The 141,445-nt window shown below is 45.2% G+C and overlaps 11 protein-coding genes across 16 annotated transcripts in view; 4 read left to right on the top strand and 7 right to left on the bottom strand.

The window, feature by feature from the left end:
- The window catches only part of eml1 (EMAP like 1), a 29,928-nt gene extending 13,821 nt beyond the window's left edge, over positions 1-16,107 (bottom strand). For 3 of the 5 annotated variants that reach the window (XM_067242760.1, XM_067242761.1, XM_067242762.1), the window contains exons 1-4: positions 15,521-16,107; positions 4,367-4,549; positions 2,377-2,509; positions 826-873 (exon numbers count right to left, since the gene is read on the bottom strand). In XM_067242760.1, coding sequence (XP_067098861.1) covers positions 826-873; positions 2,377-2,509; positions 4,367-4,549; positions 15,521-15,587 — 431 coding nt within the window. In that variant the 5' untranslated portion in view covers positions 15,588-16,107. The remainder of the gene's footprint in view (positions 1-825; positions 874-2,376; positions 2,510-4,366; positions 4,550-15,520) is intronic. The other 2 variants (XM_067242763.1, XM_067242765.1) reach the window with 1 other exon arrangement.
- An 11,880-nt stretch (positions 16,108-27,987) lies between these two features.
- Positions 27,988-33,511, bottom strand: pkdccb (protein kinase domain containing, cytoplasmic b). Its single transcript, XM_067243607.1, has 7 exons — positions 32,921-33,511; positions 32,330-32,458; positions 30,969-31,240; positions 30,678-30,757; positions 30,479-30,586; positions 29,074-29,250; positions 27,988-28,766 (listed from the first exon to the last, which is right to left on the bottom strand). Exons 1-7 carry the CDS (start codon positions 33,509-33,511, stop codon positions 28,663-28,665), a joined length of 1,461 nt encoding a protein of 486 aa, XP_067099708.1. The 3' UTR covers positions 27,988-28,662.
- A 1,766-nt stretch (positions 33,512-35,277) lies between these two features.
- Positions 35,278-45,076, top strand: disp2 (dispatched RND transporter family member 2). The gene is made up of 8 exons (XM_067243270.1): positions 35,278-35,369; positions 38,461-38,892; positions 39,122-39,151; positions 39,407-39,530; positions 40,191-40,318; positions 40,890-40,999; positions 41,171-41,268; positions 41,546-45,076. The coding sequence occupies exons 1-8, from the start codon at positions 35,278-35,280 to the stop codon at positions 45,074-45,076; spliced, it is 4,545 nt and encodes a 1,514-aa protein (XP_067099371.1).
- Positions 45,077-47,815: 2,739 nt separating this feature from the next.
- On the bottom strand, positions 47,816-50,457 carry rpusd2 (RNA pseudouridine synthase domain containing 2). The gene is made up of 3 exons (XM_067243482.1): positions 49,639-50,457; positions 49,232-49,528; positions 47,816-49,005 (listed from the first exon to the last, which is right to left on the bottom strand). Exons 1-3 carry the CDS (start codon positions 50,455-50,457, stop codon positions 48,163-48,165), a joined length of 1,959 nt encoding a protein of 652 aa, XP_067099583.1. The 3' UTR covers positions 47,816-48,162.
- Positions 50,458-50,588: 131 nt separating this feature from the next.
- pcmtl (l-isoaspartyl protein carboxyl methyltransferase, like) lies at positions 50,589-54,588 on the bottom strand. The gene is made up of 9 exons (XM_067243040.1): positions 54,530-54,588; positions 53,963-54,103; positions 53,622-53,726; positions 53,436-53,467; positions 53,074-53,178; positions 52,448-52,568; positions 51,844-51,929; positions 51,432-51,601; positions 50,589-51,237 (listed from the first exon to the last, which is right to left on the bottom strand). The coding sequence occupies exons 2-9, from the start codon at positions 54,081-54,083 to the stop codon at positions 51,225-51,227; spliced, it is 753 nt and encodes a 250-aa protein (XP_067099141.1). The 5' UTR covers positions 54,084-54,103; positions 54,530-54,588; the 3' UTR covers positions 50,589-51,224.
- Positions 54,589-54,715: 127 nt separating this feature from the next.
- On the top strand, positions 54,716-57,102 carry ccdc32 (coiled-coil domain containing 32). Of its 2 annotated transcripts, XR_010877412.1 has the most exons (5): positions 54,716-54,826; positions 55,125-55,370; positions 55,466-55,619; positions 55,959-56,414; positions 56,461-57,102. XR_010877412.1 is itself a non-coding variant. In XM_067243435.1 (4 exons), the coding sequence occupies exons 2-4, from the start codon at positions 55,145-55,147 to the stop codon at positions 56,191-56,193; spliced, it is 615 nt and encodes a 204-aa protein (XP_067099536.1). In that variant the 5' UTR covers positions 54,716-54,826; positions 55,125-55,144; the 3' UTR covers positions 56,194-57,102. The 2 variants fall into 2 exon arrangements, 1 of the variants encoding a protein (XP_067099536.1); XM_067243435.1 differs by having other exon boundaries at positions 55,959-57,102.
- Positions 57,103-58,712: 1,610 nt separating this feature from the next.
- prlh2r (prolactin releasing hormone 2 receptor) lies at positions 58,713-59,888 on the top strand. Its single transcript, XM_067243269.1, has one exon. It carries the CDS (start codon positions 58,713-58,715, stop codon positions 59,886-59,888), a length of 1,176 nt encoding a protein of 391 aa, XP_067099370.1.
- A 5,340-nt stretch (positions 59,889-65,228) lies between these two features.
- Positions 65,229-77,137, bottom strand: bahd1 (bromo adjacent homology domain containing 1). The gene is made up of 8 exons (XM_067243386.1): positions 77,059-77,137; positions 76,681-76,946; positions 69,529-71,076; positions 68,343-68,758; positions 67,895-68,054; positions 67,701-67,780; positions 67,178-67,269; positions 65,229-66,975 (listed from the first exon to the last, which is right to left on the bottom strand). Exons 3-8 carry the CDS (start codon positions 70,958-70,960, stop codon positions 66,786-66,788), a joined length of 2,370 nt encoding a protein of 789 aa, XP_067099487.1. The 5' UTR covers positions 70,961-71,076; positions 76,681-76,946; positions 77,059-77,137; the 3' UTR covers positions 65,229-66,785.
- A 1,194-nt stretch (positions 77,138-78,331) lies between these two features.
- ivd (isovaleryl-CoA dehydrogenase) lies at positions 78,332-83,282 on the bottom strand. The gene is made up of 12 exons (XM_067243494.1): positions 83,037-83,282; positions 82,156-82,245; positions 81,912-81,963; positions 81,588-81,757; positions 81,238-81,331; positions 80,802-80,932; positions 80,610-80,706; positions 80,437-80,530; positions 80,197-80,278; positions 79,879-79,983; positions 79,617-79,689; positions 78,332-79,404 (listed from the first exon to the last, which is right to left on the bottom strand). Exons 1-12 carry the CDS (start codon positions 83,166-83,168, stop codon positions 79,271-79,273), a joined length of 1,254 nt encoding a protein of 417 aa, XP_067099595.1. The 5' UTR covers positions 83,169-83,282; the 3' UTR covers positions 78,332-79,270.
- A 711-nt stretch (positions 83,283-83,993) lies between these two features.
- itpka (inositol-trisphosphate 3-kinase A) lies at positions 83,994-93,582 on the top strand. Its single transcript, XM_067243493.1, has 7 exons — positions 83,994-84,605; positions 89,269-89,368; positions 89,473-89,686; positions 90,891-91,095; positions 91,183-91,284; positions 91,639-91,710; positions 91,839-93,582. Exons 1-7 carry the CDS (start codon positions 84,186-84,188, stop codon positions 92,094-92,096), a joined length of 1,371 nt encoding a protein of 456 aa, XP_067099594.1. The 5' UTR covers positions 83,994-84,185; the 3' UTR covers positions 92,097-93,582.
- An 82-nt stretch (positions 93,583-93,664) lies between these two features.
- On the bottom strand, positions 93,665-118,691 carry ltk (leukocyte receptor tyrosine kinase). Its single transcript, XM_067243268.1, is given in 30 exon segments — positions 93,665-96,332; positions 96,607-96,697; positions 97,108-97,242; positions 97,453-97,554; positions 98,004-98,096; positions 98,369-98,466; positions 98,848-98,977; positions 99,905-99,969; positions 100,073-100,163; positions 100,355-100,541; positions 103,221-103,331; positions 103,630-103,782; positions 104,603-104,701; positions 105,858-106,040; positions 106,971-107,127; positions 107,720-107,845; positions 108,062-108,212; positions 109,057-109,231; positions 109,628-109,726; positions 111,216-111,310; positions 111,443-111,603; positions 111,715-111,815; positions 112,433-112,582; positions 113,479-113,616; positions 113,933-114,072; positions 116,171-116,399; positions 116,674-116,829; positions 117,814-117,912; positions 118,366-118,393; positions 118,683-118,691. Coding segments are annotated over 30 exon segments (4,617 nt in total). The 3' UTR covers positions 93,665-95,267.
- Positions 118,692-141,445: the final 22,754 nt, after the last annotated feature.

Below are 141,445 nucleotides of genomic sequence, written 5' to 3'. Positions count from 1 at the left end.
GATGGAGTGAGAGAGACACTTGAATAGAGCAACATTTCTGGTCTCGTGCCCCTGCTGCGAGGGGTGTGCTCATCTCTGTGGCAGCGATAGGGGGGCCGGGGGGCCGGGGGGACGGGCTGCCCAGTCAGATGCCTGCCACAAAGGAAAGGCCCCCTGTCAGCACTTCATTGGCTCGCAGGCTCAGGTCTAATCCTTTCCACGTGAGCAGAGCCCATTCAGACCTGACTCTGTCTATCCCCCTGAAACAAGCGCTGTTTGTGTGTGTGGGAGTGGGTTTATATGTGTGTTTTATGTGTGTGTGAGTGTGTGTGTGGGGGGGGGCTGTTTATCGGGGTATGCCAGGCTAAGCTGCCCCTCTGTGGACAATGACTATAGGTTGTTGGCCCTGGACCACAGGGGGGACGTGTGTTCTTTCAGCCTGTTGTGGTAAATAAGAACTGGTTCTCAGGTGACTACCCAGCGTAAATAAACATGAACAAACAGCTAATGCGGATGGGAGTCTAATCCTCACAGCAAAACTTTCTCTGTGTTTTGCCAGAGAAATTGATTTATACTTCCTCTGCCACTCATGTTACTGCTGGATAAACCAAGTGACAGGGTGTGTAGACCTGCAGGGTGTGTAGACCTGCATGGTGTGCACACCATGCAGGACAGACCTGCATGGTGTGTTCACTCACAGAGCCTGAGGAGGAGCTGACTGACGACTGGGGATGACTTAGTTTTCACTCAGGGGAGGATGAGAAGATGAGGAGAAGGAGAGGAGGAGGAGACAGAGGAGGACAGAGGAGGATGTCACACTTTGACCTTTACCACAGCTGGTCTCACCTGAGGGGGACGTAGAGAAGTCTGGTGGAGCCAGACACGGAGGACAGACTGGACAGACTGGACAAGAACAGACGTCAGGACAGACACGGGACAGAAGACAGGATGGCAGGAACAAGAGGAAGCAAGGCAGTGGCGTGAGTCAGGACAGAAGGAAGGATAGACATACAAATACAGGACAAGTGACACACAAGTGAATTCCCTCTGCCTGTGTACACAGGAGGAGCCCTCTGGAAATGTTCACAGCTCCATAGGGATCCTGTTTGAGGTCGGAAAGAACCATTTATGGTTCCAAACAGAACCTTGCAGAGCGGAAAACGTTTCTCTGTGTCTTTCACCGTGTCTCCCAGTGCAGGAGACACGGTGGGAGACAAAGGAAAAGAGAGAGAGGGAGAGAGAGAGGAAAAGAAAGACCAACAAGAGGAGGTCAACACGAGAGCCAAAGAGACAAACAACCGCCGCCAAGGTCAACAGAGACGCAGCGGTTGCTTCCTTAAACCCTTGGAGACGTCCTCTTCCGGAAGGATTACACTGACGTTAACACAGGCAGGAGGGGGAGGTCAAGTGTCTGTTCAATAGCGGCCACGAGTCAGTCCAGCAGCCAGTGCAAGAAGGCTTGGAGTGGCAGATGGGGAAGGCAGTAGCTGCTATTTGCATTTTGAGAGTTGGATACAGACTCCATAGTGATCTCCTGTCAGGAGCACTCCTATTGACACAGCCCTTAAGATAGCCTGGCCCTTGGGTCTGCTAGGGATCAGCTTACAGATATTGATTCAGCCTAGAGAGAGGTATTCGCTAACCTCCCTACACACACACACACACACGCACACGCTCTCTCAGAAAGTCTATAAGCTCATCTCTCTGTCTGATTATGATAATGTCATTCCGGCCGTGACCAGATATGGGCTACTATTGTCCTTCTGACAGAGAAGATGGATCACCTGCGCTTCCCTCATTACAACACACACACACACACACACACACACAACCCTCCCTGCCTCCCCAGTCTAAATGCCAGAGCAGAAGAGCAGAGACAGTGTGACCGCGCTGTCCTTTCGTTGCTCTACCATGTTCTGAACAGCAGAGGCTCTGTCTGTGGAGGGGCAGTCATGAAGGAGGTCGAGGAGGAAGGAGCAGCCACAACCACACTGCTGCTGTAACCCGGGAGGCCATTCAACTGAGTTGATACACATATTTATTGACAATGAGACTTGACACAAGCAAAGGTCAGGTGAGCTCTGGTTCATTGACGACAGAAGAGAATAAAATTGCGGAGAGGAGGGGATTTAACCCTTGTGTTATCTTCGGGTCATTCTGACCCATCAGTCATTGTGACCCACCGTCGTATTGCGACACATTTACCGCATGCAAAAACAAAGTGAAGCATTTTCTTTTAACCGTTGGGCTGTCTCAGACCCCCCACATTGCAAAGGTTAAAAGAAAATTATTTTTATTTGTTTTTGTATTGGGTAAAATTGGGTAAACACAACGATGGTTCGTTATGAACCTTTGGGTCATGTGACCCGAAGGCAGCACAAGGGTTAAGTTATGCACCTTTTGTTAGACGGTGGGCCAGAGTCCTTCCGTCCACCAGAGGGCGATGGCAGAGTCCCGCCTCCTTTCTTTGGTAGGACTGTGCCATTGTTGACTGTTGGTCGCAAGGGCAGTGCGGGTATCATTGGTCTGGCTGTAGGACACAAACACACACAAACATGAGAGTCTAGCACATGCACGGAAATGCAGCTGGAGTCGTCTGGCTGCGACGTGGTTCGAGACGCCTGCAGCAGACGCCAGCAGAGCAGCCCTGGGGAACGCACAGGAGGCCTGTGTGTGTGCGAGAAACAGCAGCCATGAAATATTTATCACTGCAGATGAAGCTTCAAGGTTCTGTTATGGTTTGAGTAGTTGGCTTGGCTACCTGGCTGCCTGGCTGCCTGGCTGCCTTGCTGCCTGGCTGCCTTGCTGCCTGGCTGCCTGGCTGCCTGGCTGCCTGGCTGCTTTGCTGCCTTGCTGCCTTGCTGCCTTGCTGCCTGGCTGCCTTGCTGCCTTGCTGCCTGGCTGCCTGGCTGCCTGGCTGCCTTGCTGCCTTGCTGCCTTGCTGCCTGGCTGCCTTGCTGCCTTGCTGCCTGGCTGCCTTGCTGCCTGGCTGCCTGGCTGCCTGGCTGCCTTGCTGCCTTGCTGCCTGGCTGCCTTGCTGCCTGGCTGCCTGGCTGCCTGGCTGCCTTGCTGCCTTGCTGCCTTGCTGCCTGGCTGCCTTGCTGCCTGGCTGCCTGGCTGCCTTGCTGCCTGGCTGCCTGGCTGCCTTGCTGCCTGGCTGCCTGGCTGCCTTGCTGCCTGGCTGCCTGGCTGCCTTGCTGCCTGGCTGCCTGGCTGCCTTGCTGCCTTGCTGCCTTGCTGCCTGGCTGCCTTGCTGCCTTGCTGCCTGGCTGCCTTGCTGCCTTGCTGCCTGGCTGCCTGGCTGCCTGGCTGCCTTGCTGCCTGGCTGCCTTGCTGCCTTGCTGCCTTGCTGCCTGGCTGCCTTGCTGCCCTGGCTGCCTGGGAGGCAGGCGTATGTGTGTGTGTATGTGTGTGTTTGTGGCTAAACACTACAGCATCTTGGCAGGACCGACCGGGAGACAACCCAGCAGTATTAGATCAAACAGTGTGGTGCAGAGAGAGTTTTGAGTCTGTGTGTGTATGTGTGTCAAGGCAGAGTATGAGTCAGCCTCTGTCTCCCAGGGGCTGAGAGAGACTAAACATGTGACAGCACTGACAGAAGAACCAAAGGAGGAGCAGAGGGGAAGAGAGGTAAAGAACAGAGGAGAAAAACCCAGAAGGTGAGGAAGAGTGGAGGAGAGGAAAAGGAAACAGCAGTGATAACAGTGCACTAAAAAGTGAGTGTGACAACATGTGAGGGATCAGGCCAATGACAGAGGGACCAGACACACAGAACTGCCATGCGAGGCGCTAGCCTGCCCATCGGGAGCAACTTGGGGTTCAGAGTCTTGCTCGGGGACCCTTCGACACATGGCCTGGAGGAGTCGAGGATCGAACCTCCAACCTTGCGATTGGTGGACGACCCTCTCTACCCCCCGAGCCACAGCCGCCCCATGGTGCAGTGATCAGGCCAGTCTCAGTGTTGAGTGTTTGCAGGAAGCCTGTGTTAAGTGGCCTACCTGTCTTCCCAGCATTGCCGTCTGCTGAGGGGGACTTTCTCATCCCTGCCACCTCTAGCGCACACACGTACACAACACATGAGAGGAGGACAGGAAGACGGAGAAGAGGAGAACATGAGGTCAGGAGGAAGAGGACGAGGAGAAGATGAGGAGGAGGAGGAGGGCAGTAGGAGGAAAAGGATGAGGTGAAAGAGGAGAGGAGAACCATGTTATGGGGCTGAACGAGGAGAGACTAGACCAGGTGGAGACATCTCCAGGAAGCTGAGAGTTCAGTAGGAGACTCAGTCAGAAACAGAGGGAGATAAAGAGAGGAGAAAGGCAAAAAAGAACCGTAAAGAGACGTGTGTGTGTCTGTGTGTGTTCCTGGTTTCTGTGTGTGTGTGTGTTACCTTTGGTGGGCCCTCTGCGTGTCTGCAGGGTCTGCTGCTCCTCTGAGGTGTTGAGCCTCCGGACCACGTCGGCCAGGGCTGACTTGAGCAGCTGGATCTCATCCTCCTGCATCTGGACCCTCTGCTCCAGAGAAGCCAGGCGGTCCGTCACCTCCATGCTGCTGGTAGCAGACGCGCTGTCATCTGCACACACACACACACACACACACACCACATGAATTGATTTACAATCGATAACATACACATGCACACATACACACACGGATATAGGGCTAATTCTGACCCTCTGCTACACTGGTGCAAAGCAGTCTGTCAGCTACGTAGGCTTAAACTACACCGTCATCTAGATACACACACGTGCACACATGCACACTCACACACATACACACATCACACCACACACACCTAAATAATGAGCCCAATATGTTAAATCTGTTCACTATTACGTCCGTGTGTCTGTCTATATGCAGCTGTATATTTATGAGCTTGTCTCATCATGGTAATATTCTGCCCGTCAGTCCTGGAGTCTGGAAGCTCCCGCTACGGGGTGTGTCAGCTCCAGGGTCGAACCCACACACAACGTCATGTCAGAGGCACGCGCCTGGTGATGACCATGATAAGGATGATGAAATATGCATGCAAATTACTTTTGTGTTTCTCTGGAGACCTGTAATAACTGCCTGATGAATTATGCAGGGTGTGTGTGTGTGTGTGTTCAAAGGGGTAAGGAGAGGGGGTGGGGGTGGGGGTGGGGGGGTTGCAGCTGTTAATGAAGGAAAAGTGTTTGTATCATGTAGGTTCCGGCCTCAATCAAGACTGCCTGGTAAAAGTTAGGCTGGGATAAGCGCTGGAGTCTGGAGAGGAAACTAAACAGCATAATGTGTGATCTCCATTAATTTCACAGACAAAATGAACACCGGAATGAAACTGCTAAAAGTAAGTTATTACTGTAAATAGAGTAAATAAAGGCCGGAAGATTGGAGGATAATGAGGAGAATATTAGGAGAAGCTGGAGAGGAGATGTGTGAATGTGAGAAACAGCACACTAGTAGGCTACAGGGGAGGCTGGGACAGCACTCTCTCTCTCTCTCTCTCTCTCTCACACACACACACACACACACACACAAACCTAGAGAGTTCCCGTGGCCTCCATCCACCCTGATTTATATTCATCTGGCATCCTCCGTTAATGATTACAGCCATTACTGTACCCTAGAGACCAACGCTCCACTGGAGACCGGAGGGGGGCTTACTGCCCAGTGCTCAACTGGGGCGGGGGGTTGGGGGGCGGGGAGAGGGGCGTTCATCCTCCCCACCTTTCAGCCACACACAAGGCTCAGCAGAGAACTTCGTTAGAGGCCATGGGTCGGAGTTAGGACACCGCTATACGAGTTAGGACTCCTGTCTGACTCTAGGTGAAGAGGAGCTTCTGGATCTTTAGAAGCTGCTTGGCCCGGGTTCGTGGAGGTCAGTGAGAAAGGAAGCTGCTGTCTGGAGACAAAGGCCCAGTCTGAGACAGAAGCTGCTGGACAGAGCCTGGAACCCTGCTCTCCAACCACACTACAGAGAGACAGCACTAACACTAGAATTGAAAAGATACAACTGCTGACACAATCACCTGTTATCACTAGCCCGACATCTCCACTGGATACAGCAAAATAGTTGGACACCCGTATTCTAGTAGAGGTGGAGTGTAGTCTTTGCAAAGCTGACTTCTACTGTGGTTCCTCCTGGAATCCCTGTCTGTCAAACAGCCCCCCCAGGAAGTCAACAGGAAGTGTTAGTGCTTCTTTGTGCCTCTAAGCGGGGTGTAGGGCAGTGCGTCACAACCGGACATAGCAGGCAAAAGTGCGTTCAAACAAAGAAACCGGTTTATTCACCAACAAAAAAAAGTATTTCAGGAAACAAACATAAGTTATTTTAAAGCAAAACATAGGCTTCATAAAGTTGCTCCTCATTTAGATCTTACCAACGATATACGCAAGATAAAAGTTCCTCTGGCATCGAACTCAGTTTGTGCCAGGTACGCTCCCCCCTGCTTGGTGTGTGTCCCCACTCTTTTGTACTCTCTCTCTCTCCCACACCTGAGCTCCCGCTTCAATCAGAGGACTGAGGCATTTGCACCTGTCTGCGTGGGGCATTGTGGGAGACGTAGTTCTCCCGTCAGCCATCCTATGGCCCGGTAGCCACTCCTGAAGAGAAACGCCCCTCTACCACACGTCCTCTCCTGATGCCACACTGTCCATCTTCACTGATGGAGGTCTCTCCCAGAAGGCCTGTTGAATCTCCAGATTGACTAATGATCCAGCGGACAGCCAGCCAATCACAAAAGGCTGTCTTGTCGGATTCCTTTCTAGACACAAGAAGATGAGGCTTTCTCCTCTTAACCCCTCCACACACCCTTTCCCCCTTTTACAAGCTCATTACCACACACACGTACAATGAACACTCACGCACACACAAACACACACACACATGCATATACACAAACACACTCGAATACAGTACACTCACAGACATGCACACATACACACCATTCCCCCCTCTGTTCTCCGGGTGCAGGACAGTGGGCAGGGATGGGATGAAAGCATGCAGCATGTGGCAGCTTCATGATCAAAGCACAGGAGACTCTCTTTATGTCTTTGTGCCTCACTGCCACCTCATGAATAAAACATGAAACGCTCTCTAACTCCACAGAGCCTCTGTCTAGCTGACTCACTCTGCCTCGGCGTACCCCTACAGCTGAGGTGTGTGTGGTGGGTAAAGAGAGAGAAGAGAAGACAGGAGAAGAGAAGAGGAGAAAAAAACTGACATTGTCAGTCTCATCCTTCCTGAGGTCAGTGAGGGGTCAACCAGTTATAGCCACACAGCAACACCCACTTTCTCTCCATCTCTCTCATACTCTCTTTCTCTCTTTTTCACACTCTCTTTTTCACACTCTCTCATACTCTCTCATACTCTCTCATACTCTCTCATACTCTCTCATACCCTGAATCCCCTCCCTCCATCCCCTCCATCCCCTCTCTCCCTCCCCTCCCTCCATCCCATCCCTCCATCCCCTCCCTCCACTCCCTCTCTCCATCCTCCTCCCTCCATCCCCTCCCAGGGAGCTGATTCCCTCCCTCTCCACGAGCCTCGCCCTAACAGCTGAGCAGGGGCTGAGGTTTTCCGCTGACTCACCACTCATCTGCGTGGGAGGGGATCGGGTCGTGCAGACCATCACACCAACACCACCCTGGTGATGCAGACCATCACACCAACACCACCCTGGTGATGCAGACCATCACACCAACACCACCCTGGTGATGCAGACCATCACACCAACACCACCCTGGTGATGCAGACCATCACACCAACACCCCAACCGGTGGTGCAGGGCGGCAAGGGACACAAACTGCCGTGCCTCCACAGAAGAAAAGAACACAGCAAAGTAAATCACAGATGTTGGCTCCAGTCCCTTTTCTTAGACACAAAGCAACACAGACCTTTCCCCTCACAATACCAGGCTTTGTCCACCACCAATGGCAACCTTTCTCCTCACAATACCAGCCTTTGTCCACCAATAGTAACCTTTTCTCCTAACAGAACCAGGCTTTGTCTACCAATAACGGGCCTGAAGGAAAAAGGGGCGGGACGCTTGTCCCAGCCAGTCCCGGTGTTGTTGTCAGTGTGATTTCCATAGCATGAGACCCGGCTCAGTGTGAAACACAGAACAATAGCAGAAGTTCTGTTCTGAACCCAGAGTGGATGAGGCCAGCTGTACACAGGGGCCAGATCAGATGTCATACATCTGGAGAACAGGAAGAAGAAAAAACTGATGATTGCAGCTTTGTTCACAGAGACTGGTCTGTGTTAGCCTCCATGATACACAGCTTTGTAGACCTGGATATGAATACCAGACTGTCCCAATGTTGCAGACAGATACTCGGGACTGGCTGAGGCCATGTGACCCTGGACACAGCTGTGTATCCAGCTGTGCAGAACTGGATCACCACTGCCAGGTTCAACAGACATTCTCATCATTTCATGTCCGTTTCTTGCTGAACATGGGCGTACATCGAAGTCAACCTGAGTAAACATGATCCCACGTGAAGCTGCTTATATAACCACCTTTCCAGTGCAAAATCTGTCTCTTCATTCACATTTTACATGACATTCCAAACCTCTTCACCTATCTAAACACACCCACTATGTTTGTTTGTGTGGATGTAGCAATGCTAATGTTTTGCTGATGCAGCGCTGGGAACGGCACCTGGGATAATATGTTCTCATGACCCCATCAGCATCAAACTAACCCTGTTCATAGAACAATGCCAGAACAATGCTTCTAGACATTGCTTTTGCTGCCAATAAATACATAGATAACAAAAATCCTACATAAATATATTTGTCAATATTACATACACACACATGAATAAATAAATATATGAGCCACATAATGAGATGAAGCACCTTCTTTAGCTTAGTTCTATCTTAAACACCTGGAGGGAATTCCCTCTCATTCTCCCTCCATCTGATTAGCTAGGCTGTCATCCTATTCGCTCCTCCTCCTCCTCTCCCCCCTACCTCTCCTCCTCCTCCTCCTCTCCCCCCTACCTCTCCTTCTCCTCCTCCTCTCCCCCCTACCTCTCCTCCTCCTCCTCCTCTCCCCCTACCACTCCTCCTCCTCCTCCTCCTCCTCTCCCCCCTACCTCTCCTCCTCCTCTCCCCCTACCTCTCCTCCTCCTCTCCCCCCTACCTCTCCTCCTCCTCCTCCTCTTCCCCCTGTTCTTCCAGCTGTAGCCCAGGAGGTGAAGTTGAAACCACCCAATTAGGCTCCTGCCTGCCTGCTCTCCAGGACTTCAGAGGATTCATGAAATCCCACCAGGGCACTCTACTTCCCTGCTCGGAAACCCCTGCTTGCCCTCCTTTGATCGACGATCTAACAAAACCATCTATTTCTGTCAGATCTATACAATCATTTCTCCAAGAAAGAGAGCATGTTAAAACATTAATGAGTTAGAGTAACATTATGAAAACAGATCACTGCACACACTGATCACCTTGTCATGCGGTTAAATTAATTGTAAACATTTTGGCTTAAAACGTGGATATTCACTAACTTAGTCACCCTTAAGGCATTCGCATGTTTGAATTTCAAACACTGCATTTGATTCATCCTGTCAGCTCTGTGTCTCCTGTTCTCATTAAAAGGGATCTGGTTCTCTACTTAGGAGAATTAATGCTCTGATATTCAGAGGCCAGCATTCTTCCTCAAGGTTAACTCCATAACAACAACAGACTCTTCAGAACCCAGTTGAGTTTCATGATTTATGACCCTTTCCTCTTACTCTAGTGAACCTCAGAGCTCCAGCACACACACACGCACACACGTGCACACACACACACACACACACATAGACACAAACACTCTCTTCCTCCCAGTTTTACACCACCTATATACGAACACTATTTTCAGTTCTTTGATGGTATTCATGGAGCATGAAAGCCTGTTTAAGGATCCATGCAGCTGAATTCCTCCCTGCCTGTTTCGCTTGACCTTCCTATCTCTACCTCACACACTGTCACACACATCCTAAAGGCTAACACACACACATTCATACAATCGTACTCATACTTTCACACACAAATACACGCATGCAAACACACACAAACACACATTTGTCTCCGAACAAGTATTTGCTATGTATTTCAGACATATATTCAGATATATTTAGCTCAGGACTTCCGGGGCTCTGCATGGCTGACTGTGTTTGTGGGTCATGTGATGAGGCTGAATCTGTGCCAGTCAAGAGAGAGAGAGAGAGAGAGAGAGAGAGAGAGAGAGAGAGAGAGAGAGAGAGAGAGAGAGAGAGAGAGAGAGAGAGAGAGAGAGAGAGAGAGAGAGAGAGAAAGAGGAACACACTTCCTTCCAGTTGGTAGCTGCCGCTAAATAATGTAATATGGAACGACAGACCTCAACCCATCAGTCCACTTGAATGACTGTCCAGCTACACAGTGACTGAAACACATCACATTTGCGGTAGAAAACATTGCGATTTGTATTCGGAATCATTGTGTAGCGAAAGGGTCAATATTTACTAAATCATTGCTAATCACAGCAAAGCGTCTCTGTCACCAGTGGAATAAAAAACTTCAGCCTTGTCGCCAAGCTGTGATACCAGCATAGTTACAAACCTCTGGTGCATCTGTGTCAAAGTTGTTGCACACAGTGATGGAATAACCCCGTTAGATTATGTAACTAGCAACAGCTGATACATGCTCACTTATCTCGTAGTGTGCAAGGCTGGAAACTCATCTGACTGAATCAAAGTCATTACATAAGAGCATTAACAAGGACGGTTTCTGATGGTGAGGCCTTGTAGCTGTGGACATCACAGAACACATACCGAAAACACACACACACATATACACAAACACACACACACACATATACAAAAACACACACACACGATACACAAACACACACACACACATATACAAAAACACACACACACATACACAAACACACACACACACATTATACAAAAACACACCACACACATATACACAAACACACACACATATACAAAAACACACACACACATACACACAAACACACACACACACATATACAAACACACACACACACATACACAAACACACACACCTACACGCACACACAGAAAAGTCTTGAAGCCCCCGGGAGGGTTGAAGGCTGTCAGACTCTGTGTTCACCACAATGGAACGAGAGAACAGGAATGATGAGGAGGACTTATCAGCGAAGCAGCACAAGAGGAGAGAGGATAAGGAAGAGTGAAGGAAGGACACCATGACAGGGAAGCATAACAGCCACCGTGGCTACGCACCGTACGTCTGCCTGTTCGTCCGAGGCCGAGTCCGTCTGTCCGTCCGTCCGTCCTTCTGTCTGTCTGTCTGTCTGTCTGTCTGTCTGTCTGTCTGTCTGTCTGTCTGTCCGTCCGTCCTTCTGTCTGTCTGTCTGTCTGTCTGTCTGTCTGTCTGCCTATCTGCCTATCTGCCTGCCTATCTGCCTGTGTCTGTCTGTGTCTGACTGTCTGTGTCCGAATGAATGATACAACGAGAGAATGAGAGAGAGAGAAAGAGAGAGGAAGATACAGGGAGGGGTCATGCTCACAGTCAAACACAACCAAAAGGAAATCAATGAGATCTTCTAAATGAATCAGCAGTGTCAGATGAGTTATCACACCAAATCGATGGGTGACACACACACACACACACACATAAAGTAAGCACGCACAAACACACAACGATTACTGTTACTGGAACAGCTGGGGGCAGGGAGGGGGGTGGGTTAGAGGAGAGGAGGAGCGCAAAAGGAGAAGAGGGGGAGAAGCTGTGGAGGAGAGGAGGAAGAGTGGGGCAGAAGACGGAGAGCGGAAAGGGAGGATGATGAGGGGGGGGGGGGGGGGGGGAATGATCTTCTACTGCTGTCAAGCAGGTCAGCATCAATGTGGCTTTTATTAGCTACGGCTAGCCGGAGTAATGAGGGAAGCTCGCTGGGAACGCAGTGGTGTGGGGCATCATTTCCTGGTCCCCCCAGCTCGCCCGGCCCAGAGAGCGGTGCAGGCAACGTGACGGCTCAGACGCCAGAGAGAACGCCGGGTCACACGGCACCCACAGCGGGCCCAGACACGGGCCTGCCCCGGTGCCCACACACAGGAAGGCACACAAACCCCTCCTTCCCCACCCCCCTCCCTCCCTGTGTTAGTTTGTTTTGAGTAGGTAACGTGAGCAGGGCTTTAATCCTAATCCCTCTGCATGTGCCTTCATTAATAAGGCTTTAGAAACCGCCGTAGGGGGGAGGGAGGGGCACTCCCCTGCCCGGGCATCCTAACACGGACAAAACCCACAACTCTCCCCCCTTTTCCTGGCACGGGACACCGGGGGGGTTGGGGGGGTGCAGTGAGAGTTGAAGTTAACAAAGCAACAAGGGTTGGTCAGGTGGGATGGAGGAGGGAGGAGGGGGGAGGAGGGAGAGGAGGGGAGGAGGGAGGAGGGGGGGACGGAGGAGGGGAGGAGGGAGGAGGGTAGGAGGGAGCGAGGGAGGAGGGGGGACGGAGGTGGGAGGAGGGAGGGAGGCGAGAGGGAGGAGGGAGAGGGAGGAGAGAGGGAGGAGGGAGGAGGGGGAGAGGGAGGCGGAGGGTGTTAGAGGTGTGGGTTAGGGGTTTCGGAGGCGGGCGGCGGCAGGGGGGTGAGGGGAGAGCCTGGTGCCTACCAGCCCCATCAGAGGGCAGGGTTGTGGGGGGGCGGATAAGCAGACAGTCTGGTTCAATCCAGGGGCACCTCTGTAACGTGTCAGTTAACTGGCGGGCGTCTGCCAGGGGCTGTCAGGCTGAGAGGGGCTGTTCCTCTTTCAGTCAGAGTACTACTGTGATCCCTAACACTGAGTCAGCTGTCTTGGTACGCTGCAATGTTCTGCAGGCCTGTAATACTGCTCTGTAAACCTAATCTGTCTATCAATGGATAACAACATCTACAGTCTAAATCTGCTGGTAAATGGTCAGTGGGCTGTGTTAAAATTATACAGATTCCTATATTGGCTATTTTCCTCTTAGTAAAAACTTAGTAATAACTGACACCATCAGGGTGACATCATCTTTGACGTAGCCAAGTATGCTTCAATAATCAGTCTTCATTAGGAGGATCTCTGAAATGATCCTGGGATGTTAAAACACGGTTAAACCAATTCAGCTGGAAAGAGCTTCCTTTCCCATGGTGATGTTATCAGTGAGGTCTAATAGCTTGTCTCCTGAGGGACAGGCCAGGGCTAGTACTGCAGCTGACCCAGTCTTTCTCCATTAGTTTGCCTGGCTGAACACACACACACACACACACATACAAACACACACACATACACACACAGCCTTCTGGAACGCATGACATCATCTCAGCCTGCAGGAGTGTTCCGCTCATCTGGGCGCGTGCGGCCGTGGCAGCGGGCTGATGATGTCATAGTGGCCCACAGTCAGAACACTAACTAACCCTCACCCGGTTAGCCACTCTGTCGGAACAATCAGCCTACTTTGTGCACGCCCTTCATTTAAACCAATCTGTCTGTGTTTTGTGTGTGTGTGTGTGCGAGTGTGCGAGTGTGAGAGAATGTGTGTCAGAGAGAAAGAACTGGAGAGTCCCTGGCAACAGAACAGTTCCAGTCTAGTTTGTCTTGTTTCACCGGCTGCCTTGTCAGAGGAAACATCAACAACTCTTACATCATCCCAGTGCAGCCTGGAGTTACATTACCAGCCTGCTTTACTAGCCCCACCTTGACTCTCCAGCCTTCACATAGCCCTGAACCCTAACCATCAGAGACATTCAGGGGTCAGATGGCTGAGCGGTTTGGAAGTCGGGCTAGTAAACAGAAGGTTGTTGGTTCGATTCCCGGCCGTGCCAAATGACGTTGTGTCCTTGGACAAGGCACTTCACCCTACTTGCCTCGGGGGGGAATGTCCCTGTACTTACTGTAAGTCGCTCTGGATAAGAGCGTCTGCTAAATGAATAAATGTAAATGTAATTCAGCTATTTGATTGAGCTTTAACAGCGAGTGACACTTCCTGAATCAGATACTGTAGCATCTAAAGAAGTACTGCGTTTACTCCAGCTCCCTCACCGCCCTCAAAGAACCACGGCTACAGACCGAGAGAGAAGGGAAGGAGACAGAGGGTCTGGTCAAGCTTACCTAAGCTCACCTAACTTTACCGAACCTCACCTAACCTCACCTTTACCTTACCTAACCTGACAGCAGACCAGCTGCAGCAGTCAGTAAGCCATGCATGTTAAGTGCTTGGCTACCCCTCCATCATGCTACCAAGTCTCTGGACTCGTTTTAACTGAACATCTGTTGGCCTCTCAGGACAGACACAGTGAACCAGTGTGGATCTGCTTTGCAGCATATTCATGTCAATATTATAGTAGTAATAAAAATGTTAATAATATAACTGTGTTTCCTGTAGTGCTGCCAGTGGTGTGAGAAGAGCTGGGAGGGGATCAGGATGCTGTCACCTTATCCTGGGAAACATCAGGGGCTGCTGACATGAGATCTTGATTGATAGAGTTGGACAGTGATTCGTCATGCATCCCTCTCTCGTATCTTGCTCTCTCCCACTCCCTTTCCCTCTCTTTGTCTCTTCCCTATTCCTCTCACTCTTTATCTAGTCTCCCTCTCTCTCTCTCTCTCTCTCTCTCTCTCTCTCTCTCTCTCTCTCTCCCCTCTCTCTCTCTCTCTCTCTCTCTCTCTCTCTCTCCCTCTCTCTCTCTCTCTCTTCTCTCTCTCCCCCCTCTCTCTCTCTCTCTCTCTCTCTCTCTCTCTCTCTCTCTCTCTCTCACTCATCCAGGACCCCAGCCTGTCTCTCCAGTCTTCAGGCCTCTCTTCAGCTGATAACCATCAGGATGTTCCACAAAAGCATGTTTTACAGGAAACACACACACCTCTCACACACACACACACACACACACACACACACACACAGAAGGACAAAATCACATAAACATTAAAGCTGGACTCCATTCTAAAGCCGAGCCCAGCAGTGCAGAGTGTTTATCCTGCATCTGTGTGTTTGTCATCCGTCCTGCTGGCTGGAGCCTCTCCCTACAGCGCTGACACGTTCTGACCCAGATCCTCCTCTGTCACGTCTTCTCTGCATGCTCTGAGGAACACTCACACACTTTAAAACACCCTCCTTTACTCTTCCACACTCCTTCACCCCACCGCCATCCTTCACTGTCCTTATCCCTCGTCTCCTGAGAGAGAGCTATCTCGGACGAATAGACAAATATAGCCCGGCTCATCCAGCTGAATGTGAACCACCTTTACAGATAGCTGGGGGCAGAGTTAACTCTATACCATCCTGTACTGAAGCTAAATGTTAGCAACCATACTGAATTAGTTGAACTGTTCGGATGGAATGTCATTTTCCTTGATGAGACCTTTGAGCTGCATTAGCTCAATCCTCTGAGTCCGACACAAAACTCACTTATTCTACAACAACACACACACACACACAGCTAATCCAAAGAAGCAGCTACAGCTACTTGATGTGAAGTTTAACCAGGCAGCTACGATGACATGTCAAGCACACATACACTGTGCGAGGATGAAGATGCCGATGCCGATGATGAAGATGAAGAGGAGTTTACCGTTACAGAACTGCAGCAACGAAGAGGTATCATAGAGGCTGCTGTAGCTGGAGAAGCCGTCCTCCATCCTCGCTCTCCACTCAGCCACGCTTCTCCCCTCCACTCCTTCACTCCTCCGCCTAGTTTCCTTCTCTCCCTCTTTCTCTCGCTCCCGTGACTCCCCCGTTACTTTCGCTTCTCGCTACACGGAAGAGGCGCTCCCCCGTTCGCGGGTCAGACCCAAGTTGTCAGTTACCATGACAACCCATGAACTCCCATTCCGTCATGTGAACCCGGGGCCCCCCCTCTCCTGTTTAAATGAGCCTCAAGTCCCGGTGGAATGAACTGACGAAAAAGAAAAAAAAGCACAAAAGAAAGAAAGAATTGGGATAAAGGGGCGCTGGGAGAAGTTCTGTGGATGGTATTCCTCCTCCTCCTTCTTTCTCCTCCTTTTTGATCCCTCTTTTCCTCTGTCTGTCCTCTCTGTGGCTCGTCTATGTGCTCAGTGGCAGCTGTGCAGCGTTAAACCGCCCTGATCTCCCCCAGCAAAACAGCTTTACAGGCTTGAGTGTGAAGAGCAGCTCCGTCACAGAGAGTGTGTCTGTTTCTACGTGTGTGTGTGTGTGTGAGTGTGTATGCATGTGAGTGTTTAGATAATGCCTAGGACAGCCCAGCCTACCCCAGCCCCTCCCTGTCACTGCTTCTGGACCAATGAGAGATTAGGGGGTGGGGGCTTGTTTCTATACACAGATCCTCCCTGTTTCCCTCGCCTGCCAAGAGAGGAGAGGAGGAGGAGTGGGAAGAGGGGATAAAAACAAGGCACTCAGATCGCCCAGAAAAGAGAGAGAGTTTGATAGAGGAAAACAAGAGGGAGGGGAGGCTCAGACTGGGTACAAAAAAATTGATACATGTCAACGAAAATGGAAAGATGAAAGACGATGGAAAGAAGATAGCGGAACTTGTTCAAGAAGGGAGAAGGCTAACATATTAGAAAGACGGAGAGAAGGAATGGAGGAATACAGAGATAGCGGGGGGGGGGGCAGAGAGAAGAGAGAAGGTCGGGATCTGTGTCTACACAGCTCCACATTAGGGCTGGAAGCAGGGGAGGCAGAGGTGCTGAAACTAAACATGATTATTCTATACTGTCCTACAGCACACTGCTACAACCTGAGGGAGGGAGAGACTGAGAGAGGGATGGAGGGGAAAAATAGCCAGAGACCAGAGAGAAAGAAAGTAATCGAGGGGAGGGAGGGAGGAGGGTGGTAGAGAAAAAGAGAGAAAGAGGAGGGAGGAAGAGGGATGTTCATATGGAACGGGGGGGGAGGGGATGGAGGAAAGAAGAAAGACAGAGAGAGAGAGAGAGAGAGAGAGAGAGAGAGAGAGGGAGAGAGAGTGCTGAGCATGAAGTTGGGGGAGGGACAGGGAGAGAGAGTGAGAGAAAGTGAGGGAGGGAGTGGGATGGGATGGAGAGAGATAAAGGGGTGTGGATCTCGAAATGTGTCTGTGGGTCTGGGGCAGACGTCAGAGGGGAGAACATGCATACATTATTCATGACTGTGGCTGGCACGGAAAAATAAAATGCATACAACATGGGCCATACACACACTACCCCCCCCCCCCGACACACACAGACACAGACACAGACACAGACACACATCTCTGTTCTTCACATCCTCACACTCATCTGCTCCCTTGCTACCCTCTGACAAAAGGAAATGTACTGAGAGCCCCAGACAAAGACAAGCTCTAATGATGCCGGTTCAAACACAGTAGGAGGAGAGATCCTCCTATGTCTGTAAACATGCAGACATTGCCTGCTTAATCTGTAGTAGGGTCCTCATTCAGGGGCGTAGCCACGTGGTGGCCAGGGGGGGGCCACGGCCACCATTGGTCAGAGAATGGCCACCCTGCCGGCCCCCCCCAACCTTTTTTTTTTTTTTTTTTTTTTTAAACCCTCCTGAACAGAAACGGTATAAAGCTGAAAAAATGCATTAGTATTTTTTTTATAAAGTCGTCTTATATTGTCATTTGTCACTTACGCTACAAGCCCCATATTTGCAACATGATGGGCCACGCCCCCATCAACAGCGCAAGACGCAAACCAACGTACATGCATTCTAACAGCGCTTCAATGGAGACTAGCAGCTAACCACTGGATACCGTTAGAAAACTGCTGCTCTGAGTGATGCAGTGTGTGAGTTTTAAAATAGTAGTTTTTGACAATCAAGTGCCACCCCAAATAAGAGACTGGCCAGAGCTGGCCCCCCCAGAAATAATGTCCTGGCTATGCCCCTGTCCTCATTCATTCATTCATGCACTTTTTCATTCATCAAGGCCGGTGTTGTCTGTCAGTCAGCGTGTCTGAGCATCCTCCTAATAGGTGACTTTGAGGTGAGATTGGTGGAGCTCTAGTTCTCTCTTTTCCGCCCTCCCTTTCTCTCTCTTATCTTATGTAGCCTAACTATTTCGAGCATGATCAAAATGTGCACCGACGTGTTGTTGTTCCTGCAATATATTGGCCATGAAAATAAATGTTTCGGTTCTGAACAGGAATGTTAGAGTTAAACATCCGAGGTGTTAGTGACTGTTTCTCTGGGTGCATGCATGGCAGTCATAACAGTGGATTGTCTATCTCGGTTCAGATTAGAGGCTATTGTAAACGTAGTCCTCAGTCTGTGTAGGCAGATTGGTGATCTAGATTGGGCTGGAGAAGGAGAGGAGGAAGGGAGGGAGGGAGTGTGTGTGTCTGTGTGTGTCTATGTGTGTTTGTGTGTGTGTGTCCATGGGTATATACCCCTCGTCACCTAGCCCTACTACGGGTGGCAGCTGGGAGGACTTTAACCCCCTCCCTGTACCCCCCCCCCCCCCGACTCCCCCTCCCCTCTCCCCTCTCCCCCCAAAACCCCATTAGTCTCCCTATTGTTCTCTGTCACCCCTGGCTGCGGTCCAGCACACAAACACACTCTCACACAGACACACACACACATCACAGGGGAACCTGACACAGAGGGTGGATCCATGCTGGTCTGAGGATATCCCTCCGGCCCTCCTCACACTCCACTGTCCAGCCTGGCGGGAATAGACCCTCATCTGAGGCCTGAACTCAATTCAAAGTAGAGAGACCTTGCTGTCTAAGAGGATCTAATCCTCTATGATCTGACATTGGCTTGGCCGGACCGGGGCTGTTGTTCTGGGTTGTCTGGGCTTCTGTATGATTCAAGCAGTTACTGGCTATGGCCCACAACTCAAACAGAACATTTGTCAGACTGTCAGGAAGAAACCCATCAAGACCTTGGTAGACAATGAAATCACAAAGGCATTTTTGCCTGTGTCAGTCAAGCCCCTTTTACTGCCTGCCAGTCTGACTATGGTAGGTCTGTACACTGCTGCCTGGCAGTCTGACTATGGTAGGTCTGTACATTACTGTTTGGCAGTCTGAGTCACAGCTCATAATAGAACCATAGCAGGTTTTCTCTGCTTTATGAATCTGGGTCACCCTCCGTGTTTTGGTTGGGTCTCCCGTCAAGGTCTGTAATAGCATTACGTGGGAATGAAACCACCGCCAGGCTCAGTGTGTGTGTGTGTGTCATCAAACACATACAGTGAGGTACAGCTAGTACATTGTTGTTTCAGAATAATTCAAGGTTAAGTAAATCAGAGTTACAGAAACATTGCTCTTCTCACACAACCTTCAAACAGTAGTCAGGTCTGAGACAATACTCTGAGAGATAGAGACACAGAGAGAGAGAGACAGAGACAGAGAGAGAGAGAGAGAGAGAGAGAGAGAGAGAGAGAGAGAGACAGAGAGAGAGAGAGAGAGAGAGAGAGAGAGAGAGAGAGAGAGAGAGAGAGAGAGAGAGAGAGAGAGAGAGAGAGAGAGAGAGAGAGAGAGAGAGAGAGAGTGATAAGAATAGCTGTAATCCTGTGGTGGCAGGCAGGCAGGACAAATAGGCTCATTACCAGCCAGCAGAAGCATTGGGCTGCTTTTCTTCTTGAACTCCCAGTTCACAGACAGAAACTCAGAGCTGCTTGGGTTCACACCGTCTACTGTAGCAGCAGACTACCCAGATCTCCACGCTCAGACCTGGAACACCGCTAATGAAAGGCTCCTGAAACCAACCTGTGGATGGACCCCTTCATCACTGGTCCTGATGAGGTCACCGGGGTGTGGATTAGCTCTCCTAAGCCAACCTGAGCTGTAGCTGGGAGTTGAACATATGCAAGCTCACACACATGCTCACACACACACACTCTGTCACGTGGATGAGGAGAGTTTAGCTCCTATTCGACAATCAGCCTCCAACCTAGCCCCCACCTACGGTACACCTGACCAGCACACAGTCTATTCACCTGGAAGGAGGTTCTGAAGAGTGGATGTTCTACATACGGTGTTTAATGAGTAGAATCCATCACAGTGTGTGCTGGTGTAGGCATGAGAGTGCCTGGGCTTCCTGAAGCAGAACAGGCTGCCATGTTTCCCAGTTTTCCAACCCACAACCACATTAATCACAACTGACTGCTCTGCTGATCTACACACACTACACTTCGTATTATCTACACGGTTGCACACACACACACGCGCGCACGCGCTACCTACATATTTCACACGCATGCACACACGTGATCATACCCACATACATGTCTTATACAACACACTTCACATCCCCCAACATGAAAATCGCAGTCTGGCTGATCTGTAGAGTCACGGTGACTCCCCATGATCAATACTGGCTCAAATAAACCCTGCCAGGAAATGACATCATCTCTCTGGCCGAGGCTCCACGGCACCTTCACATCCACCATGGACGGCATGACAGCTCCAATCACGCAGCCGTCATGTGGTCAATATTCCGGTTTGACTGACGCCACATTTTTTGCCTCTTGGTATTGGGCTTGGCTGTATTGTGTGTGTGTGTGTACATGGTTTTACAAGTGTCTATCCGTAACATCTTCAGGCCTGCCAGCTCTAATCAAACACATCATACATCTTAGTTACAACTGACAGATCACCATGGAGCTGAACTCCATTTCTATCTCACCCACCCTCCTCCTCCTGTTTCAAATCTTAATCTTCCTCCCGTCCTCATCCCTTCACTCTGGATGCAACCCTCTCCTGACAACCTACAGTCTACACTTTCTCCTTCCCTTCTTCTATTCTTTCCTTAACTCCCCCCTCTTCCTTCTTGCCCTCCTATACAATATTTTATTGTACAGTTTATTTTAATCTAATTCCATTGCTAGTTATGTACCCTTAGTTTGCTAGTTATGTAACCTTAGTATAGTTAGTCCTCATATTTAAATTTTTGATTCCTATATGTTTAATGTTTGCACTTTCCTGCCAAAGCAAATTCCTTGTCTGTGCAAACTTTCATGGCGAATAAAACCCATTCTGATTCTGATTCTGATTCTGGTTTCTTTCTACAGAAACTTGACCTCCCTTTTCCCACAACTCACTCTCCTCTGCCTCCTCCACCTCTTCCTCATGACCTGCCCTGTGGCCTCATTCAGATGTCAGCTAGGCTTAGACTTTGTAGACGCAGATCTTTAACCTCTCACATCCCCACAATGAGGCCACAAATAAGCCACCTCCCTCAATAGGGGATGGGGCTGAGTTGGATGAACATAGGTCAATACTGACATCTGGTGGCCTGGAGTGGTTGCACATGTCTGAGACACAACAGTTGGGATCTGTTGAAACATTAACGATCCTCTTGGGATTTGTAAAAACAATTATCATATTGATCTTTTATACTGTTTAAAAATCGATTTATTCTCTTTATAAAACAACTATTTAGAAAAATGCCCTTTCATATTATTGACATATCCAATCATATTTATCTTGCAGCATATCATTCAGGACAACCCAACATTGTAGAATTCCTACCCCCTATGGTCTATTCATGTAACCTGGGAGTTGGACTCAATAACACAGCCTCCTAAAATTACCTTCCTGAGATAAACAGAGGCATCTCTCCCCTTGAACTATTAATTCCAATCCTTTCGTTTAAAACCCACACTGGTTCACATGAGCAGCAAGAGATAAACAGCCACCTCCATGCTATGATGAGGGGATGTAGCGTTTAAACACTACCTGTACTAGGTTATGGTCGCCATTGTGTCTAACACTAGCCTACTATGAACGCTTGCTGGTCAGTCTGTAGGCTCCGGCTTACCTACCCCCAGTCTGGCTGCTTGTTTGTCTTCCTGTGGCCTGCAGAGAATACAGCTCCACAGGAATGAGAATCCCAGTGTTATAGCAGGACATTGCTTATAGTAGGACATCCAGAGTATGTGCACTGGCATACAGCACATCCCATCATCCAGGTTATATATGTAGCCAGGCTGTAGCCATACCAGTGGTTCGGGATTGCTGTCACTTGTGTCTATGGGGATTCAGAATAGAAATTCTCAACACTATGACACCTCTGCCAGGCCATGAGCTATGCATAGCACACAACTGAATGCAGTGTGTGCTGTGTGGAGAAACTAAAGACTGTGGGCTATGTGGAGAGACCAGAGAGTAGACTATGAGAGACTGGAGACTTTGGGCTATATGGAGAGACCAGAGTAGACTATGAGAGACTGGAGACTGTGGGCTATGTGGAAAGACCAGAGTAGACTATGAGAGACTGGAGACTGTAAGCTATGTGGAGAGACCAGAGAGTAGACTATGAGACACTGGAGACTGTGGGCTATATGGAGAGACCAGAGTAGACTATGAGAGACTGGAGACTGTGGGCTATATGGAGAGACCAGAGAGCTATGAGAGACTGGACACTGTGGGCTATATGGAGAGACCAGAGAGTAGACTATGAGAGACTGTATGCTATGTGGAGACAGGCTGACTGTGGGCTAACTGGATGGTCCTCCTTGAGTACAGATGGTGTACAGGGGAGGGCCTGACCCAGCCTCAGGATACTCTGCCCTACAGTACTGCAACTGAGAGAGAAGGGGATGGAGCTATTTATATCTGATTGTTAGTGTTTCAGCTCTTCTCTGGACTTGGCTCCACTGGTGGGAAATAACCCTGCATATACTTACACAAGTAAACACACACACAGCAATGTAACGTTCGTAACAGTGAAGAGCTTATTATAAGTTTGTTTGCTGATCTCCGGTTAGTGAAACCATATCCTCCTAGAGTGAAACCAAATCCAACATCAACTCAATCACACACACCCATGCATGCACATGTACTTTCAACTTTGTATCTCTGCCACCCCCCACGCCCCTCTCTCTCTTTCTCTCACTCACAAACACACATTCACATACATATCATACAACGATGCAAATATGAAAAATGTCTAGGCCTAGTTTCTCAAACAACAGAGTTTCTCAAACAACGAAGTGTCCATATAAGGCCACAAGAAGCCCTTCTCTCAGTCTGGAGACTCGCAGGCTGAGCTGTCCCAGACGGCTTGGGAAATTATTGGATGCAGAGAGAGTCCCTCTCTGACACACTTACCCATGGGCATCCCCTCACAGTCCGACATGGTCAGGGTAGAGGGGCTGAAGATTCCTCAGCAGACAAACTGGCTGTAGCTTCTTCTCTCCCTGTCAGAGTGTGTGTGCAGCTCCTCTTACTCACAACTCTGGCTCCTCTCTCTCTCTCTCTCTCTCTCTCTCTCTCTCTCTCTCTCTCTCTCTCTCTCTCTCTCTCTCTCTCTCTCTCTCTCTCTCAGTGTCTCTCTCTCAGGCATACTCAGTGTCCCAACAGGACACTGAGTATGCCAATCAAACAGAAACAGATGGTAATTGGGGGGTATATTTGTTGATAGCCCTCCCATACCTTTAGGTTTAAGCCTATTTAACCTATCTAAGGGCCAAGCAAGAGACATATTTTGTGAAAAAAAAGTTTAAAATTAAAAAATAAATAAAAGAAAATCATTTTCAACTTTTCTTTAAAAATGATTTTTCCAACCTTTCAGAAATATTTCTCAACCTTTCGGAAAACATTTTCACACTAATCTGGACATGTTTTCTTATTTGGAGTCATCACAGAGGTCACCATATCTGACAAGTAGCAGCCGTCAGAATATGTAACCCCACTGTAACTGCTGAGGGAGTCAGGTGGCTGAGCGGTGAGGGAGTCGGGCTAGTAATCTGAAGGTTGCCAGTTCGATTCCCGGCCGTGCAAAATGACGTTGTGTCCTTGGGCAAGGCACTTCACCCTACTTGCCTCGGGGGGAATGTCCCTGTACTTACTGTAAGTCGCTCTGGATAAGAGCGTCTGCTAAATGACTGCTTAATAAAGGAGTTAAACTTCAAAATATTGTTTGGGGTAGTTATGTCATTGTAATGGAAGAATTCAAGTGGCACTGTGTAGATCTGAATAGTCAAGATGGCGGTTTCAATACAACTTATTTAAGTGAGAACAGACTACGAACGTGAGGTCAGACATTTGCCATTTCTCTACAACTCAGGTGTCTTATGACAGACGGTTTTATCTAGGATGAGTCAATCTGGAAAAATGTTTTCTTATTTGGAGTCATCACAGAGCCAGCCAGTACCTCAAAGGTCACCATATCTGACAAGTAGCAGCCCTCAGAATATGTGACCCCACTGTAACTGCTTAATAAAGGAGTTAAACCTCAAATTATTGTTTGGGATAGTTATGTCATCCCTTCACACTGATCTGGACACGTGTTTTCAACTTTTACCCTGAAGAGGGCGTCAAAGCTACATTTGTAGCAGTGATTTAGAAGCAAAGAAGTGGGGTTATGCTTTGCAAAGGTAGGTCATGACATGGCACCGAAATGTTTACTGTGTTGGTGTGCTCTCAAGGCAAAAAGATGTGTATCTTACAGAGATGTAATGAGGAGCAGTGCGGTTGTATACAAATCAAAGTGAAGTTAAAATTAAAAGACTGTTGATCTCACTAAAATGTGTTTTATATAAGGGCCTGAAATCAACCAATACACATTTGCCAACGTGATGACATCTATATGATTCGATAACTACGTAATTATCTTTAGTCATTTACAGTGATCCTGAAAGAGTTTATATAAAAGTTTATAGTCTGAGACTATAGTATCTTCTGCTTTTGTTTGTAAGTTGCTTGTATTTCTGTAACTTATACCTGTCTCCCTGCAGGCCTACTCAACGCATATTTTTCGACCTGTTTCTCAGACCGCAGACCACATATACACACCTGGGGGGAGTGAAGGCTTTATGGAGTAGGATAGTTGAGAGGAAAAGATGATAGGGGAGTGTAGAAGAGGGGGAGGGGTGGTGGTGGAGGTGGAAGGAGAGTAGTGGAGAGAATGAAGAAGAGAGATGTGGGGCAAGATGGTGAAGAGGCGAGAAGGTGGAGAGGAGATGCCGTTTCAATGACTCCCACTCTTAGCAGCCTATTACAGGTACTACCAGACTTCTCTGCTGACTCAAACATTTGGACCAGATCGCAAGAGATTTCTCCTCTCTGAGGTAATGGAGTCCTAAACCCAAACCAGCACCCCTATTTAGGCAGAATTTGCTCATAAAACCAAATATCCCAGTTATTAGATGATGCAGTGCAAATTAACTGAGGAGGTTGTTTCTGCTGCAGCAGCCCAGCCAGGAACACATTCAAATGTACCTAACACAGAATAGCAGTAATTTACATTTACATTTAGCAGACGCTCTTATCCAGAGCAACTTACAGTAAGTACAGGGACATTCCCCCGAGGCAAGTAGGGTGAAGTGCCTTGCCCAAGGACACAACGTCATTTTGACACGGCCAGGAATCGAACCGGCGACCTTCTGATTACTAGCCCGACTCCCTCACCACTCAGCCACCTGAATCACCTTTTTGTCTTTGTATACAAAAAGTATGCTGGCCACAATCTCTAACAGGCATGCAGGTTGCAAGTTCTACAACACTACGTGTTTCTTCCTTGTTTTTGTGGGAATAGATTAGAAGCTCTAGGTAGGTGAGGACTACCCTCCAGTAGCACCACCCTGCATGGAGAGCCAGGGCCGGGCCATTTAGTTGACCTACCACCATCTCACCACAGCTGCAGTGGGTCACTGGGTCTATGGTAATGACCCTGGCAGCCACCCCCGTATGTGGACATAATGAAGTACTAATGGAGCACAAACCAACAGCCCCAGAATGAGGCCATAACTGTTTTACTACCTCTGAGGCAAACCCCTCATTAGAGACAAGAAGAGAGTAGTTTCACAGCTCCCCCGGTTAACAGCTTTAACAAGCCTCAGAACAAGCCAAATAAACACATAACTGCCCGGTGCTGTGTGTGTACGTGTGCGTGTGAGTGCAAAACAGTCAAATAGAAAGCAGCGGAAAGCACAACACGAGTGGATGGGGCTGAACGAAGGGGATGTTGAAATGCTTTGCAGCTTGCGTTTGGGGCTCCAGGTGTTACTTGGCATTGTGGGTGCCTGAGATGAAACGCAGTCCATCCGTGGCAGTTAAAGGTCAGAGCCAGGTCAGAACATCTCCAGATGAGGCAAACACAGATGATGAGGCAGGGAGCAGAGGCGCTGTTACACACAGGGGCCAGGCTGCCTCCCTGCTGACTGTCCCCAGGCAGGGATGGGGGAGGGAGGGGACTGGGAAGAAGGGATAGGCGGGTGGGGGAGGGGGGGGGGTTGCTCAGAAAGCACCCTGGAGACTTGAAGCCACAACAAAAGGCTGTGTCTTTGATTTGAACTACTACAGAGGTAACCTGGTCCCCCTCAACCCTGCAGACACACACCACACACTTTCTCTCTCTCTCGTCCACTGCCCCCCCCCCCCTTTCACCAGCCCAGCCTTACCCCCAGGACCTGGCCAGTAAAAGGAGCAGGAGGATCAACATGATTTACAAGAGCTGTGTGTGTGTGTGCACGCATGGCTGATATGGGACCAGAGTGGAGAAAGGGGAAAGAAGTGGGGACTGGAGAGAGGTGGAAGGAAATGGTGTGGAGGGGGGTGGACTGACAGAGCCCCAGTATGATGGATTGTGGTGGGGTTGGGGAGTCAGTGTTGGGGGGGAGGAAGGAGGTGGGAAGCTTCAAAAGGAAAGCTGATCCAGCTGAGACTCTGATGTGTGTGTGTGAGAGAGAGAGAATGAGAGAGAGCATGTGGGGATCTTGTAACAGAGGGATGTGGGCATGACTTGAGTGGACAGCCATGACAAAGGTCAACTGTTAGCTTTTAACCATGTGTGAGAAAGAGAGGGAGAGAGAGACTAGGAGGTGTAAACCTTTCAGTTGAGGTTAAATACAGCACATTTAACAAATAGAACCTCACTGCAGGTTCATCACAATGCTGTAGTATTGTAACCACAATGTAACCAAGCCTTACACACCAACACATTACATCAATCTTCGTTACTGTAATGTAGCCAAACAGTGGGCTGCCATGCCTCCAGTCGCCTATGGACCCATACCTGCCCTTCCACACTGGTCCTAAACTGCAGAGGGCTTGTTTTCCTAAACAGATCCCTTCCAGATGGAGGTCAAAAATCCCAACACTGGAGACAAGTGAAGTGAAACTAGAAACTAAAGAAACAGAGATGGAGATAGGCGGTATGAGCTGGGGGGGTGGGGAGGGGTGGAGGGGGGGGATCATGCATATTAACAACCCTCCCCCTCATTTTCAGAGGTGTCTGTCATCCTCTCTTACACCCTAGTCCTCCTCAACCGCCCACTCTCTCACTTCTTCTTGCTCCGTCTCTCTCCTTCAACCTTTGGCCAACCCTCTCTGCCCTCTCTCCAAAAACAAGAGGAGGTCCTATTTAGCTTCATTGCCCCCCTCAACTCCGCTTTTCCTTAAGGGGTTAGTGAATCACAGCAGGGGCACACACACAGTTTGACATAGCCATACATACATACAGTTGACCCCCTTTCTGACCCCATCTCTGCAAGGCTCCACCCCCACCCCCCATATCAGCTCCCCTCCCTGCCTCTGCAGCACAGATGGCAGGCTCTTTCCTATGCTAACAGGAGATTTAGTCATGATTGTTCTAGCCGCCCCTCTGTGTGATGGATCTGCCTCCATGAGAAAGACTTGGTCAGTGTGGTCCATTTACATGTATTAATTAAACCCATAATGAGCCGGGTGTGCTGGTATTTGCATGCATTCTCTAGCTATTGTATCAACTGAAAAAGAATGGTGTGTGTTTGGATTCCCCACTGTTGAGATGGGTAACTGATAGCCAGGGTGAAGGAGCAAGTACTGACACACACACACACAATATGAGGAGTTTGAGGTGTGGTTGTTGCCTTGGGTTGTTGCCAGTTTCAGAGATTGGCCAGTAAAGGGAGGGATGAGGGGGGAGAAAAGGTGAGGGTACTCATAGTGATGCTAATGACAACAGAATTTGCTATTAGCTCAGAGTATTCCCAATTCCATTTGAAAATGTGAATCACAATAGACTAGAAGACAGTGGAATTACAATAATGTATTTATATTATGAACCAAATAGTAAAACAAGAACAAAAAGTTTGGAATGAATGTTCATTAAAATATTTTTTTTCATTGAAAAATAAGGAATTTACAGTCTCACACCCACAAGGTGTAAATAACCAAACAATTTAACAATATGTAAATATCTTCTTTTACATTAAAAAAATGTCAACATTAACTTGAACTGGAATGATCTAGTTACTGACATCTAAGGGCGCAGCTGTGCTGTGATAGGGCTGATGACATTCCTCAAAGCACATAGACCTTCTACAAGTTTTGTGCTGCATCTACATCAAAGTTTATTTGTATAAGAGCTTGTTGTCTTTCTGCCCCCAGGCTTCAATCAGGCAGAGCAGGCAAGTCTTACTGCTGTGGCTCTGGCCTCCACAACACACTAGGCAAATAAAGACAAAATGGGGAAACAGCATTTTTTTCTTTTCTTTCATAATTATACCAGAAGGGAAATCCCTCTAAATAGCTTTGGGAGGGCCAGCAGTCCTGGCAGTCAGATCAAACGCTCCCAGAGCAGAAGCCTTATAAATATATGCCATTCACCTCAGTTCAAACATCTCCCTTCTCAGCTGCAGGCCCTTGATAGCCCTCCAGGAGCTCTTCCATGCTAAGCACCAGGAACATCACACCAAGACCAGTCATGACTCCTGATTTCACTCATCTGACAACACAACATGTCCGTTCATAGTACTGTAGATCGAGGTGTGGCCCACTACATTGCGTTCTGTGGTTGACCGTGGCCAGCTGTTGGTCCCTCTCCCTACACCGTGGCTCCTGAGGCCTTGGACTTCCTCAGGTAGACCTCGGAGGTTTCATCTGGAACTAGATGGCTGAACCCAGTCCTGAAGGAGGCCAGCGGACGCCCTGCAGACACGGTCAAGGCAACACAACTTTGGTTAACTGCAGCCATGCCAACAATAGAAACAATTACTTTCTCCACCCAGCGATAAAGATTAAAAAAAAACAGTTGCTTCTCTCTGCTTTGCCTAAGGCTTCAAAACAGCATCTGTTTCAAAGCCAAAGCTTTTTTTTTTTTTTTATCAAGAGATTAAACATGCTTTCACTGAAACCACCGCCTCAGAACTCTGAGCATGCAAACATGCCTTGGTGTCTCAACGTGTCTAAGCGTGGGATATATACAGAAAGTTCTTTCGTTTCTACTGCTACTGACCTGTCCAGGTCTTCTGCTGGCTGAGGCTGAAGCTGGTGCAATGTGACTGGGAGGAGCAGAGCAGGGCAGCCTCTCTGGGGCTCTGGACGGATAACAGGCAGCCCTGGTGACTGTAGGAGCCCCAGCACCTGTAGCCCACATCTCCTGACGTCCTCACGCCCCGCATCACACTATAATCTGCAGAGGACAGGAGAAGAGGAACCAATGAGTCAGTAAATTGGTTGGTTAGTGGTAGTCTGAGGGTTTGTCGGTCGGCAGTCAATAGTCTACTCATAATAGCGGTATGGACTGTGGGGTTTAACTCATCTGGTTAGAATTAGCTCTAGCCATGAATTTGACACACACACACACACAGTCAGAACAGAGGTCCACTCAGCCACAGTGGTGTGGAGGTGGGAGAGTGTCACATTACACACACTGGTATTCCTACCAATCTCTACCTAAATGGCCAGGAAGTGTGTGTGAGGCATACTAACTAATGGGAGACCAGTGCATTTGTGAACCAAACAGAGGGTGGTTCTAGAAGGAGAATGAGGCCTGTCATGGATGGAAGCAAAATGGCGACAGGCCTCAGCCACTGACTGGGCCTTAACCAAAACAGAGAGGGGGAGGGAGGAAGGAGATGGGGAGAGAAACCTTTGGTTTTTGGTTTAAATGGATGAATGTATGCAGTTTCTTGTTATGTCCTGTTATCCCTGGCTGTGGAAGTAATACAGGGTGTAATAAATGGAATCTAATGTTGAGAGAACAGACTCCTCGGAACAGACCAGACAGAAAATCACTTTCAGCTGCCACATCTGCACTATGCTCTGCTGTGCGTTTCTGGCAAAGACAAACCTGCTGAATCTTACACTGAACTGAAGTTTCTGCCTTGTCAGAGCACAGCATAGCACAGCATAGATCTGCAGGGTCACTCGTGATATGGATGGCTGCTGTTCAGCCAGATTAAGTGTACAATGTACTTTTTTGAGTTTTATTTATGTGTTTGTACTGCACAGCTCCATGTTAGACTGAAACATTCCTTCCTGGCTCCAGACGAAGGCTGCTCAGACCAGTCCACTACTGATTATTTATCCTATTGCTCTGTATAAACATTCCTGCAGCTGGGGCATGGAAAATATCAGAGCAGGAATTCAGCCAGTCATCTCATCATTAATATTTCATAGAGCAAGAGTGGAGGGGAGAGGTATGGAGGGAGCAAGGTAGGTAGGGAGGGAGGAGAATCCACTTTCGGAGTCCCTCTGACATCACTTTAAATGAAGCAGTATACACCAACATAGTGCTCATGTATGGGAATATTTGACTGTGTGTTCTAAACTACAGTGGACGGTTGAACATGGTCTACTGAAGCAAGGGTTGGTTTAGTACACACCGGAGTCTACAGGCATGGGAACTAGAGACCTACCTCTAAGTAAGGCAGGAGGCAGGTTAACAAGGTGTGGCCCAGACTGGTAGAGTTGGAGAACTTCTTCAAAGGCTTCCAGAGTCTTGTTAATACCAGCTTGTAGCTCTCCTGTACAAACATGTATAATAGTTATTTTCATATGCTAATTGGAAATTCAAAGTTGACCAGTGATGTCATGTTGCTGTGTCTTTTTCTTCACCTGTGGAGTTCATGATGCGTTCCACCAGGTGTGTGAGGGCAGATGGAGCCTGGTGAGGCAACAGGTAGGTGAAAAAATACCTGGAGGTAGGGAAATACACACAAAAACATCTGGGTCAGACAGACACCTGGTAAAAACACACTCTAGGGTGTTGGAGCATGTTGTAAACCTGTCTGAATCTAAGTAGAACCATAGTTCTGACACACCAAAGCCCAGGTCAGCCATTACACCTCCCTCTACCCCTCCCTGCCTCCTCTCCTTCTTTTTTTCTCAACAGTACAGCAGTGTTACCTGTATGCGTTGTAGAGGTTTCTTCTCTCGTTGTGGCCCTCACAGAGGCCTTGGGGGGAGCAGGACAGGTTGAAGCTCCTGAGGGGGAACTGAAGCACACAGTCCTGGTCGCTCCGGCACTCTGGCTCCTTCACGCTGGCATCATCCAGGTCGGTTAGCTTCAGCTCTCCAGAGACCAGGACAAACTGGCGTGGCTGGAAGTCCAGCAGTACCACAGAACCCAGCGGAGAGACAGACAGGTAGTGGAGCAGACGGGCGAGGCCCAGACACACCTGCAGAACAACAAAAACTGCCTTCAAAACAAACCAAGCAATTACAGCATTCAAAAAAATTAATGCGATATCCCACATACATATTCAATTACACAACTTTCAAAACATGACTCAATTGGCAGTCATTCTAGCGGTAAGTGCTTTCTTTGAAGTTTGGACACAGGCCAATGCGGCCATCCTTCTTTGAATAGAACTCGTAGAAAGATGAGAGATGAAGGGGAAAAAAGAGAAACGTATCAAGTTGGCATGGCAAGAAACAAAATACAGGAGTAGCATCAGCCCTGCATTGACAGAGCATAAAATTATTCTGTCACACTGCAAACATAGCTGCAGCATTAGGTAACGCTCTGCTCTTGAAATCACCCAGTGAATTGGAGGAGCTATAAAAGCAGAGTTGGGTGTAACCCAAGCCCTCTGTGGATTAGTGTGTACCGCTGGGTCAAAGACACCAGGCCGGCAGGGAGAAATGATCTTCTGTCCTCTATCACTCTATATAACTACACCCCCCCCCCCTAGGCGGCTGCTGTGAGACGCTTCTCTGGAACAGTCAACACTGATCAGCAAGATAGCATTTACCTTGTGTCTGGATACATGCATGTTAACACGTGCACAACTGTTCAACTATAATGACATCCCTCTTTCACTTTCTAACTCCCTTTCTCTTACACACACACACACACACATACGCAGTGTGATTTCAGTAAGATACTAGGGGCTTAGCCCGGAGGAGGGATGTGTGTTGCGATCCCATTGGCTGCCCCAGAGACATCTGTCCTTCAGTGTATTTGATCAACCTTAGTTGGAATGGATATAGTGTGTGTGTGTGTGTGTGTGTGTGTGTGTGTGTGTGTGTGTGTGTGTGTGTGTGTGTGTGTGTGTGTGTGTGTGTGTGGGTCTGTAGTTAATCCACTCCAGGCTCTGAGTGTTGCCCTTCCCCCGCCACAGGTATGCTAGAGATGAACAGGACATGGGGACAGTCCTGATGAACTAGCCTTGGATGAGAAAGACAGAGAGAGAGAGAGAGAGAGTGCAAAATGACTAGAAAGAGAAAGAGGGGGTTATGGAGGAGGGATGGATGGTGGCTCCTACCCTGAAGCGTTCCTCCCAGGGGCTCTGCAGTAGCTGGATCATCTGGAGAGGTGAACCCTGTTCTAGAATGGCTGTGATCCTTCTTCCTCCTCCTCCTCCTCCACCCTCCTCCTCACAGTGGCCTTGTAGCTGCGGACACAAGCGGGCTGCCATTTGAGTTACAGTGGAGTTTGAGTAGAGTACAGTAGTGCTCAGTGTGCTTGGTGAAGTTGCCTGAAGATACAGCAACTGGAGAAGAAACCTGCTCTCAATTCTATTATTGCGAGATACAGTTAAAGTATCTGTTTACATTTTTGGCTGCAAGTCTTAAATAATGGTTTGATTGAATAGGATCTTTATAGTTCAGACAGATGCTTCTTGTTGTCAGACACACAAAGGCTTGTTGTGTCACTTTGAGCTGCTGATGACCAACTGGGACAGGGGTCACGAGTGTTTCAATTCAAATTGAATTACACGATGGGGCATACCCCGCGTGACCCAATGTGGCTTTGTATCACATTTTATCCGTACATGTTACCGAACCATTGAGCCGTGACCAGGCTAAAGTGCCGTTGGGTTACAGTTGAAACATGGAGGTTGTTTTCAACTTACCTTAATTATGTTCCTATGCTTCAGTTTTTGCAGCAATAATATCTCTTTTTTCAGTTTGTAGGACACGAGCTCGTGACAACCCTCTGGGTCTTTGAATTCCTCGAGACATCTGCCCATGTCGGCCCCCTGGTCGTTCACAAACTTCAGTGCAACAGGCTGGCCCTCGGACAGAAGCACCTTGACAACCAGCTTGGTGTACCCAGACCCCAGGACATCCACCGCTCTCATTTCCACAAGTTCATTGCAGCCAATCTCACCGCTATATGGAATAGATCCTTCAGAAACAGCTGCATTCTCAGAATTCCCATTCATTCTTTTAGATTTTGTTGAAGGATCCCCCGATATATGTTCAGATTCTTCCCAAACCCTCTCGTTTTCGCTTAATATTAAAAACGGAAGAATTTCTTTGCGTCTTTCGTTAAGTTCATAAACTAACAAACTGCGCTGCACAGCCAAGTCCGCATCAAGGTTTTCCTTGGTGAACTTTGCGTCACGGTCTTTGGAATGCCAGTTGTTCACTAAAAGAGTTAGAGACATTACGACAAAAGCTAACAACACAGCCGCACAAAGAGGGTTTCCAATCTTCGACATGTCTAGCGGTGGAACGCAGGAGACTCATTGAAAACTGTCATTTCGGTCAGTCAAGTGCTCTGCAGGAGTCGAAGAGGGGCGGTATCTGGGGAGGAGTTAACCGATGTTTCACCAATGAAATGTAGCGAGCTATCTGTATGTGACCGTCAATTTACAGAGCTACAGGTTTTCTTAACAAATAAAATGTCAGCATTTGCCTGTGGCATATAATCTGGACTCTTTCTATCTCTTTCGCTCCATTTCATTCATTCACTCATTCGCTCACTCGCTAGGTCTCTCTCCCCCCTCACCTTCTCTGTCACTTTTCCGCCCCTCCTCTCTCCCTCTCTCGACGTGAATGTTTCGTGTACATGTGAGTGAAGGCACCAAGAGCAGACTGTGGGACAAAAACGTATCAACAGGTGGCAGCAAAATACGTTTAGGAAGTCCCCCATTAACACTGAAGTGAATTCGCATCTCTCTTTGGACAAATACAAAATTACGTCTCACTACTGCAACATTCGGAGGACTTTTTATTGTTGTTGAGATTTACAGGAAAATTGATATTTGCATACTGAAGCAGTCTAGTTGTATACTGAAGCCGTCTAGTTGTATACTGAAGCCGTTTAGTGTACATGATAATTTGTCTGCATGTATGACTTTATAAACCTACGCAGGCCCATGTTGCTTAGGGATCTCATATCTCCTATTACTTAGATCGCCCCTGGGCTGTGAGCAGCATCCAAGCCGTAAATAACCCATTTCCCTCGCCTCACCAGTCCCCAGAGAGAGCTGCCAGCCTGCCACAGAAAATTACCATGGCTGTCGCTTTAGACCCACCCCGAGGCCCATCAGAGCTTGCACAGCGTACCCTGTCAGCAGAGGAAGACAACATTTTCACCACCCAGTCTAGTCTTCGATTTGTATTACACACTCCTAAGCAACCCATGAACCCCCCGGAAATTCACCCTCCATGTAATTTCTGTTCTGTATATCCCAGCATCAAATGATTCTTACTGTACATTGAGGGGACTAGTATGAGTAATCAGAGTAAGTGTCATGCATGTGACGCTTTCCTTGTCAGAGTTAGCAGGGGTGCATTGCATTTACTTCAAATGGAAAACCAGGCCTGCCCTGAAATGCACCCCCATGTACTTTTGTTCTGTATATCCCAGCACCAAATTATTCTTACTGTACATTGAAGGGACTAGTATGAGTAACCAGAGTAAGTTTCATGCATGTGGCACTTTCGTAGTCAGAGTTAGCAGGGGGTGCATTTCTTGGCAAGATACGAGAAAGAAATCGCCAAGATTTCTTGGTAAGGAATCTTTCAGTATTTGATAAGAGTGGTTTAGGCGCGCGTTTCCGCGAGGGGGTGCTTTTACAGGCGGGGGGGCACCTGAATATCAAATCCGTCATTGAAATTATATGAAATTGTTGATACGAGACACGTTTAATGTCGGTGATAATTATTGACACTGTGTTGCTGCAAATTTAAAACAGGTGGATTATTGCATCAATGATGGGCTTCCATTGTATCCATCACACATCCGCTAGCACCACCCCTGATTGGACAGCGACCGTTCCGTTCACGCTCTGTGTCCTCAACAGCAGCGAGCTTCATCAAACCGCATCGTCCTTCGGGCACATTTACTCGTAACATCCTTTTGGTGTCGCAGAATAAAACCGATAGCCTAGTCATATTCTCGCGCATATGATTATAGTAATTTCCCATATGGCTTGGTTTCTATTATAATCGGTTTCGGTAGTTGTACAGCGGATTGAGAATGGATGCTGTGTCTATCACCGGAGAGAGCACCGATGCTATTGTAATGGATTCTCCACTAGCTCAGAGACCCACACAGAAGGTTTCTCAATGGTACGTACTGTATTTTACTTATCTATTTTGTTTTCATAGCCACTTCTCATATCGTGTAAATATGAATAGCTTTAAACAATAAATGTGTGCAGACACATTTGTGTCTTCTTGGTCATGTTCCCAGGGATAGATATAAATCAATCTCCTCTCGTAAATTTGTTGTTGTTGGCTATAAAATCCACTGTAGATTCCATAAAAACGTTAACTTCATATCAACGTCTGTGATAACGAAGTTAACCATCCCTCTCTCTACATGGTTGAACAAGTTTACACAATTAACCTCATGAGTCAATTATCTTTTTGTGTTTGTTTCTTAAAATTCTCCATATCTGCACAAATCTGAACAGGTATAGGCAGCGTTCACACCAGATTTCAGGTACCTTTATCTCAGCAGCTAACCTGTTGTTTTGTGGTAGCAGAACTGAAGTGAAATGAATCCTCATCCAATCAGGTCATATTCAAATTCCTACTTATGATCCTCACCAGTCTCCTGGTGATCCAGAGCATGTCGGAGCTGCCTCTCCTGTAAAACACAGTCAACATAACGAGATTCAGCTCAGCACATGACAGAGGGAGGCTCATCCTGTCCTGACAGATCACAGGCAGACAGGTGCTCTCTGCTGGGTTTGCTCACCAGACCACTGCAAACGCTACTGGGCACAGAGGAAAGGTTTCAGTTGTCAACATGTCAGTCCACTGCACAAGCTCAGGAGGGAATTTCAACGGCAGTTGAACCCTGGTGTCATTCCTCAAGGACACCATAGCCTGCTAAGATCATCAGATCTCACGAAAGGTCAGCAGACAAGCTTGGGCTCTGAACCAATCAACTCAAACATTCATTCAGAACATTGGGTGTCACAGTATATTTAAACATGTCTTTTAAAATCATGTTGATGCGAAATCTGTGAGCAAACAGTGATCCGTAAACAGTGATCCGTTCTCAGTAATTGCGAGGGAAGTGAAAACAGGGTTAATGCTTTCAGGGTTAATGAAATCCAACAATATCTTCTTAGCACACAATTTAAATCACTGAATATAGTTTAGTGATTCAGTACCATGTTCAATGAATGCAGTATTGGTTGAATTGATTGGTTGTTATTTGTTTCGTTGCAGGAGGGTAAGTAAGACCCTCCTGGATGTATTTTAGTCTCTCTGTTTAATTATTAAACCACTCCATAGACTGGCTGGCTGGCTGTTCTTGTGGAGCTCCACACAATAAAAAACATCACCTTTGTTGTCAAGTTTAGCCACCTCTGCTTTTCTCATCGCACATTGAACCCAGTCTGGCACCACAGTCTGAGGAAACAGTCCAGTCTGTGGCATGTTTAAATGCAATGTAAAGCTGCAAATGCATCAGTTCATCTGACAAATTTCAGTCATTTCGTAATCATCCGTTGAGTTTATGCGGTCCATGCAACCTTCATTTTGCAGTCTTCAGTGTGTCACCGTGCTGCCCAGGGTTAGGCACAAGGTCTGTTCTAGTTGGACAGCTCCAGACCTGTTCTGTGAGTCAGTCTGGAAGCTTCTCATAGCCTGGTGAGGTGCCATGATACGCCCACAACGTACGCTGACGTGTTGGCTCCCAGAACTCACATGCCATCTGAAGGGGGTTCTATGGACATATCCCACTGAGCACGTCTGAGTCATGTCCAATACACCAGATAGCCACGGTAGCCTGGCCATAGACGTAGATGTTCTGTTGATTTACTCAGTATGTATCAGTATGCTATTGGTGTGCTCTAATACAATTGGCAGATCAGTTGATTTACTGCTCTGCTATCACCAATACTGTTTTAACAATTTTACTGTCATGTTGCCATGAAGTGTTAAGTGTCTCAAGTGTTTTAAGCTACTGCCTGCCTCCCTTAAAGGTTGGTAATGTCAATAAAGCATTAGAGGGTCTGGTGGTCACACTCACTGTTGACCTACTTGGTCACCATGGTGATTAAACAGGAAGAGGAGCTCGGTTCACCCAGCTGTGGAAAAACAATCAGACTTAATGGGCAGACTTTTTCTCCTATGATGCAGCCTGACTCTGTGATTGTTATGGTTGTTGTGACTCTAAATCAGTGAATCATTAAAATGACACATTGCATTAGTAACTGAGTCATGGCCAGACTAATTCCTGCTGCTTGTAATGTCTTTTAATTAACCTCACTTAAAGCTCACTGATCTTTTGTAAAACTGTGTACCAAAAGTTCATAACATGGTGTAATTGATAATGATCTAATGATGCTTATTTTATTCAGTTCATCATATCAAGTAGAAGGGATCCCAATCAACAACACTTCATAAGCAGAGCAAGTTAACTATGACATTATTTAATTATGATTTTATCATTACATGATAAACACATTCTGCCTCTGAAGTGTTCATTATGACTAGTTACTTTAATGAATAGAATGCATAAATACAGAACATACCAGAATCAATGCTACGCACTGGAAATAGGGTTAGCCAAGGATAGACGTGGTTGAACCTCTAGAAGTTCTTTCAAATGTGGGTAGAGGAAAAACCACAGCAGCATCTCTGTATCTCTGTGCACCTCTCCGATGCCTGCCAGTGCCAATGAGTCACCCAGTCATCACATCCAGAGGCACTGTCCCCAGTCCAAGGCTTTGCTTGACAGGCATCATCCTCCAGCCGTGGTGATGAGCAGGGCCTTGGAGATGGAGGTCCATCTGTCCCTCTAATTGGGTCTCTTCCAGTAGCGCAGCAACAGCTTTTCCCCATCTTTCCCCTCACGACACGCACTGTTAATAATGTCTACTCAGACACAAGGCCAGGCAGAACAGGCCTGAGGATGTCATCAATTCCAACCAACCTTACGCTGTATTATAATCACTTTTAATGTTGATCTGTACTACCATCCTGGGATCGACACTTGCATCATACTGCAGTGGTTGTGGACTAGCTCTTGATTGGTTGGTTGATCAATTGGTGAACTGATTGATGGATTGAATTCCTTTGATCATTAAATGCAAACCTTCTATGGAACACTCTGGTGAGATGTGCTACACTGTGACACCAAGACTGAATTTTACTGGAATTATAAATAACCCTACCCCCTCTGCCCTGTGTTCTCTTCCAGTGAGATCCCAGAGCTGTCTCTCTGTCCTCCTGACAGTGTGTGTGTGCAGCTTCAGCTGGCTGACAGCCTCCCCAGACCATCCTCTTCCTCCTCTTCCTCCTCCTCCTCTTCCTCTCAGCTTTACCACCAGGTCCCCCAAGGCCCGCCCTACCACCCCTCACCCCAACCCCCCAGCCGCCATCCACAAGAGCACGGACACTGCTGCACACACCACCAGCCAACCAGAGGCAATGCCTGCCCCAACACTCACCCAGTCACGGACGGCTCTCACCCAGACTGCTCCACTGGCCTCAGCATCGGTGGTAAAACGGGTCATGGCAGAAGCCCCGCTCACGTTCCGTCCTGTCATAACGCTGTGCGGTGTCATTGGCTGCAGGGATCACATGAGGGAGGAGCCCACAAGCGAAAACAAAGACATGTGGTGACAGTCAGGTATGGGTTCGTCTGCAACACAGCAGATGGATAAATCCAGATCCATTTTTGGAAGGATGTCAAATGTATTGAATGGATACATGAATAAATAAATAAATAGATTGATTAATTAATTAATTGATGGAGATGAAAACCAAAGCACAGACAGATTTGTTACCAGACCAGTAATGTAAATTTTTTGCTTAAACCTAACACTCAAAAACAATGTGTGATGTGCTTTCTTCTGTAGGGATGAGGGACTCTACGGGATTCCTAGAACGTTAGTACAGAGCATGTTAGTCCAATAGCATGACAACATGATATATATGGCTATTTTTCATTGCACGAAAATTGATAATACCATTATATACTAGTAAGTACTGTCCTCTAAAGTCCACGAAACATAAATGTCACTGCCAGCCTCTGTTCTTCTATGCTGGTTCTGATTGACAGGTAATCAGTGAAAGTCTTCTTCTGTGATGCCAGCTGGCAGTTACATTGACACTGAGCCGGTCTTCTTCTATGGTGCTTGCAGCTACTCCCAGTTGGTGGTGGAATATCCTGTGGTGATGATGCTGGGATTTGCCCTTGTTCTTCTGGGATGTTCTCTAGCGGGCCTTCTAATTGGGCCACTACCAGACTTTTCTGACCCGCTTATGGTCAGTCCCCACCAGCCAACACACACACATGCAGGGATACACACACGCACACACTCTCTCTTCTATTTTCTCCCATGTTGACACGAGTGAAGCTGCACGTCAAGAATAATGTAAAGGGACTAGACCGTGATGCTAAATCAACCGTTTTTGTTTTTACCATGTTTAATGAAGCTCTAGAAATGTAATTACATACCGTGTGCTTGCAGTAAAATAGGCATGCAACAAATGTGCATGCAGTTGCAAACACAATGTTCTTATGTGCAGGAGAGAAGAAAGTATAAACAGATCGGTACCATGGAAATATCCTGACTCAATGCAGCTTTCATTGATCCACAAAACCACCTTATTGTTTGTGGGTATCCTTAAATAACACACTGAATGGATAAACATTAGCACTCCCTCTGCTGCTCCTCAAGCACACTTAATTTACATAAATATTGTGTTTTAATACAGCATTGTGTCCAGTAGCGACTTGTGTCCACACTTACACTGTGCTCGGAAGCTATTTTTTATTTATTTTTATTTGTGGGTTGATGTGGTGGTATGTGCTAATATTTTTGGTGTCTGTAGTCGATACATTTTGGCGTGGGTTTGATGTGTGAAGATGTCTGTTGATGTATGTTTTGGTTGTATGTTTGATGTTGTTGTGTGTGTTCACAGGGGTTCGAGCCTAGGGGAACATACATAGGACTGAGACAGTCCTCGTTGGAGAAGCTGCTGGAGAACACCGGGCCTGGTAGAACCCTGTCTGTGGTTCCACAGCTGAGCACATACAGGAATCCTGGGAGGTACCTTAAGAACAGAATAATATCAAATATAAATTGATATTTTGAGCTTTTCTCTACACTGGGGTTTCACCATTTAGTGTGCCAGTGGCAAAATGAAGAGCCAAAGTAAGTGGAATCAGGTGGCTGAGCGGTTAGGGAATCGGGCTAGTAATCTGAAGGTTGCCAGTTCGATTCCTGCCTGTGCAAAATGACGTTGTGTCCTTGGGCAAGGCACTTCACCCTATTTGCCCCGGGGGAATGTCCCTGTACTTACTGTAAGTCGCTCTGGATAAGAGCGTCTGGTAAATGTAAAGTATATTTTTCTCCCTCACACACAAACACACATCCCTGTTGGGTTATGTAATTAATCCTTCTAAAAAAGGCAACACTTGGCTCATGTTTACAGCTACAGATGGAGCATGAAAACACTGGTCCAAGCAACTTGGCTCCCTAAGTGCATCATTAAAACTGGAGCGGAAATACTTGAATGAAATGAAAATAAATTAGACAAAAATAATCTGTTCTAAATGTCTTCCCTGGTTGAAGGGTTAAAAATAGTATCAAATTCTCGTTTGTGCGTGTGTGTTTATAGCAATGTGGATGGTGATGAGGCCAGTGTGAGGCGGGAGAGGTCCAGACTGCGCTCCAAGAGGATGCTGGATAAAGACCCAGATCAGGACACCTTTCTCTGTGATGCACCTGGTAGGAAAACACTTCAAACACACAATGAAAAACACACACTCAGGAATATACACAATACACTGGACCCTCCTTGCAAGCATGTTGGTTTTGTGTAAATGCAGATAGCAGACTGTGGATGATTTCATTGTGGTTGTGTGTGCCTAAATCACAGCTCCAACTGTGTGTGTGCAGGAGAACAGTATGCTCAGCTGGTGTTTCGCTCAGGGAACTCTGCCAGTCTGTGGAGCCTGAAATCCATAACCACCATGTGTGAGATGGAGCAGATCATGGTATGTTGTTCTCCTCCTTCACTTCCGGCTCCTCCACCTGACTTCTGCCTCTTCTGCCCTGCTCCTCTCCTCTTTTCCTGTAGCTGCTCCTCTTCTGCCCATACTCCTGCATCTTCTTCTCCTCCATCAGCTTTTCTTCCTGCTCTTCCTCATCTTGCTCCTCACCCTCTTTCTCGTCACGCTCCCATCTTCAAAAGCCCCGCTCTTCAACCCATGCCGCCCCTCCCCTAAAGCTCTAGCATTATTAAGGAAAAACCCTCAATCCTTTGTGTTTCAGATTCGTTCGCAGGCTCATTTCCAGGGGCTGTGTCAGCAGCAGCCTTTGAAGCTGGAGACGGAGGCAGGAGTGGAGGCCCGGGGAGGTGAAGGGGGACGCTGCTGTCCCAGCTGGTCCTTGGGGAATTACTTGGCAGTCCTCAGCAACGCCTCCTCCTGCCTCAGCCTCAACTCTCACCATGTGTCAGAGTCCCTCAGCTTGCTGCGCTACTGTGCTCCCTTCTACCACCACGGCAGTCTGTCGGGAAGCTGCCACCACAGACCCAAGCAGGGGAGCTGCGTGTCGGTGCCCACGAGATGCAAGCACTCCCATGCCGTGTACCAGATCCTTCACTTCCTGGTCGATAAGGACTTCCTGGGGCCGGAGACTGTCCAGTACCAGGTTCCCTCACTGAAATACAGCCTGCTGTTCCTGCCGGTGGAAAAAGGAGAGCACCTTATGGACATCTATATAAGAAGCCTGGAAGGCCAGGACCTGACTTACAACAACACCACAATCACAGGGATGGACCTGGGAATCAAGCAGACTTTGTTTAGGCACTACCTGGCTCGGGACTCCATCTACCCTGTCCTGGCGGTGGCCTCCCTCTTCTTTACCATGGCTCTGTACCTGCGCTCACTTTTCATATCAGCGCTGGCTCTGGTAGCCATCACAGGTTCACTCTTCACCTCCTACTTCTTGTACAAGGTTGCTTTTCGCATGGCCTTCTTCCCCCTGCTCAACCTCTCTGCTGTTCTCATCCTGCTGGGAAGCTGCTCCAATCAGGCCTTCACTTTCGTCGACTTCTGGAGCCTTCAGCTCTCCCACAACCCCCCTGCCTCGCTGGAGAAGAGGGTGAACAGGGTTGTGCTAGAAGTTGGATACTTGACCATGGCGTCGGGCCTCACCTCCAGTGCTGCCTTCTTCTGTGGTTACCTGAGCAGCATCACGGCCGTCAGGTGTTTCTCCATCTACCTGGGGACAGCCTCTCTGATCAGTACCCTGGTCAACCTTGTCTGGCTGCCCTGTGCACTCGTCATCAGAGAGCGCTACTCAGGGACCAACTCTGCCTTGGTCGATGCCCCTGGCTGGAATCCCTGCTGCTCCAAAAGTCCTGGAGGATTCTGGGACACAAGCTCGAGGAAGCGCTGCCTCTTCGGTCTGGCTCAGAAACTAAGGGGCTTGAAGAGAGGATTGGCAGAGACCTCCAACCTATTGTTTCTGAAAATTCTCCCTTGTGGGGTGGTCAAGTTTCGATACATATGGGTGTGCTGGTTCGCTGTGCTGGCGGCAGGGGGCACCTACATCTCTTGTGTGGATCCTGGCATGAAACTCCCCACCCTGGACAGCAGAGCCACTCAGCTGTTCCGCTCCAGCCATCCGTTTGAGAGGTACGACGCAGAGTATCGTCACATGTTCATGTTTGAAAGACAGAGAAATGGTGAGGACAAGCCCCTGACACTGACCCTGGTCTGGGGGGTCATCCCTACTGATAACGGGGATCATTTCGACCCTAAAAGCAACGGGTCATTAGTTCTGGACCCAGAATTCAACATAAGCAGCCCCGAGGCTCAGTTGTGGCTCAGGGAGCTCTGTGAACGGGTCCAAAACCAGAGTTTCTATTCCCCTACTTCATCGTCTGAGGAGGAGGAGGGCCGGGTGGACAGCGTCTGCCTGGTGGAGCAGCTTGTGCGCTGGGTGTCCATCCGACGCTGCTCCGAGAGTGAGGACTCCCGGCAGTTTTGCTGCAATGACATTCCCTTTCCCTACCCTGCTGCTGTGTTCGAGCAATGTGTGGGTATGATGGTGGCAGAGCGGCACAGCCACGCTGAGGGCCATCTGTCCCCTGGAGAAGGAGGACTGTTCTTCCAGCCAGACGGCAGGATAGCAGCCCTTGTTCTGGCGTTCCGAACCATACACTTCTACAGCTTCAACTTCAGCCAGACTAGTTTGTATTACCGGGACATGGTGGCATGGTTTGCCGGGGAGATGTCTGAAGCTCCCCCAGGACTGAGGCAGGGCTGGTTCATCAGTCAGCTCACGTTGTTTGACCTCCAGCAGAGTCTGAGCTCCGAGACCCTGGTGGTTGCCGGCGTCTCCATCGCCCTGACCTTCACCCTGCTGCTTCTGACCACCTGGAACATTCCGCTGAGCATCTACGGGATGGCGGCCGTGGGAGGGAGTGTGTTTGTCACCGTGGGTCTGCTAGTCCTGCTGGAGTGGCAGCTGAGCGGTGTGGAAGCTCTGTTCATCTCTGCTGCGGCAGGCCTTTCTGTGGACTTTGTGGCTAACTATTGCATCTCCTACAGCTCCGCTCCACACTCGGACAGGATTGGCCGAGTAGCTCACTCTGTGAAGAGGATGGGCTGCCCTGTGGCCGTAGGTTCTGGAGCGTTCTTCTGCGTTGGGATCGTCATGCTTCCCGCCACCGCCCTGCTCTTCAGGAAGCTGGGGATATTTCTCTTCCTTGTCAAGTGTGTGGCTTGCGGTTTTGCCACTTTCTTCTTTCAGTCTCTCTGCTGCTTTTTTGGTCCTCAAAGGAACTGTGGGAAGATCTCTCTTCCGTGTTCCTCGGAGAAGGTCTCTGAGGGCATGCTGTCCTCCCGCTCCACAGCCGACCCAGCAACCTCAACCTCCACCATCAATGGGGCGTACGGCAGGTCAAGGGTCAGACGGAACTACAACAAAGATGGCGGAGGATATCTCTACCCTAACCACCAGCGACAGAGACAAAGACAGGGAGCTGGAGAGCAGGAGTCGGAGCAGTACGAGCTGCAGCCGTTGGCCTGCCAGCTGAGTGACAGCTTTGAGAATAGCACCTGTACCAGCAAGCTGTCCAACCGTCCCTCCGTCTTGTCCGATGACATCCAGTTCTGTGGCCCGGAGGTGGAAAGGAGGGAGGCAGACGCAGACAGCGAGGACATGTGTAGCAGACACCCCCACAAAGGCTGCCACCCTCCCCCAGCCCTGCAGACCTCCTCTCCCTACAGGGAGAACACTGTGCGATCCGCAACTCCCGCAGGAGAGCTGACCAAGGACCAGCTGCTGTGTAAGGCCTGCCGGGGGGGCCAGTCTGCTGGGGGGAACCGCTGGATCGTGACCATGTCCTCCTCCTCCAGTATGGAGGACACCATCATCAGCCAGACCCTGGAGACCATGGAGCAGCCCTCTATTGCCTCTAAGGAGAAGCACACTGGGGGCAAGCATCACCCCCACTCTCGACTGCTGTCTTCCCAGTCCCAGAGTTCCTTTGAGGGGCTGGAGGACTCCAACGAGACCTGCCTCAGTGACATCGAGCCAGGGCCCTCCCAGCCCCATGTCTGTGGCCAGGAGGAGGGTGAGGGGAACGGGGAGCCGCAGCCAGGACACCTGAATGGACGGAGGGATGCACTCCACCTCTCCCTCAGGGAGACCGTCTACGAGACTGGGGCTCCAGGCTGTGGGCGGAGCCGTTCCAGCCAGGGAGAGGAGCCTGTCATCCTGCCCAATAGCAAACCAGACCTGCCTGATGTTTGGATCAAGAGAGATGGAGCGAGGGAAGAGACAAGTTGAGGGTTTAGAAAACATGTCCTGTTACTACTTCTGTAGTAACATAAAAATGCCAGTTTAGTATTACTTATCCAAGGTTAAATGTTCAGTTGGGCTTTTGTGCAAACTCCAAGTGACAAACACGAATGGTGTAAATGTCAGCAGAACAACAATTAAATATTCATGCTATGCTTTTGAAAACAGATTGGGCTGCATGGTATTCAATAATCTCTAAAAGAGTCATTAATATGTTCAAATGGAAATGTCCTGTAGCTTAACCCTTGTGTTATCTTCGGGTCATTCTGACCCATCAGTCATTGTGACCCACCGTCGTATTGCGACAACTTTACCGCATACAAAAACAAAGTGAAGCATTTTCTTTTAACCGTTGGGCTGTCTCAGACCCCCCACATTGCGAAGGTTAAAATTATTTTTATTAGTTTTTTATTGGGTAAAATTGGGTAAACACAACGATGGTTCGTTATGAACCTTTGGGTCATGTGACCCGAAGGCAGCACGAGGGTTAAATCGGGTTGTATTCAAAATAATCAATCTGACACATTTCTGACTATAACTTTTATCTTGCTGTCACCACAGTAACTTCACTGTTACAGCACCAGAGGAAATGCCACCCAACACGAGTGTTCAATTTACTTTAAAAGTAATATCTAAGCGTTTGTTCCACTGGACACTTCTGCACTGAGTACTATCACTAATACCTAAGAATATTAATCATAACCAGAAACAGAGATTATTCACTTCTATCCTGTGACTTGTGTGAAGAAAAGACCACGCAATACCACCAAGTAAAGTCACCGCACATCATGTTTCCTGCTGCAATATGTATCTCTGTGCCTATTCTGCTCTGACAGGGTCCATAATCACACCTTCATATTCATAGCCTCTACGACACAACAAACTTGGTTTGATTTCAATCTGTCAAATACACTGGAAACACTTGAATTGTGATACCCAGTGCAAAAGAAATGTGCCAACAATGAAGTACTTCTGACTAGAAATTGATCTATAATTGATCCAGGCCTACTGCACATCTTGGACCGGACAAGCTCAGTCAACGATCTCTGGCCTTCATCCATCTGGGTTTGAGCCAAAACTATTTGGACAGATTCACGGACAATGAGATCATGTGAGTGCGACTACTGAAAACAAACCTTTACGAGATATCATAGAGATACTACAAGAGAAAGTGCTGCTTTGTTTATGACAAACATTGCTTGTGCCTACGTATATCACACGTTGTCAGTAGCAACACAACAGCACTACCAATGGGCGCTTCTGAAATGTACTCGACATCTATCACCACCCCAGAATGGTGGCAGGCTTCTGCCTATGGTCGCATACATACATGAGCTAGCTTATTTGCCATGTTTGTAGTTGTGTCATTATCATTGTACATGTGTTTCAGAAATGGGGTCAATCAGAAATGACCCCAGGTTGGTGTTTTACTCAGTGTCAGAGCTAAGATATGTAGCATTAATGTTATGCAGTTACTAAAAAGAGAATATTCTGTTCCACTGCACATCCAGCTCAAATGTAACATGTGTTTTCTTGAAAGTATACCCACACAATGGTGTATTTCTATGTGCAGCACGTGCCAACTCTTAATGACAGCAGTTTTCTATGGCAACTGAAGTCTCTGTGTGATGGTTAAGTATGCAAGGTAAATGTATTTTATTCAGTAAAGTTCAATACATTTGTAATTGGTCTTCAGTGTTGATGTAAAGTCTTAACTAGGAGCCTACTACGAAGCAGGATTTGGGGTTAGCGAGGTAACTTCAGGTGTAACTGGGTTTTCAGTTTCACGACAGTGGTTTGCTTCTTACCAGGGTAGATCGCCACGGTAACTTATGCTGCACTTAACCTGCCCGGAGCGGGTTGTTTGAGATAACAGAACAACACGTATGAAAGCACAACCTACTGAACAACCAATTGCTTCATTGTTTCTAGAATATCCTCTGACCTCGGTGCACGAATAGTGAGTCAGAAAAAACACTTGGCTTTCCATGACGAGTATCTTTGAAGTGTATATAGACTACCAATATTATCCTAAAACAGAGAACGGTTAAAGCACTGAAGCCGTATTACTTACTTGTTGACCGTATAATGATTTGCTTATAAGTAAGCCTATTTACCGGTCTGAATTATGTTTTGTATATATTCTTTATTTTCTTTAAAAGACCTTTTAACACATTAATGGAATACACTATTGTAATAATGTGCCTTAATGATGGGGCTGTAATTTTGGTAAGCCTATTAACTTAGTCGGCAAGTTTTTACCAGCTTTCCGCCTTGCCTTTGGCAGAGACAACTGTGTTCTTTTAAGCCTGGATTATATTTAAAAATATATCATTTGTTTAATATTATAGTTTGCTCATATTCTGTACAATATGCTGCTCTGGTAGCCCCTATTACATGAACACACTCACGGCAAAAGTTTGGTAAAACCTGGGTTGAGTTAACAAGTTGATAGCCACTGTCGTGACACTGTTTAGCGTGATTGCAGTTGTTAAGCTTAGTGAAGCCAGTTTACTAAAATATATCTCTGGCATATCGAACTTGCTTCGTAGTAGGTCTACAGGCGACATTTGAAGCAAGTTGTCTCACTTATTTAAGGTGTTTCTTTCTCATGTAGTACTCTTGTATGATCTTTCGTTTTTAGCCACTAAGCAAAACATTCTGCTTCAAGGAATGAATAACACAGCTTCATATTGATGACATGAGGTTGCAACCACTATTAGACTTAAGGAATCACAATGCTGTACATTTTCCACAAGGTGGAAAGTAAAAAAATAAAGTGTATTTTTCCTGGTTACAGCTTTATTTTGGTTGTTTTGTTTGAACAAAATTCCCTTTGATTTAAAATTACATCAGAAATAATGTGTGATAGAAACCACCCAAAAAATGTCAAATGTAATTGTTGATTATAGTACATCTTATGAGGAAAAGTCAAACAAAACCCTCACAACTGTAGTTCTAATTCTTACTCTTCGAGGGCCAAAATATGTGCAATTTCAATGTACCAAACATCACTCAGTGTTAATTTTGGCCAGACTCTGATAAAATATTACATATGTATTTACAACATGACATTAAGTTGAGCTCTTGTCATCAACCCAATCTTCTTTAGCCCAGTCAGGTAAGCAGGTCTGGTATTCAAAGTCCGGTCCTTTGTAGCGTAAAGCATGCAGATACATGATCAGCTCCTTCTCGGTTGGGTCCGGCCTAGTGATCTTACACTCACTACACAGAGGGTCTCTGTCTCTGGGGCCTGAGAGGAGTGCTGGTGCACACTCTGACGAGGGTCCATCCCTGCCTGCACCCTGCAAAGGGCGCATGTCATTCAGGGTACAGTCAGTAGACACAGGCTGTACTGGATGTGTCTGATGCTCTGTACATTCATTGTTGACATCTCTCTCTGTTTGGGAACTACATCCCCCAGACTCATCAGGCCTGGCCAAGCTAGTATCACAGGCATTCTGTAGGTCCTTTCCATTAACTCCAACTCCCATAATGCCCTCCTGCAAGAGGCTGCTGGCATCCTCGGGTAAGTCTAGAAGGTGGAGGCTCTCCTTGGAGCGATGTTCCTCCAGAAGAGCCTTCAGCAACTCATCGTCACTCAGCCCAACCAGTCCCCCCTTGGCCCTTTGGGGGCCCCATGCCGAGGAGCCATAGATGGGGTCGTTGAGGATAGGAAACCCTAGGAACTGGAGGTGGACACGGATCTGGTGTGTGCGCCCAGTGAGAGGCATGCAGCGAACCACGCTGGTGCTTCCGTTGTAGCTGAGCCTCTGAAAGACAGTGCGGCAATCCTTGCCGAGGGGGTCCACCCGGCACAGCCCCACCTTGAAGGACACAACCAGGATAGGCTCCTCACACACCACTTCAGCCTCGGGAAACTCCCCCTCCACACGGCACACATACTCCTTCTCCAGCTGTGGGGGAGAGCACACACAACACTTGCCATTTACAATTCTCAAAATGTGAGCCATGCGAGACATTCCACAGAACAAGTGAGCCATTTTGTTTGAAAAGGACACCAAACTTCAAGCGCTGCAAAGGAAAGGTATTTGAAAAGGTATTTGAAAAGGTGTATTCAAATATATAGCTCTGTCACAGGATGGAGTTTGAAAAGAGACATTCAAAGGAAGGGAGACTCACCTGTCTGTCTCTGACCAGCTTGTCCAGTCTCTTGGACACCTCTAGGGTTCGAGCGAACAGCAGCACCCCGGAGGTTAACCGGTCCAGCCGATGGACGGTGTGGAGGCCTGAGATCCCCCTCTCCTTCCCCAGAATGAAGATCACCGTGTTGTGGCGGAACCGTCCGCAGGGATGCACCGGCATGGAAGCAGGTTTGTCCACCACCAGAACCTCCCCGTTGTCCTCCAGGATCTCCAAGGGACGGCCCACAACCGGAGGCTCATGCCGATGAACTGTGTTCTTCATGTGGTCATTGTTCTGGGGAAGGGTTGGAACATATTATGAGACACTACACGATTTACGTTAATTTATGATTGATGTATTACATTAAATGATATTCTTGGAAGCTCAGTTCCGAGGCAACATACCCTGAGTGTTATCGACAAGTCATTTACTGGTTCCTCGTTGAGACGGATGCGGCCCTCTTTGGCTGCTGCTTTATAGTAATCCAGGGATTCTGCTCTGAACTCCTTGTTGAAGACTTCCAAGAGACTCTTCCCGATCCAGCGGCCCTTGCAGTAAGTTTTAAAGTCAAAGTAGTAAGGTCGCACTTTTCGCAGACCACCTTCGAAATAGTACGAGGTTTCATCGAAGTGTTCTTGGCTGAAGCCTACCGTGGGGTTTCGCTTCTGAGGAGGAGGGATGTACCTCTCCCCTGGTTTCATGTTCTTACCACCACCTCCTCTCCGTCTCTTACCACGACAGTCTTTTTCCGTTTCTACCCCCTCTTCGCTTTTGCGCTTAACAGTTCCAGTCACTTCGTACTCCTTGGTCGTTGAAGTGGTTTCGGAGATGTTTTTCCCTGCCGCGTCGGTGGCTTCTATAGTCTCCATCTGTTGTGTTGTCATTGGTGTCTGCTGTCCGTACGATCGTGAATATAGAAGGAACGCGTTTATTTTGTGACTGACTCCAACATCATTATACTGTGTCACTTTCCAATTCACATTCACATTGATTGTAGCATTGCATTTAGGCAGGGTGCATCGACGGCGTCCAAGGGACAACTTTGGCTGGATACAATCTAGCTGATTGTATTGAAAACCATACACATTTGTTTTTATATAACGAAGGAACAAACCAAAGACTGAATCTAACTGTTTCCCTAAAACGTTCCTTAAAACTTCATTTTGTATGGTAAGCGATAAAGTATGTACACTGAAAGTGGGAGTCAGGACACTCACATGCATCTCCCAAAGGTCCTTGGTGTTTTCAGACGCTAGATGATGACGTCAAAATGTAGTCTTCAGTTAATAGCCTGGCAAAAAAACAATCTGACTCAAAAAAAGCTGTGTCATGGCCACTACATTCACACTTTATCATAATAAGCACATCATAATTCTCTTACACTTTTATTAATAAACAAGATCGTAATAGTCAAAGTTCATTTGAATATTTTCCCAAAATAAAGTACATTTACTTCTCATCAACAAAGGTGGTTCTGCTATTGTAGTGATACAAGGGAATTAGGATTAGGTGATTAGACTATGAATGCTGAGATTAACAGCAGCAATTGAAATAAATTAATTCATTGTACACATGCATCAGCTTTACATCACTTGGTAAGCGTTGACTATATAATTCCCTTATTGTTTGTTTCCATCACTGGGATAAGGATCCTTTAGGATTACACAGGTGTCTGTCTCCACATTCACCTCACAGATGAATAAAACATTTAGACTACCAGACAACGGACAATAGTCTATAAGGGATGATTAACACATGGCAAGTTTGAAAGTCCATAACATGAACCGATGAACTTGTAAATCCACAGTCCTTGGCTTCTCTCTTCATCTCGTAGTCCTTGGTCTTCCCAGAGATGCTAAAAGGCAAAGAGGCAGGGAAGAGCAGGCAGCTGCTGGCATGTTCTGGCTGATATGCATCAGACTGGACTGTCCTATGGGACCCCAGAATTGCAGCCCCAGCACCACTTCCTGCAGGGGCAACCACACTGCAATCAGAGCTCACCCCTGAGGGGGGAGAACAAACACACGTGCACACACACGCGCACACACACACACACACACACACGGATAATCAGGGAACCAACTCTACTGTGCAATGATCAACAAAGGCCAGAAATAACCACAATGCTCATAAAAAGGTAGACACCTGTCAATAACAAATTGCTCTGAATGTCAGTATCAGTCTGTACAGTACATACCCAGGCCACTGGCGTCGCTTATCTGTGAGGGGAACATAGATGACCCCCATTAGGGCTTTTCTGAGGAAGGTTCCGTCTGGCTGGCGGTCGTACTGCTCCAGAACTTGGCTCCCCCCGTCTGGACCCACCGGGAGAACCAGCCTCCCTCCAGGCTTCAGCTGCTCCAGGAGCTGCCAGAAGCACACAGGGGCACACAAAGGAGCGGGAATGGAGAAGAGTTTAATATTGCAAATCACACACTGTACACAGATTTAATAGTGTGAAGCATCAGGGACGGTTTCAGGGACGGTTTCAGGGACGGTTTCAGGGACATCAGGGACGGTTTTGACCATTATTCGAGCATTATGAATTGTAGGTGATCCATGCAGAGGCCGGTTTCTGTGTAGTGGTGGGCAGGAACACGGGTGCTTACAGCTTTGGGGAGTGTAGGCGCAGCTGCCCCAACGTGGATGGCGTCATACGGTGCTCCTTCAGGGTAGCCCAACCTTCCGTCCCCCACTAACATGACAACAAAACAAATATCATGATGCAATCTAGTCAAATAATATAATACATCATTTTTAATTCAGTAGAAATCACTTTCATTTAGGGATGCATGGAAGTTTCAGCCGGCAAAAATAGCAAAAGCATTTGGTTTGTCCATTTTCACCTCACACATTTTTCTATAAATTGTTTTTAACATATGTGCTATAATAACCTCAAACTATTTTCAGATTATCTGTGTTTTATACCCCCAAAAAACAATGTAGTCCTTTTTGGTTTGGGTTTTAAGCCATGTGCATTCAGAATTTTTATTTTCAGACAAAACATTTCATTTTGGAGCATCACTAGTTTAATTTTCAGGTTATTAAAGCCATGAGAGAAGTGTCTGCTTCTGGTGGTTGCCTGCATCCTTCCAGATACTGGTACATGGCTGTCACAAACTGTCCATCAGCTGGTCTCCATGGACTCACAGAGGTCAGGTGAGTCAATCTGAAGGTCAATATACTCTTACCAAGGTCACATGACTCACTCACCCACAAGTTTAATGCATCCTGAGGAGAGTAGCTTTGGGTCATCTGCCTGCACGTTTCTCACAGAGGCCTCCACCAGCTCCTTGATGTGCTCGATTCCCACCACCTTCCCCGAGGACCCCACCTAAGGGAAGGGGGCAGAGGAATGTGAGGGAAGAGACAAGGCAGGGTAGCACTGAGGCAGATTATACAACAGTTCGTTCCGAACAAGTAATTTGATTGAACAGGGTATTCCTTGAGTACTTATATTTAGTAATATCAGCACTGGGTCTAAACATGAATCACTTCACTGACATTAACAAGCGTTAGACGGTAGGGTGCAGGAAAATATTTGTTTGTTGCTTAGCAACAGTCCAGTCCCAGTCAAGTGGTGGAACTATTTTGTGTTGGCGGAGCAAAATAAATGATTAAATAAACAAATCATAATCTATTATCACTTTGTAAACTAATGGTGCTTGTAGAACTGAAGCAAAATCACAATTAATATCATGCATTTTGCATGAAACCATAAACATTTTGACAAAAACAGAACGTTAGTTTCTGTTTATTATTTATATAGAGATTTATTATGGAGGTAGTTTAGAGATACAGTAGAATTTACAACATGCATTCAGGACTCTGGAACATACCATCCTAGCAAAACAGGCAGTGAGATATCCACTCCCAGAGCCCACATCCAAGGCTGAGGCCCCTTCGATTAGCTTGTCACTCAACACCTCCAGAGCATGTGCATGCTAGGGAAGAACAAGTCAACATTCAGTAACTTAATTGATGTCAATGTAATTGACAATTCCATAATGTAATGAATTATAATGCCATATTATAATTCATAACCATTCCTCGTTTAAAAGGACAATGTTGCCCAGACCACTGGTTGAAAAAGACTACAGATGAGAATTTGAAAATATGCAGTTTGTCCACGTATGCAAACATATGTGTTCATACTGTACATGTAAATGTTGTGGCTCGCTCTAGATGGTAAAATACTTACCATGTGTGGAGCGCTGATTGTTGCCTTGTACCCTTGGTAGACAAAGGGAATCAGAATGCTTCCCATTTTCTAACTCATATTCTGGTGAGACTATCTCAAAACATGTTACAATGGTGTGACATGAGTAACTGCAGTGTTCTCATACAAGTTATAGGGTAAGTAAGTGTGCCACTGTAAGAAAGTTACCGATAGATTGAGGAGAGTCGGAGTAAGGGTAGTCCTCAGAGTAGATTCCCCTGTCTGTGGTCAGCATGGCATCAAACACACGATCACTGCGGATCACTCCATGATCTAAAAAGGTGATCAATGAAAACCACTCCACGACTCACAAAAAAACTCAACCCAGCCCTAAACTGCACTGAACTGGCTATTGAAATTCTCAACAATGGATGAACATGCCTTTACAATGTCATAAAGAGTTGCATTATTATATTAGTGTGCTATAAATAGTATAATATATGTACATGTACTGTCGTTGAGTGTGTTTTTCTAAGCTCTGTGGCTCCAGAGATACTGTGTGGTTTTACCCCGAAGTCGACTGATGAGTTCAGGATGTGTCTTGCCGCTGGACATCCAGGCCATGGTTCTGGACAACAGCACACCCATGGGGACTGCCACTACAGCCAGACGCAATACTGCTGAGTGCATTTCACATACACCTTGCCTCCCTTAACAAACATACAGACAACCACAATGTCAGATATTTATACAAAACTAATAATCCAAAAATAGGTGGTTAATGTCCTTTGAGAATGTAGTGTGTATATAAGACCTAGTGTTAACTTTAAGAGAAAAACAGCAGAAACCCCTGTTACTCTCCACAACCTGTAATTAACACTTCCAGAATGCAAAAAGTAGCTGTATATAGTTTACCAACTGATAATGATATGGATCAAAATGCGAGTAAGGCTAGATAGCCACACTATCATAATGTTGAAGCCACCAAGCCAACGCTGTTGCAGCCTACATATAATCAACCAAGAAAACTAGGTTCACATGCAACGTTGTCAAACATTTGCATCTAATAGGTAATGTATCAGAATGAGTTTGGTAAGAAATGCCAAACTTCAAAAGATCATAAAATAATATTTTACCTTGGTAGCTGCACCACCAAATAATGCCCCAACTGGGACAGATTTCCGCGTCCTCATCGTATCTAGCCAATCACATTTAGATTAACCACCTAAAAGATGAAAGAAACCAATAGAATCCCGACATTATTTGACAGCCAGGTAAACAAGCCAATCAGATTAGTCATAACAAAGCCTAGCTCGGTACAGCCTCTCCCTTGAAGAACATGACCATGGACACACTTAGCTAGCAAGCTAGTTTATATAATCAAATCCTTTCTTTTCTGGAATAAATGTAAACGGCACTGGCTTGACAGAAAGGTAAGACAATGCTGTTAATGCTCCTAAAGTGTACTCTAAGTAATGTTTTGAGGCTACCTACACAGCCCTGTTAGCCTACTAGTTATAGCTTGCAATGCTAGCAGTGGCATAGCATTTGCGTGTTCGTGCAACTCATCTGTCCATTTCAATTCATTCGTATAAATTTACTAAACACAGTATCGTATAAAATACTCGTCCGTTTTCCAATCTATCTGTAGTGTGTCTTTAGCTTGAAAACCACTGAAGTGTCGACCTTTAACTGCCCGTCTCCTTAATAATGACATTATCATTCATTAAGGTGAATCTGAGTGTACCACTATGATTGACGACTTTGAGAACAAGGAGGCTAGGTCCAGCGGGGAGCTGTGGTCTGAAATCTGTTCGACTCTGCCTGACGTTGAGGAGGCAGGTCAAGGTGACGAGGCCCAAGCACAGTTCACAGACTCGTTCCATCCCTCATTGCGGATCGGACCGCAGTCTAACGGCATCTCTGCCGCGTCATGGGAACCCATGGAGGATTCCGATATCTACATTGCTAGTTTAGGTACTACAAATATAATGTCCTTTTCGTTGTGATGTTACATCAGCCTGGCCTTTTTTTAATATCCTGAAATTGTAAATATGGAATGTGTCATCCAGAGAACCGCCTGAAGAGACTGAAAGGCCAATCCTCGGAGGTTACATCCAGGGAGATGCTGCGCTCCTTGTCACAGGCTAAGAAAGAGTGCTGGGACCGGTTCCTCCATGACGCCCAGACCTCTGAGCTCTTCCAGGGGGGAGAAATTGATGGCAGGTGAGCAGGCGACAACAGAGTAGGGTGCAGGTCAGAGGAGCGACAGAGCAGTGGGAAGGACCTGGCACTGCATTCTGTTATATTTCTCTGTAGGCCATTACCTCTAGTAGGATCCGTACCCATGAATGAATGAAGTATCTATTTCCATGTATTCCTCAAGTTGTTAATACAGCTCAATACCCAGATATGGTGTAAAATTGAACATTTTAGATACTAGGAGACTGCCTCATTGTAGAACCATATGTTTAGTAACATCCCCTGTCTCTCTCTCTCTCTCTCTCTCTTATTCTCTCTTTCTCTCCTCCCTTCCGTGTCCCTTTTCCACTCCTCTATCCCCAGTGCCCTGGAGCACCTGAAACGCTGGCTGCTGCCAGAGAAAGTTGCCATTAGCGCTGAGGAGCTAGAGTTCCTTCTCCTGCCCTCCCACCGAGGAGAAAACGGCACCTCAGAGCCAGAGACCAGCCCTGGTCCAGACACCACAGCACAGTCCCATCAGGCCGAAGCCCAGGAGCAGGAGCAGGGGGAGGGCACCCGCAGAGTAATGGAGGACGACTGCCCAACACCGGAGAAATAGACTGGGAGGAAGATGATGATGAAGGCTCTGCTGGTTGGTGCTCAGACATTTGAATGCACAGGGACCACAATGTAAATGTTGTTATGCAGGACTGTTGGGAAGCAGTGTGTATTACCCTCATCTCGATGTTCATGTGTCATCTGTTTGTGGTTGAATCATTTTAGAAGTGATTATTTTGGACAGATCATTGCTAAACTTGCATATGACTGTTAGGTATATTTGTTGCCATGTTGGTTTATTGAAAATGGGACCCTTAAAACTGTTAAGTGTTCAAATGTTCATTTTAAGACACCATTACTTTAATAAGGCTAAACTGTAATTTTTTTCGTCAAACCATATGTATTTTAACCCTGCTGTAATTATTGTAGATTAGTGAAAATAGTTTCCGTTGAACCGATATGTACCTGCATCGAACAAGTAGGAAGAGATGGAAGGGTTTAAAACAAAACAAAAAATGTAAGGAAACTAAGAATACGTTTTGGCCATAGTGTACAGTAGCCTACTTGGAAAAGCCCTCCTTTTGTAATTTTTTCCTGTAATTTCCTGCTCTACCCCAGAAATAATCTAATTCTACTACACAACCCCGACGTTGCCGCTAGGAGGTAGCACTGAGAGTCAAAAAGGTGAAGCGACAAAGCACCTGTTGTGAAATGCACTAGTAGCCTACTCTTGTATTTTAATAGAAGAGCATTTTGGAGCTTGGAAGCTGTTGTACGCTTTCTTTCTGTGGTAATGCTAAGACGCTAGCTAATAATAATGCTCCTCGTGCTTATCTTTGTCCAGTAACCTATACTGATATGATATAATTGTATTGTATTATGTAAGAAAATCTGATATGCCTTCAATTTTGGTCTCCGGTCGGATCTGGTTGTAGCTTTCTGTAGCTATTCGAAAGTAAAAAAAAATAATAAACACCTTTTGTTTCGTTCTTGTGATTTTTGTTCGAGAGTTGTATTTTCCAAGTCTTTCTGACTTACGTCCGCGCACCCCCTCCCCTCTCCCAACGCCCCCCACCGCTTACCTCTTCAAAGCCTCCGTCATTCAATCCTAGGTTTAATAGAAATGTGTGCATCGAGAAGAACATTTGGCTTTAGCAAATGCTTTATCCAGAAGATGATTATTATCACCAACTGAAACCACCTGCTTAGAACTGAGCCAAAACCTGGCAGACATTGTAATACTTGTCTGTGCTGTCAAGACGTATTGTGCTATCTGCATAACCTGAGTTTTTCTTGTCTCTTAGACGAAGTTTGGAAAATAAACAGAACGGGGCTGCCTAGTAGCAGTACAGACGCTTTGCAGCAAGCACAAGGACTTTCATGCTCAAGTTTATTTTGCAACGGTGTCCGATTGGGCATATTTAGTTGGACGTCCTGCTAAGACCTCAAGGTAAGATTAGAACTGCAGCTTCACAATTACGATTTGGAAACAATTTTTTTTTAAAGAGAGATTTTCAAAAAAATTGAAAATTACTTGATTATTAATTTGTTGAAGTGCAATTTGATTCTGCAAAGCACATACGCCTTTTTGTGGAAGGGATATTTTGATGTGATATTTATTAGTTAGCATCAGTTAGAATTAATACGTTTTATAATCTATAATAGATTTCACAATTGATCATAATATTTTAAATATGATAGTTTTTAAATATATGGCTGCACACGTTTCTTCCTAATGATCCCTTATCCTTACTGCACAATGAGGCAGCGCTGTAAATAATTGAGCCTGTATGAATCTGATATGAATATTAATTTGGGGTTCGGCATTGTTATTGTTCGAAAATGGTCACTGAGTTATATGTCATTTTGAGATAGACCAGTTCTTAAGCTGTGCCTTTCTCAGAACCCTTGCAGTCATGAATGGATCACTGCTCTATTCACTTCAGTGGTGCCTGCATCTCTGTCGTGGTTCCATAATTGCCTCATGCAGAGTAACCAGGAACCCTATGATAAGTGTGTTCATGTTTATTCAGCACTTTCCTCAGTGAGATCAGTGAGGTGCCTCTTAATTGGCTGATGTGTATGAGCTCCGATATCTGCCATAGTTTGCTTATTGTCCTAAATCAGCTTTTTCCCAAATATGGTAAATCATGAGTGTGTGTGTGTCTGTGCGTCTGCATGTGTGTTGAGAGCCATCAGGACCATTTTTGTCTCCAGTGCATGTACAGAACAAGGCAGACAGTCCAGCCAAAATGCAGACCATAGTTCAGTCCTGATTATTGACCTTAACACATGCTGCACTTAAAGGTCTAGGGTCAGAATTCAGTGCAATCATTCTAACAATGGGCTCGTCAGGACACTGTGATATGAAAAAGCTTTTAAGCCCACAATAGGATGTGCAGGACAGTCATCTTAAAGGCCATACAGTTCGTAGTTGAGTAGTTAATTGAGACACTTGGTCGCAATGACGATGAGCCCTTTATCAATGATTTACACTCCCATCTGAAATTCCCACGCCTCTTTGTTCTGTTTGCCTTTCAATTGAAAACGTCCTCTTTGTTTAGGAGGTACTGCACCGTGATGGACCTGGTAAATGTTCAGAAAGACTCTTGGGAGGACACATCTCTCCATGCCCTCTCAATCTCCTCTACCCCCACCTCCTCCCTGTCCATTCACTCCTCCACCAACTCCACCTCCTTCTCTGGAGTGGACCTGCTGTTGGAACTGAAGCCTCTTTTCATCCCCCTTTACTCGACGGTGGTTTTGGTGGCCTGCTGTGGGAACCTGCTCCTCCTCTTCCTCATTGGTTTCAACAAGAAGAGTCACAGCACCACCAACTTCCTGATTGCAAACCTGGCGCTGGTCGACCTGGTCATGTGCCTGTTCTGCGTGCCACTCACTGCATTCTACGCCTTTGACAAGCGAGGCTGGATATTCGGTGGCTTCATGTGCCACTTTGTCACCGTCATGCAGCCTGCCACCGTTTTCGCCGCTGTCCTCTCTCTCACTGCCATCGCGGTGGACCGGTATGTGGTTGTGGCCTATCCAATTCGCCGGCGTGCTGGTGGGAAGTTCTGCTGGGGTCTCGTGGTGGTGATCTGGCTGAGCTCTCTGGCGCTCTCTGCCCCGACAGCTCTGCACACGGCCCACCTGGACCTCAGCGCAGCGGGCCTCAGCATGACCATCTGCGAGGAGTTCTGGCCCGACCAGGACCGCGGACGCCTCCTCTACTCCTGCTTCCTCCTACTCTTCTCTTACTTCCTGCCTCTGGCAGCTGTGTCTGTCTCCTACTGTGCCATTTCACATCACCTGAGGCAGAGGATGACTTCTGACCTGGTCGCCAGTCACAGGTGCAGCCAGGAGACATGGGGGAAGAGAAGGAGGAAGACCTTTGTCCTGCTGCTGGTGTCGGTGCTGTGCTTTGCCGGTTCCTGGCTCCCCCTGCAGGTGGTCAACCTCATCCGTGACCTGGACCCAGACTTCTCCATCCTGGGGAAGAGTCACGTCAACCTCATCCAGGTGTGCTGTCACCTGCTGGCCATGAGCTCCGCCTGCTACAACCCTTTCATCTACGCTTCTCTTCACAGCAAGTTCCTGTCCTACTTATGTCGTCACTTCCTACCACGCCTCAGGGGCAGGGCTCAGGGGCAGAGCAGTCTTACAAAATCTCACAGACTGCCACGCCTAAACACCTCCTCAACAATGGTGGACATCCCTGTTGCCGTCGGTAACAAGATACCTCAGGACAGCTACTGAGGACCTTAGAAGGTATCCTTGGAGCTGACATGGTATACATGATGGGTTGGTTAACAGAAGACATCCATGGACTGCTATTGTGGACTTGTAGACTGCTACAGACAGGACCTTAGTCTTGTCAGAAAGTCAGTTGGAGTCAAATTGGAGTTTCTATACATTCCCCGTGAACTTTTGTCTGTCTGGCCACAGAAAACACTGATGACTGTAAATCAGGTGCTAAAACCTGAAGCATGTCCTGCTTTGGCCTGGTAAAGAATAGAGTATATTCTTGTCCTGCAAACCAATGGTTAAAGATCTCCTCTAAAAGCAGTGTTACAATATTATTAAAGACAGGCCTTTTCTATAGCTGAACTGTTCTGCATGTAGGAAAGGTTTCTGAGATGTCTGCATGTAAATTATTTTGTTGTAAAAGTGTATGCTTCAAACAACAACAGGGTAAACTTAGTTCTTATTGATTTAGCAAAAAGTTGTATATATTTTGTATTATATGCAGTATATATCTTCGCTAGTGTCAAATGTGTTGTGTCTGTGAACATAATATAATAACATCCCATGTTAATTGTTGTGCTGAAACTGTTGAGCTTAATGCATCTGTAGATTAACATATTGATCACACATTTTATATATATCTTTATGGTGAACACCAGTGATGACATTTGGAAGAAGAGAGTAGCTATGGAAACACATTGTTGATAAAGATTCCTTATTCATCTAGGTGTCATTTAACAACTGTCTGGATTTCTCTCTAAGATCAAGAAGCAGTGTGACATTTGAAACAAATAACCACCCCCCTCCCTTGAGTGCACCTGAAAGTTAACACCAGAGTGCGATACCTATCTGGATATTGAAGATTTATCCAAGTGCAGAGAATGGTTGAGCACTGATACTGAAGTACTGGATATCAAGAAGCAAATCATCATCAACCAGGTGTCTCCCCAAACGTTCTCCTAATGCAGGTTTTAAATCAGTCATGGTTTGTATGGGTACTAAGACAATTCTATTACGTTCAGAAACTGAACCTTGGTTGTAATTTAAATTATAAAATGAGCTCTCACATCTTTTAGAAATTTTTCACTGGATCCAATTAGATTCATCTGTAGGAAACAAAACACAGTGAACAAGTGGACAATGTGTTCTGTACACATGTGTTCATGGTTCAAAGTTCCCAATCCATAAATTATACGCACGTTTAATATATATCTCCACTCCTGGTTACAGAATAAATATCTCATTACATGAGTTTGATATTCATCTGACGCCGTTGCACATTTTTACAACAGGGTAGATTGTGACTGGTCTCTAGTGATCCATTCAATGTGCTGTTAACGGTGCAGGGCACAGACCGGTCACCTTGCTTGGATGTGAAGCAGCACCAGAGCTTGGAGGGTGTGAATCACCCCTTTAAAATCAGACAGTAATCATCTTTCTTTTCACTGAATAGAGAGAGAGACTAAAGCTGCAGAAGGGCACATCACCTTCAACGTGGAATCAATGTGATACTGATGACGGCAAAAAATGTTTTTTATCTAAAAGGTCATAACGCATTTCTAGTATACAAATCCAGTGCTCCTCTGTGACATTAGAAGACCCATTATGCCATTACTTGTCGATGGGTGTTCCAAGTCAGCTGTTAATACAGTAACACTGAATTATGCTTTTTTTAAATAAGTATATTATTGCTTTTACCTTGCGCTGTCCATGGTGCTGAAGCCCCCCAAATGGTAGAAATCCGAAACAACAACTGTCTTTGTCATTGTATATCTCAGGTCAGGGTCCACAACCTTCTTGGTCTACAAATGTATTGGTCTGAATTAGTGTGTGTTTTTGTGTGTTGTTTACCTAAATCTTGGCACTGTTTGTTCAGTGTATTGGCCAAACATTAAATAAAAATAAAGCTCTATGGTCATCTATTAAGACAGAGTGATACTTTTGTATTGTAGCTAAAAGCTTTCTGATGAGATCCCTGTCCTCACTCCCTCTTCATCTCAAGGAGAGTGTATGTGGGTGGAGTAGGCCTGAGAGACAAAGCCCTGTATCAGTCCCAGCCCAGGTGAGATAAAAAAATAAAATAAAGGTCACCTATCTAATAATATCTGAGTGCTTGCCTCCTTCATGGCCCACGCAACACATTTTAGACACATTATCAGCCTGTGCGAAACAACAACAAAGACTTGGCAGGGGGGAGAGTTAGGTGGAATATAAACACACACACATGCTTTCATATGTTTTGTAATCGCACAATCATTTCTGAACCTTTTCTGTCGTTTTCTGCAGTCTCACATTCCACAGTCATCTCCATTCAAAACAAACTATAAAAAACATAATCATGTTTCTTTGTAATGCCTTCTGTGACAGTGGTGGATGAAGCAAAAATAGAGAACTACAAGCAAGGCAACATCAACTGGTGGCAACTGGCCAGGGAGGGGAGGGGTCTGAAATAATGAGAGGTGAAGAGGAGGTGCAGAGAGCTTCAGAGACCTGAAACTGGGGCAAGATTAGGCAGAGTTAGAGCACAGAGATGAGGGAGATGGGGGGGGGGGGGGGGGGGTTAGCTTGAGAGGAGAGCTGAGGAAGAGAGTTAAATGCAGGTGAAGAAAAAACTGTTGATTTGGACTGAAATAGAGAGAGAGCAAGAGAAAGCGAGAAAGAGGGCGAAAGTAATCTATTATAACCCAGATATATCATTCATTAATCTGAAGGGCCTGTTAATGTTTCATTTCAACCAGGTTTGTCACAGTAACATAATAGTGGGGAGGATGGATAATGGACTGCTTCTTATGGCCTCTCACAGAGAAGAGCTAGACTAATGTTGGGATGGACTGGCTTCTGAAGGACTCTCAGGGGAAATTGTGTATGCTAGAGGTATACATTATATGAGTCAGGTGGCTGAGCGGTGAGGGAATCGGGCTAGTAATCCGAAAGTTGCCAGTTCGATTCCCGGTCATGCCAACTGACGTTGTGTCCTTGGGCAAGGCACTTCACACTACTTGCCTCGGGGGAATGTCCCTGTACTTACTGTAAGTCGCTCTGGATAAGAGCGTCTGCTAAATGACTAAATGTAAATATATACAGAAGACCAGATTTATGTAATTTTTTTTAGACAAGTTCACTGTCCTCTTTGAAAAGAAAACAAATTAGGCGAAAACAAAATTATTACCCCTCCCTGAGTCACCACCTTACCGCGGTGGAGGGGTTTGCGTGTCCTAGTGATCCTGAGCTCTGAGCTCGGAGGGGCTCAGAGTAGAAACGCTGCTCCTCCGCATCGAGAGGAGCCAGCTGAGGTGGCTCGGGCATCTGATCAGGATGCCTCCTGGACGCCTCCCTGGTGAGGTGTTCTGGGCACGTCCCACTGGGAAGAGGCCCCGGGGAAGACCCAGGACACGCTGGAGGGACTATGTCTCTCGGCTGGCCTGGGAACGCCTCGGGGTCCCCCAGGAAGAGCTGGTGGAAGTGGCCGGGGAGAGGGAAGTCTGGGCCTCCCTGCTTAGGTTGCTGCCCCCGCGACCCGACCCCCGGACAAGCGTCAGATAACGAACGAACGAACAAAATTATTAATGCAAGCTGAACTGTTTTCTTGATGCCTCGATTCAGAGGCAGGGTTGTTCACAGCATCATGTTCTACCTCCCTCACTCCTGCAGTGAGCAATATACTGAGGTTAGCGGTTTCTGCTCTCAGAACAAGCTTCCTCACTGCAACAATAACAACTGCCTTAGGATTTTAATTCCAAGAAAACAAAAGTTTCTCACTCAACAGAAGTTTGAGTGAATTTGATTTTGTTTTAAAGGGTTCACTACTCTTTGACCACACCTCAAGTCACACAGATGTATCAATCTACACAGACCAATTTTCTTCCACTCCAGACTTTTAAAAATATCTTAGAGAACATGGAAATCGAAATTGCTGTCTGAGATGAGAGTGACCTCACAGGTGTTTTCTGAGTGCCTGCAGACTTTTCGCATAATTTGCTGTCCCGCTGTGTGCATTAGACAACTGGGGTGTTTGTCTACCCAAGAACAGAATGTTATATCAAACCTGCTGTCAGCCACTGCAGCTAATCACATTTTATCAAAGAGACACTATGTTATCTTAGAATTTAATTGATGCGCAGTTACAGCTGCTATCACAAGACAGTCGAGGCTTCGACTCTTAGAACTCACCAAAGAAAACAAATCAGAAAGATTTGATTTGTACTAAAATATTTCAATCACATTATCCTATGACATGCTTTAATGCAAGAGAAAGCAGTTAAGTCTGCAAACAGGTGCGGAAGAGCTTGTGTATGTATCTGGATACCAGAAAACGTATATTATTTTATTCTATCATTACCATAGCAGTCAGGTGGTGGTAGTAAACAGGATACAGCTCACACACACATATAAACATACAGACATATGGACGGAACCAAAGTCCCAGGAGGATAAACCGCACATACACACACACACACACACAGTCGCTACAATCACACACACAAACACACAGTCGCTACAGTCAGACACACACACAGTCGCTACAATCAGACACACACACACACACACACAGTCGCTACAATCAGAGACAAACACACACACGAGCAAAACTTGAAGAACTTCCACTTCCGCAGGCTCTTAGCCCCATGCCTGCTGATAGGCATGCAAATGTAGCCATGACATTTACACTCCCCCCAAGCTGATTGCATGATGAGGAGAGCCTTATGCATATTCATAACAGCTCTGATGATTGCGTTGCCTGGTGTACACTCCTCTTCTGTCTTTCCCTCTTGCTTTCTCTCTGTCTCTGACATGGACACTCACTCCTTTCAGCCAATCATCTCAATGACACGAGTGGCTCCTATCATCTTCTAGAAGGAACTGAAGAGGAGAAGGAGTGAGAGAATTACACTTTTGTGTATTAAGAGGTAGATGTGTAGAAACCATCTACTGTAGTTTGGCTTGACTTTCACCACGTGAGCCTGTCATGAATGTCAATCGTATTGCTTTTGTTGCTCAGTGATTTTTGTTTGTAAAAAAACCCCAATACAGATATATGTTAACTAGAGCATTCTAGTTGACACTTTCAGGTTATTATACTAAATATAAAATGTTCTTGTTTCATGTATCTTGAACTCCATATTGACAATTTAACATAGTGGAAAATTTAAATGACCTTCAATATATTGAGCGTCTTCCTCTTACCTGCTAAACAAGTACTGTCTGTGGATACAGCATGCCACCATGTGATGGAAAGGGATTACTGCAGGTTTTAGAAAAGCCTTTCCAGTTTTTATCTCGAGAATGTAAGAAGACTCAAGCAAAACATATGATATCACTTAAGCAACTCATATATTATTTATTCCAATTAAATATGGTCTTATATTACACACGTCCATATTAAATAATACAAATACTTTGTGCTCTGAATAATATCTCTAACGATTCCTAGATCCTCCATAACCTCAAAGGAACCAAAAACATTTGTAGAAATCTTGGAATGAGTTCATTGTGACACTTTAGTCCCCTTCATAACTTTTTTTTGGTACATACATCGTAGCAATGCTCAGAGACCACACCAATCAACACTAGTAAATCAATAGCAGTCCAGAAAAGGCATGTCAGATATACTTTAGCGCTAAAACGGGGCTACTGGTTCCCAGATCAGTAAAGACAGGCACAGAGACAGGCGTAATAGAAATCTCTCTCACTCCCTGATTCAATCTTCTACACAGAAGTTCAACCAGTGAGTCTCATCCTGGAAACCTGATGGGTTGTGCCTGGCTTTCCCCTTCCCTGCCCTAACACACCTGGCCCCTTTCATACATACAGAAGGCCTACGTATGAGAGACAGGTGGGTTTGGAGAGCTACTCAGACAGGGGACGGTGGCGGTCTAGACCTCAACATAATCTCTACCTGCTGGGTGTAAGGCTAGAGCATGCATGGTAATGGTTTCAAAACCCTGCTTGTATTGGTCAGTTCAGGTTGGGTAAACTAAAAAGGCTTGTGATTACCTTAGGAGGACAATGGCATGGGAATTTGGTCCAGTGGCTTAGCTTCTCTTACTACTGGTTCCTTGGTTTCCAACTCTGACACTTACACAGGACTGTACTAACCAGAACCACTCCTACTCAAGGATAACTTGCCTCAAAGTCTCCACAAAATCAGGACACACTTATAAATAAATACATTTTTCTCCTTATAGAAATAAATAATTACCATTGCCAGAGAGAAGATCACTTGTGAGTAAATAATTCATCTAAATGCTAAATTGAGTCATTCTGTCATAAATAGAAACACATTTTTCAAAATAAATTTGGTCAACAAAATGTATACAGATGACTATGCAAAATCATGGGTCGCACATTGAATCCCTAATTTCTCAAAACGGCTATACAGGAACAAGTTATTTGTGCTGAACACGGCTCCCCTTCTTGACTGAATCATCTGCCTGGTTCTGTGGCAATGTGGTCCTCACCAGACACTACAGTTGTACAACAGCCAACAACTGTTTTAAAGTGGAATCTGCTGTTTGCTTCCAAAACTGTTTAGCAGAGATTGGTTATGAGATCAGTCCCTTGGCTGTTGTATCTGAACCCAGAATTTGATGAGTCAGACCTCATCTGGATCATCAGGAGATGATCTCACATCTCGCTCCTCTGCTCCACCAAGATCCTTGGAGGTTCTGTCAGGTGGATGACATCTCATCTCTCTCTTATTCCCATGGAGATCTCAGTTCAGCAGGTTCATCCAAGAGCCACTGGGGTTCCCATAAGATCCTCAAGCTGTTCTATGACCTCCACCGCTGCAGGATGTCACATCATTCACTGGAGGGTTCTCACAGGCATGGAAGGGCCGAGCTACCATTAGTTTGTCCACACCTGCTTCCTACAACAGGTACATCCTAGTTCCGACCTCACCCGTCCTCGTCACTGCAGGTTCTTCAGGACCCGTCCATAGCGGAAGTCGTAGACGTGACGACAGACAAACACAAGGTTGGGGTTGACGTCCGGGGGTAAAGGACGTGGGTCGGGAAGAGTGTGGTTGAAGGAGGGTGGTGGGACCAGGGAGGTGTGACCAGGGTGACCCTCTCCACGACTCGCCACCAAGGCACGGAATCTGGAGCAAAAACACAGGTTTGGGGAAATCATCTATATTGCTTTAGATTTTTTTTTATTCCCTTAATAATCACCAACTCCATTGCAACCACATACAAGTACACATTTCAATAAAGCTATTTGATCTGTATCATGTTCATTATGAAAATAACTAGCTTACTAGTGAGTAGAATCTGTTAGCATGTTCATGACACTTGTCTCACCTGCAATACTGGGCTAGCGGTAGCACATAGCACTTGTCTTCAATACAGGCCACACTGTTTACATCCTGGTGACGGGAAGCAAAGATCTCATTCTGGAGAGGAGAGACAGATCATAGTATAAAAACAGAGATTCATGAATGGAGAAATGAACCAGAAAGCTACCCTACACTTCTGATATCATCACTGAAAGCTTCTGTATTTCCCCTCTAGTCCTAGGAAATCAAACTCTCAGATATTTTAATCTTCATTTAATCCTTTCGGACAGACAGAGAGTGGAGACTAGCAGAGCAGAGCTTTAGCTGTGATCTCCTCTAAAGCTTCTGATTTGCCGGGCTGGTTGTTATCCCATACTGTGAACAAAAGTATTTTGTTTTCCGGCAGAATATTTACAAGGGGAAGTCTGTTCCGGCCCAACATAGAGGGGGGAAGGTTTCTTCCAGATTTCCTCACATTCTGTGAAAAGGCCTGAATGAGATCACAATGAGATTCTAACCCAGGTGGGTTCCTGGTCAGGAACACTTACCTCACAATGCATGCTGGGATTGTGCCCTCCCTGTGTGTGTTCTGGGCGGTAGTACCAAAACAGGCTCATCATCATCTCTCCTGGGGAACACACGCACACTCTGTCAAACGCAGTTCTGATAGTCTCATAGACTTGACGAAAACTCGACTAATGTCTGAGAGCTGCTGTATCAGACAGGAAGAGGCGGAGCCTACCTGACTCAGACTCCTCCCAGAGTGCAGAGATTTTGGCCACATAGGGGAGGGACTTGTTCCTGGGGCCGGAGCGTAAGAGGACGGTGTCTCTGACCCTGATGACCTCACCATCCCGCTGGACGCCCTCGAAACACTTCCTCAAAACAGGAGCCTCTTCCCCCTGGAAGTCATCATTTAACTAATCAAACACTAGAGACTCTAGTATCACCGGTGTAAATGATAACGATCTGAAAAAGAACATTAGAACTGCTTCCTGACAAGCAAGCATTGTGTTTTCCTTCCTAGCAAGTTATCAGTATGTTAGGAATGTTGACAGTGTCAATTTGTGTTGTTTCTTATCAATGCATCCATATGACTTGGCAGTTTTGCTGTTCATGGCTGTTATCCATGTATCTGTATGTATTGTGAAGGTATGAGTACATATCCTTAGATAGTCCTCTCCACCTACCACAGTAAAGACCTCCTTCTGGAAGGGCTTCCCCACAGGCAGCCAGCCATTAGTCTGCCTCTGTCGGCCTGCTCTGCTTTGCTTGACCTGGCCTGGTCTGTCCCTGGCCTGTCTGGCATGTCCACTAGCACTGGCCGGCCTGGAGCGATGCTTGTCTCTCACCTCAGGGCAACACGTGGGGGAAACACCCCCACGCACGGCAGACCGCGAGCCACTAGGTGCTTTGGCACTCTGAGGACACTCCCTCCCCACCCGCAATGGAGCCTGGGGTTGGTTGGGGTCTGAGAGTGGTGTCTTGAGGTGGGGAACTGATTGGGCTGCGGGAGGCACAGTGGGCATGGGGCAGCCAGAAAGGGGCCGGTGGGCAGAGCAGGCATGGGCACTACAGACCTCCAGGGAAGATGAAGAGAAGTCCTCTGTGGAGAGGGTAAAGTGAGCCAGAGTTGTTGGTGAATCTCTATCCCAGACACACTAACTTACACACTATAACAAAAAACTTTCCATGAGAGACCTGAAGAATATTTTCCAGCCTACAAACCTAACTAACCTACCCACCAATCACTGACTGAAATACATACTGATATACGTGACTGAAATACGGAAACTAACTAAAAGGAGGTCAACCCTCCTGCATCTTTCTAGTAGTGACTATCAGTTTGACTTTGCACTTTTCCAGTAGTGACTAACAGGAGTTCAATAGTGTCACTTCAGAGGCAGCTAACCAGCCAATCAGAAGCTGCTAAACAGCTGTTTCCTGTTGCTAATAGCTCTCAGACCACGCCACCTGCCTGTAATCATGCTGCCTAATGAGGTCATCTCAGCTGTGGACCTGAATACATATACAGAGCACATGCATTGCCTACATTCTCACAAACACAGAATTTACATTAGACGTGTGTGTGTACAAACTGAAATACTACAGAGGGTGACCTTGCCTTATCAGCCTGTGTGGAATGTTTCAGAAACTTCCAGAACAGAAGAATTAAAAAGTCAACAATCAAGACTATTCTCAGCCCATTGTTGCTGGTTTGTCATTCAAAGTTAAAAGGTTACCAAGGCCTCAGAAACTCATGTCCGACGTGATCAGCACAATGTCCTGAAATATTTCACTCTATCGCATAGGAGTAAAATGATACGGAATGTAAACCGTGGGAAATATTAAGTTCCAAAATGAAGCTCGACTCACCGATTTTGATATGGTGGCAGCAGCTGGGACAGCCTGCGTGTTGAGAGCACCCGCTGCTTGGGATGGCTGGTACAGCAGTGTAGGTGTAGCCACCAGTCCTGCAGGCCTCCCTGTAACAAACCCCTACTGAGGGGCAGTAGGCAGACTGGGGGATCCCTGAGGCCTGGGGCTGGAGCCAGGGCTCAGGGTCTGTCTGGGGCAGTAGCCTTTGACTGTGGACTCCCTCCGGGCACAGTGTGATAGAGGACATGGTGGAAGGAGGATAAGGCAGTGGGTTGGCGCTGTGGGGAGGTGAGGTGGGATTATGGTGGGTGAGGTGGATGTAGTAACCAGAAAAGCAGGGATGAAGATGGGAGTGTGGAAGAGTGTGGGGACCAATGGTTAAGGCAGGGTAGGCTAAGGCATGGGGGGAGTGAAGGTGAAGGTGGTAACCCTTGGTTAGACAATGTTCCTCTGGTTCCTGGTAACTCCTGTGGTCCATCAGTAGGGCTAGGCATTGGCAGTGCTCCTTGCACCTTCCCTGGGAGGAGGGGCAGCAGGATGTGGGGGTCAAGTCCATCTCGGCCTGTTCCTCCTTCACAAGCCTGAGAGAAGAACTCTGTGGCCCATGCGGGAGGCACCCCTGCCCCTCTGAAGGCCCTGTCCTCTGGGCCCCCTCCTGGCTGCATTCCCTGTCACACAGACCGCAGCACCGTTGTACCAACATCATTCGGGGTAGAGGCTGGTGTCGGACCTGTTGTTTCTCTAGCTTGGAGTGGACTTGTTTCTCACACCTACGCTTGACACTTCGGCATCTCCCACCGCGGGGGGTGCTGGAGAGCCTGAGCAACGCTGTTGCCATGAGCCCAGCCTGACGACGCGGGGTGGGGGTGGTCAAACTTGCCAGGTCAAAGCCCGCTTCCTCCATCTTGGCTCGTTTGTGTTTTTGAGGACTTCCTGAATGTGGTTTCTTTGTCTTAGGATCGTTTTTGGAATCCTGTCTCTCTATACGTTTTTTGGTGAGCGTTGGCCCCAAAGAATCCTGTCTATGCAGCAGCAGGCTGTTGACAGCCTCTGCGTTGAGAGAGGCCAGTCTCCGTTTGCGTAGCTCCAGAGGAGGTAACGTGGGAAATAAGGCATTTGATTGGTTGCTTTTTTGGGGTTCTGGTGCATTCTGATTGGCTGTGAAGGTCTTTTGTACAGACTTGGAGGGTTTGGTCTGAATCTTTTTTCTCCCTCCTCTCCTCCCCCCGTCCTTGCCACCCACAGCCCGCTTCTCCTCCAGACGAGTGAGAAGGACACGACAGCCTAAGGTCTCCCCCTCACTCAACCCTGGTTCCTTAATTGACTCCTCCTCTTGCATTCTCATATCCTTACTCCCTTTCCTCCTGCCTCTCTTCACCTTCGGAGGCCTCCCTCGTTTTGCTGGCATGTCAGGGTTGGCTCCGCCCATGGCCTTAGCATGTGGCAGAGGCCCCGCCCGATTACTCCCAGGGTTGAATGCAACAGCTGATCAGGAAGTCCATCTGACACTGGGCATTGTGGGTAATGTAGTCAGCACCACACACCCTGTGGAGACATAAAGGAAGACACATTTTTACTGAGAAAATAATTTGCTTAATGACTGTAATACAAAATGTATGACCATTATGATTACCAAATGTTTGGGCTTGCTTGTTATACGAGAATAACATTGTAAACACAGTGTAGCCTATATAGCATGCGATCCAAGGACATCTAAGCTGAAGTCTTACTTCCCGGAAGGCCTAAATGCTTGCATACAAACCTATTGATATCATTAGTCTGTCTCCATTCATACTCTATTATGACTGTTATAAACCAAGCTAATCTCCAGAGGGCTGTGGTTTCCCACAGAGCTGGGAACTGACAGGATTAAACATTAAATGCCTCTAGAAGCCCTTTAACAACGAGTGTGTTTCTATGAGCATCAAGGTCAGTGGTTTAAGGCTTCTTCATTGATTGTCAAAAGATCATGGGGGGGGGGGGGGGGGGGGGGGGCTTTCAACTCAGAAAGACACTCTTCTTCATTGACAAAACAACTGACAGCCTCGCAAGGTGGTTATACCTGCACGGGTAGTGTCGGCTACCGTATAAAGAACAGAAGGAAGCATCTTTTTCTTGGTACTTGGAGGCTATTCTACCAGGCTTAAGTGACTCATCGTGCTGCTTCATTTAACCATGGGAGCGTAAACACTTCTCACTGTATTGCCTCTTTAGTTTCCATGTGAACACGCCTCAATCTGGGAGAGCCTTGGAGTCTCACCGTAAGGTTGCTCTGTGCTTTGAAGAAGAGAGGGGAGGGAAGGAGAAGAGGAGGAGAGACAAGTAGTCTAAAGGAGCTCGCAAAAAGAGATTATGTGCTCCTCATAAATGTAAGCAGGTCAGGGATTCTAAAGATCTGATGAACGATGGAAGGTTCATCTTCATGTTCTCCCACATACAGGGAAACAGGTTCAGCTATTTATTTGTTGAGTTACATTACAAGACTTGTAATGTCAAATGCCTCATCTTGTAAAAGAAAAGGAGAACCAGGCAGCTTTTGAATCAGAGTTTTTTTCTTGTGACCTGTACTGTACTTCAGTTGGTTTCCTGGCCTGGGTCCACACCAAACAGACCTTTACTGATGCTCACAATATGAGCCAACAGAGACCATGACTCAAAACATGAACAGATGACAGTGAATCAACTAGGCCTCTTCTTATCCCTTAAAATTTCCCCAAACTCACAATCACAACAAAACCACAAGGAACTATGAAAATCATTCCCTGCACTTAGGATATGTGAATGTTTTTGTTTATATTAACTTAGCTTATCAGCAAGACTTTCCAGCTTTGGAAACGTTATTTTTGAACTATTGTGTTCTTGACCTAAATGAAATATGCATGATAATGGTCAGCTGGCTGGCAGACTCCTCCAGAACTACCGTAGACTAGCCATTATATCCATCTGATTCGCTCAACCATGAAAGGCCATTCATAAAAGAGACAATTTAGAGACAGAACAGAGGGAGAAGCACACAAAGACATATATAGATTTCAAATCAAGTGGTTTGGTTTGAATTGTAAACACAAAGAGGAGAAGAGAGACTTCTCTGAGAAGGCTTTCGCCTGAGGTGTTAATGGAGAAACAGCACAACAGAAAAAGTATCGATTATCAGCAACTGGCAGTACTGGATTTAACAGATATCATCCCGCCGTCAAAGTTATGTGGATGTAGCGTATGTGGTTTGGAAGGACCCACTCTCGTAATGACATAGCCTCTACCAATAAATATGCACACTAGAGTTCCAGAACTATCATACAAATGTTGAAATCAAGTTCAATTGTTAAAAGTCGGATGAGTGACTGAGAAACAGCTGCGTTCTTAGGCTGAACGACCAGGCTGCTGTGTCAAATACATGATTGGTGTACGACCTAATAATACACTTGAGAACAGAAGGACACCGCAACCCTCATCATGATACAATAATAACCATGTGTGTGAGTTTGAGAAGAGGGGTGCATGGACTTTCCCTGCAATTTTGCATTGGGCGCATCAGAACCAGAATTATCTTTCGAATCAATAGCTAGGTTAACTGTTACCCCATTAATTCAACCATCATGACCAAGACCACCATGAGCACGAGGTTGCGCGAGCCTGAATTACTGACCATTAACACTTGATTAAGTCCTTTAACGGCCCAGTGAGCGCGCAGTGAATTTGAATTTTCATAAGCAATTAGCGACTAAACGGTTTGGATACTATAACTGGGTTAATAGGACAGGATGTGTATGATACAGGAGAATAAGTCAAGATCAGTTCATCAAGGAGTTGACCATCGAATTATTAACAGGTCTACATGTAGCATCTCTGGAAGCAGACCAGATTAGGCGTTTTAAAAACTGCCCGTATTAACACTGCTTTCTAAGCATAATGAAATCACAGTTATCACAATATTTCAATCCAACACCCTCACTAGTAGACTACCTATGCTGCAGCCACAAGCAACGAAGATATTATTACCCATTTAGCCTACCGTACGCCCCGTCCTATGCCTTCTCATATAGTTTTGAATTCCGCTTAATTCTGTTCACGCTTCCAAAAATCAGAGACTCGATTAATTGATAAAGAAATCGTGGTCCACATTCAGCTGAGACATTTGTACAGCGGTAAAACGGTGACCTACTTCCGAAGTAGCATGCTGGAGATAATATTCATGCGCTGTATTCACATTCGCGAGACTGCCGTTGCGCCGGGACATCAAGCAATAATATCGAGTCCAGACAGAGGCGTTTCGTATTGAAATGAGTAAAAACTTTAACGTGTTAAAGACGGTTCAGAAAGGTTCATTAACTATTAATCTAGGCAACTATATGCCTTAGAAATTAGCATAACACTTTTTTTATTATCACTATCTCGATTTAACAGCCAAACCACATCTAGATCCTTCGTTGCTCATAGTTCGGCATTTCGATTCCGAAACTGTCAACCTTCAAGGTGTGAAAAGGATCCAAGTCTAGAAAACAAGCCTCAACCCAGGTTCTGGGAGTTCGCTGAAATCTCATTTTCTCTGACCAGTTCTGGTGACCAGTGACCACACCACACACAACACAAGCCCACCAACCACAGTGGGTATGACACAATTTAGACTGGACGCTTTGAGCTACAGAACTCAGCTTGTGGCTAACAGACATAATACACGGGAAGCATTTAATTCTGTGATTATGCACGTTACTGCAATAATACACAGGCTTGAGCATTAACATTTAACAAAAAATAAAAAAATACTTGACATTTAGACATCCACGTGTCAAAAATCTGTTGGTAATTTTTTTTTATCATGTGTTGGCATCTGAGTAAAATCACACTGAAATTGAAACATGCTAATTGGCTCCATCAATAGGTACTTTACAGTGTAATTAAGGGCTGTGTGCAGAGTTTAATGAGGCGTGAAAACACTGTAAGCTGAGTAGACCCACTGCTGGGGGCCTGACCAGCTACATCACAGCATACAACACTGCTGACAGTGTGGGCCCAGTCCTGAGAAGATGTTTAAACACTGTCAAACCGGATTAGAATATGGTCAGTTGCAATTGGGGCCTACAGACTTGTTACCATCACTAATGAGGCATGGCATATTACAATGATAAAATCATCACAGGCATGATAGCACCCAAAACACTGCTTTTTATGTCTTATTACACAAATAGACCGTAGACATTTGTACACTTCTGAGTACCGGTTTGAAGATGACAAGCTTAGCACCTCAGATCAGAGAAGAGGTGACACAGAAAGTCTAGTTAGTTGCCTTCTCAAATAGAGGAGGCACTTGGGCTAGATGACAGGGAAACTTGACAGAAAGGGTGAGAAGGAGAGAAAAAGAGCGGGAGTGAGCGATAAAGAAGAGAGAGAGATTGAAACCAAGAGGGAAACTGACAAATTTAGACTATTGTAATATTACCACTCTACAATTGTTTTTCTTCAGTCTTATTAAAGTTTCAGAGTCATTTCATTGTGGTTTATTATTTATATGTTTGCTTGGGTAATATTTAAATTATTTTCTTGTCACATCAATAAATCATTTACATCAACAGTGAATTGACAGAAGGCAACAGAGAGAAATTGTCAATTAAAGAGTCTCGTTTTGTCGTACTGTATACAATGAGTACTTTCAATCTCATCAAGCTAAAAGTTTTTGTTAAATTACTTCTCAACACAAGACTGTTGATAGGCACAGCTTCTCAGAGATCCAAATGAACAATGGTCCTGTCATAAAAACTGTGGCAGACTCCTCAGTATCTTCTCCACAAGGGAGGTGCCTGGTTTCAGTCATCCTTTTAGCATCTGTCACCCTGAAGGACACTTGGTGCCATGTGTTGTGTGCTCTTCAACGAAGGTTTGATGTTGTCTTGTCAGCGCATGAGCTCTGTCTCACTCATAAAAAAGATTGACTGTCCTTTCACCCGTATACACGCCAGTGTGATAACAGAGACAAGGAGCTCCTGCTGTAATCTGCACATCCCCAGCAGCTGTGGGTCTACAGACAGCTGAGCCCTCTCTCACTGGCAGCTCTCTACTAGACTGACAAATCATTTTGTTATGTTAAACATCAGGGTCGGGGTGTAGCTTGGTGGTAAAGCATTGGACTGCAGATCAACAAGTTTGAATCCCCCCTGTACGTCACTTCAGAACAAATCTTCCGGTAATGAATACATTATGGACACAGATGTTCTTCTGTATTTTCTAACCTTCCACCACAGTTCAGAACTGTCAGAAAACAGCTCAGTGAGGCCAAAAACAGGCTTCTCTCTCTCCATGTTTGTTTGTAATGAACAGCCTTGAACTAACCCTGTGGCTTTGAACTGGAAATGATAATATCAGATAATACCAGCACGTTTTTTCCTTATCCATCTTCACACCAAAGGCCTAAATCCTGACAACTGACTCTCGTGTCACGTCATCTACTGGATCAATCAAGCAACAGTTATAAAGTAACTACTTCCTCTATGAAACATGACCACTTCACCACTACTGCCATTTCACCTTTACATGCATAGCCCCATTTGCACTTTCATAGTGCTTGTCCTTGATATCTGCTATAGAGAATCTGAGCAGTGACAACTTGATCAGTCATATCCAGGAGAGTCGAGGAGAAAGGGATGAGAATAGCGAGGAATAAGAGGAGAAATAGATGCAGATATAGAAAGGGATAAGACGAGTAGACAAAATGCACCCATGATTTAGTGTATAGAGGGTTTTATCCTAATGCCTGCCTCTTTTTTCTCATTCATACCTGCCAATACAGTAGTCAATTTAGAAGGGATAACTAAGAAACTTAGCTGGCATAACTTGATTATATTCAGACTATGTAAAGTGCAATCGTATAACTACACGTGTTTTTGTCATTGAAATGTAATGTGCAGGTGAGTAGTAATCGTAAACTGGAAGAGCATGATGTCGGATTTAGATAGCTCTTCAATGGATTCACCTTGTTGCAATGTTACAATGCATACAAACTAGGCTGTGAAATCAGATGGGGGCCTACATCATAATAAAAACAAGCTTCCTTAATGTTTAATGAAATAATGTAGGTGACTGTGGAGGATTGGTTGACTGTGATGGCTAGATTGATAGTGTGATGAGCTAGTAAAACCAACAGGCTAGTATACTCACCCAAGGTGCGAGCCACCTGCCAAGTCCACCCTTAAGTAAATTCTCTTTCGTTTACGATGACATAAGTTCACAGAAGATCTTCAGGGTGTGATTATGTGTTATTACTGAAAAGGGGTAAAAAGGAAAGGACAACTGTCCTAAATGTGTAATAACTGTGATCGGTCACTCGGTCAGGTGTACCAGGGAGGCTCCGCAAGTCCCGAGAAAACATTCAGCGGGCTGTTCGGTTTGAGTTGCGTAGCGATCTATCCAGCTTCGAGCGCTGTCTGAAATTGCGAAAAACGGAACACTTTAACTACATTCAAAGAAAATACTGTTTGAATATTCCGTTACAATAGTATTGCTATGTAAAATATATTTGAAAAATAGCAAATTTACCTGCGGTTTGAAAGACCTCCGCACACTTCACTTTTTTTTTTACATAACAGCATCGTCCGCTTTTACTGTTGACGCATCACATGTAGGCTAGCGAAAACATGGAGGAGTTTCTTAAAGGGCCACGGACATGATCCTCTCGAGTAGGCTACAGTCCCATATCACAAGAATGACTTATTGCCCTGCGTGCGATATTGTCCACATCGTGATAGGGGGAGGCATATTGGTACTGAATAACTGATTCTGCAACTTTTTAGTTATTGATCAGTTGACTGGCCAGAGATCAGACTCCACAGGTGGAACTGGGACTGGGACAAGTGCAATGGATGTGTAGTAAGACATGGAAAACACTGGTTTATATTTTTCTTGCTTGTAAAACTAGATGTCACAGACCAAACATAGATTTCCGGTAGCTGCTTTCATTGACGTGACCGATATGCTGCATGGTTCATTCCCCACCTAGTGCCTATTCATAGCACCATCTACAGTAAAAAGGGGAATTCATCAGACTTCTGCAGTCCACAATGGTCTATAAATGAGGTCTGCAGGAGGAAGTTGGTGTGAGGAGCAGAGTTCAGCATAGTGAGCTTGCCTGTGAACTTTCCTACTACAGCTCGCAGTCAGGAACAAAGGACACCCTGGGCTGGGCAGGTCCATGAGTGAAAGAAGGGTGCACTGACAGAGAGTGCTAGGAAACAGGACAGAAAAGGAGGGAGTGAGGAATCATGCAAGAAAAAGTGTAAGAGCTCAGTGAAAGAGGGAGATGGTAGAGAGGGAAACTGGCAGATGAGTGAGCATGCTGCTCTATAACACATCTCCATTTCATCTCACCTAGACAGGGAACCAGATGAATCTCTGTAAACTCATGTTTAATTTGCTCTGGAAGATAGGTCTGGCCAACCTCCCCATTCAAACAGATTTCCAACCCAGCATAGAAACTGCCTGGCCAATCACAACTGTTTATCTGATATGGGGCGAGTTTAATAAAATGACTGTAGGAGGAGTGTTGTTGAGGCATTTTCATAAACAACCGAGATTGGGGGGCTCTGTATCTATCCAATTCTATCCAACTGCATGCAGAGGTTCTTGGTTTGTGCCCATTGAGCCCACAGGAAATCAAAATACACCTCTTGAAATTGGTCTGGTCAATATCAGGCTATATGCACCAGCATAAAATTAAAAATGTATTTTGTGACACTGTACATAGTGAGAGGTGATGACACAGTGATAGGTGTTCAGGGATATTCTAAAAAAGCAAATGCATCCACAACACAAACAAAATGCAATCATTTTATTCTACACAACAAATAAATCAAACTTTCGTAGATACATCAAGGTTAAAAAAAACTATTTCTGAATGATTAAAACGTGTGGGATTCAAGGACTTCCATCCATTGTAAGGCAGTTTTCCATGGTTTTAATGGTTCAGTATTTGCTTCTAAAATCAAAGAAACCTGATTTTATAGAATATGAATTGTATTAGTCAGAAACAGACCAAGTACTACATTTTTGTCTCTGATTTACCCAGACACACCAGAAGTGGCAGAATCTCAGAGTGGGTGTTTAAATATCAATGATCACAGATTTAGTCCTTACTTCTTTTAGACACATTTTGAACATGACAACTGAACAGGGATTCACTGTGTTTCAAAAAGCAGCTTTTAGAATTTATTCTTTTTACAGTTATAAGCTGGCTGATCAGACTGCAGTATTATTTACAATCAGAAACCTTTATATTACTGGATTCATCCATTAACAGGTACATGTCCCTGCAAAGTAAAATACACTGACAAAACGCAGACACAAAGAAATTATCATATATTTTCCACCATATTTTCTATTAATATTCACTAGTTATATTATAATAATTCAGATAGCCCTTCAAACACAACCTCTGGGGTTCAGGTTCATCTCAGCAGGATCTTCTCAAGCATAAGGAAATGAACCCTTCAGGTGTGCATTAAACTCCATAAGGATATGGACAATACTCAGCCTCAGATATTAACATTTAAAGGATGACAGTGGATATCATATCATCTTAGTGCTTTGAACATTTCAGGAAACCCAGCCCCATCCATCAACACAGCAGTAAGCATGTAAGGCCTTTGGGTGTGTGTGTGTGTTTGTTTGTGTGTGTCTGTCTCTGGGTACTGTATCTAGAGGTCTTGCCAGTCTGTGAGTTCTTCCAGGGCCAACCAATCCAGCCAATGTCAGTCTACTTATACATGGCATTGAAGGCGCGACCAATGATGAGTCTTCGCACTTCGCTAGTACCTGCCCCTATCTCATACAGCTTGGCATCCCGAAGGAAACGGCCCATGGGGTAGTCGTTGATATAGCCATTACCACCTGCAGGGAGACACAACAAGGGAAAGGAGGATAGAGAAAACCTCCTTACAAACCGAGTAAACAGTCTGGCCACAAACACAATCAAATCTGATAAAACCAAACCAAAACATTGCTAAAAGTTGAAGTAGATCTAAAGAGGGTAAACATTAATCTGACACTAGTCAGTTTTCCCTGGGTATTCCTTGGTAAGAGCAGGTGAGCTTGGTACTCACCTAAACACTGAATACCGTCCAGTGCCACCTGAGTGGCATTCTCAGCACAGTAGAGGATCACCCCGGCACAGTCCTGCAATGACAGCAGGGTTCGATTAACAGATCAACAGGCAACAAACACCTGGTCAGAGGAGAAGTACAGGGCAAGACTAAAAGCATGCAGAATCAGTGTCCTTTATAAAAGATTGTGTGTGTGAAAGCCAGTTGGATACACATCAATAATGATTTATTCCATCTGGACTGGTCTGGGGAGAAGATTTACCATAGCGCTGGCGTGTCCTTTGTCACAGGCTCGAGCCACATTGTAGACATACTGTCGACAAGCACTAAGCCGTGTATACATGTCTGCCATCTTGCCCTGCATTAACTGGTGGCGAAGGAGAGGAAAGACAGTTGGAACACATGACATCAACTCAATAGTCAGAGTCATTGTGAGCCAATTTTATTTGTTTGTGTATTGGGTAAAATTGGGTAAACACAACGATGGTTCGTTATGAACCTTTGGGTCATGTGACCCGAAGGCAGCACAAGGGTTAAGAATTAAAATCAACTGAAACTAACTACAGTTTATTTAATTCACCTGGAAATGTCCAATTTTCTGCCCGAAGGCTTCTCTCACATGCAGGTAGGGTATGGAAAAGTCCAGCACCGCCTGCATAATGCTGCACACAGACCGTTACGATGAAAATACCCATGTCAGTAGACACACACAAAGTTTACATTTCGGGTCTCTATTGATAACCAATAGTCTAAAATCTCTAGTCTAACCTAAAGTCTATGAATTTGAGAAGCCCAGAGAGGTTATGAATGTCTGAGTTACCCGATAGGTCCCGCTGCTAGCACCAATCTCTCCAGGTCCAGCCCACTCATCATCACATAAACACCCTTGTTCAGAGGGCCGAGAACGTTCTCCTCTGAAGAGAGGGGACATTAAACTGTTATACAGAACAACGGAAATATGAACACAGACAAAACAAAAAAAAACACACATACCTGGGATCTTACAGTCTTCAAAAACCAGTTCACAAGTGTTGGAGCCCCTCATACCCAGCTTGTCCAGCTTCTGGGCTGTGCTAAACCCTGGCATACCCTGGAGGAAACACACACAGCTTTAGCACAGGACTTAAATTCTAAAAGGAGAAAAGGCTTTCTAGAGTCTAAGCAGGGACTTTAAACAACACCTGCCTTCTCTACAATGAACGCTGTGATTCCTCTGGCTACAGCCTCAGGTTCTGTCTTGGCATATACAATCAGAACGTCTGCGTCTGGCCCATTGGTGATCCAGAACTTGTTTCCATTTAGTACATAGTGATCCCCTGTACAAATAGAAAAACACAGATGGAATCAGCAGTAGGTTAAATAGGATTTTAGGGGGTGGGTTCCCAACCATGTAGGCCATATGTGCTGAGTAAAGACTAAGTAAAGATGTTTTTCCTTCAAACATCTTTAACAACCTGAATACTAGAAAACTACTATTCAGCACCACAATGTTATTTTGTCCCAATAGACCTGAAAGTTCCTAAATGTTCTGAGGCTTGTGGGCAGTTTAGTCAACACTTAAAGCAAGGAGGAGGTGCAGAGGAAGAGGGCTATCAATTAGGATTAATGGAGGCCCCCTCACCTTCCTTTTTGGCCCTCAGCTTCATGCTGACCACGTCAGAGCCAGCATTGGTCTCGCTCATTGCCAGTGCTCCTACATGCTCTCCCGTCATAAGCTGCAGGGTGACAACACAGGATACAAAATCTGTCATAAGAACAGAATCATGACAACACACGTGCAAATGGACACTGTACTGTGAAGACCTGATTAACGCATTAGGAAATACTGAGACTCTACATAGCATAAGTCATTTGTCCAGGTTCAATTCACTCGAGTTATAAATAAGACTTTTTCCCTTAATTGAATTGGCTAATCAAAGTCACAATTAATTAGGTGGACTGGAATGCGTGCTATGAATTCCACTGTCCTACCTTGGGCATGTACTTCTCCTTCTGTTTCTGGTTGCCATGGCGCACCATCTGATTGACACACAGGTTTGAGTGTGCTCCATAGCTGAGGGCAATAGCTGCTGACACACGAGAAATCTCCTCCAACACAATCACATGTTCCAGATAGCCCAACCCTGTCCCGCCAAGTTCCACTTCAAGAGAACAAACTACTATCAGAATCTTGAACACATTATGTATAATATCTTTAAAAATCTAATGACCATTTCTTAAACAACTTCTAGATAAGCATGGTAACTACTGAGGAAAGAAAGAAATAGCTGTAGCCCATAAAGTAGGATTTCTCACTAGGGGCAGTGATTCCAAGGAGTCCAAGTTCACCCATCTCCCTCCAGAAGGTCTGCAGAGAAATAAGCTCAGTGTCGACTTGGGCCTCGGCATAGAGCACAATACATTCTGGAGTTGACATCAACATGAAGTTGCTAATGTTTAAACACCTAAATCAAGTATTTAAAGAAAAACTATCCAGACATGTTACATTTAGGATTCATATTTGTATTCCAGGTTCAGCCCAGCATCATTATCAACTTACTCGCATGCCTGGAAATTCATTGCTCTTATCAACCTCGTCTGCTATAGGTGCAATCTTCTCTTGACAGAACTTCCTCACCAGCTCTCGGAGCTGCACAAGGAAGGAATGGACAACATGATCCATACACGTAGTCTCAAAAGGAGATCCATTAAACTTATGTTTGTGGTCTTCTACTACCCAGTTACTGGGACAAACGACATTGGAGCTTGTGTATATTAATGCTAGATTGTATTGCAGTTAGTAGATAGACGCGTCACATAAACGTTTACCAATCACAAGACTGCAGAAAGCAACCACCCTCCTCCAATCTCGGCAGGATGTTATGTGGGACCTGACCCCATTTAACCCGTATTCCTTCAATTAATCTGCAACTGCTCTCCATCCTGTCCATTCCATTATTTTCGTGTGGCCATGCTTGTCAATGTTTGTCTGGAACTGTTCTATCGACAGATGTCATACCTTCTCGTCTGTATCCGTTACCAAAGATCTTTCCAGACAGCAGTATACATGTAAAAACAGCTATAAACCAGCTAGTAAAATGCTCGCTCTGACATCATACTGATATATAGAGCTAGCTAACTTCTGGCTGTGTTAAGACAAGCTGCGTAGTTAGCTCGACTAGCCATGGCAGCTCTAGGTAGACTTGCTAGCCTCAGTTACATCATGGTCATAACTGTGAGTGGGATTTAAAAGTATGCTTCCCTTGACAACTTACTTAATATTGAACATCCCCTTTCCAAAAGATACAGCTGACATTTGTAGCATATTGCATGAGGGTTTATCACTAAAAACATAATATACTTCGACCTAGTGAATCCAATGAACTTTCCCCTGCTTGCTGGGGTACTGTATGGAGCTAACGCTAGTTACTAGCTAGCTACCTGAATCTGTTCTTCTGTAAGACCGTTGACAATGTCGTCCACAGGGATAGCTGATGAAGCGCATCCTCGTCTTGTCACCGCGGGCGCAGCTATTCTGAAGCCGAGGCGCAATGCACTCCTGACAGCAAACATTGTGCTGGTTTACTGCAGTAGCCTACTACAGGGAGAAGATAAACAGATCCAAACTAGAAGGTCGCCCCCTTACACAAGTGTACTAGTTTGCTTGGTCTACCCACTATCAAACGTTGTTAGCCAGCTTCTTCGGTTAACGTTGATGGCAGATTGCAAGGTTTATATATTGAATCATCGCCACCTTCTGTAAGGACTGGGAGTAGGCCAGGGTCTGGCCTGGTTTAACAATCGAAAGACGCCCTCTGTGGTTATGGAGTGGAAACATCTCTTTTAGTTGGCTAGTCACTGCTGTTGTTGGTTTGCATGTCTTGCATAGTCCATACATTTCTATTTTTAAATTATTTAAACTGAAATGTAATTATCATCTATCACTATCATTACGTTGCTGGCGGCATAATGTATTTAAAAGTTCACTCTTTTGTAAAAATGTTCATAGCACAAGAGTGAGGGCTTCAACACTTTTGACAGTTGATGTATTGTAGGCCTATATGTCGTTAGAATACTGTTTTACAAAAGACCACAGTCCTCTGGCCGATATAAAAGCATAATTTGTAAAAGTAAACTCAGCCGCGCACAGATAGGTTTGGGGATTAGTCAGAGTGCAGAAGTTTGAAACTGAATAAGGAAGTAACTCGACAAAAAGTCCAAATAAAACAGTTGATTTTACTCAGGAAGACATGTTGAGGGCCATATGCGGATGTAATTAAATAGTGAAAGGCGTTTGACGCATGTGCGCGCCACACATGGAGAGGGTTTCCCCATACAACATCTACCGTCAGCATTTTGATAGCGGCCAGGAATGATTGCCAGAGGCGTTTTCTCGTACAACTCAAGGAGTATGCTTAGGCAGAATAGGAGAGCTTATGGTTACTTTGACTTAGTACGACAAAATAGAAATACAACTGTAGACTTTTGAAATGACAATATTTGAGGGAGAGCGCTTCAACTGATTTATTTGGGTAGACTAATATCCAAGTCTGTTGCGCTGTAAGTCGCACGTTTACACACCACAACCAAATGCCGAAGGAGAGGCGAAAGACCTCCAAGGAGGCTGGACTTTCTGGGGCTGGGATCAACTGCGAGCGCAAAAACAGCCGCAGATCAACAGAGATCTGCGATGAACTCTCTCAGATGGCGGATCAAGTGGTCGGCCCATCGGCAGAGCTACCTTTTCTAAGCTCAGCACAAGATGAGACGATTATAGAAGTGCGCCGAGTACCGCAAGTCACTATCACTCCGGAGGCAGGTGGTTGCTCCCGGGAGATGCAGCAAGAGGACTGGGAGGACGTGGACGGGCCGCTGCGACGGAAGATGTCCAACTCCTCCATCTCCTCAACAGGGTCGTCACTGGTGGAGTCCGAGGACGATGTCCTAAGCGACAACGAGACGAAGAGCAGAGGCATCATCACGCTTGATCACCTAGGGGACACGGGGGAAGTGAGTATAGCTCTTGCAGCCTACCAAGTTTTGCAGTTCTTCATAATGATGTAGACAGTAGACTGTATTCTGCGATAATTATCTCCAGTTAGTAAAGATGTATACGGTCAGACCGGACATCAACAAATAAATCAAGTTGCTGAAATAATACACCTGTTGCTCCTTTTATTCATGTTTTCGATGTTGAGGTATTGTGTTCATGTTCAACTTATTATATGTCTATTTTAAAACTAGTTTGTATACAAATATAATTCTATGATATTATTATATTAACTTTGTTGCAAAACCTTGAGAAAAGATGCAGACCATAAGTCATTTTGTGGAGTAAATAGTTAAAAGTTATTATTAAGAACAACGATTTCATGAAGCCTGTTGAGATGTGCTTCAGTGGTTCACTGAGAATCAACAGTGGAAGAGCTGTAGCACGAAGAGCCTCTTTACTGCAGACTGACTGTATGGTGAAATTGTCAAAGTACAGTACTGACATATTAAGACTGCTTTGGTGGACTTGCTTGATTCTTACAGAGGAATACTTGATTATTAGCACCAATCCCTTCCTACTCCTCAGAGCGTGATGGGTAGTTGGAGAAAACACTGGGAATGCTTTATAAGCTTGTAGTGTCCTGCTTCCACACCCTTAGACATCTGACTCACCAGGCACAAGTCTAAACAGCCCTCTGTTTAATCTCTGATATGTACAATGGCTCACACAGTAATGAATATAACACAGTGTGGTCTGACATGGCCTTTGTTTAATTTAAAAGACAAGAAATTATGAAATCCATGATCAGGCAGTAGCACAAAATGAAAACATTGAGGAGATAACCAGCAGATTTCTGTGTTTCTAATTACTCATGATGTGTGAACACTGAGCATTAGGCAGATTTAGCTGCTGTTTGGACGCTCTGCCTTGTTTGTGATCATGTGAGATATTTAAAAGGTCATTTCCTCTTGTGTGGTAATCTTCAGACATGCATAGCTCTCCTTAAGAGATGCATATCTAGAGGAAACCAGAGTAGCCAGGCCAGTTATGTTACTGTTGATTTCCACGTATTCATTGGATGTTCGGAATCAGAACATTAAGCTGTTGACCGTTCTAGAACGTTTCACATTGGCTTAAACGTTCTATATCTTAGTAACAATTACATACACTGGAGGCGTGATCTACAGTAGGATTCTGTAGATCAAGATTCTCTTATCAAGCGGGGTATGCGTTTTACTCCAGCTGTGATTGATGTGGAAGTAAAACCAAGATCTAATGTTTACATAAACATACAAAACTAATTTGTTCAAAAAACTCATGAATTAATTGTATTCATGTTCGAAACCCCCACAAAAATAGAACGCACACACAAGTTTCTTGTGGGGATTCACACTTGCATTTTCCAAAACCCCTAACCCTAAACTTAACCTTAACCCAAAAACCTAACCTGAACCCTAACCTTAGCCACTAACCCTAACTATCCCTGCCACTAACCCCTAATGTTAAAGTTATTTGACCCCCCCCATCCCCCCGCTAGAAATAGCACTTGAACTTGTGAGGACCTGGAAAATGTCTTTACAAATTTAACGTTTCTTAGTTAGTTCTTGAGGGGGCATCAGGCGCTTACAGCATAATAGCCAATACACACACACACACACAGAACATACAATTGGTAAGACACTTGTTAAACCGCTTTTAAGCACCTACCATGTTGATGGTAATAATAAAACATACTATCACTTTAAGGCACATCACAGAGTGATGCATGTGATGTCTGATACATGTCAATATAGTCTTTGTCTTCTTCCAGTCCATCATCACATCCTGCTTCAAGTCACATTCAAGTGTAATTGTTTGAAGCAGGCCTGCCTTTCTCTAATCCTACTTCTCCTCTCAGCTACCTCCATAGAAGGTCTGCTGCTGTCAGTTTCCTTTAAACAGACTGAACACACATGGCCAGGCAGGCCGGGCTGCAGTGTACACACTCCAGTTCCTTCACTCTGTGTTCAGCGGTCTGCCTGCCCTCTCTCCTTCAGCTCTCAGGGTCAATACAGAGGCCCTGTGGAAGCTAAACTCTCCTTAAACCTCCCCCTCTTCTTTACTGACTGTGTTAGCCACCCAGTAATAGAGTAAAAGGAAGTGCCTTGTGGAGTCTAATACTTTTTAAGCTCAAATGGAGAAAGTAGCAAATGAGCGTGGTGTGCACAAAACCTGCACCATGCCCCTTAAAACCACAAAGATAGTTACATTTCTGATTCCGTATGGTCGCAATGACCCATTAAATTCAAGGTTATCGTGCTATCAAAACCTGAAACCTCATTCTTGCCTTTGACTGTTAGCCATGTAGAAATAGCGTTAAAGGAAATGGAAAACATGGCATGTGGGGTCTGACATTTTCAGGCACTGGTCATGCACAATCAGCCCACACACAGAAAGCAACCCACGCACCACCCTCATGCCCTTTGAAACCACAATGATATTTCAGTTTTAAATCCTGATTCTGTACTGTCACAATGACCCACTATATTAAAGGTTTTCATGCCTAACTCTAACTAACCTAACTGAACATAGCCTACTGCATTAATACCAAACATGTTTAATAATGATCAAGATGAATACAGAAATAAATAACACATTATGTCATCTAACAAGCAATCTGATAAACCCATGCATGTGTAATAAAGTGATGATGAATTCATTGAATGTGAGAAATTGAGCAGTGGCACACTTGGGTGTCACTGAGATAGGGAGTGTCAAAGCTCTCAGTGTTTCTTGTGTCTAGACAGACACTTCTAAGGATGGCAGACCTTAGAACCCCTCCATCTATAGAGCTTCCACAATCACTTAAGCATTATGACATTCCATCTCTTCGGGAGACCATTAGACTTATGTACCATCACACTAACAGATCCGTTTAGAATCCATTATCTGTTCGGCTTCCATAGTTCCATAGAGAGAGAAGCAAACTGCTTGGGTGAATCATATTATTGTCAGTATCCTATTCCGGGCAGTGTGACTGTTATGTAATTATAGGCTGGTAAAGTTCAAGTACCACAGGCTGTTTTTTCTTTGAGGCTGTTGCTGTCCAGTTTTTTGTTCAACAAATTACACTTACAGGAAAGGAAAGTGTTCCCATGACAGTGCATGTGGACAGGGATAGATGGAACAATGCACACATCAATTTTTACATAAGTGTAAAATGCAAGTTCAACATACTTTGTTTGACTGTGGTGGTTGTGTACAGTAAATGTGTTCAATATTTGTCAAGGGCTGAGTCTTAGGCCTGAGTGAGTGTGTACACACAAATAAGGATTTGGGGCAGGACTCACTTGAATTTATTTTTGTACATTTTTTACTAAAGTTATTTTACAGCACTAATATACATTTTCAGAGCAATCATTATTGGCACAAGAATGATGTGTTTTACTGCTGTTTTTGATACAAATTGGTTAGTGAGGTGTTGCACTGCTCTATTAGATGTTTGTTAATTAGGTGTTGTAGTGCTGTATCCAATCTTGTCGTAGTGTAGGAGAGGTGTGGCTGATGCATGCTCTCTTTCAAAGTCATGTGTAATGTCAACAATAAGTACAAAGGACAACGTTTCTGTGTTGAAACTGGGGTACCGTAGGAATGAAGTGTTTTTTTGTTCCTGGGGTGAAGCTTGAGCTTTGTCTATGGAGATGTTTCAGTTTTTCTACATTTGACTCTCAATTTTTTCAAACATGTTGATGATGATGTTAATGGTTTTGTATTTTAGAGAGAGCGAGAGAGAGATTGTTTATAGGCCTGTAAGGAAGCGACACCCACAAAGGAGGCTAGTGGTGCCACGAGTGAACAGCAGCAAGTGGAGCATATCGCCTAGCCTTTCAATGCTATCTGGTATTTGTTTAGAATTTCACCGTTAAGTCAGTGTGCATGTGATAGTGTTATTGTTTTGTGTGTTATTGTCAAATGTATTGTTTGTGATGTATGTTTTTACGTGTGTGTTTGGAATTAGTATTCAATACAGTGCACTGGGCAACAGGTTCAACTTCCTGTTTTAGGCTAATCACAGCAATAAGCCTCCTTTGTTTCCTATGCATACTCAGTTGCAGATTAGACAGCAGAGGTAAAACTGACTTAAAAATGGCCATGTTGCTTGCCACTGACTGAAGCCTTGTTGGCGTGGTAACGGTCTTTTTCCTGTACATGAGAGAGGGATGAAGTACTCTTTTCGTACTTTTCTTTAGCAGGTGTTCAGTGCTTTTTTTCTGTCTGTGAAAAAAACATGTTTTCAGTTGTGTGTGTGTACGTGTACGTGTGTGTGTACGTGTACGTGTGTAAAAAACACATGTTGCTGACAGCATGGTGTGTAAGTGGCTACATTGGTCATTCAGGAGGGTACCGTAGGGATACGGAGATTTCAAAGGATATCAAAAGACTGGGATTTAGTCAAATGTTGAGTGAGTGTGGAAAGAACACAGAGGTTTCTCCTGAGACATGATCACTAACACATCAGATTAAAACTGAAGAACCCCAGAGATGGATGGGACCGAATTAAAATATGTCAGTATTTTCCTAATCCCTTAGAGTCTATATGATGAATAGTCAGAGAACTGTGTCCTCCTGTGTATGATATTATGCTGGATGCTACTGGATGTGGGGTTCATATTCGCTTTTGTTGGCCTCCATGTTTCTCAGCACAGCCGACCATGGTGGAAGATAAAGACCATCGTTCAATGGCCCTTAGTGGCCTCCCAGAGGAAACGACTGTCCTGGGTGCAGCTAGCTGGACATAAAGGTAATAAAACACACGTGCACAAACATCCTGCTTGATTGTCCCAGACTGTTTGCAATCAATAGCATAAACACTCCCATTAAATTGATCTTGTTTGTCTACTCCAGGAAGTTTCAAGGCTGGCGACGACGGCACCATTCTGAAGAAGTTCTCGGAGAACGAGAAGCTGTGTTTTGAGCGTCTCCGTGGTGACGTGCTGCAGGCATTTGTACCAGGGTACCGCGGGGTGGTGATGAAAGACGGAGAGACCTTCCTTCACATGACCGACCTGCTGGCCTCCTTCGACCTGCCCAGCGTCATGGACTGCAAGATAGGAGTGAGGTAGGATGCCAATGAGAGAGACACACAGAGTTTAGAAAGACGATGATTGCAACTCGTTAAAACTTAATTTGGAATGAAACTGCAAAGTGATATATGTTATATTATATAGCGTATCTTCCATGCACTCAGCTAAATGCATGTGGATACAGTTAAAAGAATATGTATGATGACGTGATCCCTGAAATAATCCTATAATAACAGTGACCAGACTGATTAATCAGATCCAGACATCACACTATTTCTTTAAGTTCAAAGGTCATCTTTATCAAATTTTATTACACATAACTACTGTGTTTCCTATCAAAATTATGTAAGCCACACACCAAACAGTGTGACAACAGTAGTAACAGATAGTTGACTACTAAATAACACAGGGAATGTTTGCTTTAATAAGGTAACTGTCTGAACATGCAGAGTATTAGCTGCTGTTTGCGAGCACCTGTTGTTATAGATCTATGATACGTGAATACAAACACACAATGTACTGAGCCGCAGGTTTCCTGTGCTGAACCACACAAGCACGCGCGCACAAACACACACACAAACACTTACACACACAATCACAAGCAAGCAAATGAGTGCAGTCATAGGGCGTCCCTGGAGGCTCCCCTTAGATAAAAAAAGAAAAGAAAACGACCACAAAGCAAAAAAGAAAAACACTTCACACTGCACACACATCTGGATTCCACATCGTTCACACAATCCCACAAACACGCACAAATGTATGCATGCATATGCATGCACGTCTGCACACACACACACACACACACACACACACACACACACACACTCACACACTCACACACTCACACACTCAAACACAAGCTGTGTCCCCCGGAGTCTCCTCTGTGCTTCCTTCTTTTTCAGAGCGGAAGTTCAGTGAAAGAGTGAACTGACTTCTCTCACACTCAAACAGACACTCAAACAGAACAGCAGCGTTCTCTGCCGTGTTGTGTGCTCCATACTACACTCACAGGACTTTCTTCTGTCACTTCTCAAGTCTATAATGTATATATATGTACCGTAATACATTATAAGATACTAACCCATACTGTACTGTATACCTACAGTTTAAGGTTGCTCCATATCTACATTCCCTCTACCTCTGCCTGTCTTCACTACCATCTCTCTCTGTCTCTCTCTGTCTCTCTCTGTCTCTCTCTGTCTCTCTCTCTCTCTGTCTCTCTGTCCGCTCCCTGTCCAGGACGTACCTGGAGGATGAGTTGGTGCGAGCGCGGGAGCGCCCCAAGCTACGGAGGGACCTGTATGAGAAGATGCTGGAGGTGGACCCAGAGGCCCCAACTTCTCAGGAAGCCCAGCAGAGGGCAGTCACCAAGCCCCGCTACATGCAGTGGAGAGAGACTCTCAGCTCCACACACACTCTGGGCTTCAGGATAGAGGGTATCAAGGTAGGCTGGACCACATACTGTAAGCTTACACACACACACGCACACAAACACGCACACACACTGAGTTGTTTCTTTTTGCCCTCACAGAAAGCTGATGGGACATGCTGCACCACCTTCAAAAAGACGCGGACTTCGGAGGACGTCACCAAGGTCTTCAGGGAATTTGTGGGAGACAACACACACATCAGTGTACGTCTGCAGCCTCACATATGCTGTCTCTAAAACACACACACACATACGGGATCTGTCGGCTTCATTAGCATGTGCCACCTAAGACAGGCTCTAGACAAACAGTTTTCCAAATAGTCAAATCTAAAACAAACTGGTAAATGTTTGGTCTGGATGAGCAAACTAAGATCACCTGTCAATAATTCAATTAGCTGTTTTTCAAGGTACACAGAACTGTACACGCATCATTACAGTAACATGAGCATGTGTTAACTGATAAGTTCAAGTGTATGCAAAATAGATCTAGAAGTTTATGTACTGTCTCTATCTCTAAAATATATGACGTCCAGCATGTTCCATATCAATATTCTACAGGACACATATTTAAGCAGACTGACTGAGATTCAGCAAGCTCTCAAGACATCTGAGTTCTTTAAACAACATGAGGTGAGGAAATGGCTGACTTGAAGTCTGTTGTCAAAGATACAATAGGTATAATAAAATACAATACACGTCTCGAGAATGTCTTTATTTATAACAACAATAACAATCGTTCAACTCTGCCCATCTCCAAGGTCATTGGCAGTTCTTTACTCTTTATCCACGACCACACTGAACGAGCTCAGGTGTGGCTTATTGACTTCGGCAAGACCACGGCGCTACCAGAGGGCCACACGCTCAACCACCATGTTCCCTGGCAGGAAGGCAACCGTGAAGATGGCTACCTGTTGGGACTGGACAACCTTATCCTCACCCTGGGCTCTGTCAACACAGCAGGTGCCAAGGAGGAGGGCGCCAGCGCTCAGGGTTCGGTGACTAGTAAAAAATACTAGTTACAAGAAAAAAGCCTAGTGAATGAACTAGTGGAGTTCATGAATTGACACGTAGTGTGACACGAGAGATGACTCCTGTGAAACACAACGTCTGGGATGGCAGAGCACATGTCTACCACTGAAGCTGATCAAGCTGTACCAACCAGAAACCATCCAGATCCATCCAAAACTGTGACTATGACTGAAACCTTTGGCAGACTACTGTATGTATCTGCCCTAGCACAACTCTTGTCTCTGTGTCCTCTGTAAGGAGTGAGGTTAAAAAAGAGGTTGCGGTTGTATTGTAGAGCCCTGACCACTGAACTTCTCTAACATGGCCAAGCCCTGGATTCTTGTTCTTTCTATCTATTTAAGGGTTCCCTTATTATCAGTAGTATGGAGTATAGGCCCAGGTAGCCTTATATTATGACTCCTATGCCTATACGGAAAATAGTATAGCTGTTTATAAGTTGAAAAGGTATGTTATCACCTTGATATTCAATACACTGGCTTTCACAACTTAAGAGTAAATGTTGTACCTTTAACCAATAATAGCCAACTTGACTGGTTCAAAATTCATAAATCAACGTCGCAGGCCTGTTTGGTTCCCCGTGGCCGTAGTGGTCTGACAGATGTGGCCGCTTCACTCAATTAAGAGCAAAAAACTGTCAGCCCCACTATCCAAATATTTGAATCATCCTCTTTCGGTAAATTAAGCTCTTAACTATAGCCTCTAGTTTAACTGAGTAAAAAGATAGCTTTTTGTTAGTTTAGTTTTCTTACGGTACAGTAGCTAATGCTACCCGTCAGTACATAGTAGGCTATAGCTAATCAGCTGTCAAACTCTTTGATTTTGAGTAAGGCTCCTCTGCCAGATTACATTCATATTCACAAATACATAAAGTCTAGATCTTAACCACTGGTCTAAAAACCTAATAAACATCCAAACTATAAATGTATTCACCTCTGTTTTAATGCCAATTTCCACTACCGTGTCTCATTCTCCTCACTTTCTCTCAACCTCTAACCTTGGGATTTTTTTCATGTGACCCCCAATTGTCATTTAGATGTAATCATTAAAGTAACAAATTTAACATAGCCTAGTTTAAGTATGCAGTGTATGACTGGTGGTGCTATCCTAGCTCTGCTGCAGTGCTGGTACTGTATGTCAGTGTGGTGTAGTGCACCTGAGTTTGACACTCATGTGAACATAATGGTTTTAAGGACATTTTCAAGGTGTGATTGATAGATCTTTAATTCTTTAATCAAACTAATATGGATAATATTTTCATTTCTTCCCTCGCCACATGTAGAAGACCTACGCTGAATGTGACAGTTAAAGGTTTTCAGGGGCCATGTTGTGTCTTAATGAAAGTGAATCAGATAGTCTTTAGTCTTCTGGTGATTGATGAATAACCTCACAATAAAACACTACCGTCTTATATCCCAATGAGATAGCTTTGATGGGACATACTGAATTGTGATAATAAAATATACTGTACAAACATTTGCGTTTTCTCTGTATTAAGTTGAACAGTGCTGTTTACAGGCCGACACACATTCACACACAGGTGATCTACTGTATATATTTATTTATTTGGGGTAGAGGTGAGGTACATAACAAATATATTGCATAGAGTTTATATCATAACATTTGTTCTAATGTAGGCACACCACTTTCAACTAGTGAGTCAGTAACATGAGGTGTAATTCAATTAAGTCAAATAAAGGTAGGAGGTTGTATCTTAATGGTAGGAAAGTGTGAATCCAGCGTGCGTCACAAAGAGCCTCCAACCAAGACCTACGGCTGTGATCAGACCGTGTCAGAGCAGGTAAACCAGTAAGGCTGTGATCAGACTGTATCAGAGCAGGTGAACCAGTAAGGCTGTGATCAGACTGTATCAGAGCAGGTGAACCAGTAAGGCTGTGATCAGACTGTATCAGAGCAGGTGAACCAGTAAGGCTGTGATCAGACCGTGTCAGAGCAGGTAAACCAGTATGTCAGGATGAGTCGGTCACATTGTTTGACCATAAGTATCCCCCAGGCAACTTGCCCGTCAAGTTGAGTCCTAAACAGTGGACATTTGCATGCCTCCAAATCATCATCATCATCACTGTAATTTACACCATCATCATCACCGTTACCAATCACCATCATCATCTTCTCGATCCTCATCTCATTTTTCTATTACATTAAGTCCTCTTTAAATTGACTATCAACACAAACAGTACAACTTAAACAAAAAATAATAATGTTCAGGATGGACATAAATACTAAGAAACAAAAAAAAAGAAAAGAAAACTGCACGTCTACACCTGAAGCAATCCACAGTAAACTGCATCAGATTTAAATGCTGACCCCTGCTGAGTATAATGAAGTACTGCACAGAGCCTGCAGCAGAGTGACAGACGGTAGCCAATGGCAGTGATCAACTATAAGACATCGTCATTAAAACATCCATACATAGCTATTCTCGAAATGACGTAAAAACCACTACAACTGTCATGAGTTAGTCCAATTTACACACACATATAACTAGGGTATCTGTTTAGTTTAAAATCCATTCTAATCTAATTTCAAATTGAATTCGATCAAGTTTACCTAGGAATTTACTTAACTAAACGACTAATGTAAATTATTATGATTATATTTGAATAAAAAATACCTAAAGTTAGTACTCAATGAATAATACACACCAACTAAGAAAAGAGAAACAGATCTACAAAAATGACTGCAAAATTCATATTTTAACCAGGAGCATCACAGCTACATGAAAATGTATTTGACAAAAATAGGGCCAAAATCACTTGGTTCATATTTCTCCCATCTTCTGTAGGTTTTAACTGTGTGTGCGTGGAGTGTTAGGGTGTGTTCCAGTGTTCTGCTACCACAGTATTGGGTTCATTCTACAACCCCAGTGTTAACTACAGCATGTTTCCATGTTCTAAAACCCCAGTGTTAGGTAGAGGCAGAACCATGGATCCTGACCTACCAATTCCAGCATGTTCCAGTGTTCTGCTACCAGTCTTAGGTCTACTCCAGTGTTCTAGTACGCCAGTAAGGGATGTGTTTCAGTGTTCTGCTACCATAGTGATGGCTGTGTTCTAGAACTCCCCAGTAATCAGATAGATATTCTAGAATGAATCTGTTCCAGCGTTCTACTACCCCCTGAGGTGGGATGTTCCGGTGCTCTAAACGGGAGTGACACTGAGGTCCTCAGAAAGAGAGAAGCCAGAGTCTCTGTCCCTGGTGGGCTTCTCAGCTTTGGTGTGCCTTCTCACGTCTTCGTGTCCGTAGCTGGCGTGGCGCTTCAGGAGAAGCTTGGGCATACAGGACGAAGTTGTGCCCAGACCCAGAGACAACCCCAGGCCTGAGCCTGACCCAGACCCAGACCCTGAGGAGCAGCTGGGGGCGGAGCCTGTAATGGTGCTGGTACCGGAGCTGGAGCTGGGCTCTGGGGCTTTGGGCACCACTAGGGGCAGGCTTTCAGCCTCTTAGCTCTGCTCGTCGTACGCATAGTTGACGTTCCCACAGGGGAAGCTCTGGAGCTTGGCCAGGTCCATGCCAACCACTGTGCCTGCAGTAGCACCACCTGTAGGGCATTTCCGTGAGGCCAGGTTGGTAGGTGCCTGGGAGGCAGCCAGAGCCTGGCAAGAGGGAGAGGGGCTGGGGTTTGAGACAACAACTCTGCTGGATCCATCCCACCCAGGCTCAGGGCACTCTAAAGCAGTGTTGGGAGTGGCAGACTGGGGGGTGGACGTGGAGGTCGAGGTGGACAGGGGCATGGACTGGGTGTGGGCCAGAGCCTTCTTTCCCCTGCCAAAGCTCTCCAGAACCCAGGACCCGTAAGTAGGGTTCCACAGGTTTTTGGTCTTGTTCTTCAGCCTCTGGCTTCCAGAGGAGGAGGAGCTTCTGGAGCAAGGGCGGTGGTGGAGCCACGCCCCCTGACACGCCCCTATAGCTGGCACAGGCTCTGCCCAAGAAGGCTCCAAGGCCTCACGGTATGATGTCACTTCCTGTGGAAGCTGCTGGGGCCGCTGGAGGAGAAGGCGGGGCTTGTGGGGCTGGGGGAGGGGCATCGGGGCAGTGCCAAGGCCCAGGCCGCCCAGCTGATTGGAGGGATCCTGTGAGGAGGAATGAGAGACTAGAAGAGGAGTGAGGCTGCTGGAGGTCTCAGGACGGAGTGCTGCGCTCCCATCCTCCTCCACCGTGGGGGCATACTCTACTGGCAGGGGCGTGGTTATCACATCTGGGTCCTGAGAGAGGGAGGGAGTGGAGAGGAAAAAGTTGATAACGGATGGGGGGATGGGACAGATGGGTGAAGAAGGAGGAAATAATATAAACAAGGAAGAAATTAATAAAGGTAGGTAAGATGACAGATGTAGGGAGAGGGAGAGAGAGAAGGAAGGAAGGGAGGGAAGAATAAAGAAGGGAGTTTGAAGAGCAGAAGGTTAGAGAAGGTAAAGAGGGAACAAAGGTGGTGTCTGCATTGTCTATCAGTGGGGCGGCGCTAGGAGAAGACCAGGGTACCTGAGTGCAGTAGTTGACTCTCTCCAGGATGGTGGAGAAGTTGGGTCGGTGTTCGGGGCAGTGCTGCCAGCACTGGGTCATGATCCGGTACCTGCATCACAGACGGGGGTGGAAAGACACAATCTTCCCTCATCAACTGCTATCAGTCCAGTATGTACAGCACTCAGCCTAACCCTAACCCATGTTTAAGACATGGACAGCAACCTCTGAACGGTTGTATTATCTAAGAATAAGTACTTTGTCACTGTAATTAATGGTTGTGCATCATCTCAGATAAACAACAAAACAATCACAATTCTGATATGGTGTCTGATCGGTTACCGAGCGATAATAATGTATTAATTTGGCAGACACTTCTATGCAAAACAATGAACAGGGCAGATTGGAACCTGGTACTTCTTAATCTGCAGTCTAATGCTCTGCCATTGATCCATTCCTATCCCCTGATAGCTCTACCCTATACTGTGGCTGTGCTGTGATGGTGCTCTAAGCTGTTCTTACACAGGGCCAGGGCAGCTCTTAGGCGGGTCCATTCGGCCCCCACTGGTGACGAACTCCAGCACCTCCTGGTTGGTCTTACAGGGATAGGGCATGTAGCCCAGGGAGAAGATCTCCCACAGCAGTACTCCAAATGACCTGTAGGGGGAGACGAAGGTCAGTGACTTACATTTAGTCATTTAGCAGACGCTCTTATGACTTCACCATACTCATAGCCCAGCTGGGCACTCAACAAACTTAGAATCTTTTGAAGAATCTGTTGGTGGTCAGAGATCAGGAATACTCTACATAGTATTTACTGAATCCTGAATACATGATGCTATAATGTCTATGTAGCATCATGGTTACCATGTGTCAGTCTTGCAGGTGAAGATGCCCTCCATGAAGGCTTCAGGAGGCATCCACTTGACGGGCAGCATGGCACGTCCACCCTTTCTGTAATAACTGGCCCTGCACAGAAGCATTAACACCACCAAGGCAGCACATTGTCAAACAGGGTTCACCCAACAGCAAAAACAGTCTCATGGCTGAGGCGGTGCTGTTCAGAATCAGAATCAGAAAGGGTTTTGATCGCCATGAAAGTTTGCACAGACAAGGAATTTACTTTGGCAGGAAGGTGCATACATTAAACATATAGGAATCTTAAAACTTAAATATGTGGTCTAACTATACAAAAGGAACAAAGTCTAGCTAATACTAAGGGGATTTAGAAAATAAAATAAAATAAAGTAACCATAATTTACAATCTGGAAATACAAATAGTACAAAAGATACAAATAGTGCAAATTGCAACGTGGCAAGGTGTCATTGTGCAGATTGTTAAATGCTGCATGTGTTTGTACGTATATTGATTACAGGTTAATCGTAGTTTGTTTATGGACAGGTATAGGTTAGAGTACCTGTATATGTCACGAGCCATTCCAAAGTCCCCTATCTTGGCCACTCTGTCAGGGCCTGGACAGGTCAGCAGACAGTTTCTGGCAGCTATGTCTCTGGACACAGAAAACAGACTTTAAAACAAGCTTTAGAATCAATCCAAATCCCAGGTAGAGGTGTGCTAATGCTTTATCATGGTGATAATTTTTACATTTACGTCATTTAGCAGACGCTCTTATCCAGAGCGACTTACAGTAAGTACAGGTCGGGAATCGAACTGGCAACCTTCAGATTACTAGCCCGATTCCCTAACCGCTCAGCCACCTGACTCCTGATAATGAATGATGAAACATGGTGATGAAGTGTAATAAGGCAGAGGAGTTGAAACCTGTGTATGAAGTGGTTCTCCTCCAGGTAGCGGCAGCCGAAGGCGATGTCTCTGGCCATGTGGAGAAGCTCCAACATGGTGAGAGACGAGGACTGACCCTGGAGACAGACACACAGGATTAGTTTCACATAGTAAACAAAGACACACAAATTGGTATTGCTATTCTTGTGGGTCTCTTTCAAAATCGTGTTATCCCTAATCCCGAACCATCACTTTAACCATAACCATCATCTTTAAACAAGCCCCCCCACACACACACACACACACACACACACACACACACACACACACACACACACACACACACACACACACACACACACACACACACACACACACACACACACACACACACACAACCCTTTCCCTGACACAATATTCTACAAAGAGAGATGTACACTATAGAGGATGACTTGGATTGAGACACAGACTCTGTGTTGCAGAACGATGGAAGATTAAGAGGCATTATGGAGACGTACAGCTCTGGGTCTGTTCTGCCTGAGGAAACTCTTCATGTCTCCTCCAGTCATCAGCTCCAGCAGGATGAACCGGGGCAGGATCTGAAGACTCACTCCAATGCAACGCACAATATTCTGGTGGCTGAACTTACTGTGGATACACGGACAAAGATTATCTCAGGGAGTCACAATGCACATTCATGTTCAAGTTTTTCAAGCCATTTTCCTGTCAGCAGGAGAGGGAAACTATAGCCAATAGTTATATAGGCCAATTTGAATAAAAGTAGAACATAGTTTTCACAATATCCAGTTACACAGATTTCTTTTTGACAAAACTTTTAGGATTCTAGGTATTGCATAGCTCATTGCTGTGCACCAAGATCCGGCCATAAGTGTGTGTGCCAGAATCCAGAGCTGGGACACATTTAATGGTGTGCGTTTTGCTGACGGCTCCATAGCGATACTATTAGCAAATGCCTTCCAAAATCTGTGCTGCGCTGATTCAGTTCTCTGAGTCAGGAATACGAGTCTCCAGGGGCCCGTCACAGGACTGTCCGCCTGTTCCTCGTGTTCCACACAGTTCAGACTGACCCTTTACTAACAGGATTTGTGGCCTGCCCGCACACTCCATGAGTGCTAGCTAATGTTCTGAGGTGAGTGTTTGTTTTTCAGTAAGTGCTCACCCCATGAAAGGGGGCCTTGTCGTGACTGCTTTTACCGAGGTCCCTTTAGTTGGGAACCTATGCCAGCTCATGTTTGGAAATTAGCTTCGCTACGGTATGCAGTTATGGAACTCACGCTGGAGTGTCAGCTCATCTGCGTAGCTGAAGTAGCAAACAATCCAGTGTTAGGTCTGCCAAGGACCAGCTGCTCTCTCAGTAAAGAGCAGTTGAGACACGTTAACAAAATAAGGAGAAGAATAGAGTAAACAGACCCAGTGAGTGGTAGCGTGATGAACGTCCGTGTCTCATCTGTCCTGTACAGGTATTGTTGTATTGAGTAATGAAGTGCGCGTGTCTAAACAGCGAGCTGCGGGGAGTGAAGGGGGGCCAGCGCGTTCCAGCGCGTTCCAGCTCACCTCATGATCAACGCCTCCATCAGGAAGTCCATTTCATCCTGCTCTGAGCAGATCTCCGGAAGGGTCTGTGAAGCAGAAAGGTAACCCATAACATGTATTCACACCAGTCACACTCGCACAAACACATTATTAGTATGATATTGCCTGCTCTATAGTTGATAGACTGACCTTGATGGCCACCTGCATGGCTGTGTTCTCTCCTGTCATGCCCAGCACCTGGCCCTCATACACCTCCCCAAATGCACCATGACCCAGAGCTCTGAAACACAGACACAATCACCATCACAACTCCAAGTATGTGTGTCTGTATTAAGATCCGTATATGTTTAAGTTTGCACCTTCCTGCCACAGTAAATTCCGTGTTTGTGTAAACCAAATTCTGATTCTGTCTGTGTGTGAATGTGTGTATACTGTATATGTGAGTGTGTGTGTTTGCACATGGGAATGTACCTAAGGAGGGTGATGTTCTTGCGAGGGACCTCCTTGAGCTCGGAGAACGACGCAGCCTTGCCAGCGAAGCAGTAGTTGGGGTTGTAGTCCGTCATGATGGTGGAGGAGCGGATCTTACTGAGCTTGTACTCCGGACTCTGCAGACGCATACGTACCGCGTGGAGCTGGTTCTTCTTCCGATAGTAGACTGGGGGGGGGGGGGGGTATAGGAAGAGAGAGAAAGACGAGGGAAATAGAGAGAATTAAAGCCAGAGAGAGAGAGAAGGAGATGGAAAGGGAAACCTTGTTACTATGTTTTTTTTATTTATCGTCCCAAAACACTGATGCATCAACTCTCTAACTCGGCAGCTGTGTGGAGCTGAATGAATTATCCTAGCCTCCAGCCCCTGACCCATGCTCCAGAGACTAGCTAAGCCAGTGCCAGTGACCGTTCCAGTGAGTGAGGACTCACCCTCCGTGGAGGTGGCCCGCAGCCCCAATGCAGGCTGGTAGTCTGCAAGGGGGGAGGGGGCGCTGCGTGCAGGTAAGAGGTCCCCACTGCCGACCGCTCGAGCCGCTGGTGCAGACGCTCGGGACTGGGGTGGGGTGGGGGGGGGGGGGTGGGGGGAGGAGGGGGAGGAAGGGGGAGGGCGCCCGGACACAGACTACCACCCTGCATGGGGGAGAGCTCAGGTGGAGAGACACCGTTAACCTCCTCCAGGAATGTGTGTGTGAGTGTTAGAGAGTGTGTGTGTATACATTGCATGTATGGGTGTTTTACTGTTTTGCAGGGACCCTATAATCTCTTTACAACTTACACACTGTGGTAATGATAAGGTCATTGATGACACATGATTAAACACAATGAGACATCGAGCCCTTCAGCTCCAGCTACAACATGCTTCTGGGAGCAGACTCCATGTGTGCGTGTCATATCCTGTAGTGTACTGACACTGCCTGGAGGAACTGTCACTCCGCAATTTAGCTTAGTGTTACAGGAGGGTTTTATTCAGCATTAGGAAACATACACAGTTGCACAGTCAGTTGTGGCACAGCTTGGTACAGTTAGTGTTCAAGTCAAACTCTACATATCTGGATATCAAACCAGCAATGGATGGGCAAAGGGTTTATGCTTGGTTCTGTCAACTCCAGCAACAAACATTGACAACCATTCCATAATTGTTGTCCTCATGTGCGATATGTTATCACAGTATTCTAGAAGTTGGTTGATTGGGTTCAGTAAGAGCTAAGCTGATACTGTAAGGTTCTAGGCTGGAATCCCTCCTCCTCCAAAGCCCAGTTCTACCAGCTGATGAGTGCTGAAGACCAGACGTGGGAGGACTTGTTCCCAGCCAGTCAGCCATTTTCACATCTCCATAGGGCTCTACAGTACAGTTCACCCTGGACTGAGTCAACTGTGCTTTATTAAGACTCTAAGATGGCGGGAGAGGTGCTTTGAAGCACTCCTGCATCAGGAGAGGGGAAGGGAGAGCCCTGGGTAGGGTAAGGGGGTGGGGTGCAGGGTTAGTGGGGATAAGGGAAGGATGGGGAGAAGTAGAGGAGAAAGAAGAGGACAAGATGTGAAGAAAGAGGATGAGGAGTTAGAGGGGTGGAGGGAATAAGAGGACGAGCAGAAGGGAATGACAAGGAAAAGGAGGAGGTGGAGGAGGAGAAGGAAGTGAAGGACTTCCCATTTCTCACAGCAACTGATGGACATCCAAAAGAGAAATATCACCTAATCCCTCACTGTCCTATAGTCTTACAAAAAACACACAAATAAGATAAGGTATTTGGTTAAACATAAGCAGACATAAAGTGTATATTCATAGCAGCACTTATTATAGACTTCTCTCCCTGTCAAGACAAAGTTATAGGCTAGTATTATTATCAGACTTGCTGACCTCTCCTTTTTGGAACTAAAAATCTACAAATAACAGGTTAATAGCAGTCTGTTAAAGTTATTCCCTAATAATTCCTCTTAAACCAGTTTTATTGTGCAACTATTAGCAGTAAGCTTTCCAACAATGAAACATCGTTTCACCCTCAGTTAAAAACAAACAGTAATTTGAGAACCACAGGACTCTATATAAGTACCATATTGTTCTGGAACTGTTTGAAAGTAAGACCATGTTGAACCCCTTGTCAGGATAAGAATATCGCCTGGTGGGGAGACGGGGAACAGGGGACAGAGGCCCTTTCCATTCATGTTGAACTACAGAAAAGTGGCACATCCACTTTGACACTCTAAGACCATGTTTCTCTCCTGTTCTCCACAGTAGGTTTCCCAGCTGAAGTCTGTTACACAGGGTGAATGTGTTGCTTAATGCTGACCTACCAAATCTAGTCCAGTGGGATTTCCCCATGGTAGAACGACAATCCACTCCCCACCTTATAAACCTATCTATGCCAAGACACCCCTTTAGGCTGTTAGTACTGTATATGCTAACAGTTTGATACAATGGCCCACATTAACAAAGTATACTAGAACAAGGCATCAGTCTGTCAGACTCATTATTCTCCTGCCCCTACTATACTCAATATGTGTGCACAACCAAAAATGGGTGTGGAATGTAAACTGAAAAAATTCACTGCAAATCCTTATTCCACAGAATACAAGTTGTATAGTGAAATGTACATTTGTAATGTAAAGAGCCTCTTTGATTTATATTTTTTTTTTTACTCTGTACATACTCAAAATAACTCGGTCAGTCAACATTTTCCTTTGATACAACAGCTTCAAGGGTCAGGTCTGTATCTGTGTGTCTAAGGCCAAGGGTCAGGGGTCAAGTCTGTCTCTATGTCTAAGACCGAGGGTCAGAGTTCAGGGGTCAGAGGCGATGAAAGGTGGAGGGCACAGAGTCGACACACATCTGGAAGAGTCTCTTACTGAGGGTGAGGCTGGCGCAGGTCAGCACGATTCCCGTCACCACGGTTGACGCCACCACTGCAAGGATCAGCGAAAGCGATAGCTGGCCGTCAGGGGCGGGGCCCTGGGATGCTGTTGGGGGGGGCAAAGCTAAAATGTTAGGAGTAGAGACAGGGTTCCAGCATTTTTCTATTGTTATTTAAGTTTTATTTAAATGAAAATGACCCAAGTTTAAAATAAATGTGTGTGCACTGTGCAGTCCCCATACAGTGTCAGGTAACATAAGGGTTAGCATGAGGTCACAAGGCCTACTGCAGGTAATAGGAAGGCCAATGCTCATTTTACAGTCTTAACCACTTGACCAAGGAAGGTTGCTGCCAAAGGCAAAAAAAGGTTTGTGTAGCTACAGGTGGAGTGCAACCAAAGTCACCTGTGCAGGTCACATTGTCGCTGGCTAGGACCTCCTCATTGTGGCAGAGACAGAGGATTAGTCTGGTGTCATCGTCCCGCTTGCAGCTCTGAGTTTGACAGTGGCTGCAGTTGAGCTGTACCTTGATCTCACACTCTCCGTGGCTCTCCATGGCTGAGAGACAGAGCACAGGAAAGCAGGGCTGGGTTATTTATGTTTCACTGCCAGAGTTGGCAAAAGTACACCCATCCTTCACTCAAGTAGAAGTACAGATACTCAAGGTCAAGGTCAAGGTAAGATACTTATGTTTAAGTAAAAGTTGAAGTACTGACTACACTTTTTCACTCAAGTTAAAGTAAACAAGTATAGGCTCTGACATATACTTAAGTAAAAAGTAGTCATTACTACTACCTGTTGTGTGTAGTGTTTTAGTAAAAAGGTAGTATTTGCACTTTTTTCACAAATAGCTTTTTATCTTTGGAATATTGTTTTGTAAAAACTTTTATTCAAAAAATTTTTTTTTACCTTTCAAGACTTTTTTATTTTTTTTTATTTGAAGACAACATTATCTAAATCTATTAGTCTGTGTCTGAGTCCCCACAGACAGCCTGGCTTTGTGCTTCAGTCCACAGGAGTATTGTCAGCTCATAATTGTGCAATAAATTATATTGTCGTGCTGGCAAGAAGAATCATTGGCTGTCTATCCATTCACATCCGCCCATAAACAGACACAGTGGCGCCAATGGTAACAAGTTCCATGAGGACCTGAATTAGTGAAGTCAGTGTCCACAGCAACTAGCCCACCCCTTTCCCCTCCTTGTCTAAATAATGAGAATCAGGTGGTCACCCCACACCCCCCCTCCCCGCTACACCCCCCCCCCCCCCCACACACACACACACACACACACAGACTTCTGAGCATCTTTGTGTGGTTTGAACCTTGTTGGTAGAAACACCACTCTTGGGTTTGAGTTTCTTGGTTGTGTAAGCTCACCTGCTAAAGGCTGCAGGAAGATCTCCCCCATGGGATGAACAAAAGAGATTCCATCCTGACCATCTGATGTGATGTCATCTGTCAGCGCTGCGTCTCCACCTGAGATGAAGAACCGTTCAAGTCAGACGTATGGTGACTACACAAAGTCCCATTCACACTTTTCTTTCATTAATGGAGATCTCTCCCGTTTTCCAGAATGTTTTTTCTCCCAGATTATCCATTGGGAACAAATATGACAGACCAATTATTTATGTGAGTTAACATTAATGACTAGCAAGCAAGATGACCGATAATTGAGGTCATTATAATGTAGCCAAAAATTGTTAGCTAGCTAGCCAAGCTAACGTTACTGCTCAAATCCTAGATAGCTAGAGATAGCCTAGCTAGCTAATTTGACTGTGTGAGTTAGATAAACCTTACATTCGTAATTGTCAATGTAGCTGGAAACCACAATTTGAACCCCTTTTCCCTCTTGCTTAAAGGACAGCAACATAGACTCTTTTGTACATTGTTGATTGTAACTGCTCGCTACAGGAAGTTGTTGACTTGGCTTATGCAATATGCGGAAGTGATTCGGAAATGTCAGTTGGTCTTTCGTCAACGTGTCAAGCGTAATTAATGCCAATGACATTACGGTCATGAATTTAAGGCAAAATGTCATTTTATAATTGGTAAGAATTTTCATAATCATTTACCACCAGCATACATAAATATTTAGATATGTATTCATTTTTCATACTTTAGTTTTCATTGGTTTGGCGGCCCACCCGTGTTGGACCACTAGTGGCCCACGGGTTTAGAATCGCTGGTGAATAAGCACTTAACATATCCAATTATGTTACATTCTGAGATTATCTAAATAAAGCATAATTCTAAGAAATACATAAGAAATAATGGGTGTATAATTAATTTTGTTGAGAATCTAAACAAGCTCCCCTTTATTAATCACTATAGTGTCAGTATGTAGTAAGTGTGCCTCTACTTCAGCTTATAGCTCTAAGCAGGAGAGATGGTGAGAGTCTGACTCTCTGACCCTCCCGGATTGGTAGCTGCTCGAGAGGAGCGCCGAGTTGTGAGATTCACCGATAAGCCCTGCACACACACAGAGCTCTGGCTGGGTAGAGAAAGTTAAATGAGAGCAAAAACAGAGATGAAGTGATAAAGAGAGATGGAAGGAGAAAAAGACAGGGAGAGAGAGAAAGAGAAACAGAGGGTTATAATGCTGAAACAAAAGACGAATATTGTAGTATCTCACCTCTGTACCCTCCTCCTCCTCCGCCGGCTGTGCAGGGCCCCCCTCCACCCCCAAAACCCCCAAAGGTGGCCCACTCCAGCTTAGCCAGGGCCTGGGAGCATGGTGAGCCCCCCTCAGCCCCCTCCATGAGAGACTTTCCAGCCCACACGTAACTGGATGTGTCCTTTAAGCCTCCACCTCCCCCTGCAGAACACACAGATGCACATAGACACACATAAGCATGCACACACACGTCTTTGAAACTTTACCACACACACACACACACCTCAGTAAACAAACGTGTTTGAGTAAGATGAGCAGATAGAAGTGCTACGTATATCCAGAGCCTGCTGGTGATGGAGGATTTAGGTGGAATGTTCCATGAGACTCCTCCAGGGCTAGGACTACCTCTTCACTGCCATATATGTCCTCCTCTCAGGGGTCAGGACCGGGCACAGAGCTAGGGCTCATGGAGCCAGGATTACGATCGACCTAGACGCATACCTAACCCGATCAACACTGAGCATGTTCACCAACAAAAAAACATTCATGCCCACATCCACCAACAGCCCTGGGACATCTCTCTGACAGTTGCCTTTGTTAGTGTTTGCTGGTCTGTGTTAAGGTGGCAGGCGGCATTAGACTACAAGTGTCCTTGGTGACAGAAGAGCCTGTGGAGAGGAGCTGAGGCACCGCCGCCCCGTCTGACTCTGTTCTGAGGAGGCTCCTTGTAGTCTCAAAGGGGGCCTCCTGAACTTACAAGGAGGGAAACACCAGCTGTCTCAGAGAGCAGGTAGATCTACACACCCAGAGAGACACACCGAGAATGCTTGGCGTCCTTTAGAGACCAGGGATCTACAGACACGTGATGGTGTCCCCTCAGGGTTCCATGGTATCATTTCAGGAATGCAGGGTAAAGGCTGCTGGAGACCAAGTGCCGTGGGAGCCCTGTTCTAATCCATGTGTCCAGATGTCCTCCTCAGATAAAGAGCACTGGAGAACAAGCTGGCAGGAAGAATTCCCAACTGCCATCCCTTCCTTGCTGGCTGAGACAAGGGCATGTCTCCTAACCAGAAGGGCTAAAGGTGACGCTTCAGGTGAGGTGCATTGCAAGCAGAGACAGGGGTCCTGTACCTGCCGCCCCGGTGATTCCGTTGGTGCTGCTAGCGCTGGTGTCGTTCTCGTACTGCTCCAGGGGGATTTGGTCTAGACTGCTGTCAGGGTCCTCCATGTAGGCCTTGCCTCCGCCCCCCGCCGCAATCAACAGGGGCACCAGCACCGCACCCTCCATCTGACACAAACACAACTTTGGTTATGCCCGGTGTACATTCAAATAATATTCTATCGACATCTCACTTACCATCAAACCTGATAGACAGACAAACACAAGGACTGATGCATGCACACACATATAAAATCTCAAGTTCTCTCCCCTACAGTGAGAAGTTAGAAAAGACTAGTTTAAAGGGTGTTTCAATCTTTCCACATGACTGCAAAATGTTTACGTGAAATCTGACCTCTGATACACAGCTCTATATTTAGATATAAGGACCAGCCCACTGTACTAGACTATGATGAATCCCTTAAGCGTCCCCGCAGATATTCTTTGATGCATGTAATTACATCTGCTAAAGCTATGTCTATCTGTTTAGCATCTTTATGGGTCGATAGGCGCCAGCTAAGCAGGACTGGAGGAACTCTCCAGAAGGGTTTGCAGCACATTTCATGCAGTTCACCATTCCTACGATGCTGTCTAAACTCTTCTCACAAGATTCTTCATTGGTAATCCGTTGATCTATTTAGCACGTCCAGTTTACTGTGTCTCTCCCCCACCCAGTATGACTAACTGCTAGCCTCACTCACATGAAGGGTTTTGCTCTTACCTTGTAGATGTAGGTGGCTCCCCCACCTCCCCCTCCTCCCCCCGCCCAGCCTGAGCCGTCTCCAGTGTGGCCCTCCTCAATCACAGAAGACTCCTCAAGACAGATCTTCTGGGTCAGGGGGTTCCTCTACAGACCAGAGGGAGATAGAGAGATAGAACGGAACAAAGAAAGATAATAGAGAGGGGGAGGGGGGAGAGATATCCAGTGAGAAAGACAACATTTACATTTACATGTATTCATTTTGTTTAATTCAAATGTAAATGTAAACAACATGTTCCATTCCTCTGCCCCACTCTGTGCCCCTGTTTAGCCATCCCTCCCCCTTCCCTTCCCCCTCCTCACCCCTGGGCAGGCGTCTTCTCCCTGGTGCCCCACCAGGATGTAAAGCATCTCCCCCCTCTCCAGAGGGAAGATGGCGGAGATGAAGACTCCGTGGGAGCGCTTGTTGTGGTTCTTGGCTCCTTTGCCTCCTGCCGCCCCGTAGGCCGAGATCCTGGGGAGGAAATGACATGGGAAATCACAGTGGGAGCGTGCACCACCAGAGGCCACGGTGGTGTTTTGCTAACCATGGGTTCAACCCTAGCCCTAATTCTATCCCCAAGCTACTGTGAAGACAAGCCTAACACTAAAGATTTGCAGGCTAGTATGGAACAAATAAGTTTGGATACAGGGAACGTCCGATCACATTGGGATACGTTTGTCAAGTGACACTAGCCAAGAAGGCAACACAAAAAAGCATACTTTACAAACCCAACTTGAATAATAATGTACAAGACAACAGTGGAGAAAGTAGAAAAATGAGCGTAACCGAGTGACTGTCCAATCTCTGATAGCAGAAGCTGATGCTGAAGTGGAGGGGCTAATTCATGTTATCTACAACAATGATTTACTAAATCTCGGGATATTCAAAATTAAGTTGAGAGCCAAGCTAGGCAGCAGGCAGGCAACTGGTAAACTTATATAGACCTCTTACTTTGCCTGAGTATAACACACACATACATGCACACACGCACACACAAATAGAACAACTGCAGGGAGGTAAGGTCACTCTATTCCAGGGATGTCTGCTGTTAGGATTTTTCAATCAACCTTCACTGACCAGCTTTCTGTTAACACCTGACACAAGTCAGTCTCCTATGAGCTTCCCACATGGGAAATCAATTACACACTAAACTTGTGGCACATTCTCACACCTGGTTGTCACACCTTTCCATCTGTTTTGATTACATCTAATAAAATCAATTAAAAAATAAATGATTACAGATGATACATTGCTTCCATATTCAAATCACAAACCACTTCATTTCCTTTTGGGAATAGAAGGAAAAGTGATTTACATGTATCTGTTGGTGGCGGGAACCCTCCACATCTGCACCCCTCTCAAGGGGCCATCCTTCCCCAGTGTGACGGACACGTTGGTCTTCCTGTAGGCGCTATCACACTGGGCCTGCGTCGGCCCCCGGGGGCCACTGGCCCCACATGATGTAAAAAGCCACGTCATCAGAGACATCTCTGTGGGACAGAGAGGTAGTGGAGGAGGGGGAGTGGAGGGAAGGAGTGAGAAAGGAAGGAAGCAACAAGAATGAAGAACGGATGGCAGGAAGGAAGGAAGGCAGACATGTGAGAGTCATTCACCAGTGACTCAACATCCTGTCCTACACACTACAACCACAGTTACAACCACAGTTACAGACATATAAGCACATCTACTGGGGAATTCTGAGGAAATTACATTAATGTTTGCACCTGGTATGTACAGTCACATAGGGAAAAAAATATAAGATATAGTGTGTGTGTGTGTTTGGGTATGCATAGAGAGAAAAAAAAGAGAGAGAGAGAAGTATACAGCTACAGACAGAGATCACAAGGAGATTCTTCAAGGAAACAGAGGCCAAGTCTGAGGCCTACCCGAGGCAGAAGGTTCTGGAAGAGGGCTGAAAAAGTCCAGATCACCCATGAGGTCAAAGTCATGGAAGAACTTGTGTCCAAGCAGCAGGGAGTTGAGATCTGTGAGGAGATGAGGTGAGAGAGAAAGAAATGTTGACTAAGTTAGATGCATGCAGGCACTTCTCCTCATCTCTTTTATTCATTACTGTCTTCAAAAACATCAGAGGAGGAAGGGTAAAGGATGGGAGACAAGGAGATGGGTCAGTGGATTTTGAAGCAGACATTTTTTGTTTGTGGGAGTAACTTAATGTCCAGAACTGAGATGTTAAAAAGAAAGATGAGCTGAGAGGAGATAAGAGTGAGGGGGCCAGAAAGGAGGATAGACAGAGGAGGAGGAAAGAGTGAGAGAGTGAGAGAGAGGAGGAGAGAGAGAGAGAGAGAGAGAGAGAGAGAGAGAGAGAGAGAGAGAGAGAGAGAGAGAGAGAGAGAGAGAGAGAGAGAGAGAGAGAGGAGGGGTAGAGAGAGAGAGAAAAAGAGGGATCTTATTGAGACAGGGATGTGAGGAGTAAGAGGACATTGACAGTGATATGGGAAGTGTTGGAGGGATATGACTAATAGGAGCTGTAATCCAGCTTAAACTCATCTGGCGTAAACTCAACTGTAGCCATCATTATACGTTAATACACTATTACCAAATACGTACCCTAACTAACATCCTAGACCCCCTGCTCCCTAGCACACCAAACTGATCTGTATTTATCTGACCAATAAATGCATCATAAAATTCCTCAATTAAACCTCTTTATATCCCTGATTATTTACATTTACATTTAGTCATTTAGCAGACGCTCTTATCCAGAGCGACTTACAGTAAGTACAGGGACATTCCCCCGAGGCAAGTAGGGTGAAGTGCCTTGCCCAAGGACACAACGTCAGTTGGCATGACCGGGAATCGAACTGGCAACCTTCGGATTACTAGCCCGACTCCCTCAAGGCTCAGCCAACTAACTCCCATTTTATGATTATGATTATGAAATGCAATATAATATGTTGCATATCAGCTTGGTCAGGTCTCTTGAATCAAACTGCTGATTTGTTCCATAGATGGATGGGTGATTGTTGAGTGCTGGGAACTCTAGAATGTTCCTCTGGCGTGCTAATGGTATGGGTGATGCAGGGTTTTATGGCCAATTGTGGGCTGCGGGTTAAATCCCAGGAGAGCAATGTTCAAACTTGGTTTCTCACCAGTTAGAAAAAATCTGAAAACATCTGCATCACTGAACATTACATCTGGTTTCAGATGTTTCAGCAAGAGTCTGCTGTCTTTTTTTTTTTTACAGATCTGCAATATTACTATTTACCGACTATCAGACAAGGATATCCATCTAAATATTGCCCTTTTCCACAGATGGACCTCATGGAGGTGTTGAAGTCAAGGATATGAACCACTCAGACATCATCTGGGAAATGTCAGTTCCACGTGTCCCAGACGGGGAATCAAACCTTCACAACCCTAACCTCTCACCATCTGGTCAAAAGCAAGTGGGCTTTTAAAGTCACGGCCACTGTTCCGAATCACCTCTGCTACATGGAGGAGAGCTGTTTGTACCTGTGTTGAAGCACGCCGCCCCCAAGGTGATGTCATCCAGAGCAACGTCTGCCTGAGAGCCAGGCTCCCACGTGGCACCCATCTTGATGTAGAACCTGTTAAAACAGAGAAGGCAGGCCACAAAATACCACTGGATCAGCTGCAAAGCTATTTTTTAGGAATTTATGTTAAAGAGTCCATCAAATTTCACGTGTTAATTATCAAACGGATGATCATGTTCCAAATACCCATGGTGAAGTCCAGGCAGCTGCAGGGTGATATCCTGCCATTTGTCATTCCAGCGCCCGGATCTCTCCCACAAAAGAGGCGAGGTGGCAGTGTCATTATCGATGATGGCCACTTGTACCGTGCCATTAAAGTCCCCGTAGAGGTACAGGGAGAAATGGAGCTGGAAACACACACAATGAATTATTGTGAAAAAAAACTTTCTGGGTTTAAAGAGCAAATATGTTGATGTGCGTCTCTTCCACTGAGGAAAGTTGATGGTTAATCCACCTACCTGGCAATCGGTGCTGGACACAGGACGGGGGAAGGATGAGCTCTGGATGAAGGCCTCCAGCTGGGAACTATTCTCTCTGACCTGAAATAAAAGGAAGTGCCCTGGGGAACAGAAAAAACGCAGCACAGAGGGGGGCTTATTAAGACGTAGGGCAGCTGTCAGAAGGAGTATGACTGATGGGGCTCACACAGAGGAACAGTGGGAGGGCCTGAGAGGTGGAGCAGTAAATCCTGTTTGGTCTCGGCCACACTTTCCCATTTGGACTGAGATCAACAGGATGGAGAGTGAAATCCTGGGCTCAAAATATAGCAATCAATTTAACAGCGAAAGTGGTTATCACATAGCAATGCTTTGTTCGCTCTGGGCTGCACAGTGCTGCACTGTGCTGCCACGGTCCCGGACTGGTGCTTAATCATTGACAGTTCATGTAGAGTCGCCAGGAATGTCGTATTTCCTGCAAGCCTCCCAGGATCATTCTAGACTAAGCTCCTTGACTTTGCTGATGTTTGGAAAAAACCTGGATCCAAATGAAAATCCTGCTTCATCCGATATGAAAACATGGAGTTCCATTATTGGAGTAACATGAGAAACGTGGAAAGATAGTTTGAGCCTATGTCATTCCATCAAACAAAGCATTCTTCACAAAATACACACACACCAACACAGGAACACACATATGAATGCATTCACACACACACACACACACACACACACACACCTGGTGAAGCGTGAAGAGTTGTTCCCAACATGTCCTCACTAAACGTGAGCTCCCTCCCGGTGACCGTCCTCCATGAGGAGAGCTCATTGGTCACTGACCACCCACAGGGCCCCGCCTCAAACGAACAGCGGGAACCAATTGGAAGAGCATCTGAGGAGGAAATGAAAGGCGACACGGCATCCAGGTGAGTCACTGTTTAAAAGCAGCAGGAGTTCAGTTTTATCCTCTAATGAGAGAGAGACCTGGGTAAAACATTAAGAAACACATAAAAACCAACTCCAATTTTGGGAAAACTCCAACCTAAATCACAGCTCTATTCTATTCTCTCCTCCTCTCCTCTCCTTTCCTCTCCTTTCCTTTCCTTTCCTCTCCTCTCACCATGACAGAAGCAGGCAAAGTTTTTTTATTCTGCTGGTCTAATCCACAGCCTCCAGTCAAAGGATTAACAATTTATCACGGCCTTAAACTTTAATACAGAAAATGCATGAAGCAAGCCTCCTGTCAGGGAGACTAAGAGCCTGCTCCCCTCTGCCCTGACACACCTCTCTCTCATGCACTCGCCATTACCACACCACATTCATTTACTTAATTCACTCAAAGGCAAAATTATCTAATTCCATCCAAGTAAATCAGCTGATGATGTGTATTTATGGTGCAAAGGCGGAATTACTTGCCTCAAAATGTGTTTTTCTCAAACACAATATCACGTAATGTCATGGGTCAACTTTGTGAAGATTGCTTGTTTTGAGGGTTACTTTATATTATGACATTTAGATTTCCTGGGTCTATAACATGCTGGACACCTATCCACTAGCGAGGAGTCAGGTGGCTGAGCGGTTAGTGAATCGGGCTAGTAATCTGAAGGTTGCCAGTTCGATTACCGGCCGTGCCAAAATGATGTTGTGTCCTTGGACAAGGCACTTCACCCTCCTTACCTCGGGGGAATGTCCCTGTACTTATTGTAAGTTGCTCTGGATAAGAGCGTCTGCTAAATGACTAAATGTAAATGTACTGAGGAAGATTGTAAAGTCGAAGCCAGTACTCACCACAAATAAAGCCCTCATCCTCCCCTAGAGGGCAGTCACTGTGGAAATCACACACGTTCATTTTGTCTATACAGCCTCCTTCATCACAGTGAAAAGACCTTGCATTACAGCCCAACTCCAGATCCAGATCATGGTGATCTGCAGACAGGCAAAGACAGACAGTGCACTTTTATTATTCCATGTTCCTGAGTTGCAGATCCTATTTTAATTTAGACGATGACATGAAGATTGAAGACAAGATAATCTATGGAAATTTCACAGACAATCCTTTCGTTAGATGATAAGGATTATAGTTATTCTAGTACACTTCATTTTTATTTTTGATGGAACTGGGTGCTTCAACTGCTCTTGACTAACCCAACTAACCCATCTATTACAGCGGACACCTGTCTCATAGAAGACAAGAAGCATATTTAAATGTTATTTAAATAAAATGGAGTGGAAGTGAACTCACCCACTTCACAGTCCCTAAGCTCCAGGGAGTCGAGGGCCATGCTTGCTACTTCCCTGTCCAGACAGGAGTGGTACAGCAGGGTCACCTGGAACGGCTCCTCCACTCGTCCAATCTCAGCCTCCAGCTCTTCCCATTGCTCTCTGCCACAATCAATCACAAGAGAGGTTTTAAAGAGACAGTTAACTACATTTTAGTTTCCTTTCTTTTGATTTGTTGCATTACATGTTAGGTTGTGAGCATTTATCAGGTCTAAAATATGAAACTGTCTAGAGTGTGTGTTCATTGCATATTACTGCATTGTGCGTCACACTAAAAGCAGTGTTATCAATGTACTGTGTAAGGAAAGTGCCAAATTTAAAATATTAGTTACCCCCCTTCCAAGCTAAATTCTCCCTAAACCTAGCGACAGGCAGCGTAGAAGGCATGAGCTCTCTTTATGTGGGAGGAGCAGAGTCTTAAACCATTTTTCCTGGGAACCGAGAAATCCTTCAACTCCACAATCCTTTTATCAGTCGGTCTGTCAGGAAGGACTAACAGTGCTAAACCTCACCGCTGGGTATTAATGGTCCCTGAGAAGAGTAGGAGGCTCCACAAGGCCCATTATTCAGTGTGAACGAGTCAGATAAGAAGTGATATACCATACGTCCAGAGAGCTAAATGGGAAGTGTGACCTCAACCACAGCAAAAGTCCATCTCCAATCGCTTCGTCAGGACAAAAGTGACGTTTGACAGTAAAGTACAGTAATGCAGGTTTGACACTGAACTATATGCTCTGTTCGCACTTCTCATATAAATACTTTAGAACTGGTAAAAAGCCTTTTAATGAATAACCTCTGCCTATATACACTGCTGAAGTATGCCCCACACCTGCCTGAAAGAAGCTGAGTTAAGCTCTACGCTCTATTGGACCCAAAGACAAATGACTGGGGGGAAACTGCAGGAGAGCTTTTCACTGTTGCTCAGAGATATTACATTGCTAATGAGACAATTATACCCTCTTTCCCCGAGTAACATTGGCCTTTCGAAAAGCAGTTGGTGTGCTGAAATGATTATATGTTGAATAAAGGCTGACTGTAATCTGGGCCAAAAATAATTTGAGCGTAATGGCATTTATAATACAAAATGATATGCTCAAATGTGAGCTATCATGTGGCCCCCAAGTCAGGAGGAAAAATGATGAATCAGTCTCTCCATCCAGATTCTCCAGATCATCTTGACGATAAACCTCGATAACCTCGTGGTTCTACAGTACAAACGCTAAATCCACCGCTCCAGGAGTACAGTACCTTAGAGGCTCCAGACCTTTTACAGAAGGTGCAGCAGGTCACAGCTCAGGAACAGTAGTGGATCACTCCAGCCCTAAGATGCTTGATGAATACAGGCCCAGAGTCCTGCAGTTCCTGCCACCCAAAACTCTAATGCTCTCTACTCCTCCTATTACCAGCAAACTAACCTCATTGGCCAGTATACGTCTCTCTTCTGTCCCGACCAATTATATTCATTTTCAATTCAAAGGTCCCCTTTTAGAAACATGAATGCTTTTAGCTTGTTCCAGAATGGCAGTGCTTCAAGTTGAACATTAGAGCAGATCAATATTAAGGACATTTGTCCAACAATAGTTACATATAGGAGACGCTCTTATCTCTGTGTCAAGTTTTGTAGTAAGATATTTTGCGCTACTGGATAAATGAAATCCATGCAATACCTTTGCTACAAAGTACCACGGCCCATAAAGATTGTGTCAAATCTCTTTAGTCAAGCCAACCCAATGTCAAGCGATGCTCTGCATATAAAAGCCTTACAGCTGGACCTCTGTACTGCTAGACAGCCACTTCAATCCATCAGTAGAGATGATAGGAAACAGTCACAGACACTGAGTCAATAACCTCCACTAAGTACAGATAGACTACAACTAGTCTAAGTGCTCCATAACCACAGATTCTAACTCAAACCCTCTCTGATCTCGGCCTTGTCCGCAATGGAAATTTACCAGAATTCAAAAGAGTTCCAAGAAAAATAGCATGTCCTTATATTTGATCATTCTTACTATAATAATAAGATAACCTGCAGGATTTGCGTGATCAGAGTGCTATGAGCTACGAAGCTTGGCCAATGGGGTTCAGAGGGGTTTCAGGAGTTTGTCTTTACAAAGGTTTTTGAACGGCTTAAGGTGTCTCTGCCTTCAGTGCCAGTAAACAGACATGAAGAGGATGAGTAAGTAAGTTGAGCCATGCTCACCTGCCACCATCATGTCCTCTGGATCTTAAGCCAGAGGAGCCGATGATTGAAGCTGAGTGGGCAGGTCTAACCAGGACAGACAAGTTTCCCACCCGGGGACCTGACCAATAGCGTGCCAGATGCAGGTAGCACAGCGGGCCACTGCCTAGCATCACTGGACTGGTCAGGTGGTATTCACAGCTTCCAGAAGCTTCTGCTGCAGAGGAGGGGCTCAGAAGCAGGAAGTGACCTAAGGGAAACATTGAAAAGATAAGGGTTAGTGTACAGTAACTAACCTCTTAGAGTGCATGAGGAAAAGGGGGGGGGGGCAGGTAGGGAGAGAGGGAGGGAGGGAGAAGGGAGGGAGGGAGTTGGGAAAGGAAGTATCAGGGGGGAAAGAAAAGAGGAAGAGAGAGGTGAGTGATGGGCATGAAGGAGGGAGGAAGTAAAGACAAATATAGAGAATGTAGGAAACAACACCATGAGGCACTCCTTCCTTCCCTCCTTCCTCCTCCCCTTCTCACCATCAGAGCTGTCCTCAGAGTGATCGGAGACCGGCCTCAAGGCCACCTGCGAACTTGGTCTCTGTTGCCGTGGTGACTTGACCCGCCAGTCGCTGCGGACACTGTGATTGGACAGGGTCCAGGCGCAGGGGGTCTCAAAATCACAGGAGGTCGCTGCTGGACGGGGCCAAAGAGCTGGGTTAGGGGCTGTGTCACACCAGTGACTAAATAAGATCTCAGGACGATCATAAATCCTCTTTGTGTTATTATCCATGATTTTTCCATCATTTAATTCAACTGGAGTTAAGATTAATATGATAACTACCCAGTGTTCACAGTACAATACACTTGATTTCATTTAGTTAGTAAGGCATAAAATGGATAACAATAGGCAACAGTATGAAGACAACCATGATCTACTGTCACTAGCATGTTTTCTATCTTCACATCCCCTCCCCATCTCCTCCTCTGCTCTCGACCTCCCTCATTGAAATCCAGGCCCTTCTGTTGAGCTCTGGGAAGCACGGCTGAGATCCCATCACTCATCCGTCACAACCCAAGTCTCCCGCCTGGACGAATTCATTCATCATCCAATCGTCCATTTATGTTATTCCTTTAAACTATAAACCTATGGTATCTGAAGGAAGTGTGCTATACCTTAAATAGTTAAAGGCAGGATAGACTGTTTGAACAGAAGGCTGAATAGTAACAAATTAAACTAGACACCGTACCATAAAAATATTTTCAAACCCAGGGATTGACCTCAGGGGATGGGAGGCTAGGAATGGGTTTGGGTAATGTTGGGGGTTTGTCATGTGACGTTGAAATTGGAGAGGCCATTAATAAGCAAGCCAAAGGAAGGCCTGCGGGAGGAACCAAAAATATGTCAATGGGAAGTGGTTGGGTGAAATATGTAATCCAAAACATTTTTATTGCCGCGCTGAATGATGCCGTAATCGGTCTGACAACTGTATTTGCTTTGGTTTAAAACCAGTAACAAACAGACGATGGGGTCTTGGTCGGTATAATAATTGTTTGAAGACAGGAGTGAAATATTTATATACCCATATCACCATAATCTGAAACTAAATGTTGGTCTAATCTCTATAAAAGGTTGTACCACAAACCAAAAGAGTTTTATAGAGATGTATCTAGTCTTACTGTGGCTGTCATCCTCTGGGTTCAGGTGAGGAGGCAGCGAATGGTCTGGAAAGTTCTCCTCCAAGGACCGGTCCAGTAAAGCATGACAGGAGCTGCTGACTGGGGAGGGGAGGGGAGGGAGGGAGGGAGTGGTGGACCAAAGACAATGAAGCAAACAGAGAGATGGAAATAGAGGGAAAAAGAGAGAGCAAAAGGAAAGAGGATGGGGACATTGGCAAAAATAACAGAAAGGGGAGAGAATGGAGAAAGAGAGAAAGAGGGGCGGAGAGAAAAAAGAAAGGCAGTTGATGATAATCGTATTGATAGCACAGTGGAGCACAGTCAGATGGTCAACAGCGTAAAGGTCAGCGCTATTCCAGGGTCGGCCACCTGTTGGTCTGCTGTATCTCATTTAGACTGAGTCAGACCATGAACATCATAGGGCCTGTCCTGATATATAAGCATAAAGCTGCTTCAGTTAAAATGTACATTTAGATTGAACTTAGGACGTCACTGACTTAACAAACAGCTGCTCAACCTTAAATCACTGGCTGAGCATCTGTGCTGCAATACCCACAAGCACTGAAAAGAAGAAGAATATCTACATCTCAGACCTGCGGGGTACTTGCTCCATTTACTGGGTAGGATTTTTACAATGCTTAGTTTACCTTTAACCCTCCTGGTTGAGCTTCATGCTGTCTGAGAGGACAGACCTCTTCATTGCTGTTTGTAATGCTAACTCGGTATTTGTTTCTTAAAGTTGCATGAAATTGGTTTATGACTTGGCTCATAAACCAGTTTAAACCTGTTCAATTGAGTATACATTGTTTGGGAAAACAGTATTTATTGACATGATATTCAAACAACCTTTTTTTACTTTATTGGGTTACCTTAAGCATTTTTAGGGAATACGACATATTTATGATAATAATTTATTAAATGCCACAGCTTTTAAAGCTGGTCAGCAACTTCGTGACAAGCTAAAGAGCCTGCTTAAACTGCTTATATATATGTTTGGCACCAGGTTGCCAGATACACACACAAACATAAATTCAGGATGTCATATTTCTCTACATCTGACACTCTGATACGATGATTATAATCACCTTGCAACTGCCTACCCTCACTGTTTCATTACAATGGTCAGTGAGTATTGTGTATTTTATTTTATTTATTATTATTATTATCTTATCTTTTATTGTTATTATTGTCCGGTACTATCTATTTAATTATTAAAAACTGCACTGTTGTAAGTAGCTCAGTGGCACAAAGCTTTTCATTGTATTTGTATACTTGTGTATCCTGTACATGTGACAATGAACTTGAATTTAATTGAATGAGCTTCACCCTGGACGCTATGGAGGCTTTGTCAGCATGACTAGTTAAAACCAGATAAATCAACACACTGAAAGATAATAAAATACACAACAGAAACAGAATAATAGTATTATTAAGAAAAGATTGCTTCTATTAACCCTCGTGCTGCCTTCGGGTCACATGACCCAAAGGTTCATAACGAACCATCGTTGTGTTTACCCAATTTTACCCAATACAAAAACAAATAAAAATAATTTTCTTTTAACATTCGCAATGTGGGGGGTCTGAGACAGCCCAATGGTTAAAAGAAAATGCTTAACTTTGTTTTTGTATGCGGTAAAGTTGTCGCAATACGACGGTGGGTCACAATGACTGATGGGTCAGAATGACCCGAAGATAACACAAGGGTTAAAAAGCCGAAGTGAACAGAAGTAGTTGGCAGCTGAAAATAAGCACAACAAAGAATATTTTCATTTCCAGGGAAAAATATTTGGGGTCATTTTTCCAACCTGGGCTGAGAGGGTTAGCAGTTTCCCAAAGCCCTGGAGGTGTAGGAAAATGTCACCAACTATAAACACCTCAATGAAGCCACACTCGTGTTTTCTCATCCCTGTCGGATCATTTTAAAGCCCCAGGCTACACATTCTGTACACTTTACATCTGGGATCCCAAATAAGGAGATCAGCAGAAATAATTATTTTATAAATCTACTGAGCAGATAAGGCTAATTATGGAAAAGACTGACAGAATTAGAAACGCCTTCATTTCACTTGAGAGTGTGACAAACATGGTCGCACAGAAACAGGACTGTCTTCATGACCGGAAACCGAACATGAGATGATCATCATCACCCTGGGGGTGGTTGACCATTAGTGGGCCTTTGGAAAGACAGGAAGATCATAAAGAGGGGGTCAGAAGACAACAGACACCATCAACACACCAACGTGGGTCCTGCGTCATGCCGATATCTCTGAGGAGGGGCAGCAGGACAATGGGCAGCCTGTTGTCAGCTGTGTCCAGCTGGGTCACATGGGTGGGGCCGGAGTGGTGATATTATTGAAGGCTGATTGATAACAACAGACTTTGATGAGGATTGAATGCCCACCAGAACACAAAGAGGACATGGTGCCTTCTTAAGTATCCGGATACGGTGATGCTGCCTATAAAAAGATTGAGACCCAAGCCTGGAGACAGACAATTATCAACACAAGATACCAGAATAGAATGTACTTGCAAGCCTCCCAAAGAAAGCATGTGATCTTCATGATGTCAATGGAAAGCTATTGATTGGGTGTTCATTTTGACAATCAATTCTGGATTAAGTATTGTACATTGTAGCTACATTGAGTCTTGAGTATTTGCATCTATTGCACATTAAATGAGAAATCAGTCTTGGTGACTCATTCGATCGGATAATGTCGACCATATTATCATTTGCTAAACATTTTGTTTGTTTAATATTTTAGTTACTGAACTATTTGACAAAATGAGTTAAGTGTGACAAACCAAGTTCTGTCAAATCCTGGTCTTTATCTTATTTGACCACTTTGCAACGTCTTTTCATTTCATTGTGAAATATCTCTACAGGAGTGTAAAATTAGATTCTCTGAGATAAGAAAGATTGGGATCATTAAGCAGAGCAGTTAGAGCAATATTGATACTGTTCCAGAGTATGTGTGTGTGTGTGTGTGTGTGTGAGTTAGAATCCATGGGTGTCTGGTGTCTGGTTTCTGTCTGCAGGTGCAGCTGTTGTGGTCCTCTTAGGCAAAGGAGCACATCAGATGTCTGACAGAAAGACAGCTGGGCTTTCTTTGCAATACTGCTCCTACCAGCCAACACCACTTTGCAACTGCTCTTCTATCTATCCTATCCTTGCTCTCCTCTCGTTTCCTCCTCTCCTCTCACTAGTTAATCTCCTTTGACTGCACCTGTTTGATACATATAATGCCTCATCCACTAGAGAGGACACTGGCTCACACACACACCAAAAATTTGATTTGGACAATTCCCTATATATATGGACTGGATGGAGCTGTGGTCTATACAATACTCTCAGAATGAGGAATGTGGAGAAGAATGGCATATCTGACAGACACACTCACTTGCGCATAACCTCCAAATCCAGTCAAACTTCAAAGGTAGAGCCTGAAGGGGTGAGATCAGAGAGATCAGAGAACCCCAGGTTACAATGGGATTGTTTACTCTTGATAATAGTGCATCTCAGGGTTGGAAAGTATTTAATTGATAGCATGTGTACTGTTTTTCCTCACACCTTCCATGAACTTTGTGGAGGTCTGATAAAAAAACTACTGTAAACACATGTATTTGAACCCAACCTCGCAACTCCCACCCCATAGGTTAGAAATAATCTAAATGTACTTCACAATATTATTTCTTCATTTTCTTTAGACCCTTTCTGCAAAAAAAGATGCCTTGAAAATCCCTTTGAGCTACATCCTGCATCCAGATCGAGACTAACATTAGGTTTTCCTTCAAGGTACAGAAAACTGTAAATCCCACTGACAGAGCTGATGGAAAATACGAATTTTTTTAAACAGCACATTTCACACCCAGATGTACACAACGCTCTTTAGAAGACGATGAATAAAGACAGACTAAGCTTAGGAGACAGATGGCAGCACAGTGGCATGACGACAGCTGACGTCAGCCTAAATGTTAAACACACCTCCCTCCAGCTAGCTTCCTGTCCTCCTTGCTCTCTTCGGTATTTCAATGAGCAGCCATAGCCAGACCGAATAATGGACTGGATGAACAGAGTGCTTTATATGAATCACTCGCAAATATGTTCAGTTCTAAGTAATCAAAAGCATCTTCCAAACCCAAAGGCACAATTATATGGTAAAGAGGCAGAGATAGAAAAATGGATCGCAGAAACACCACCATCAGACCACTAGACCAGATCTATGGCACTAGGGGAGACAAGCGTGTGTGTGTGTGTTGGGGTTGGGGGTGGGGGTGGGGGGGTGGGGGGGGGGGGGGCGAGTGCTGCAGATGCTTAAACCCAGAGCTATAACTTGATTACTTTTGCTACAAAAAGGAAGAAAAAAAAAACACCTAACAGAATACAATTATACAACACAAAACAACAGGAACGGAATGATCGGGTATCATTTATGTGAGAACCCTTTGAAAGCACATGGAATGTCTTGGCACGCCATAACTACAAAGGTCCCACCTCCATAAAACAAAACCAATAAACTTGTAGTGAGTAATCTATGATAATGAGTTCTTTTGCCTTTTTTAGGCCCTTTATGAGAACTTATAGTTCCTCCACAGTAACACAGAAGTAAAGAACATCACCAGCATGTCTGCAGCTTCAGATTCAGCTTCATTAGCTTTGAACTCTCAGCACCAGGTCCAAGTAGGAACCTGCTCATCCAACAGCAACATCGCCTACAAAACAAACATACATGAACACACAAACACACACAAACATGCACACACACAGCATCACTGAAACATCTGCATCAGTTTTTAGAGAGGAGTGTTACCTTGGTGATAAGGCAAGGGTAATTAAAGGAGAGCAATGAGGATGGACGATCTCTGTCTTCCAAAGACAGCTTGACAACTCAAATCAGGAAGGGCCTAACAGATCCAGAAAAGCTAGTTTGGATCAACAGTTCAATTGCTTCTTCGAAAATACTGTTCCCACAGTTGTTTCTGTGCCAACCTGTCAGAAGATCAGCAACTTCAACTGGTTGAGCTGAACAGAAACATTTATCCCTGTACTGATTGCCTTTGTGCCGTTTTCAGCTGGAACCACAATAACTTCTTTTTTTCATATACACATAATTGTTGTGTTTTCATCTTTGCATCAATCAGGTTTTCTAGAGTAAAGTAGCTTGTTTGACCTTGAATACAAACCAGCTATGGTTTTTCAGGCTAGGATTGGAACTCAGGAAAGAGTGATTCATAGGACACACTCATGCACCTTTCACCTTATCTTTCTACCTCTCTCTCTTACACACACATACACATCTGTGCAGCTCTTTAGCCATTTTGACAAATGCGGACTGACTAATCATCCAGAAGCAGCCTCACCATTACAATGACACTCACCCATTAACTCTTAAACACAACTGGTATGTTATGCTTGCTTCATACTCTTTCGCACACACACACACACACACACACACACACACACACACACACACACACACTCACATGTCATTTGTTTGTTGTCTAATTGAGTGTTACATGGTTGAATCAGAGGTCAGCAGCAGGGCATAATCATCCTCTGAAGAGTGGAGTGTCATGGGTTAAAATACTGTATTCTGGACCGTCACTTTTGCAGCAATAATAATTTCACAGTTATTTCTAATCCAAGCAAACCTCAGCTCTTGACCTTGGAATACAGTTTTTGTCAGTTGCTAAGACACATTTCTTGAATGTGTACTGTGTTTTCTCCAAACTCTAAACACACATCTTCATACTTACACTGTTTTGGCCAAACCCTTGACTTTTGATCCAAAATCAAACAGTTGTCAAAACCATATTATTTGTTGTATATATCTAACTTTGCATTCAAATACACACAAAGCCCTGAAATAAATTCAAGCTTCTGAATACCCTTTACACACTGATGTTAGGAATTGAAAACACTATTATAAAAAGTTTTTTAAGAACCATTGACTATAATGTGTCCCTGAATTTTAGATATGTTCCACCTCATGAATTTGACATGAGGTAAATCACGAAACTCACAAATTCTGCAATTGTCCTTCTTACAGGCTGTTTATTTTCTATTTACATTATACAGAAATTGCATGTTGAGCTCTTGTTACTGTAGCGGTCACATTATGCAAATAGTAGTACTGTTATTGTAGTCAACAACACAAATTCATTGCTGTAAATTGTAATTTGGGTAACAAAGGCTAAGAAAAACAAGGAAATAAACAAATAATTTTTAGCTGGGTAACAGGGCTTGAGTACACTACAGTACTGTTCATTCTGGGTCAGCATCCTCTCTCTGACCAGGATCAGGCTAGAGATTTTCCTCAACATCACAGGCAATGTTTTCTCTAGCCAAACATCAGGGAAAATGTCCTTGAATGCTTGAGCCATGCCTGACATGGCTCCAGAGTAATGTCCCCACAAGCTTATTCCATGGCTTGGAGAAGGTTGTTCTGTCATAGGGATTTCTGTTATGGTGTGGCATGGATCTCATTTGAGATTGTTGTTCTTCTTACTCTTACTCTGCCTCTTCCTCTCCCTTGTCCACCTCCTCTCATTCTGACAATTCTGCCTCTTCCTCTGATATTTGCATCCATGATTTCAAAGTACAGGTGAGCTTACCTTTGTATTAATTCCAAACCCCTGATTGCTTGTTGAGTATATTTGCTTGTTAGTGCTTACACATGGATAATTGTTTGCTACGTAAGGGTGTTTGAATTGCGCTGGTTTGAGTTAACTTATCAAATGGTAGTGTTTTCTGACATGTAATTGGCTGCTTGATTACGGAACCCTCTCTATCCTTCAATCCAAAAATTATGTTTATCCTTTCCATCAATGTAGAACTGCACCAGCTCTAATAACAGGTTGGAAAAAAACATGCTGTTGGTCTAACCCCAACTAAATTCTCAAGGCAGAGACACTAACAAACCCTTTTCAATGTATGTGCTTGAGAATGGGGTTAGGGTCTCTGCCAGAGACATTCAAGCCGCCGATGGGAAGTCAAGGAAGACTGAACCAACAGAGACCAACCAATGATAACACAGAATGAATTCCAAAACGAATTCCACCGGAATTCAAATTGTCTGTCTGTTTTTTCTCTGCCTGCCTGTCTATTTAGCTGGCTCCTTGTCTCTTGCCACCACACACAATTATGTTGTAGGTGTTATTTTTGTCTTTGTTCCAGATTAACTGCTTTCAGACCAGGAAAATGTTACTGGTCCGTTGTTTAGGATATCATCAACAGAGAACACACTAAGTACAGGCCACAGTAGGTACGGACTAGTCTGAGAAGCCGCCTCGGGAGAACGTGTTCAATTTCACAAAAATCATCTTTGTTTAGTGCCTTCTGAATGCACCTTTGCCCTCGTCCAATCAACAAGCAGAAACACTCCTGCAGCATTGTCCAGAGTGAAAATTGATGCTGTTCACCAGATCAATCTGTCTAACAAGATATATGACATCCCAATCTGGGGATTGGGGCAGACAGGACAGTGACACACAGGATATATCCAGTCTCAGAGGAAATAGGTTTTGTCCTGGTTTGTCACGCTCAGTAGGGCTGGTGATATTAGTAGCTCTACCTGTACCTCTCATATGCTGGGCTTGCAGGAACACATAGAGCTAGCGCTACAGAGACACACACACACACATTCGTTTTTTACATTGTCTTGTGAAGACCCACAATTCAGTCCAATTCAAAATTGTGTTATCCCTAACCTCTATCCCATAACCCCTGTGGGAACTTTGGGTTTTACCAAGAATTGTTACACCAACACACATACACACACACACACTATGCGCTCATCCTCGGATGGTGAAGCAAGTATAGTCCCTGGTTTTTCCATTGTCACAAAGTAACAGGACAGTGGCACCTGCTAGTATCTCTCTGCCCCACTGGTCAGAACAGCATGGTCCAGAAGAAACTCAGAGACTGGCCTATGTGAACTGCTGTAAAACTAAAACACTGCTCCTTTACTGCAACACTTCTGAGGGCCCATTCATGAAGCAGGCTCCTGGCATTTCCAAAATAATTAAGCCCTATAATTCAATTTATCATTTAATTGGTTGCAGCTTGGTCTGGATTAAATGAGATACGCTCGCTAAGGTCTGCTTGGCCACTGTACTTCTCCTTTTACGCTGAAAAACCACAACATTCTCTCACACACATCCTGTCTCTGTCTATCTATCTGTATGAATGTTTTTAATTCCTTCTGTCTGTCTGTCTGTCTGTCTATCTGTCTATCTATCTATCTATCTATCTGTCTGTCTGTCTGTCTGTTGCTATCTGTCTGTCTGTGTGTGTGTCTGTTGCTGTCTGTCTGTCGCTATCTGCCTGTCTGTCTGTTGCTATCTGTCTGTCTGTCGCTATCTGCCTGTCTGTCTGTCTGTTGCTATCTGTCTGTCTGTCTGTTGCTATCTGTCTGTCTGTGTGTGTGTCTGTTGCTGTCTGTCTGTCGCTATCTGCCTGTCTGTCTGTCTGTTGCTATCTGTCTGTCTGTCTGTCTGCTTTCTTCTGTCTCGATGTTTATATGATAATTACTTCTTGATACTTTACATTGATAGCATGTACATTTGGAACCCATGGTACGGTGGAAGACTTTTCTTCTTGTATTGTGATCAGGTCTGAGCTACAGAATTTACATTCTAGTTCAAGTTCACTTAAAACAAACATAGATTTGTATAGATGTTTGCAATTGACAATACCCCAAAAATATTTGCATGTTGAATATAGGCATTAATATACATCAATATGCATCAATATGAAAATACACCATTTGCTGCACAGACTTGCAAACACAATTTCCCTTAAAGTCAACAGGTTTCTTTGACAATCCAACTTGTATTTGTGGATACTTGATACTGGACACACTTCGGTTCTTTCTTTCATTCAGAGCCAAGCCTCCCTGCCAGACAACTGCTATGAAACTATTTTGCTCTCCACATGTGACAAAGCAGTCTGAAGAGGTTCATGCCTATATGGACCCTAAACCCCTCAGTTGTTGTCCCAAACATTGACCACAGAAGTTTCATACTGCAGGAGAAAGAGGCAGGGACACAAGCCTGGAACTAAAGGCCGCAATATGCTTCTGCGTCTCCGTTTACGGATGGGCGGGCGCACGGATACGCACGGATACGGACGGATAGACTGCGTTTATGGTTTTTTGTAAATCGTCGTGGAGTGTTTATTTACCTAGGTTATCGAGAAGTCGGAGCAAATTTACAAATTAGCCGTTTCATCAATAAAATACGCACATTTTCAGCAACTACATTGCCCATTTATTGTCACATTTTAATTCAGATGCTGATTTACACGTACTGTTTAGCTGAAATATGAATTGTGAAAACTTACAGCAATGGCGGTCAAAGGATTCTGTTCGTCCTGTTTATCCCGTCAACCCCGCCCCCGCCCCTGATGCAAGCGATTCTTAATACTGACCAATCACAGCCAAGGGGGTCTCCGTAGCTCTCCGTCGCTCACGACGGATAGTTAGAAAATTCAGGAGGTGCACGTCGAGCTCTCCAGGGCTCTCCGAGGGTTGACGGAGAGCTCGTAGAGGGCGTTCCTCGGAGAAGAGGGCGTTCCCATGTGTTCCCAGTGTTTTTCGAAAAACGATATATGCATATATATATATAAGCATATATAAGCCTTAAGAATCAACACATGAGTGCAGGAAAACATGCACAAACACATACAAACACATTCTGAGTATGTGCCAATAGAGTTTACTTAACTACTCAATCTCATTAAGTATTGGCAATTTGACTGCTGGTCCTTTGAGAAGAAATGTATATTTAGATAGCAGCGAGACAAATACTGCTTACTTATCATCACAAATGATGAAAGAATTTATGAACAATTTCGTCACCAAACAATCCTGGCCTCAAGTCATAATGAAAACATTCTGATATCTGGGTCTGTTTTCTCTACTGCATTAGCCACCGCAGTGGTGTGCTGATGTATATTTGAGCTATGAAACAGACCCTGCTCCCTCTACACTCTCTCTGCTAAGCCAAGATTGATTATTTCCATTGCTCTAAATTAAATTGCATTAGAATTTGAGACTTTACTGGCGTGTTGCACAACCTACAGTGAAAGCCCTTTCATGGCAGGCCACACCATGTGTGATACCTGCAGCACTCAGCAGTGCAGGGAACCGTAATATGTTTTGATATTTAAGGCAGGTAATTCAGGTAAAAAGAGTATCTTGGTAAAACATGAGAATCCCATGGGAGACCTATGATTAAGATTTCTTATCTGTAAAGGGTATCAGTGAAGGTCAGATCATTTACAATTCAGATATCCTTTCATATGGGAATGCAATAATTAATGAAGTCGCTGTCACTTATAATTGGGGGGAAATATAAGAGAGACGAGCTAAAGAGAGATCATCAACATCTGTACCATCTGTGTCACATATTCTAAAAACGACCTTGAGTCATAAAATAATGATAATCCTTTCAAAACGTGTTTTTCAAGTTACTCATTTGGAAATGAAACGTTCGACAGTTCTTTCAGATGAACAAAGACCATCTGTGATTTCACTGAGTAATGTGTCCTCAGAGTGCCAAAAGGATTCAGATAAGACAAAATAAAATACACAATGAGTTCAATCACAGCCTGAAAGCCACCTAGCACAATTTAGTGGTCTGGGGCTAAAGCACATAGTATCCTTGGCTGGGTCAGAGACACAGCTGTTTCTTCATCTGACTCTTCTGTGAAGCCCACATCATGGCCATGGCTTTGATCCAGCTGGCCATTCTGTCAGAAGAGAGACCTGACACTGATTAGAGCAGAAATTAGAGCTGGATCTAACATCTAACACATGTCCAGCAGGAAGAGAAGGAGTCACACCTTGCAAAGGAAGAGTGACTTCCAAATAGACATACCCAGAAAATGACATGTTTCCCACAGGGAGACACACTCAAGAAAGTCCCTTGATGAGTCCCAGAAGATGACATTCTTAGATAACCTAATCATTTACATTTACATTTAGCAGACGCTCTTATCCAGAGCGACTTACAGTAAGTACAGGGACATTCCCCCGAGGCAAGTAGGGTGAAGTGCCTTGCCCAAGGACACAACGTCAGTTGGCCTGACCGGGAATCGAACTGGCAACCTTCGGATTACTAGCCCGACTCCCTCACCGCTCAGCCAACTGACTCCCATCATAGAAGGAGACCTGTCCCAAAATGAGGCATGTCCATTTAGAACCCACAAAACAGGCATGGAGCAGGTAGCTCTTCCAAACTCCAACCACAGAACCGTTTGTACCATTAACCCAGGAGGAGAGGCAACTGTCAGGCTTATACGTCTTAACCTCAAAGCCACCTCATACACTCCACAAACACCTACAGCACTCTCCAAAAAGCCCTCACTTCAGTGAAATGACAAACCTTCAGTGTCAATAGAATGTGACCGTGCTAGGGCAAGATCACGCACTGCATTAGTACAAAGTCTGCTAACGAGCAGCTCAGGGCTTCTGTAAAATCAATACCATGTTAGCCAAACGCAATCAATTAACCAGCCCACTCTTTCCACATTTTAGACTGGAGTCACTGCAGGGTTAGTCTAGGCCTATGACCTCAAGTTCTAAGTAACACTATCATACAGTTGTGCCACACTGCCTAGTAGACTTGCTTTGCTTTACTGGTCATCTTATCTCCACTGAATTCAACAAATGGAAAAAAAATCTAATTTGATCTTTCTAAATGGAGAGTCAGGTGGCTGAGCGGTTAGGGAATCGGGCTAGTAATCAGAAGTTAGCCGGTTCAATTCCCGGCTGTGCCAATGACGTTGTGTCCTTGGGCAAGGCACTTCACCCTACTTGCCTTGGGGAGAATGTCCCTGTACTTACTGTAAGTCGCTCTGGATAAGAGCGTCTGCTAAATGACTAAATGTAAATGTAAATGTGGCCTTTCAAAGTGTGTATGGATGTGAAAGGTAGTATTGCAGGTACTCTCTCCTCACAGAACACTTACACAGAAGTGCTTAAAGGGAGAGAGACCCAGCAAACCAGAGGGGGTGTAGAGATCAAATAAAATGAAAATCTCAAGGAGAATGCAGTTTGAAAGAGTTGATTCCAGCTAGTTTCACCACTAGATTAGACATGGACACACACAAGACTTGGGTCAAATGGGCCCTCGTCAAATACAAATACTCTTGCTGAGATGACAATTCGCTAAGTTTATCTGCTTTCTTCCATTACACACCCTTAGAGGCCTACAACGCAATCCACTCCAAGACACTGAATCCTTCCCCTTCATTATTTTACGTAAGAAGAGCATCTCCACTGAGTCGTATTCTCATGGATCAATGATTGTGTTACCGCTCGACTGTAGCCTCAAATCAGGTTGTAAGGTCCTTCCTCGTTGCTGTGTTGGTTTTCTTCAATCTTACTAAAAGCAAGAGTCTGACCCCAAACAAAGGAGCAGTCTCACTCAAACCCGTACTGTATGGCAACACCGGTGGTCTGTGGTCACAGCAGTTTCCTGCTGCCAGGTTTTATGCTAGCCATGGTGGGGTTGCCGGGCTGCATACTAAAGATCTGAGATTCATACAGGAAGCCTACTTCTCTAAACGTTAGAATTATGTAAGGAAGGATAGGAGATAATCAATTCCATGTGAGGAGTTTGAGCCAATTGAGCTCATAGTTTGTCCTTTTTCATGTCTGAATTCAGTGTTTCTTAGTGTTTTCCTTTGATATATTTAAATGCATAGCAACTTCAAATTTATATTTCAGAATGTGAAGGTGTTGATATGAGCACCACTGTGTCCATAATAGAACCAATATGCACATGTATATAACTCACATTTAATTGTCCATATATGTGACTTAGTTTAAACAAAGTCACATCCTACATCCTTTCCATAAGCCTACATCCTTTCCAATTAGATGTTGTCAGTTTTTTTCAAGACAGTTTGATACAGTTTGTCAAAATATACATTTAATGGCAGGAAGTGTATTAGATACAGAAGCCCAATGCTGGCAGCGCTCGTGCAGCTGCAACCAGGCAACCGTAGCACAGCAGAGGCGAGCTGACGACAAATCAGTGTTCATGGTTGTATTCAGATCCAATTAAATGGAATAAACTTCAGGCATGAATGAGTAAATTAAATAAAACATTTAATTAAAGTCTGGCACCCAAACATTCTAAACTATCCCTTTTTATTTATTTGAAATGATAGACAACAATTGAGAATGTGTGCAGTGTAAGTGGCGCATTTCAAAGGACAAATCTTTTTAACTGCTTTTTAGGCACATCCTTGGTGATTAAAGTCTGGCACCCAAACATTCTAAACTATCCCTTTTTATTTATTTGAAATGATAGACAACTGAGAATGTGTGCAGTGTAAGTGGCGCATTTCAAAGGACAAATCTTTTAAACTGCTTTTTAGGCACATCCTTTTTACTTTATCGGTGTAGGCTTTTAGATTAAGATTAGATGTAATATATTGAATCGTAAACATTGTTTGTGTGTCCTACGTTTGGTGCGAGTAGGACATGGTTTTTCTCACTTTCCCACTGACCAAGCACTAAAATATCTTTGAGGAGAGAAATTCGTTTTGAAATCGATAGCAATTTCCCGCAGGAAAGGGTGTATTTTGGGTGAATTACACGGCCCTCAAGTTATTGGTTTCACGCTGGATTCTTAATGAATTGGGACTCGTGAGTTTGATGGAGCGAGAACAATGAGACGGAATTCCTTCCATTTCAGGAAAATAAACACAAGAAAAAATTCACTTTCTCATCAAGTTTTTAAAAAGTTTGTGCTGAACTCAGAAATATGAACCAGAAATGGCTAAACCGCATCAAGATTTCAGAAAGTGACTTTATTCCCTTCGTGACTCGGTTGATCATACTTCATGCAAAATTGCGTAATTTCAGCTGCTTACCTATCAAGACGCTGAAAGCTATTTGAAGCAAAGTGTTGGGTTTAAAATAATCCATGACTTGTCTACATAGGATCCTGGAACGAAGCTTCTTCTGCCACCTTTACGTCCACATCTATGCAGTTGGGGAAACAACCGAAACACGCTCCCAATTCGGAATCAGTTGGTTTCACGTGCGCTCGCAGTTTAGTGCAGCTCCTCGACCCAGGCGCTGTGATGCATTCCAGTGATGCTGAAGCTGCAGCCTCGAGGGCTTAACTAAAACTGGCGATTCTCTCTCTCTCTCTCTCTCTCTCTCTCTCTCTCTCTCTCTCTCTCTCTCTCTCTCTCTCTCTCTCTCTCTCTCTCTCTCTCTCTCTCTCTCTCTCTCTCTCTCTCTCTCTCGGTTAGAGTTAAGGACCCACAGACACTTGGTCCTAAAGCCTGCTTGTGAATCTTTGACGCACTATGTAAACCTCTAGAATGAAGATGAAGAGTTAGGACTAACTGACAATGGACACTGTCTTCAGTAGGCTACAGTCAAATGAGATAGATGCAGCGCAGAGCTGATCCTTTTGAAACCCCTACAGGGGATGGGAATGGAAATACATCTGTCATAATACAACATATAAATGTTACATTTAGTTTGTAAAGATTTCCTTAGGAGGTGAATGGAGGCCTGTAAGCTTACACCCATGTCTCAGTTCATCATGCCTGGTCTGCAATCTGACTTCCACGTCTGTCTCTGACATGTGTTTTTCATAGAGGGCTTGGAGACTTCTGTCCTGTGCTTGATGAATGATTAATATGTAGAGATCCTGCGATGAAAGGAGACAGCTAAGTCTGTTAAACCGTCCTGTGTATGTATGTATGGTTACACACACATCAGGTGCGTCTCAGACACAATCATCTGAGATGTCGGCAGAGGATGAGAAACTGAGCCTGCATATAGAGCAACAGCTGGAGGTCATTTCTCAGGGTGTCTTGAATTGCGTTTTATCATGTTACGGTAGGCTACAGTAAATCAGTCAACTCCAGTATCTTAATAAGTTTCAGCGGTTCCGTAGCACCCGTTGCCTAGGCAAGGTTAATCAAGAACAGCTTTGGAGGGATTTCAGGAATTTGGCCTCATGGATGATCAGGAACAACCGAATGTCTCTTCTTTCTTCACCTTCACCTGCCCCATTTCCCCCCTCACCCAGTCCCTCTCCCCCTCACCCAGTCCCTCTCCCCCTCACCCAGTCCCTCTCCCCCTCACCCAGTCCCTCTCCCCCCTCACCCAGTCCCTCTGCCCACTCACCCAGTCCCTCTCCCCCTCACCCAGTCCCTCTGCACCCTCACCCTGCCTCTTCCCCACCCTCATCCAGCCTCTTCTCCCTTTTCACCCTGCCTCCTCCATCCCACACAATGCCTCCTCACATCAGGACTACCCATCCCTTACTCTCCCCCTCACCTTGCCCTTCTCCCCCCAACCCCTGCCCTACTGCCTCCTCACCCAGCACTTCTCCCTCCTCACTCTGCCTCCTATATCCCACACACTGCCTCCTTTCACCCCTACCACTCAGCCTCTACCCCATTGCCTGGGGTCTCCTGTTATGGTGCCACCCTGACCTCCCTATGACTGCCCCCATATCTCAAGATGATCTCAAATCAAATCAGAGGATTCAATTACCACAGCATCATTACTTTTAGTAGGCTTCAGAATTAATGCTTTGTCTCCGGATTTCTGAAAGACAGGGTTGGTAATGTTGTCGTGGTGTGCCTTTACGTCAATGCAATGATTGCATGGGATACCTGTCTGTCTACAGACCTACCACCCGGCAGAAGTCAAACACCACATTCATGTGTTTTGGGCGAGTGGCTTTGAAGGGAGTGAGTGGTCTAGTTTGGTTTGAATCCTTTCGAACCCAAGAAAAAATGGTTGTGTTTGCAAACCTTACCGACCCTGCCTTCAAGTGACATTTCATACAGACCAGAGACAACAAAAAATTATCTGTTTGCAAACTGACAAAGAGGAAGTAGTGGAGAGGAAAAGAAGGAGGAGAGCTCGAAAGATGACAGAAGAGGTCTTTGAGTACTGAAACCTTGTCTGTGTTTCTCTGTAATGATTTAATTTAAGAGGCATGATGTGTCTGATAGTGAGGGCCCATCTCATCTCTACCTTGCAGGAACTCTGTGCAGTGACCAAGTGTGCTTTCTGGAGAACACACTCAGACTTTATCTCACATTGCTGCCATTATAACCACCACCATCATCACCTCCATCACAATCACCACCTCAAATATCATCACCATCGTCACCAACAACCAGATAACCTTTTCAAATCACCCAATATCTCGGGTTTGATTTACGATGTGTTTTCATTGAGAAGCCTGATACTGATTCCCAAGGCAGCGACAAACCTGCTGTGAAAATGTTGCAGCGGGAAGGTGAGAGACTTGTGTGTGTGTACGTGTGTGTGTGTGTGAGACTCACCACTCTGTCTATATCCAACAATCTACAGACGGAACAATGGAACAATTCAAAAAGGTTTTGTGTGGTCCTTTGTGCATTACTGAATTGTCATCTAGTCTCATGCAGAATTCTGTATTCCGAAGATGACAGGGATTTGCTGAGTAGACCTTTACCCATTCATGATATCCAGACACTGTACTTCCCTCACACATGGGTTGTGAACTGATGAGGAGGTGAGAACCACAGCAAAGCTTCTCTCCCACACCCAGGACATCTAGGCTCCCATTCATTAGCACTCACAGCATGTTCAATTGCGTTACGTCATCCAGGGTACAGTGCATCACCTCCACCATCTGTAAATGAGCTCCACTGTGGCTGAGAGAGATGAGAGACCGGCCTGGCCCGACCCTGCAAGCTGTGGATCAACTTGTTCCTGGACCCAACACCATCAACAACAGGACGCAGATGAGCATTTTTTGACAGCAAGACTGACAGTCATTTATCAATTTATCAATGGGTTGAGCATGACAACCACTGATCTGTCTAACTAAACAAGTGTAATTTTGCTTTGAGAATGTGAAGAGAAATAATAATACTCTGCTCAATTGTCATAGTATTGCAATTGAATTATTCAGAGATTTAAAATTACTCACTGTTGACTGAGGTATGGCATTTTGTTGATATTTTTGAATCGTTGTTTCTACTTAAATGTAATTTAACTTTGCTATCCTGTCAATCCAAGACTTTGGATGTGGACATCTCTATTGGGAAGCAATCTGGATAACATTTGGATATCATACAGTATTCTCATTCATTTTGTCTTTTCCAATTCACATTCCTACATAAATACATATTGCACTGTACAAACACCCTGACAGAAAGTTGAGCCATGCATCAACTATCACAGCCATGGAGGCTCAACAGCAGCACATCAGGGTTCATGGCATCTTCCCAGTTCTGCATATGGCTTTCAACTTCATAACTTTCCTATCAGATCTGGCTAAGTATGGAGAGGGGAAATAAGTCCTGTTATTTCATTAAGCCTGCTCTGAAGCAGTCTGAAGACATAATGCGTTGAAATGGATAGAAAACAACAGTTTTTCTGTATTCACAAGCTTATTATTGATTGCCAGACTCCAGTCTTTTCACCTCTACAGTGGCTCCATTGTCTCACCAATTGAGAATAATGTCGAATCAGAATCATTCAGGTCGAAGTCTACTGTGTTGAATCCTAAGGGAACAGGCCATAATAACATCACCTCAACACAACTATAATCACACAGACAGTAGAACTTCAGGTTTGTACGTATTTTGATAATTACAGTTTTTCCCTAAATATTACGGTGCGCAGAGGTAATTCTCAATTGGCTTTTTATTTGTTTACATTTACATTTATGCATTTACCTGACGCTTTTATCTAAAGCAACTTCCAAGAGAGTTTTACAAAAGTGCATACGTCACTGATCATAACAACGAGATAGCCCCAAACATTGTGGGTGTGTTTTTACAAAACAAAGGATCGTGATGATGTGATGAAGTGCAGAAATGAATAGCCAATCATCCATTAAGGTGTACAGTGTGTGCTTCATATGAGTATATACAGTTTAACCAGTTAGAAATAGTCTATCCTACGTCACAATAATCCTAGAGACTGTCTGTCTGCTGTTGTCCCTGCATCACTCTACATCCCTTAACTGACTTGATTATCATTGTCAGGCTACACAAGTGTCCTTGTCAACAGGAAACTGTTTTTTCATTGATGTTTAATTTAATAAGAGTTAAAGACAGACAGGCTTGTTTGGGCCTGCCAGTATCTGTCTCCTCCCATCCAGACTCGGTGATGCTGATGTTCAACTCAACCACATGTAACCAGCAAATCATTGTTTTCTTGGGATTGGTAATGCAGGACCAAAGGCTGGAAAGGCAGCATGGATAAAAAAGAAAATCTGGGTACTTTCCAAATCAACCATCGCATTCTTTTGATTCAGTGATTCACACTGTTCAAAACTATGAAATTCCACTGGATTTTCACTGTCCCAGAATACTACTCTGTGTGCCTGTTCCTTGCTGTGTGCTTTGAGCTTAAGATAGCAGCCAAATTAATCAGTGAGAGTGAAATAAATTGGACCAAATGACACCAGCCTCTTTATCATATTTCTGGGGTGAACACTTGCCCCCCCGCAGAGTGTGAGATGCTGGAGAGGCTGTACGCTGGAACACTGTACAAACAGAGATGCTTCAAAGGGGCTTTGTACACTTTCACTGAGGCCAATATCATAGTCTTGTTTATCTTCTCTGTCTATCCTACTTTATTTCTCTGTCTCTCTGTCAACCCATTTCTGTCTCTTTCACAAGTTCGCTCTGTGTCCACCTACGTCTCTTTATTTCAATTTTCACTCTTTCTCTGTGAAACATAAAGGTTGAATAAATGAATAACGTTGAATAAATGAATATAATGTCATGTTAAACAGCTTGTTTTGTAGACTCTGTTGACAGGTAGCTAAAGGCCAAGCAGATCAGTTTTCCTGTTTGTACATGCACTCTTAAACTGGCCCTCTGGAGACTACATATGGAGGGTGGAGATCACATGACACTGTGCTGATTATACAAACAAGAGGTCAACTGATATAACGGGTCACCTCACTGCATGAAACTCACCCCAGTCTATGTGTATGTGTGTGTAGGGGTTTGAACCTCAGAGGTAGTCGTGGAAACGCGTGGGTTAAAACAACACTGTGGGTCTTGCTCTGAGGGCAACAACTGAGCCAAATAAAATGGCTGGAATTAATTTCCCTTTGGCCACACACTGCTGGTCTTTGTTAAGCTCTAACCTAGGGAAAATCACAAAAAAATGGCCTGAATCGAAGACATCGGATGCTTATACCATTAGATGGGGATATCTCTATGGAATGATCCATTTCCACAATTCTGGAGGAGACTTTACCCAAACAGAGGATGGAGTACTGTCGAGGGAAATGGCGGAACGCTGAGGGTATCTGAAGACGGCTGTGAAAGATGGGGAAAAAATGATGTGAGGAGAGGCAAGTGAAAACAGGGATGTGAAGAGATGGAGACTGAAAGGGTCTGGAGAGTGGAGAGAACAGCACCTTGGGCCAAATCCATACAGCAGGCCCTGACTCAAAATTATCTGGGGGAGAAAGAAAAGGGGGTAGGAAGGGAGAGAGAAAGAGGGAGTGAGAAATAGATCGAGCGAGAAAGAGAGAGGAAGTGGGGGAGAGAGCAATACAGACAGAGTGAGACAGAGAGAGAGAGAGAAATGGAGAGAGAGTAGTTTAGAAAATAGGACTGAGACAGTATAAAGAGAGTTTTAGAGGGTGTATAAGAGTATGGGTGTGTGTTTGTTCTTGTGTGTGTGTATCTCTTTGTTTCTTTACAGTACTTTTTGTCCGAACTCTAAGGTAGTCCTTTGGCAGAATGAGAGAAGAGAATATTCGGACACTATAATGAAACCTTCAGAGGGACTTCAGAGGGATGAAGGTTTATTACAAACAAATGGGAACACCAGTGATCTACAGTTTACGTTTCCACACATCTAGACGCAAGCACATTCATTGGTCTTCAATACAAGACCATGTTAACTACAGACAGATTGCAAATTAAGAAGTTTCCATTTTTGTCTTCAGTCATCGTTAAGCAAATGGTGTCAGTCTGAGGGCTAATCCTGGATGTCTCTCACAGACATCAGCTCCTATGCTGTGCCAGGTCAGAAAGCTACTTTCGTTAAGTGAAAAAAATAAAAATGTTCTTCATCCAGAACGTATTTGATGCATTTCTGAAGAAGGGGAGTTCTTCAAGTTTGTCGTTCTGCCAGATATTAATGTTGCTTTATGTTTCAGTTTCCATCAAGCAAGGGGGGTGAGGTTGAGGGTGGGCACTGGCACAGGCAGGATAAAGCAATCCATCATTAGGAAACAAATTGGACGAGGAGGAGGAAGGAAAGAGGAGAGGGGGGGACATTGGGAGAAGGTGGTATAGGAAGCAGAGAGAGAATTGAGATGGAGTTGTAAGGGGTAGGAAAGCAGGAAAGCAAAAGAGACGGCAGATAGAGAAGGTAGAACAGGGAAAGGGGGAGGGGCTACGGTCTAGCCATGAGTTAGAGAAACTGCTGTTCATCTCTGTCCTACTGATGTCATCGTCCTGGTCAGATCTAGATCACCACATTATTTCTGGACTCACACCCATGCAGCACAATACACACACAAACACACACACCCACACACATAATCTACAGTATACACCAGCCCAGATACACAAACCCACATACACACATAACTACTCAAAAAAGCTGTGTTCTGTTGGACTATGACACGCATACGATCCCTTTGTGTCGTTCCTTGCCAACTTTAGTCCTGTACCGCTCGGTCTAGAAACGCCAGTCTCAGTGTGTCACTGCTGAAATATTGAACAAGGCTCAGTTGGGGATGGAAGAGATCACACAGAGACAACCGACCAGCTTAGCAGAAGTTGGATGTGTGTGCGTGTGTGTGTGTGTGTGTGTGTGTGTGTGTGTGTGTGTGTGTGTGTGTGTGTGTGTGTGTGTGACGAGTGTGCCTACCCATTTCGGGAGAGTCAAAACTCGAATGTGCTTTGGAGAGAAATCATGCACACATTCAGAAATGTTTGCATGATGCAATGCAATGCTCAATGCAATTAGGCCGCAAAAACTGTAAAACTCATAGCTCTCAGTAGATGTCATAGATTTACATTTACATTTAGTCATTTAGCAGACGCTCTTATCCAGAGCGACTTACAGTAAGTACACGGACATTCCCCCGAGGCAAGTAGGGTGAAGTGCCTTGCCCAAGGACACAACGTCAGTTGGCATGACCTGGAATCGAACTGGCAACCTTCGGATTACTAGCCCGATTCCCTCACCGCTCAGCCAACAGACTCCCCGATCTCAAATGTCCACCGCAGGAGAAACAGGACTTGAGTGTAGAGTTAATCAATACTGCCATCAGGGGAGCCATTGTAAAACACATTGCAGTGGCTAAATGAGCTATGGTGTTTGCTAAAGATAGACAGATAGAAAGATAGATGACCCCACCCTCTCTGCCTCTCTCTTTCTCACACACACATAAACACTCTCTCTCTCTCTCTCTCTCTCTCTCTCTCTCTCTCTCTCTGTCTCTCTCTCTCACACACACACACACCCTCTTTCTCTCCCTCCCATACCCCCTTCTCTAAATGTCTTTCTCCAGCTAGATTGATGCTTACACTCAAGAGCAGTGTTAGAGGAGTCATTACTGTGAGTATAACGTGTCATGCTGCCTGGTGGCAGCATGGTGGACCACATCCAAACACTTAGCACAGCATACAGGGACAGCGGAGAGGGAAAGACATTCAAGAGGCATTTACACAAAGAAAAATGGTCTGTCAGAACGCAGTCAAATGCCGCTATTCCTGAGAGACATTAATAAACTGGAGAAGAATAGTTTGTGTCATTTAGAGTAATGAGACAAGTGAGAAATTATGACAATTCACAGCAGATGCCAGGCCCAGATCGTGCTTGGATTGATACACTGATATTACTACGAATGGAGAGTGTTCTTAAAGGGAGCTTATAATTATTTATAAATAAATACAAATGTGTGCCGGAAAATATGCCTTAAACATTTAGAACCAGGAAATGCAGTTCTTAACATATTGTCACTGTCAGCTCCTAACTGGTTATGTCTAATAGAGGCTGAGGGCATGCAAATGCTCCTACACGCTCTTCAGTGACCAGTATCTGTCTTCCTAACGTCGCATTAACAGGAGGTGGCAGGATGATGTCACTAGAAGAATTCCATTCTGTAGCTGTTTCCTGTCTGTCTTCATAGTATCATCTCTGTCTCCTCATCAATAATAAACCGTTACCTCCATCTAAGATTTATGAGTACATTTCACCTACTGCTGGACTGAAGCTCAAGGTTAAAAAAAGCTCTGACCAGGTAGAAGTGCTTGAGGCGTAATTTACATAATGTTATGAGACAAGTACATTGTGTTCCCTTCACTGACTAAGATAATCAAGATCACCCCATACAGATGAAAATGCTGATGTACAGTTCTTGACGGTATTTTCAAATAGTAATCAACCCAGGTCAATAAGAAACATGAGCTACCTGGGAATTCTCAGGGTGAAGTCTTGCTCTGGGTTTTGTGTCTGAGTGGTTCTCCCTCTTGTCATAATGTTTCTCGGCTTTACTCCTTCCTTAACAGCCCATTCTCCAACAGAGAGAGCAGGTAAATTAACACAAGCAGAGGCAGCGGTATGGTATCTCCATCATTGAAGAACACTTAATGACCCTTCTGTTTGTCTTCAAAGTTTCCATTCATTTTCGACCCAGTCATTGACCACACCTTCATTAAACCACATGTTGCTCTGTGACCTGTAAGGGCTAATGTGGCCAATGCTAACGCTCCAGGCTGCCATCAATCGAGTGCCTGCCTGACAGACAGCTTGCAGATCCAGCTCATTAGGGCTATGGTTAGTTAGTCAGCTGGATACTAAAGAGGAGCCACAAAACAACAGGAAACCAAACGAGATCAATAACCTCACACTGCATCACGGAAAGAAGATCTTAATGATTTCTCTTCCTGATTCTCCAACACTTTGTTGACTCCCCTCGTGGGTTTATGTAGGGTGGAAGCTCTGCCTCTCACTGACATAAAACCTTCCACCAACAGAGAAGAAAAATGGTCAACTTATTCAGGTCAGAATTCTAAAAAAGTATGCTAATCACAGTCATCCTTCATGCTGACAAGAAATGTGGTGGAAAGTAGATGGTGTCCACGCCATAATGGTTTGACGACCATTGGCAACGTCTATACATGTTTGACCTTTCCCAACATCAGGTGTTGTGTTTAGACGACACCCAGTGTGTTTTGAGTCCAACTGCTGGCTCTTTGCTCTTCACCTCCGTTCAGTGGAGATGTGGCTGAGTTGACCCGCTCGTCCTCCACCTCCGTGGCTTGTCCAGCTCCTGGCTGTAAATCAGAGCAACAGCAGCAGAAATTCAGATTTCCTTCCTTAAGTAATCAGAGACACGGCAGAATCAGCATGAGTCACACACTTGGGCTTTGGCACAGTGGGTTAAGGGAGGCGGGGGACTGTAGGAGGGGGCTGATTTCAGGAAGGGGAAGGCTGCAGGTGGGGGTGGAGGAGTGAGTGCTGAGTCTTAACTTGGCATTACAGTAGACTACGACAGATGAGCTCCCTTAACAATTTTTGTGTTTTTTTTCCAAAATGAACTATCCTCCCTCCGAGGAATCATTGCATATGTGTGTGTGTGTGTGAGAGAAAGAGAGAGAGAG

The sequence above is a fragment of the Osmerus mordax genome, chromosome 9 (assembly GCF_038355195.1).
Source record: "Osmerus mordax isolate fOsmMor3 chromosome 9, fOsmMor3.pri, whole genome shotgun sequence".
In the NCBI taxonomy this organism is placed as follows: Eukaryota; Metazoa; Chordata; class Actinopteri; order Osmeriformes; family Osmeridae; genus Osmerus; species Osmerus mordax.
This window is presented reverse-complemented; position numbering and strand designations above follow the sequence as displayed.

Excerpts from the sequence above, each read along its gene's own strand:
- prlh2r (XM_067243269.1), top strand. The coding sequence starts at position 58,713 with ATGGACCTGGTAAATGTTCAGAAAGACTCTTGGGAGGACACATCTCTC.
- pcmtl (XM_067243040.1), bottom strand. The coding sequence starts at position 54,083 with ATGCACTCAGCAGTATTGCGTCTGGCTGTAGTGGCAGTCCCCATGGGT. Across the intron at positions 51,930-52,447 it reads AGGATGCATTAAACTTGTGG|TGGGGGACGGAAGGTTGGGC; the intron begins GTGAGTGAGTCA and ends TTGTCATGTTAG. Across the intron at positions 51,602-51,843 it reads CGCCTACACTCCCCAAAGCT|CTCCTGGAGCAGCTGAAGCC; the intron begins GTAAGCACCCGT and ends TGCTTCTGGCAG.
- bahd1 (XM_067243386.1), bottom strand. The coding sequence starts at position 70,960 with ATGGGCGGAGCCAACCCTGACATGCCAGCAAAACGAGGGAGGCCTCCG. Across the intron at positions 68,055-68,342 it reads AGAAGGAGGTCTTTACTGTG|GGGGAAGAGGCTCCTGTTTT; the intron begins GTAGGTGGAGAG and ends GATGACTTCCAG. Across the intron at positions 66,976-67,177 it reads CCGCTAGCCCAGTATTGCAG|ATTCCGTGCCTTGGTGGCGA; the intron begins GTGAGACAAGTG and ends TTTTTGCTCCAG.
- pkdccb (XM_067243607.1), bottom strand. The coding sequence starts at position 33,511 with ATGTCGAAGATTGGAAACCCTCTTTGTGCGGCTGTGTTGTTAGCTTTT. Across the intron at positions 32,459-32,920 it reads AGCATAGGAACATAATTAAG|CTACAAGGCCACTGTGAGGA; the intron begins GTAAGTTGAAAA and ends TTGTGTCCGCAG. Across the intron at positions 31,241-32,329 it reads CCTGGGAGGAACGCTTCAGG|GTGTGTCTGGGCCTCGCCCG; the intron begins GTAGGAGCCACC and ends GTTGTTCTGCAG.
- itpka (XM_067243493.1), top strand. The coding sequence starts at position 84,186 with ATGCCGAAGGAGAGGCGAAAGACCTCCAAGGAGGCTGGACTTTCTGGG. Across the intron at positions 91,096-91,182 it reads TCAGGATAGAGGGTATCAAG|AAAGCTGATGGGACATGCTG; the intron begins GTAGGCTGGACC and ends TTGCCCTCACAG. Across the intron at positions 91,285-91,638 it reads GAGACAACACACACATCAGT|GACACATATTTAAGCAGACT; the intron begins GTACGTCTGCAG and ends AATATTCTACAG.
- ccdc32 (XM_067243435.1), top strand. The coding sequence starts at position 55,145 with ATGATTGACGACTTTGAGAACAAGGAGGCTAGGTCCAGCGGGGAGCTG. Across the intron at positions 55,371-55,465 it reads TATCTACATTGCTAGTTTAG|AGAACCGCCTGAAGAGACTG; the intron begins GTACTACAAATA and ends TGTGTCATCCAG. Across the intron at positions 55,620-55,958 it reads GGGGGAGAAATTGATGGCAG|TGCCCTGGAGCACCTGAAAC; the intron begins GTGAGCAGGCGA and ends CTCTATCCCCAG.
- ivd (XM_067243494.1), bottom strand. The coding sequence starts at position 83,168 with ATGTTTGCTGTCAGGAGTGCATTGCGCCTCGGCTTCAGAATAGCTGCG. Across the intron at positions 80,933-81,237 it reads GCTGAGGGCCAAAAAGGAAG|GGGATCACTATGTACTAAAT; the intron begins GTGAGGGGGCCT and ends CTATTTGTACAG. Across the intron at positions 79,690-79,878 it reads AAGGACACGCCAGCGCTATG|GACTGTGCCGGGGTGATCCT; the intron begins GTAAATCTTCTC and ends CTGTCATTGCAG.
- rpusd2 (XM_067243482.1), bottom strand. The coding sequence starts at position 50,457 with ATGCATGTGAGTGTCCTGACTCCCACTTTCAGTGTACATACTTTATCG. Across the intron at positions 49,529-49,638 it reads ACTTGTCGATAACACTCAGG|AACAATGACCACATGAAGAA; the intron begins GTATGTTGCCTC and ends ACCCTTCCCCAG. Across the intron at positions 49,006-49,231 it reads AGCTGGTCAGAGACAGACAG|CTGGAGAAGGAGTATGTGTG; the intron begins GTGAGTCTCCCT and ends TCTCCCCCACAG.
- disp2 (XM_067243270.1), top strand. The coding sequence starts at position 35,278 with ATGGATGCTGTGTCTATCACCGGAGAGAGCACCGATGCTATTGTAATG. Across the intron at positions 39,152-39,406 it reads CTCTACGGGATTCCTAGAAC|CTACTCCCAGTTGGTGGTGG; the intron begins GTTAGTACAGAG and ends TGGTGCTTGCAG. Across the intron at positions 41,000-41,170 it reads CTTTCTCTGTGATGCACCTG|GAGAACAGTATGCTCAGCTG; the intron begins GTAGGAAAACAC and ends GTGTGTGTGCAG.